Source organism: Arachis stenosperma, chromosome 7, assembly GCF_014773155.1.
Source record: "Arachis stenosperma cultivar V10309 chromosome 7, arast.V10309.gnm1.PFL2, whole genome shotgun sequence".
Taxonomy (NCBI): domain Eukaryota; kingdom Viridiplantae; phylum Streptophyta; class Magnoliopsida; order Fabales; family Fabaceae; genus Arachis; species Arachis stenosperma.
Window position 1 is genome coordinate 75,569,559 of NC_080383.1, and position 120,875 is coordinate 75,690,433.

The window sequence follows — 120,875 nt, forward strand, 5'->3', positions numbered from 1 at the left end:
GCGGGTTACGCGGGCCGACCCGACGTGTTTAGGCCCGTTTGCCACTCCTAGGAGGGACAACCCTGATGCAATTTTAATAAAGTCGAAGATATAAACAGTATAATTGGTAAATCAGAAACTAAATTGATGTAAATCGTGAATCTCAGGAACCACGAGATTTAACTCTATCAAAATACATTCCAAAGATTATTTTCAATGGACAAAAGTATAAAAATATACCATAAGCCTCACAAATCTACTGACGATATGACATTTTTGTCTATAAAAAAACAATATTTCAGGTGTAATTCAATGTATATGAATCTTGTGTACTTTTTTCTATCCTAAACTTTCATATATACTTATCCATTTACTTGCTAATATTGGTTAATTAAAAATTCATTTCCTATAATTTCTCTTGTAAATATGATTTTAAGTAGCGTTTGTAGTCCAACTACAAGAACCAAATAAATTCTATCCTTCTCTTCTATGGACTTGTAAAGTCTTGTAATACAATCCAGCATCTTTGAAGCACCTTTTTCCTCACAAAAATGAAACACAAACTTTGTCTGCCAAGGAATCGTTTGTCGGCTGGTATGGGTGCAGCACATGTTGATAGCAAGAGTTCGGATGTCTCCATCAACCCTCCACCAGATAGGTGGCTGAATGCATTGGCAGAAACCATGTTCTAATTTCCGAAAAGCAATGGTCTAACAAAATCCGACGATAAACTCGAGACATCTAAGGGTCATATTCTACCAAGCGGGGATTCATCGGCATGATCATCCACCAACCAAAGGCCATAGTCGCGAAATCGCTTTATCTTCTTCTCAAAACCTACTATATAGTTATTGTGAATGATCACATGCTTTCCTTTAGTTTCCTTAACCCATGTCTTGTTCTTGAAATATAACCCACCTGTAGGAAAAGCTGCCTGCGGCAACAAGTATAAATCCACCTGTAAAGAACATATACAGCCTCTTACTTGTTATGAAGAGTAAACTGGTTATATAACAAACTTGAGATCAAGCAATTAGTACAAATATCAGAACAATTGACATTTTCCTGTTTTCTGAATTGAAGGTCTCTCCCTTGTAATTGAACATAAATCATGTAGTACACTACCATGATGCCATAAATAAGCTTTGGTCATATATTGGTCTATTTAAGGTATATAAGTTATCCACACTGGAAGAGGAAAAAAAAGGGACAAACCTCTTTAGCTGTCTTCATCAAAGCCCAGTTAAAAGCAGGTTGATCATTTGATTTCTGGGTTCTAGACCATGGTTGATTCTGAAGTTCCTCGATCCACTTTCTCAAGACTAGCTTTGCTCCGCCTGTAGGGCGAAGGAAAATCATGCAACTGCATATGTAAGGGCGGCCCTTTTTTCCTGGTGGCGGTAAAGCATGAGAATGGTTTAATGGCTTGATCTGATCTCACAAGGTAACAGAAAGAAAGTAAAAAAGTCAGTAATACCAAGAATGAAACAGGAAAGCACTAGACCGCAGCATATGTTCATATATCATCATACTTACCGGAATCATATCATCTGTAAAGTACACATCATGATTCCCTTCTAACTGAAGCAATGGATCCCCCAACCAGACCATGTCAACATCATTGTACATTACACTATATCCGAGCTCCAAAATCTTCAGAAGATGGCTAGGCCTTCTGGCCGTGAAGTTGAAGAAACCCTAGACAGTGAAAATAAACAGCAGCAGATTCTAAAATTCAGCAACACATGCAGGAAATAAATAGATCAAGATAATTAATAACACTTCAGACATAACATAAGCATGAAGAGTAACACAAAGGACAAGATATATGTGTGATAATTTCCGAGATGCATCCAATACAATAACAAGAATTAAAGTAACCACACGTTGAGAAACATGTAAGAGAAAAGATACTATAGATAGAAGGTAAAGAATATGAAAATTTACTGGGACAAGGTAAGCAATACCATTGAGGTTCACCCCTGTATAAGGGTATGAAATGTTAACTAAGACTTGTTTGGGCGAGTTTCTAAAAAAAGATATTTTTTTGAGTTATCTTTTTTTTTTAAAAGACCTTATACAAAATTAAAAGTAATTTTATGTTGGATATCTCATGCAAAAAGTCTTTTTTGTCTATCAATTATGTTTACGTATAACAATATAAAAATATTTTTTTATTTATTTTTAAGAAAAAAAATCTTTTGCTATTAAAAATTTACCAAACACACTGAAAACTAAAAAATAAAATATTTTTTTCTATCAACTTAATGGCACCCACACGAGCACTAAGCATGTTAGAGCCATTCATATAACTAATTAATAAGGTCAATTTCTAATAACTGGTAAAGCAAACTATAATAAATCATGATCCATATATTACTAAATGAAAGCCCAATTCAATTTCAAAACACATGAAAACAACTAAATTCCAGTTACTAATAAAGTAAGAGCATACATACAAACCTTAGATCCAAACTTATGAGCAGATTCAGCATCAAGCACAGGTGGAATAAGAACAGCATGGCCAGGCCAACGCTCATTAACCTTATAGAGTGAAGCATAGTCCTCAGCAATGACAAGAACCATATCCTGGCGGTTCTGCCTTCTGATACTGATCAACCAGTTGTTGAGAAACGGCAAGTAAGGCTGACTCACAATGCAAACTATGACAGTTCCATTTTTTGCCACAAAGGAGAGAGCTTGGTCCAATGTGTATGAGTTCCACTTTGAAACAGCAGGCTTGGAAACTGAGAAGATTCCATGGGGGATAGTGACCCAAGGGCTGAAGACACCCACCACCATGACGAGGCAAAGGAGGACCAAGAGTGTCGCTGGGTTGAGGATGGAGATGGGTCTCTTGGAATTGGCGGAGGAAGGTGGTGGAGCGGCAAATGGATTCGAAAAGGCATTGTGCAAGCTTCTTTGATGTAGAAACATTGACATCGTAGCTCGCAAAGAAGAAATGGAGAAGTGGGGTTTTTGTGGAAAAGGGAAAAGATCGAGACTTTGATGAAATTATTGGGGGTTCGAGATTTGAGATGGGAAGATTCAGATTAAGCAAGAAACAGAGGTAGTGACGGTGGCAACACTATGGATCCAATCAAATTCGACCCTTACAAAAGAAGATTAAAGTAAATTTCAGTACAATAATCAATTGAAAGTGGAAGTATAAGGAATTCAAGGTTCTGGAGACCCAACCGCTAATCAAACTGTTTTAATTACTAATTTACTGTTAATTTTTTGTTTTAACGTGTTGAATTGAAAAATTATTTTATAATAAAATAATAAATAACATATAAATAAAAATATGCATATAAATTTTTTTTTGGAAAAAAGAGAGTTTCACACATTAAATTGGAGCAAGTAGGAACAAGAAAATAACAGTGAAACTAAAATAAAGACATAAGATATAATTTGTTGTTATTTTCGACATTGCCATCAACAACTAAATGGATCAACACCACACTAATTTCTGTAACTCAGAAACGACCTGTTCTTGATGCCATCAACACCTGTCTCAGATCTCTGAAAAACTCTATTATTTCGCTCTAACCAAATATTCCAAATAACAGCAAAGAACCCTATCAACCACTTCTTTCGCTCAGAATTGCATCCAGGCACTTCAATCCAACTCTCAAACAATTTTTTGACAGTCCTCGAAATAGCACACGCTCTATTTGTACACGTCAACCAGACACACCACACCTGTCAAGTAAAATCACAACCATGAAACAAATGGTGCACAAATTCTATTTCTTTTTTACACAAAAAACAAATCTTATCGCTATGATGTATGATTCCTAGCCTACTCAGCCTCTCTATGTGTTGATCCTGCCTACTAAAACAAACCATGCAAGGAGTTCAACTCTTAGAGGAACTAATCCTCTCCAAATGGTGCTAGTGAAGCTGTAACTCGTGATGTCCTCCGAGAGAGTCTCTTTCTATAGCACCTGCACAAATGAATTAGTAGAAAAGATACCAGTTTTGTCAAATTTATATACAATTGCATCCTCTCTACTAGGCGACATTCTTACTAGTCGTAATCGTTCATGAAGTTGATTAAGCAACTCAAATTTTTCTTGGAATAACTCTCTCATCCACTGAAAGTTCCACACCCACTCTATCTCATCCCAGAACCCGCAGTTCCCTAAGACGGATCCTTGTTGATTTGAAATAGAGAAAAGTCTCGAAAAACTATCTTTCAAAGTACCACTTTGTAGCCAGTCATCCTTCCAGAACTGAATACGTCTGCCATTTTTCACCTCCATAGCAAAACCACAGATCATCATACCTCTTGCCTGTGCCTCTTTAATATTAAGATGACAAATGTCTTTCCACGGACCACCTTTTAACGTTAATGGCTGTTTTGACAACATTACAGAAGGGTTCAAATGATTGCAAGAACATACAACCTTCTTCCACAACGGATAATCTTCTTTCGATAAACGCCACCATCACTTGAACAGAAGCGACGCATTTCTGATTAATGCATCCCCCACTCCCAAACCACCTAACTTTTTCGGAGCTTGCACCATCTCCCATTTCACAAATGGGTATACCGTTATTACCATCTTCTTTACTCCACAAGAACCTTCTCTGTAGCCCGATTATCTTTTCTGCAACCGTCTTTGGCATCTTGTACAAGCTTAAGTAGTAAACCGGCAAACTATTTATAACAGATTTTATGAGAACCAGCATGCCCACTTTGTTAAGGGACTTAGATTTCCACAAGCTGAGACTATCTTCCACCTTATCTATGATCGGTTTTCAGGTCTTCACCAACTGGGGGTTTGCACCTAGAGAGATTCCTAGGTACCTAACAGGTAAACTAGCTTCGGTGCATCCCAACAATGCACACATATTTGTCATCCTTTCCTACTCACAGTTAACAGAAATCAGATTTGACTTATCAAAATTAATACTTAGGCCAGACATCAACTCAAAACAATGCAAAAGCCTCTTATAGTTCAGTATTATTTCCGTATCCTGTGGACAAAATAAGATTGTGTCATCTGCAAATGGAGACGCGACAATTCTATGTTGTCCATTCCCACCACACTAGAGAAATGCGTCCTTTTCTGACTGTCTCACCTACCATCCTGTGTAAGACATCAACCACAAGAACGAACAGAAAAGGAGAGAGAGGATCTCCTTGTCTAAGACCTCTCTCCATCTTGAACGGTTTGGATGGTGACCCATTAATCAACACTGACATAGACGTTGTAGTCACACATTCCTTCACCCATGCCCTCCATCTACGGTCAAAGCCCATCTTTTGTAGCACAACATCCACAAAGCTCCACTCACTCTGTCGTAAGCTTTCTGAAAGTCTAGTTTGATAATTGCCGCCTGCTTCTTGCGCAGCTTCAACCATTGGACCGTCTCACAAGCAATGAGAGCACCATCATGTATTTTGCGACCCTTTACAAATGCAGACTGAGTCTCTCCCACTAAACCTGGCATCACTGACCGCATTCTTCTCACCAATACTTTAGATATCACCTTATAGATACAACCAACAATACTAATTGGCCTTAAGTCTTTAATTTCCTTAGCTCCCACAAATTTTACAGCTAGCGCCACCCATGTTTGCATCTGATTGTAGCTTCGCACTTTGAAAAAATCCCAACACAGCTTCAGTAAACTCCTGGCTAATCTCACCCAACATTTCTTTATGAAGTTCATATTGTATCCATCACTACCTGGTGCTTTACTAGAGTCACAATCTCATACTGTCTCTCGTATTTCCTCAGGCGATGGCATCACCTCTAACGCTGCTGCCTCTTTCTCATTAATCTGCTTTACCAACCCATCACGGATTCCAATCCTCGGAGTATATTCCTGTCGATATAACTCTTTGTAAAAATCCTGTAATTGCCACTTTCATTCTGGCCTGGTTCTTCACCACTCTGCCATTAACTACTAGGGAATCAATTCTGTTGTTCTTTCTTCTAGCTGATGCTAAGTTATGGAAGTATCTAGTGTTCTTGTCCATATCTCTAACATGTTGAGATCGCGACATCTGCTTCCAATGGATCTCCTTTCTGGCATACCACTTCACACAACAAGTCACAAGAGCCTTCCGTCTAGCCTCCAATGTTCCATCCTAACTACTAGCACTAACCATATCATCAATCTTTTTAATCTCTTCCTCAAACTTCTTTATCCTGTCATCAATGTCCCCAAAATTGTCCTTGTGCCATCTCCTCAGCGGCACTGTCAATGCCTTTAGCTTACTAGTGAATTGTTCATCACACAAGTTTCTCCACTCATCCTTCACCATCCTCAGAAACCATTCATGTGTAAACCAAGAATCTAAGCTTCGGAACGGTCTTGGACACGCACTAAGTCTTGCATCTTCTAGAATCAACGGGCAATGGTCTGACAGCCCTCTAGGTCCTCCTCTCAATCGAGTATCTGGAAATTCCTCCAGCCATTGTACTCTTACCAGAACCCTATCTATACGACTACACGAACGACCTCAAAACCATGTGAATTTCCGATAAGTTATCGGTAAATCCACTAGCTGTAAATCTTGCACCCATTCCTTAAAGTCTTCTACAGACGCCAGTAAAATAGCAGCGCCACTTCTTTCCTCCAACCTTAGTATCCCATTGAAGTCTCCCAAGAAACAAAATGGAACTTGACATAAACCCACAATATAGCTTAACTCCTCCCACATCATCAGTTTGTCACTCTGGACATATGCTCCATACACCAAACAGAATGCACAACTAAAGTTATTTTTTTGTCAGCAAACCTTGAACAAAAAGCCAACTATCTCTTTTATAGCAGTTCAATCGTTTAAACAACAAATTGTCCCATATTAATAATAAATCGCCAGAGGCTCCTACTGATTCCACATAATCCCAGGCCACCGTGTCATAACCCCATAGTCGAACTACATCAAATTTAGTCACTACCTCCCTCTTAGTTTCAATCAAACCTAACATATTTAATCTAAACTTCTTTTTTAACTCTTTCACCATACTCAATTTTCCAGCCACTCTTAGTCCTCTAATATTCCAACGACTATAAATTATTTAAAAGAATTTTTACACACCTTGTTATGTTGTTTGGGCCTACTCCTCCTAGCTTTCTCCTTTTGTTTTGTCGTTCTTTTTTTTGCCGCCATAGCTTCATTTTGACTTTGTAAGATTGCCATAATGTCTTCTTCTTCATCATAAAAAATTGCACCAGACTCCACAGCCAACTTCTATGTTTCTTTATTTTCGGTTAACTGACATTCCTGTGTAGGTCTCTGATCAACATCTTGATTTGTTTCTTCCTCTCTTGCATTGGATTTTAAGCCCTCTGTACCCCTTTCTTCAACAATTTCACGTTCCCGAGCTTCGTCTCCAGCTCCGACCTCTACATCATTGTTCTCATATTCCTGAGATTGCACCCTTTGGCCACCCTGGGTTTCACGGTTCGCTCTCCTGCAATCCTACTCATCCACTGTCGGTCCTTTTTCCTGTCCAATCTCATACACATTTGCTGCCAAGCCCTCCACGACAATGTTGTAGTTGCCTCGCGTTTGGCTTCCGAGATGGACATCCGTATCATGTCTCCTTTGCTCAATGGACCGCGAGAGTCCTTCTATCATAGCAGCGTGATCAGGGAATTGAGTAGGCTGAGTCGTGCAACCCATTCCGCATGGAATAGCATCTCTCAAGTATGGACCCGCCTGGCCCGAATCGAAGCACATGTCCAGTTCCTGACCTGGCCCACCTTCTTTGCCGGTCACTTGTGCCAAATGCTCCCAGCCCATCCGCTTCTCATTTGCAGGCCCAATTCCTTTGTGGCCCTTCAGGAGGCAGCAATCGCAGCATTGTTCGTGGGCCTCTGAATCATTAGAGCCCAGACCCAAAGCATTCCACCCTTGGACACTTACCTCAGCTCTTTTGGTCCCACTTCCTTTATCAACGTCAATGTCTGTATCTGTTCTTTCCGAATCAACCTCCACATAATTATTAATTTCCTTACAATCAGTCTCACCATTAAATTCCACTAAATCTGAAATAATCCATTTTTTATTGCACTTGATACTATTTTGAATTCTCTTGATTGCATTCATTCAAAAAGATATCTGATGTTACCACTCTACCCTTGTCCTCATCTCCTTCATTTGCCCGTTCTATGAGGATCTCAACTGCCGGATCCCAAGCCGCCACCATCGTCGCTCTTCCACGGAATGTGAACTTGAGCTTTCACATATTTGCCTTACGATTGCACCTTCCAACAAACAAATATCTCCATATACCTCATGTCCCACCTCCTTTACAAAGACATCAAAACCACTAGTACCTACGGTGATATGCACCCATTCCTTAATCATGTCGAATGCACAAGTATCAATTAGTACTAGACCAGAATTGAACGATAAGGCTGACTTCGTCATTTCATCACACTTGACTACTTCTCCCCATAGGACGCCTATCGTGTTGAACGTTTTCACTGACCAAACATGTAAAGGAACTCTATAACATTCTAGCCAAACTCTTCTAGTCTCACTACGTTTCGATTCCTCCCATCTCCATACATTATGAAAGAATTGTAGAAAACTATTCATTTTGAACGTGAACGCTTCCTCCACATTCTTCACAGTGTAAAAAACTAGCAAGGCTTTTTAAGCTCCAAGTTCTCTGACTTCAACAACTTGCGGGAAATTATTTCTGAGCGCTCTCTGTAGCGATTTGAAGTTGATGGCCATCGTCGTTCCTCCTACTAGACTCCTCAGCAGCCAATCGAAATTCTCTTTTGCTATTAAAACTTCAACATTTTTCGTCCAACCGTTTCCATGCAGGTCCTTGACAGATGTATCCTTCTTTTTTTCTTCCACTCTTGTAGGACTTTTACCTCTCCTAGGTTGCCTGTTCTCTACATCAGTCCTTACAATATCTCCCTTTCGTATCCCAGGGGTCATCCCCTCCGTTGGCCTTTTATACTTAGCCTCCCCTACGGGGATTATCTTCTCCCTTTATACTTGTATGATGCATTTCTGCTACAGCCTTCAACGCCCCCTTTCGTCGTGTATCGAATGAACGCAAACAAGTACACCTTCTCATTTTTTAGTTTCCGAGCTAAATAGATGTCATTGATTTGTCCCGTCCAATGGAACAATTGAAATAATTCCTTCTTTGAAATATCTTGTGGCAGATTGGTGATAAAAACAGAGAAAGAATCGTTTTCCAAATGTAGATACTCTTCTCTCTCTCTCGCAGTTATGGTATCATTCGATTTTTTTTTAAGTTTTCTTTCAAAAGTTTAGTAAAGTTAAAAACAATACTAACAAGTTACAAAATTGAACTGTTAAATAATAAATCAAATGAATTTAGTCAAAGTAACTATTAATAAGTAACTATTATTTAATATTATTATTGGTGAAAACTCAGGTGCAGTCGACTTCATGTAAAGTTGATAGCTGAGAGCCGTTAGATGAAAATTTAGTCAAATTAGTCAAATCATCTAACCGCTTTCAGATATCAACTTCACGTGAAGTCAGCTGTACTTGAATTTCTACCATTATTATTACTACATTTTCTGTGTAACTTGTTTGATCACTTCTTTCCTTTCATTCTTTTCAACAAATTGCTAAAACTGAATTGGTCAATAAATCAGTAAAGTAATTGATTCAATAGTTTAGAAGTTTAATTAGAGTCCAATCAATTTAATTAAATATAAAATAAAAATATTTAAATGTGATATATATTTTTAAATATTTAAATTTAATCATTTTTAACATTGATAAAATTTAAAATTTTACAATTTCACATAATAAATTATTCATTAAAATTTTACAAACAACCTTAAACATAACTAATAAAAATAAAAAATACACACAAATAATAAATACATCATGTTCTACCACCATGACTTTATTCCAGTTTCATAAAAAATAAAAGAAAATAAATAAATAATAACAGTATATCATAGCACCATTAACTGAAAATCAGAAAAATCATAGCAGAATCAACAACTCAGACAAAAAATCAATCTTGCAATTTTCAAGAAATCACTCAAAAGGTTAAATAAACAAATAAGATCAAAAGGAGCTAGAGAATCCAATTGACAAACTTCAAACAACAAAACCCTGAAAATAAGTAGAGAATCCAGTTTGAATTCAATATCCATAAAATTAATCCAGAATTCAGTATCCATACAATTAAATCAGAATTCATACAATAAACTCGGAAGTCAGAATCCATACAACAATCATATAAAAATTAACTCAGAAAATATAAAAATTAACAAAAAAAAAAAAAACGTAGGACTTCTTTGCCTCTTCCAAAACTTGTTCTTTTCAGTAAACCACCACCAAATCTGTAAGAAGTTATTTTTTTATTATTTTATATTTTGTGTTGCTTATTAAACTCTTTCTCTTCATTATTATTTACATCCCATGTTGGATTTGGAACTCAGTGATAACTCATAAAAAGTAGATGTGTTTTAACAGAAGAACAAGTAGATAAGTGCTTATCGGAAAAGACGCGTGGAAGTGATGACCGAGCAGTGGAATGGAGGTGACGGTGAAGAGAAGACGGCCAAGTAGACACGTTTGTGACGGCAAGAAGAACAGGGCTAAGTAGACGTCGAGCAGCAGAAACGTTCGGCGGCAACGACGGCAACCTCGGGCTTGATACGGGTTCAGGGCGGCCGATGACGACGAGGACAGGTCTGGGCTTAACGGCACCCTCGGGATTGACGATGTGAGGAGGAGCGAGGAGAAACGAGCAGACCTAACCCACGGTCTGTCTCTGTCGCGGCGATAGTAACCTCTACCGGAAGGAAAGAGTTCGGCGATGGAATATTGGCTGGGTTTGTTAGGGTTAGCACTGAGAGAGAGGGGCGTGGGTGGCTACGGTGGGTACGGGGTAGTGGGTAGCTCTGAATCTAGTCGATTCCGACGGTGTGAACCACCAATTTGTTCGGTTCTTAAATCGGTTTTTTGTAAGACGGTTCTTTATCTCAATCGAACTGAATCGGTGATTGGTTTCTGATTAACTTAGTTATACCAGCCGGTTCTATTCGATTTTCAAAACATTGCTACTTGATACTCTAACTAGAATAAGATTGTTATCAACATGCTCCGATAAGAAATATACTTGTCCGTTGTATAATTAGAAAATTGTTATGTATATCCTAACTAGACCCTAGCCAAGCACCACAAATGCCAATAATACTAACATTTTCAAAATGCACAATGCATAATAGCCAGCATCATTCCCATCTCCGGTCAAAATGTCAGGACCTACAATTTTCAATTAAATCAAGCTAATAGCATTGATTTAAGATACCAGTGCCCCCTCCCTACTAAGCATACATCCCAATTATCATTTCTACAAGAGAAAAATACATTCATAGTCCTCAGATCTCAAACTGTATCTGTTAACTTACATATGATTATCTATGAATTTTTTGGGCAATACTTTTGGTACTTTAAACATGAATGTTCTATAACTCAGATTACATCATTATATTTTTCTATTATCATTCAAATCTCTCTCATCATGTTAGATATATTTTCATAATATTATTTAGTCATTCATAAAACAACAACAATAACAACAACAACAAAACCTTGTCTAATTAAGTGGGGTCGGTTACATGAATCAAATGATGCTATTGAAGTCTATCATGTATCATGTCTACAGAAAGACTGTTTATATATAGATCTTGTTTGACCACCTCATGGACGGTATTCCTAAGTCTTCCTCTGTCTTTCACCTCTTGTCCATCTTCTATCTCATCCACCTTCCTGACTAGATACTATGTCAGTCTTCTTCTCACATGTCCAAACCACCTAAGATGCAATTCGACCATCTTTTCGAGAATAGGTGCTACTCCAACTCTCTCTCTTATATCTTTATTCATTATTTTATCCAATCGCATATGACCACTCATCCATCTCAACATCTTCATCTTTGCCACATTTAACTTATGTTCGTGCTCCCCTTAGGGCGCCCAACACTCCGTACCATAAAGCATAGCAGGTCTGATAACAGTATGATAGAATTTACCTTTAAGTCTTAAAGACACTTTTTGTCATATATAAAATTATATGCACTCCGCCATTTTGACCAATCTGCTTAGATCTTATGATTTACATCATGTTCAATATTTTTATTATCCTGTATGATGCACCTAAGATACTTAAAACTTTTAACTTTTCATAAGATATTTTCTCCAATCTTTACCTCTGTATTAGGTTTTTCCTTCGGCGGCCAAACTTACATTCTATATATTCCATCTTGCTACGGCTTATGCGCAAACCATACACTTCTAGAGGTTCTCTCCAATAAATCCAACTTCTTATTTAGGTATTTCCTTGACTCTCCCATAAGGACGATATCATCAGCTAAAAGCATGCACCATGGCACAGGCTCTTGGATATGCTCTGTAAGTAGTTCCAAGACTAATGTGAAAAGGTATGGACTTAAGGATGATCCTTGTTGTAATTCTATACCAATAGAAAATTCCTCTGTCACATCACCTTAAGTCTTCACACTAGTTATAGCCCCATCATACATGTCTTTAATTGCCCGAATATATGTGATCCTTACTCTCTTCCTTTCCAAAACCTTCCATAAGACCTCCTTTGGTACCTCATCATACGATTTTTTCAAATCAATAAACACCATATGTAGATCTTTTTTATTAGTACAATACCTCTCCATCATCCTTCTTAATAGGTATGTAACTTTAGTAGTGGATCTATCAGGCATAAAACTAAATTAGTTCTCTGTTACTTGTGTCTCTTGTCTCAACTTTCGTTCTATCACGCTTTTCCATAACTTCATGGTATGACCCATGAGCTTGATCCCTCTATAGTTTCTGTAACTCTGTATATCCCCCTTATTCTTATAGATGGGTACCAAGGTGTTCTTTCTCTACTCATCTGGCATCTTCTTTGACCTTAAAATCTCATTAAAAAGCTTGGTTAACTGATTGATGCATTTTTCTCAAAAGTCCTTCCAAACTTTAATCGGAATATTATTGGGTCGTCTGATAAACCATAATTTTGTGGTTTATTTTATGTTGAATTTAGAGAATTTTATCAACTTATCTCACATTTATTCAATGAAATAGCATGGTTTTGTGAATTTATCCTAAATTATGCTTAATAGTAAAAACATGCTTTTTAGGCCCGTAATTTGCTAAATTTAATTCACTTTGATTCCACTCAATGCCTTGATATGTTTGTTAAGGGATTTCAGGTTTAAGAGGTAAGGAATGGATAAAAAATTGTGACAAGAAAAGCATGCAAGATGGAGAATTCATGAAGAAATGAGAATTTGCAGAATTCAGGGCGACACGTATACGTGGCCTACGCGTATGCGTAACAAGCACCACGTGACCAACTTAAAGGCAATACCCTGGGGGCGATTTCTGAGCCATCCAAGCCCAGATCCAACTCATTTCTGAACTATTTGAAGCCAAATTCAAGAAGGATCAAGGGGGAACAATTAGGGTAGCTTATGACCATGTTTTAGGGTTATTTCTAGAGAGAGAAGCTCCCTCTTTTCTCTAGAAATTAGGGTTCTTAGTTTAATATTCTCTTTAATTTCTCTCTTTAATTCTTGTTTTAGTGTAGTTTCATTTATATTTTCATGTTCTAGTAGCTTAATTCTCCTAGTTCTTCTTGTTAATTTCTCTTTTAAGCTACTTTTTAGTTTATGAACACTCTTGTCACTTTTGATTTCATTTAATGCCATTTGATGTTTTATGTTCTTTTAATACTTGTTTGAGTTGTTATTGTCATTTCTTGTATTGAGTAGTTGTAGAATTTATTATTCCTTGTAATTTTACTATGCTTTTCTTTTCTGCCTTCTAAGTATTTGACAAAATGCTTGGCTTAGATTTAGAGTAGATTTTGAGCATTTTTTGCTTGGAAAGAGAAATTAGGCAATCTTGAGTCATTAATACCCAATTTAGATTGGTGATCTAGAGTGGTTAGTTAATCTTGTTTCCATTGACATTACTCATGACTAAAAACTAAACTATCCTACCATTTTTCATTCACTTTAAAGCCTCTTTTACCTCGAAGTCTCGAATCCTTTTATAGTAGTCGAAGTTTTGATCTTCTTCTCTCATACATAACTGACCAAGATTCGGAAGAATCCTTTATGCACTTAACTAGAACCATTGGAAGATTAATTTTGCAAGATTTGAAGTTACACAAAGTAGAACTAAATAGCAAACACACAAAAATTAACCAGCTTTTCTTTTAACAAATTCAAAATTAAAAAATGCACCCAAAATCAGCAATCAGTAGCATAACTAAATTAGTAATTTGCAAGCTTCCTATTCAACAAATTTAAGTCTCCCGTTTAACAAATTAGCAAATTCAGGTCTCATCATAAATTCGGAACCAAGCAATTAGTCAACTACATTACGACATAGCATCATAAGAGATCAGAACTCACAAACGCACACAAAATTAACTAATTGTTTTTAACTAAATCATTCTCAACACATTAAAAATTAAATTAACCAAATCACATTTTTTATAAACAAATTAAAAACAAAAAGAGAAAGTAAGAAAAATTGACTAACCTTCGGTGGTCTTCGAACGGGCAGAGTATGAAGGAGAAGTGGCAGTCTTATGTTTGCAATGCGGAGAAGTGGCAGCATATGAAGGAGAGGGATTTGGAGCAGAAGAGGGTCAAGCAGAGGAGGGTGGAGCGCAATGGAATGGAGAAGAGGAGGGTGGAGCACGACAGAACCGGAGAAGAGGAGGGATGGAACGCGATGGAATAGAGCCAGCACGGCGGAAGAGCGACTGGGTGACAAAGAAACCACGCGAGACAAGTTGCAGTGCGGACGGTGCCTTCGAGTAGTAGACGAGCAGTGGGAATGGCACCTTCGAGCAGATGCGACGACAGCGCTGAGTCTCACTCCTTGTGACGGTAGGGAAGATTACTATAAGCTAGGGTTGTGTTTTGGGAAATGAGGAAGAAGCGCGGAGCCACGAACGACCGGATAAAGACACGGTGGTGTCTGAGCGCAATGGAGGACAGCGCTGAGCAGTAAGTGAGTAACCTAGGATTTGTGTGTTTGGAGGGTGGGGGCTGTATTTGAAATTTTGAATGAGGAGAAGGGGAAGTGGGGAACCTACATTGCACTGCTCAAGGGGAAGGAGAAAGCTTTCTTTTCTTCAGGAAAACACAAAACGACACCGTTTCAAGAAAGCTGACTAGTTTTAAACGTTGATCCGAACCGTAAAATGAGACAGTTCATGATCAGATTGGTCTATTTGATCCAATTTTCAGAACCATGGTAGTAATGATTCATGTCTTTATGCACATATGCATGTGTATAGTAGTTTGTTTCATTTTAGATTAAGATGTATGTATTCTAGTAATTATCCATGATCGATTCTTGATTGTAATAATTACCAAGTTACTAAAACAGGACACGGTGTGTACAAGCTTTTTAAGAAATTTTTATTAAGTTTCTATTTTTTCTTTTTTCTCCACAGTATCCTCCAACCCAACACCCAACAAGTCAAATACTAATTTGCCTTTGAATCTGAACTCCATTTAAGAGTTTGGAGCTGACTAATAGATTTATATTATACAATTGATGCAAAAGCCTATTGTCAATACTCAAGGATCGAATCAAAATATTTATAGTAAGATCTAGACAAGCAACAAGAAGTGGGAGCAATATAATCTATTATCTAATTAGGGGTTGGAACCACTCCTAAATTGAATCATTCCTCTATCATATTTCCATGTTAATACAAAATGATATACACTATTCGTCACATATACGTCAAGTAGTTTTTCTTCCTCTATTTAGTGCTTGTTTGGGTGCCATTATTTTGATAAAAAAAGATTTTTTTTAATGAAAAAAAAATCTTTTTTTATTTTTTAGTATGCTTAGCAAATTTCTAATAATAAAAGTAAAAGCACTAGAAAAATCAAAAAAACATCTTTTTTGAGAAGCTGTAATTTATATCTTTTTTTAAAAGATCTTTTTTCCATAAAAAAAAAGATGTTTTCTATGTAATAAATAAACAAAAAAAATACTTTTATATTATTATACCCAAACATAATTGATAAATAAAAAGATCTTTTTGCATGAGATACCCAAACATAAAATTACTTTTACTTTTTTATAAGATATTTTAAAAAAATATAACTCAAAAAAAAATTTTTGTTAGAAGCTCACCCAAACAAGCCCTTAATAACACAAGTTTGATCAGTTTCAAAGCATAAACAGCATGAAGACTTCATCAGCTGAGATATTATCCCTGGACCATTAAAGAGTGAAAATGTACACAAAGCTCCACTATGTTCTACCCAATCCATAATCATCACTAAACAGGTTCCTGTGTCTGTAACTAGTTCTGTCAGAAGTGTTGTGGAAATATGGGATCTAAATGTGTCAGCATCTATGGAGAGGAGCAGGATACAAGTCCGGTGGCTGATATCGCACGTGATCCTTATGAGGAAGTGGCCCCTCCTGCATTAATGAAACTATAGTAACTAAATTGTTTGGAAGAAAAAAGAAGTGCATCATCCTACAAGTTTCTTTGAAGATCAACAATTGTTTAACATGATTCCAAATTTCAACATGTCCAAGGAGAATAAAAAATGTATGGTTTTGATTCCTAATTTGCTTATTCTAGCTCCCAAATGTATGATCTTAACAGAGAAAGGACCGGAAGGAGATTGAAAAATATCAGAAGAAAGTACCTCATTTATGTTTATTTGGAATGGCTTGACGAAGTCCTCAAACATTACGGGAGACAATGGCTTCATTTTCTCTTCAACCTCCTTTAAATGTATGAGTTCAAAATAAAAGATAATATGCCATATAAATGTTCACATAAGATAGAAATATACGAAGGGCACTTCTATTACGAGAACCAACCATAAACAAAAATGAGGAACAAAAAACAAGTAAACAACTATATGATACTTATATATCAATCAGATCCCACTTCTTCTATTGAAAGAATTATGAAGACAACAAAAGCAGCAGCAATGCCTTCTTCTATTAGGTGGGATCGGGTATATAGATATGTCATATATCATGTTTAAAATAAACCTATTTATTAGACTTCTCCTGATAACCTCATTTAGAGTGTTTAGTCTCTATTTGTCCATAAACATTGGTCCATCTCCTATCTAATTTACTCTCTCACCGGATGTCTTACTGGTCTTTTTCCCACATGTCCAAATCATCTAGTATGAGATTCCACCATTCTTTCAACAATAGGTACCACCCTAACTTTCTCTCTCAAGTCCTTGTTTCTTATTCTATCCATTTGCATATGGCTACTTATCCATCTAAGCATTCTTACTTCGATCACACTATACGTATATTCATATTCACCTTGTACCATCCAACACTCCATTCCATACAACATATCAGGTCTAATGACAATGCGATAAGCCGATATCATTTACCCATAAATTTTAAAGATGCATTTTTGTTGCAAATGAAGCCCAAAACACTCCTTCACTTTTACCAACACTTGAATCCTATTGTTTACATCATCATCTATTTCTCCATTGTCTTGAATAATACAACCAAGATACTTAAAATCTTGGATTTTCTAAAGTTTGAATTTCACTTTAGAGAATAAAGTGTGATCTCTCACCATTTATTTTATAGGTGGGACCAAGAATAAATATAAGAGAGAAACCATTCAAAGGTAGAAGATTACACTTTACCCTCTAAAGTACAAATTTAAAATTTAGAGGATCCAAATTCCTTGATTTATGGTATGTTATTTTCTCCAATTTTCACTTTTATGTTTGAGTTCTTTCTCTTGCTAAATTTACAGTAGACACACTCAGTCTTATTGTGACTAATACGTAAACCGTGTACTGTCAAAACTTGTCACCACAAATTTAACTTCCCATTTAAATCTTCCTTGATTCACCTATAAGTACAAATATCATCTGTAGAAGCTGTAAGATGGTACGGTTTCTTGCATATGTTCAATAAGCACCTCCAATTAGTATGAATTATGAAAAGGTACGCTCTTACATCATCTTGGATTCTCACACTAGTTGTAACCCTATCGTATATATCTCCTTAATTGCAAGAATATAGGTTATCCTTACCTCTTTTACAAGACCTTCCATAGTACCTCACTTAGTAACTATTATATGCCTTTTCCAAGTCAATGAAGACCATATATAAATCCTTCATATGACTCCAGTATATCTACATTCTTAACCAAAATTCTTAAGCCAAAAAAATGTGACAGCTTAAAAAGTGTATCATACCAATCCAGTTATTCTTGACTTTTCCAAGAGCTCCCTAGCAACCATGTCCAATATGTGCCTATTATCCATCAAAGCATTCATTGCAAGTTCTTCTGTTTCTTCAATGTACTGTCATTGCATAAGAATCAAACAACATATCAAAAATGTATTTAAATTATTTAAGGTACAGGGATCACAATCGTAAGTCATTACTTCACATATTCAAGAGTATTATGATTGTTCTATCATATAGTTCCAATTAGAAAGTAAATAGACATATATCGAAAGCATATTATATTAGCAATAATAAATTGAATTCCTGTCACAAATGAAAACTTTTTAAAATGCACCAAATATATTACACATGTTTCAAAGTTTATTCTGCTTTGCATCTTAATAGAGTTACTTTCAAAAGCGAAAACAAAAAGACAGAGAAAGCATATCAGAAGTTACCCTTGTCAACTCCCGTGTAAATAGCTCAGATACCTCTAGTGTCATATTTGCAGGAATTACCTGAGGATCATCCCACTGCACAAGTATAAAGAGAAAGAAAAGCTAAATTACATTCACAATATTGAGAGGAAAATCATATATTACCTACTTCAAAGAAGAAATATATACCCTATATCTTATCAGCTCGCCATCTGGACTGTCTGGCCGATCGAGTAATCCAACCCTTTTTGTTAATGCCATTAAACCCAACCTTGAATTTTGCGGGCTGATAACCATCTCCCTGGCAATCTGAAATGAGTTTCAGTGAGAAACAAACTAATGAAAATCAAATGAGTTTATTACCATATACTACTGTGGAAAGGTAATCTCTCAAATCAATCAAATTTATAAAGAAAAGTAACTGAACTTTAGAGGCAAAAAGAGGTCATGCATAAAATAGTGAAGTGAGATCCACCACCAACAAACCCCTTCCCATGTTTTTCTTTTGTGTGTGTGTCTAATAAATGAGGTATGTCTGATAAATTACATTTATTTAGTTCACTAACAGCTTCAATAACTTACAAGCACATAAAAAATTTATGTACAAATTAGTAGGTATGTTTTGGTTTGTTATTTTAGATATTACATTCGTTTTTATTTTGGATGGGGAAAAAATAGCAGATAATATAGAATTTACAGATGAAGATAAACTATGCTCAGACATAGATACAAAAGGTATAACTGAGAGCCAAAAAGATAAGCTATGTAACAATGAATGTTAATCCCTTTGAATATCATTTAAGGTCCCCACTAAATAATGTGCTGAGTACCAAATGGAAGGCAAAAGTATAATCCTATCCAAAAGAAATCAACAGTTGAAAAGGCATCGTAAAAAGGGGGTATAATTCCTTTCTAACCATACACCATGACATTACAAAAGCCAACAACTCTACCACAGAATCTTAGCTAATTTACTCAAAGCCAAAAGCTTTGAACTTAAGGAGTAGAAACTGAAAAAAGTCCATAGGAAAAAAAAACTACTCAAATATAATATAAATGTACCACTTAAACTAAGCTATTGGCTGAATAGTGTCACTTTATAGAAGCCAGAAGAACAATTCGCTCTATAAGAAAAATTATGATATGTGAGTTTTTACTAGGTTCTATAATTACAGTCCAGCCGAATAGATCAAATGGATCCAAAGACTGCAAAATGCCATAGATCTTAAGTTGTTTTCAACATCATCTTGATCTATCTTGATATATGCCTCAATAACCAACAAAAGGGATAAATTTATCTTCTCCAAATTGATAAATTGGTAGACATCTGAGTCGCATAGTTATGATGTGATTTCTTAAATACAGCCTATAATAACCATATCAGTATTTATAATTTCCAAGAGGTACCAAAATTCTCAAAATATAAAATTACTAATTACCTTTGTTATCTTTTCAAGATCATCACTGCCTCCATCAGTTATATCATCACCATAGACAACACGTTCAGCACATCGACCACCATGTGCTACTACCATTTGCATCATCATGTAACCGAAGGTTGTATAACCTTGGTCTATCATATCTTCCCGAGGGTAGAATACAGATACTGCTGTTTCCTGATTAAGCAGAACAAGAATTCATTAGTGTTAAAATATAAGCCACTCATCCTTCTTTATCATAACAGATTAAGTTTTTGAGAGAGATGGATCATGACACGACATCAAAGCTTCCATGAGTAAGTGGTCTACTGTTCAATTCTTGGCAGCACCCTTTTTTGAATAAAATCAATTAGTTATATTCGAACACAAGGTACGTGAGCTTGTGCATTCTCCTTGCTTCAAGCCTAAAGGGCTCTGGTGTAGGCAGGAGGTTTAAACATATTAAACAACTCATTTTATATCTGACAATTAAAGTTTTTTGATAGGGAGAGATGATGAGCAAAGGCAAAAGGAATGGCAAAAGTCCAATATGATCATTTTGCATATTGCTGTAACAAGATAGCATACCTTACCACCAGGCAGGAGCTGCGAAAATGCATGCCAGTCAAACCGAGGAAATAAGTGAGCTAACACGACATGACCAGCTTCATGAACAGCAAGTAGTCTCTTCTTTTCAACAGATACCTAAATTACAGTAATGAGTTCAACATATAAGATGTTTCACTATCACCAATTCAGATGAGAAGAACTAATGGTAATACACGTACACTTTCTTCACATTTCTGTTGCTCTTCCTCAGTGAGAAGCACACCCATACCCTCAAGCAGTTGTTTATCTAATACATCAACAATGTCCTGCTGGGAAATTTTTGAATGCCCTTTCCTCACCTGCAGCCAATAATAGAAGCTTTAATTTTGCATCTTATCCTGGATTACTAATACAGTAACAGAGGGAAGGGCAGCAAGCGGAATTTACCATGTAAACTGCATACAAGATGGCCAGAAGCTATGCAAGGATTTGATTATGGCTATTCATGGGACTGGGCTTTCATAACTACTACTAGCACTCAAAAACACTAGGTTAAGGCTTTGTTTCTCTATAACAGTTTCCTACTATAAATGAAAAATACATGATTGTCAATTCTCATAAACTGAATGAGAAGAGTGGACTATGCTCCAGCTCACTTTGAGCCTTCTCAGATTAAAAAACAAATAGATGCTGCTGTCCTTAAATGTTTTGTAATGCATCAACTCTATCATTTGTACTTTAACTCCCCTTACCCAAAACCTATATAGTTCTTAACCATGATTAATCACATTCCCTTCCACTACAGACATATTAAAGTCACACTGAAGACAGCACCATGATGTTGCATACAGCAGGTCTAAATCTGGAAGTTAGTAGCACAACAAAGAATAAAATCAAACGCAGCAGAAACCCACCATCATTATTGCTGCTTCATTGACAAGGTTTCTTATATCTGCTCCCGAGAATCCAACAGTTCGGAAGACAAGCTGTTGATGTAGAAATCAATGTATGAGTTCAATGGAAAAGAGAGAAGTGAATTTGAATAGATAAACAATATACCTTTTCAAAATCAACATCCTCTGCAAGTTGCTTTCCAGAACTATGGACACCAAAAATTTGGACTCTTTGCTTGGCATCAGGCAAACCAATGTACAGACGACGATCAATACGCCCAGGACGAACAAATTCAAGATCTAATTCATCTGGTCTATTTGTGGCACATATGAATATGACAGCTTGCCTTAAGGATAAACGGTCAACACCGGTTTTCTCCTTCCTATTGTAATGAAAAAAATATAAAAATAAAAAATCAATGACACTGACAATGTAATGAAATCAAAATAAAAAGAGATTCCTAACATATGTAGCTCTACTGCAATGACAATAGTGAAGTTCAATAAATAACTCAAATAAGGAAGACTTCGATGGTGATCACTATGAGATGTAACTTAAATAAAAGAGTAAGCTACCAAAATGGTATCTGAAAGTTTGCATCGGTGACAAAATGAACCCTAAAAGACACTAACGACAAATAAGCCCCCGAAAGATTTAAAAACACGACAAAAAGAACTAGATATTAAATATATATTTTAAAAAATGACTTTAGAAATCAAATTTTGATGCAAAATTTTGCAATCATTATTAAAAAAATAAGATCTTTTTATCCTTAAAATTTGGTAATTTTTTGTCAAGTGAATTTTTTAAAAAAAAATTATTGTGAATGATCATATTTTTTTTGAAAAATAAAAAAAAATCTAGAGATCAAATTTTGCTTTGAATTTTTTTGTGCGCCTTCTAAATATTTATTCAATTGTTGCCACAGAAATTTAGAGCTAATGGATAAGCCGTTTGCTAAATATGAAAGTTTTTTTATTACTTACAAAAATTACAATATTTATTGGTTCTTTTGTCGTATTTTCAAATCATTCAGCGTCTGTTTTGTCGATAACATCTTTCAGGGACCTTTTTGTCAGCGACTGAATCTTTCGAATATCGAAATTGGTAGTTAACCATAGCTAAAATATACCAAATTCTAAGTTCCATGTAATAAAATGCAAAAATAAATAAGACTACGAACACAACAAGAAGCATCAAAATCTTTAAATGAAGATATGCTTCATTGTAGCCCAAACCCCAAGAGCTACCACTTGAGAAATAAAGACAAATTTCTGACTCAATGGGATTTATTTGAAACAAGCAAGAACAAGTATGTGTGAAGAAAAAAAAATTCTGCCCCTTGAAGTTTAAAAAGAATTATACAATTTTTTAAGAATCAATTCCATATTTCCTTTTATTAGTTTCTTTGTTTAATTAGGATTAGCGCTTTTGTACTATTATAAATAAATATCATCTTTATCTTCTATCATCGTCATCATCATAATATATCAAATTCTAATGATAATGTTAAAAGCAATCTCTCCTATAAGTTTAAGTTGTGGCTACAGATACATGAATAACTTCATTTCTAACACCCCTCCTCACTTCGAGCATTTTGAGCTTGGAGCAAAGAGATTGCACAAGGCCACCTATCTTGTGCTGAAACTTATTTTATTACAACCAGAATCAACTCTAGATCATTAGACAATAAAAACTCCAATACTGTGTAATGAGTCATCTCCTAAAAGCTTAACTTTTGGGGGTAAAAGTACACAAGTGGCTTCATATCTAACATATATATCTATCTTGCCTATTCTTTCACTTCCTACCTAAGATCCATAATCTCAACAAATATAAATTATGATGATATAAAAACTTCAAATGATATATAGTTTCCTATTTCAAAGTAATAACTTACTCCCCATCAAGCTGTGCAATGAGAGCTTCAAAAGTTGCCCTTCTACGTGGATCATTCCTAGCATGCCTACCGGCAATGGCATCTATTTCATCCACAAATATAAAACAAGGTGCCTGTAGAAAATGAAAAGTATTTGTAAACTACCTTGTCCAAGCTATAAATGATAAACAACATCAACTGAAGTAAACTTGTGCAGCAAAATAGAAGATTTATTAGGAGAGTTTATCTAAGAGAGTTAGGGTTGAGGGCCACGAGCCAAGGTTGTAAATACTGCTGAAGAAAGTTTCTTTTTGGCAGTTTTGCAAGGCTTAACAAGCCCTCACCTCCTGGGAAAAATTATCTGTTGAGACTGCACTAGTTAGTTACTAGTAAGCTGCATAATAGGAGGAAGGAAAATGGGGGGTTTGTGATTCAGTCTTGGGGAGGACTCTACAGTAACCTCTAATCTTTGTAGGGTTCAGGCCTTCAGGAGTCGGGATCACATTGATCAAGATCTCAATGAATAATATTGAAGTTCTAAACTTCTAATATATGAATTTCAATTTATCAAACAAACAGGAAAATTTGATCAAATAGGATTACAAGACTATATATCCAATTCTATGTAACAAAACTTTAACTGACATCTTCATTCAAGATTATTTAAAATGCATTTGATATTAGAGCTAGAAAATGCTTATTGGCTTACATTTCTCCTAGCAATGGTAAACATTTCATTGATTCTAGCTGCTCCACTTTTTTCACTATCTGTGAACTCAGCACCTGAAGCAAAAACAAAAGGCAATCCACTTTCCTTTGCAAGTGTCCTGGCAAAAAGTGTTTTCCCTGTTCCTGGGGGTCCAGAGAGTAGAACACCCTGAAATATGCTTTCTCATCAAATAACTTACATAATATCATGTCACAACATAATAGCATTTGAGGGATTAATTGGCTGTGCAGATATCAAATGTCTTACCCGCACAAACTGCACGCCTCTTTCGTAGAACTGCATAGGATTTCCCATATAGATCATCAACTCATCAAGAAGATCCCAAACATCACCTCCCAACACAACTTCCTTGTACATAGATTTTGTTTCACCAACTTCTCCAACAGGCTGACAAACAATAGAACTTTCACATAAATAGAAATCAGAAGAAAGAAGTCAAATGACATGAGAAAGAAAGAAAGAAAGAAAAAGGAAATCACTATAAATGTAAACATGTATCCATCAATTCATTATTCTGATGGAGACTTAACATCTAAATATATCTTTACAATATGGGCTTTTGGTTGTTGCTAAGAACATGGCATTTGACCAAATAACTTTAGCGATATAGCGTTGACAGGAATAACTACGCCTTTACATTTTCAAGGGCAAAAGTAGTGACACAGATTGTTTCCTATGACCAGTATAATTCCAACCACTAAACCTCCATCTTTTCCCATGATTACTAATCACAAGCTAAATACATTCCTCCATGTGTTATATTCTTACATGCTATATATCTGACATATCAGGATACTAATACAAAAATATTTCATGGCTAAATAGAACAACCATACAAGACATTTTATGCACAAAAATAAACTAAATCACTCCCAACAGCTTATCAGATATTAAAAGCTTACCAGAATGAAGTTTTCAGCATATGCCATATCAAAGAGTTGATTATACTTTTTGTAAAGAAAACGATGGGAAGTAATGTGCAAAAGCATCACAGACTCCCTTATAAGCCAGAGAATCAGTATTCCGGGTACTAAAGCGATCAGAACCTTCATAAAATAGTGGATTTGTCGCTTCTGAAGCAGATCTACTTCAACTCCAGAACTTGTAATAATGTCAAACAGATAAGGATCAAGAGGGATATCAACCTACCAAATAAGAACTTTATTAATCAATCATTTTCCCCAAAGGGACAACAGATGGAAAACCTTGGAGAGAGAGATTTCAGATTTCTAACCAACAATAGCAATTTTGATGCAACTTACGATAAATTCCATTGGAAAACCTTCTTTCATCGTCACATACAATCTTTTCAAATCTTCGGTGAAAACAACAGCTGCTACCTGTTCAAAAGAATGTAACTCAGCAACTGCCATCAATCTTCTCAGAGAATTGCTGTGTGTAAAATTTAACTTGGCATGGACATGGTAAAGCAACATTTTTATTTTTTCAAATAAAGAGGAATATTATTATAAATAAGAGATATCATACAAAACGGTCGGGTAACAAGAAATCCCCTGTTGAAATTTACTGTAATGCTGGAACTAGAATCTATAATGTTCAACTTTATGTATTTAACTCTTAAGATAGTGAACGAGCAACAGCTTAAGCTAGCTAGTAGTAGTCTTTCAAATAAATAGTATGTATACCTGTGGAGAGTGGATTCTGATTTTTCACTCTTTAGTTTTGGAAATATTGTGTGTATATTGTATTGCTACAATTATGCCTCTCTCAGTTTATATATTCCACAAAACGTCTAAAATGAAAAATCAACTTATAGTTAAGAACATACATACTACTTAAAAAGTTAATCTATGAATACGAACCTCTGAACTATCAAGTTTGTCAAGAAAGTAATTGTAAGGAAGTTTAGGACGATAGCGCCACCACCTCTTAGCTATCCACAAGGCCCTAGCTCCATGTGCGGATGTTGCCTTTTCCGCCACATCCTTGCGAAGATTAGCTTCAACCTCTTTCATGTCAAATTCGACTACATATCTACTATTTAAGGAATCCGATTGCTCAACAAGACGCTCGTTGCTAAGGACTTCCCTCCATTTATGAAGTCTCTCACGCCATGTGCCCGCAGATTTAACTTCGCCTGCTTAGAAGCATGTAAACATATAATTAATAGAATAAAAAGGAGGGAAGTGATGCAATGTGTGTGTGTGTGTGTCTGGGTTAGAGAATCTTTCTCAGAATGAAGGTACAGGACTGAAATTATACTAAGGTATGATTTTTAATGGGCAAAGCCCAACTCACAAAATTATTAGAAAAAATAGATTCTGGATAGGTGGACCTTTTGGGGAAAGCACTCAACAATTGTTTGAGTGTTTTTTCCATTGGCCATAGTTTCAACACAAGACACAAGGGCTCCCATATTAATAAGGCAATTGATTCCATACTTCATCATCTCCAAACCAGTAACAACATTCAGTGTAAACAACTCGCAAATAGCAAAATGTAGAAAATAATAGATGAATGAAATGGTTACAGTGAAAGAGACCTAAAATGCCCAAGCCTTCCACTAGTCTATTCTTCTCTTCTTTGGTTAACCTTCCATCATCCTCTATAACTTGTTTTACATGTTCCTTGGAAGCCTCTTGGTCATCCTCCCATGCATCCTCTCCAACATACGAAGTATCATGAACAAGGGTTCCACCAGGCTGTTCAACAAGCTTCTTCATTTTCAAGCCTTTTGGCATTGACTTCCTCCACATGCCCTTCTTAAATCTGCTTACAAAACATTAACAAAAACATGCCACAAATGAAAAAAAAAAAAAAGCACAAGGTTGAGATCATGAAATTGCTTTATAGTATCCAATTCACTGTAAAATAAATTAGCATTAATCACTAACAACAGCAACCATTTGATGATGCCAAATTATTTTATAGCAAAACATGCCAATAATCAAACCACTAAAATCTAACTCTCTTTTAATGCTTCCGTCTCTAGATTTCCTGGATTCCCCTCTACATCCAGCTTTGGACTGTAGAATTTGTAGGAGATAAAAGAGAAGAGGAAGTCAAACAATGTGTGGGAGATGTGCTTATATTCAAAATGCTATTTAGTACTATGCCATTTGTTAAGACATATAGGTAGCTAGCAGCATACATTAAGCACATGCAAAATATTACTGTATATAATGTATACATGTTATTGCATATATTATATTTCCTAAAATAGATTAGAATCAGCTTAGCAATCTCTAGCAATTAGCCTACACATAAATAACCTAAGGATCCCTAGAAATTAACCTACATTTCAGCCAATGATTTTTGTAATTTCATCTATATATTGAAATACCTAGTCCAGCAAAAGGAAGACAGTTGTTTTCCAATTGGAAATCAAGTTTTGTTACAAAATCTAATAGCCATACATTATTCTCAACACTCCCCCTGAGGAGACAGTTCTCTAAATTTTATGCTTACTGCAAATGGAGTCTTCACAAAGGGAAAAACTTAAATGAACTCTCGCAGGAAGTTGATAAGTTAAATGATCTTAGAGATTCGTTAGACAATGTTAGATGGCACACTCATGAAAAACTGGCTGCTGTGGGTAGCTCAAAGAAGATTTGGCATGGAATTGTTCTTCAGAACCACCAATTTCAACATTTGATTTCCTTGTACCCCTCCACATCTATCTATTGAGCACCGGATTTTGTCAGAGATAAAAGTACATGAGGAATTAAAACAATGAGTGAGCGGGAAATGGCTGTGTGTGAAAGAATTGATCTCCGAAACCACTAGTTTCAACTTTTGATTTCCTTTAGGCTGCATTTGGATACTATCTCTAAGATAGAAATACAAAAAAATGGATAGAGAATTCCTATATTTTCTGCTTCCCAAAAGCAGAGACAGAAAAGATCTGTCTTAGAGATAGTATCCAAATGCAATCTTATACATTGAGTAATCAGAAGTATAACTTGGGCAGGAATGGTTCAGATGCTAATACTACTACCCATGCTATTTATTCTTTCCCTTGGAAATCCCTTTCTCAAAGCTATACCATAAACCTTTGCTTTCCTTGAAGGTACCAAGGTAAGTGATGGCTATCACTTTAACTTTGAAGGACTATTGGGTAGGAGACTCCTCTTTAAATTTAACCTTCCCTCGTCAACTACCTTCCCTGCATAACATTCCTATCCAGATTTTAAAAGTAATCCACATTTTTCACAACCTGAATAATATAATCCTCATTTTATAGATTCTCTTTTAGCAGGATTCCTTTACTATCAAAAACTAAAAAAACATATAGAAGAAATAAACATGTGAGAAATCATCAATTTAATTTGTGCTAATTATGAAAATAACTATTTGATATGCCATTAGCATAAGCATATAAATGAGGATTAACTAACCTTCTAATGTTGGTTGGGGAAGGCTCCGGAATTAATGCTTCCATGTAAGCTTCTGTCAATTCTTTTCTTTGGCGATTTATGTAAGGTGCTTGAATTATGACATACATTCCTTTACAACAACATGCCACAACAAAGATATAAAGAGCTAGTACACCAACTCGCTTAGGGTCCCAACTATTGACATTCTAGTACGAGAAAAACAATACTTATTTAGTTAATAATAATAATAATAATAATAATAATAATAATAATAATAATAATAATAATAATAATAATAATATAATGGGGAAAAAAAGGAAATGCAACAGAAAATTAAAAATAACTGAAGCCAATTATAGATTTTATTTTCCTTTTAAGAAGAATAATTTATGAAGGCCAAGAAAGGAGAAATACGGGAGAGAGCATAAGATGTATGCTCCCAAGAGGAAAGGGGCAGCCCAAGTCAAAGCATCCTGAGTTGCGTAGGGTCTAGTGAAGGGCCGCACCCAAAAGGTGTGATGTAGGCAGCCTAACCTATTGCAAACATCAATGACTAATTCCAGGCTTGAACCTGACCTTGAGGTCAAATGAAGACAACTCAACCATTGCTTTAAGGCTCCTTTTCTACCCTTGTAAGAAGAAACCAAAAGGAAAAATATAGGTCCTAGGAGACTGAGTCATGTAACAAGTCATGCCAAGTTGTCAACCTCTCATCAAACAAAGAATGACCTCCAAAATGAACATTTTCAAAACTCCATGTAGATGCTAAGACCTTAAAATGATAACCTTAACACAAATGTTTTCCATAGATGAAGTAGCTTCCTTGAGGAAGGTTAAGAAAGAGGGACCCAATGAATGAGGTTGGGGATTGAGATTTAACTACATGGAGAATTCATCCATCTTTTTGGAACTTTAAAGTATATAACTATTATGTTTGCTCTTCTTCCAATAAAAGAAAAAAATTTAATATGGGAAGAAATGGGACCTCTGTTGATGTTGCATGCTCTCCAAATAGAAAATGAAGACAAAACAACAAAAGAAAGAGAACACCAGTAAAACTTAGTTATGTCGATACTCAATATCACCTCATGGTATATCTAAACAATGGCACCACACCACCCTCTAAACACCCATTATCAGAGCAACCAAAAAAAAAAACTTAGACGCCACAAAAAATGTACCAGATGAAAAAAAATAGAAAATTTCTGTCTAATAAATCTTTCATTGTACTTTAATCAAGAAGTATCATGTGATATTTCTAATCTCCACACCGCACTTACATGTTAGACTATAGTTATCTCCCTGATATATTAACAAAATAAATATTAGAATCTAAAATGTGATCGGATACCATCCAGCCTATAGTTAGGCAGAATGTTGTACACATTTTCCAAGCATGTCTATCACCCAGGTTTCTACATATTTTTTGACTGTCGTGTAACTTCATTTAAGCCCGAACATTGTGAAAAATCTACTTCAAGTCTTCAACAACAACTAGCATCAGCTTGCATCACATAAAACCAATATCCATTACATCAAATTGTTTTTCACCTACCTTCTTTCAAAAACAGCAACTAACAAACAATGCGAAACGTATATTCCCACTCTTATTTAAAAAAAGACCTTAATAAACTTCGAAAGTCATATGAATGTTATAAACTTCATTTATTGTGTTAGCGAAACTCTTCAACATAACCACCCACTACTTCAAAAGTAATGTATATCATAAATTTTGATTGAATGAGAGTGCATCAAAATCAAACATATAAGAAGAAATTAATAGGGAAAATGTCAGTACAGCAATCAATTGAGTTTACCTTCCAGTGTTCCCACCGATTCCAATCAAGAAACTCGGAAACCCAGTGAGTCCCAGACCTTCCCAATTCATCTCCACTCGTTTCCACTTCATCCCTCACGCGCCCCACAAACTCGCCCACCTTCGCATTCCCATCTCCCAAGTCAAAACCCGTCTCCTTCTTCACCATCTCCCCGAACTTCAACCAAAACCGCTTCGAGCCTCGCCGAAGCGACCGGGAAATGTTGGACCAAGAAGAAGCCCCGCCGTCGCCCCCACCATCAGGGTCAGCCGCCGAAGTTGACGATGCTCGGAGCTTGAGCTTTCTGCGGAGGGTTTTGGGGCAGCGCGGTGTGGTTAGCGCAAAGAGGTTGGGGTTCAAAGGGACCACCACCGGATTGAGCGGTGGCGAGGGAAGAAGAAATGGATTTGGATTTGGGCTGATGAGGCCCATTGATGAATTTCGAAGGTCGATTGAGTGAGATTAGGCGCGCTTATGCATCTCTGCTAAATGGTTTTGTTCTTTATCAAATGGAGAATTGAAGATTGACTTAACGTTATGGGTTTATTTAAGGGTTTATCCGCATCACGCTGCAGTCTATTTTTAAATAAACACAACATTACAATGGAATGATATATCGACATTTACAAGAGAGTAGATTGGGATTTTTTTATTTAAATAAATAAAATAAATGTTTTAATTACTGAAATAAATAATTATAAAAATTATTATCGAAATTTATTATGTGCATGTTTATTTCGTTTACACTGTAAATAAGATACGTATTAAATTAATGTGTTTACAGTATAAATGAGATACAGTAAGACAAATTTTTAACTGTTATAAAAAGATGTGCAATCCTTGGCATTTTTCACATACATTTCATTTTTTTCTCTCGTTTTTCTTACAAAAAGTAGACAAAAATGTCAAATAATAACGGATATGTAGTTGTCTGTGTGTACCACAATTGCGTATGAGAAACAGCGACAATGGGGTGATATTTGAGTGTAAGAATCCGTTACTATTGCGCACTCGGCGCGTAAGTTAGTTGTTTAAGTTGAAAAGTTTGATATTGAGCAACCTTGGTAGCACAAGGAGAAGAAAGATCGGAATGGTGGGTATAGGTTACTAGCACCGTTGGGTAATGGAGTTTTCCAGTTTAGACTATTTTGGCTCCTCAGCGACGAGCATGTGCGACTCATGTTTGACATCCATAGGAGAATCATGGCGGAACAAGCGATGGAGTTTTCCGCCGAGGTTGGTGATGTTGGTGGTGGTGGTTCTGTACATACGACATTTGTGCAAGATGACCCACCTCTCGCACCACCACCAATTCATGTTGCCATACCAGTGGAAGACATGGAGGTAGGTGAGAAAGACTCCAACGAAGAGTACGTTGCGGATAGCAACGATAGTGATTCTTCTGAAGATGATGATGATGAGGAGAAGTTTGTACAGGAGACGTCGGCCGATACAGCGGTGCGCTATGTTTTGCCTCCTCCCTCCCAACCCTATTCTAGCGCTATCAGATGTACCAAGGCACTATCATACAATAGATCTGGATGCCATGCATGAGAAATCTCCTATTTCCAACACCAGAAAAGAGGATTACAACCAAGACGGTGGAATTGAGTTTCGGGTCAGCCACATATTCAAATGCCAAGATGCAGTAATGCAGGGTGTGAAGAACTACAGCATTCACAAAAGTGCTGAGTACCGAGTGGTTGAATCGGACCAATTAAAGTACCATGTGCATTGCCCTACGTGTGACTGTAGACTCTTTCAGTCTCTCCACTACCCATGCCGACATGCGCTTACCGGGTGTGCCGCCGCAAGCATCGAGTGAGCTCCGTATATTCATCCGATTTACAGGCAGGACGCTGTGTTCAAGGTGTACGAGATGGAGTTTCCACCGATACCGAATAAGTCACTATGGCCGGAGTGGTATGGAATTCTACTTCGTCCTAACCCACTAATGCGTGGGAAGGCTACTGGGAGACCTATCCCTACTAGATTTCGGAATGACATGGATGAGGTCGAACGACAGGAGAAGAGGTGTGATCTATGCAGGCAAGTCGGTCATACTAAGAGGGATTGTCCCAACTAACCCACGGATAACGCTTAGTGGTGATAGTTATTTACTGCATTCGATGTTATCTAATTGTTTTGAGTTATGCTAGTTGTACATTAATGAATTTGGAAATGATGAGCATGTTCGTCTTATATTAAAGGTTTATATTTGTAATATATATAATCATTAATAGTGAATATTCTAACAGATTTTGTCATAATACCAAGCAACAACAAAAAATTACACATAAAAATAATATACATTAACAAGTCATATAAGCTCCACTTTCACAATACATAGTTCATAGTCTAGTACATAAAGTTAACAACAACATCGACTACAAAATAAACTACAAGACATCATCGATGGTGGGGGATTCTGATAGTGGAGCTGATGCCAAGTTCCACACGGGGGAGGCTATGTCTGGCGCAGACACGTGTGACCAATAAACTAGACTCAACAATTGGAAAAGGTGAATGCTATGGTGCCTAAAAAGTGGTGCTTATTTACTAAAAAGAGTTAAAAGTTATTATTTAATTTAAAATATATAAGAATAAATAATTTTTAAAAAATTAAAACTTACTACAAAAAGTAAGTTAGGCAAAGTTTAGGTAAAAATTCATAGACACCATAGAATTGGCCATTGAAAAATATCTACTCTTGTATTTAAACTCTAAATTAATAATTATATAGTTAACAACTTAATTACCAAAAAATGATGACTACAATCCTAGAATTACTATATTTTTTTATCAGTGACACATTCCTAATGATACAAATTGTATTATAATTCTTGACAAGTACCCTAATTATAGTTATATATATGGGATTACATAAAATAATAACCACATTCCTAGAATTACTAATTTCTACTAGGAACATATTCCTTATCATACAAATTATATTCGAGTTCTTGACAAGTACCCTAATCATGGCTATACATGTATGGGATTAGATAAAACTTAAGATAATAGAACTAACCGCAAAGTCGTTTGCCCCAGCATAGTACCATGTCGCATTCATCCTGTTGATGTCCCGATCACGTGCATCTGCGTGCACCATCTTCGTATTACTCATTAATATGTTCAGAAAGAGGTAAAAGAGAGGAGAAAGTGATTGAAAGGCTTGAATTGGAGCCGAAACCTCGCTGTCAATGAAATATATATATATAGGCGTCCCCCAGCCTTATCTCGTTTACAGTAAACGACATAAGGCTGGAAAACGAATTTCGGTAATAATTTTTATAATTATTTATTTTAATAATTAAAATATTTATTTTATTTATTTAAATAAAAAATTTGAATAGACACTCATATGAACTAATTTTGAAAATTATTAAATAACCAATAAAGTTCTATACTAAATAAAATGTTTAATAAAGTTTAACAAAATTGTTATATACCTATTTTTTCTTTTTCTTTTTTTTTATATTATTGTTGGTGATGCTTATTCTTTTTCTCTTTTTTTTCCTCCTCTTTCTCATAGTTGTCATCGTTACCATATCAGCTCCGTCCTCCTCCTTCTTTTCTTAATTAAATTTCTTTTTCTTTTATCTTTTTTACCTCCGTCTCCATCCTCATTATCATCATTATCGTTATCGTTATTATGTTCATTGTCGTCGTCTTCGTCTTATAGGTAAATAATATTTTTCATTCTCTTTTGAATTTTTGCATTTTTTTTTAATTTCGCTACGCCATCTATAAATTCTTTCACTTATTTTTTCTATCAAAATTTGTAGATCTAAAACTCAAGTCTTAGTTCCATCATATCACTTAATAAAAAAATTTGGTGCTAGAGTGAAGACATTTCGGTATTATTCTTTAAAAATTTATGTGTTGTTTATATATCAGATATATCGTCTTCTTCTTATATGTAAATGTCACTATTCATTATCTTTTGAATTTTTGCATTTGTTATGCTTAATTTTATAATATTATCTACATATTTTTTTACTTATTCTCTTTACTATTAAAATTTGTAAATTTACAACTCAAGTTTTCATGAAATAAGTTATTAGTTCTATCACATTATTTAGTTAAAAATTTCAATGTTAGAGTAAAGATATTTTGGTGTTATTTTTTATATTTTTATGTGGGTATTATATATGAGATAAGCATTCAATTAATTGAATATGTAATATTTTTTAGAAAGATTCAATATTTTTTGTGTTATGTTACTGAACTTCTGGTGTCAATTTTAAGTAATTTCAATGCTATCTTGTTATATTTTATAGAGTTAATGTGATCTTTTAGTATGTCATTTACTTTTTACATTCTGTATCATTGTATTTAAATTTCAATGTCAATTTAAACAAATTTTGATGCTATTTTTATTTCTGGCAAGAATTCAATTCAATAAGTGTGAATCTATATTCATTCAACTAAATAAGATTTCAGTACAATACAAAAATGTTCATTCAAGTCTAATATGAGAAGCAATATTTCTATAGAAGAAATAAGAGCAATATAAAAGAAAGAAAGAAGAATAATAAAAAGAAAAAATGCAATAATAACAAAGACATTTTTGTCTTTTTTAGCAAAATCTCGATGTTAAAATTAAAAAAATTTATGTGTCACAGTTATAATATTTTGATGTTATTTTTTTTATAATTCTGCATAATTCAAAGCTCTCATTCCTCATCTTCCTCCTCATCCTCCTCTTCTTCTTCTTATTTCACTTTCTCATAATTCTTGTTTCACCCTCTTAACAAGAACTTGTGTCACGATTAAGAATTTTCAGCTCTCAAATTTGAGAAATTTGTGTGTCGCAATTAAGAAATTTTGGTACTATTTTCTGATAAATCCTGCAAAACTCAAAACTCCTCCTTCTTTTCTTCAAATTCATCATCATCTTCTTCTCCTTCTTTTCTTGTTCATCTTCTCCTTTTTGTTTTATCTTCTCATAGTTCTTCTTGTTCACTCTCTTAACAAGAATTAAAAAAGAAAAAATCAAATAAAGAAGAAGAAACACATAATATCGCAAAATCACCAGGAAAAGGAGAAGAAAAAGAAAAAAACGTAGCAACAACAACAGCAATACAAGAACAACAATAAAGAAGAAGGAACGTGAAGAAGAAAAAGAAGAAGGAGGAGGAGGAGGAGGAACGCGAGATATGAACGTTCACGTTAGCAGAAAGTTGGAGCGTGTAAACACGCTTTCACTAATGAAACTTGTTTTTGTTGGGTTTGGACAAATTTGGTTAGATTTGGTTACCAAAAAGACTTGGATGTGTAGCAAGACTGGTAAATAATATAGTTGAGAAATATTAGATAATTTTTTTCATGTAAAATTGATTGTTAAAAATTATTAAACGATAATTAAGTTAAATGTGTTAAATCATTGTTTTTAGGCCCCGCTTCTTAGCCCAAACATTTGAGGAATTGCCGAAGTATCTGAATCCGGAGACCATGTGATGGGAATAACAATCCAAATATAAAAAGGGAGCTCTTTGCTCTCTTCAAGGTATGACCTACATTTTATCCTAAAATACTACACCTCTCTTACTTTCCCTGACTTGGACGTCGGCGTGTCTTTGTAGGTATCCTCCCCCTATTCCACAAGCAACAACCTCATTCTCCGACTCATTCATCCTACCTTTGGTGCTATCTCGTATCATCATCATCATCATCATCATCATCATCATCATCATCAGATAATCCTGGAACATTGGCACCGTCTATAGGGACCATAGGTTGTGGTGAGTGATGGACCCCAATTTCCAACACTCCCAGAGCGACAACCCTTCGGAGGAACTGGTAGTGATAGCACATGTATTATGCAAGAACCCAGACATCAAGTCCAGAATCTGAAACAAGAGTTGATGGCTTGAGATCGTTGCTAGCAACTCAAGTCGAGCCATGGGGCTCATACTGAAAAGAAGCTAAAAAAGGAGTTGCTGAAGTGATCCGATGTAGGGGGTTCTTGATAACCTTAGTGGGACCCGCTATTAAATGGTTTACTCACTTCCTCAAGGAAAAATCTCAACTTTTGCGAACATCTCTGAAAAATTATTGGCTCAACCTGGATAGCTGATGCGTGAGCATCTTTTCTTTATTTTCTTATTATTTTAGATATGAAATTATTGAGTTTAAATTAGATTTTAGTGTTTGAAGCCTATTTGGATGCTACTTTAAGTTGCTTTAGTGTTTTAATTATTTCCGGTGAAGTCGAAGGAGAGTGCCTTTTCTCCTTTTCCTGGAGGTATCACAAATGAGTGTGTCTTTCCACATCGACGAAGTGTGCCTTTCCACCTAGCAACCAGAGAAGAATGTGGGAAAAAAAATAATACGAAGAAGAGTGCCTTCCCACCTTCCCCACGTCCACATCATGATAAGAGATGGAATCTTTCATCCTCAACTTGCCAACATCGTGAGCGGGATAAAACCCTCGTCTTCACCAAGGACGGGATAAAACCTCCATCCCCATCACGACACCGTAACCACGAGCAAAATGGGATGGAACCTCCATCCTTGCCTGGTGCAAGCGCCAACATAATTTTTGAGGTAACATACAAGCGGGATCTCCACCCAGACCTTGCCATCTCAGCCAATCTAGCCATACTCAATCATTGTCAACCTCAACATTTACAGTCACCATCTATCAGGGATATAGTGCTTAGAACACTTTTGGGATATAGTGCCTGTCATACTTATCAATCATTCTTCTTCCTCATCACTTACCCGGAGTAAGTAGACAATGTCGTTGCCTCTTACCCGGTCACATATATCTCAATCAAACTCATAATTAACTCAGTTCTCCTTATTCTTCTTTCTCTTAACCAACCTCATCATCAAACACCTCTCGACTCAGCCACGTTTCATTACTATTATCATTATTTACTTCTTATTCAATATTACTAACGGTTCATTAATTCGGTTAACACCTCGCAAAATTCTCCCAAGTATCTTTTCAACCTATTTAACAGACTCATCATCGTTCTAAAGCTTAAAGACTCACTAACGGACCTTAAAGAATTGTAAAAGAGGTTTAAAAAGATAGAGAACTGACTTAACATTCAAAAATATCCTTTTTGGCTAAAACAGGGGGCGCGCATCGCGTGTGTACTCTCACATACGCGAGCTTTCAAAAATTGGGTTTCGCATACACAGGCCTTGTTCCGCATACGCGAGATTACAAAATAGTGAGAATAGCTTGCGTAACGCGTGCAGGTCGCGTATGCAACACTGGCTTTTCCTCAAAAAGCTGTTAAGTCATTAAAAATTAGTTTTATACACCTAACTTTTGACGCGCATAACATTTTTGTTAAAAATTATTTTTAATTCGTTCTTTGAACGGCGTAAACTTCACGGACCCAATTTTTATTCAAAACAAGTTTGGAGGTCTAGAAGCCGAATTATGGCCTGCCAAAGTTTGGTCAAAAATCAAGTTTTTCTCAAACATCACAAACCTCTATTTTTACAACTTCTCAGCTATATCAATAACCCAGGCTTCAAAACATCACCAAAACAGACTGATGATTAGATTTTTGACGGTTTAGAATTTCACTAATGAAATCTCGTTGTAAAGTATAGTTTCTAAACCAACAATAATCCTCTCATACAAAAGATTGTTTGTCACAAGTAACAAACCCCTAAATTTATAAACCGAAGTATTGGAACATCGGGTCGTTCTCCCTAGGAATTACAATAAAGTGTCTTGTTATTGGTTGTGAGTTATTTTGGGGTTTTTTGAGATTTTGGACAAGAAATGTTAATGGCAAAGAAAATAAACTAACAACTAATGAAGCTCTTGGCAAGATATGAGTACTAGAAGTCCTATCCTAGTTATCCTCCTCAATTGTGATAACAAATTGTCCATTACTCCCACTTAGTTAATGATGATTAGATTTTTGACGGTTTAGAATTTCACAAATGAAATCTCGTTGAAGTATAGTCTCTAAACCAAAAATAATCCTTTCATGCAAAAATTTGTTTGTCACAAGTACAAACCCCTAAAATCTATAAACCGAAGTATTTAAACCTCGGGTCGTTCTCCCTAGGATTTACAATAAAGTGTCTTGTTATTGGTTATGAGTTATTTTTGGGGTTTTGGTAAGAAACATGGAAGTTAAATGCTAAAAAGTAAACTAATGGCTAAAAAGGTCTTGGCAAGGGGTTGGTGGTCAAGAATCTCTATCCTAATTACTAACCACAATATGAGAATTGGCAAGGATTAATCTCACTAAGTCATCCTCTAACTAATAGTAAAGGAAAGTCAAATGAGCTATATCAATCCTAGTCCATAAGTCCTAACTCTCCACTAATTCAATTAGTGAGAACTATAGTCAATGGATCCCAATCATCAATTACTTGGACATTAGTAACTCAAGAGTTCCTAAGTTACCTTTCCAAGCCAAGAACATAAAATTCTACTCTAAAATCCAACCAAGCATTTCATCAAACACTTGGAATACATAAAAGGAAATCATAGTAAATCAACAACAAGAATAAAATCTAACAACAATTAAATGTAAAGAATTAACAACAACAATTAAAGGGAACAAGATCTACATGAATTACCTCTTATTGAATTGAAAGAAAAAGGAAGAAACAAAAGTAAATCTACAACAAAACACAAGAACAACATAAAAGAGATTACACCAAAAGAATAGAAGAAGAATGAATGTAACTACAAGGAATTGAGAAGATAGAAGTAGAAGAAGATGAATCTAAATCTAGATCTAAGAACTAAACCTAATCCTAATCCTAATCCTAGAGAGAAGTGAGAGCTTCTCTCTCTAGAAACTACTTCTAAAACTAAACTAAGCTAATTGTTAACTAACAACCATTTCCCTCTTCACTCCTTGGGTTAAATAGCATCAGAAATGAGTTGGATTAGGCCCACAAGGCTTTAGAATTCGCTGGCCACGTTTTGCTTTAAGTGAACCAGGTTGCAGCAACGGCGCGTGTGCGTACTATGCGCGTACGCGTCACCATGCGCGGTTCAACCATAGCAAATCTTATATCGTTTCGAAGCTCCGGATGTTAGCTTTCCAACCCAACTAGAACCGCATCATTTGGACCTCTGTAGCTCAAGTTATGGTCGTTTAAGTGCGAAGAGGTTGGCTTGACAGCTTTCCGGTTCTTTCATTTCTTCATGAGTTCTCCAACTTTTCATGCTTTCTTTCTTCATTCCCTTGATCCAATCTTTGCCTCCTAAACCTTAAATCACTTAACAAACATATCAAGGCATCTAATGGAATCAAGGTAAATTACATTTATCTATTTTAAGACCTAAAAAGCATGTTTTCACTCTTAAGCACAATTAAAGGAGAATATACAAAACCATGCTATTTCATTGAATAAATGTGGATAAAAGGTGATAAAATCTCCTAAAATCAATATAAGATAAACCCTACAAATGGGGTTTATCAACCTCCCCACACTTAAACCAAGCATGTCCCCATGCTTAAGCCAAGAGAGAAACAAAGGGTATCAACATTTATTCCATGTAAATAAACTATATGCAACCTAAACTATATGCAACTATCTAAATGGATGCAACTAAATGCAAAATGGTTTTATCTACTTGGTTAAAAATAAATCAATCCTCCAAGTCATACATGCACAAGTGGGGCCAAGATCATATAACGATTCATGAATCCTACCAATTCGAATATCAAAATCAAGTTCAAGTAGACTTGCGAGAAGAATGCTTATGAAAGCCGAGAATCAAGGAATTGAGCATCGAACCCTCACCGGAAGTGTTTGCACTCTAGTCGCTCGGTGTTTGGGGTTGATTCTCTCAATTCTCCCCTAATCATGCTTTCCAAGATTTGTTTTTCTTCTAACAATCAACAATTATTCAATGTATGCATACATGTATCATGAGGTCTTTTCTTTAGGTTGTAATGGGGCTAGGGTCAAGGTAGGATCATATATGGCTAGTGGACTTAGGATTTGAATCTTTGATTAACTTAAACTTTCCCACCTAACCTATATAGTGACCTATACAATTAAGTACTAATCTAACTACCCATTCCTCACTTTTTCACATACTCATGCATTTTCTTTTCATTTCACAACACTTATGCATTGATTCTTATTGAGCTTCACTTTGGGGCATTTTGTCCCCTTTATTGCTCTTCTTTTTTCTTTCTTTTTCTATATACATTTTTTTCTTTTCTTTTTTTTTCTTTTTCACTTTTATTTCTTTTTCTTTTCATTTTTCTTTTTTCTTTCAAACTATACACAAGAACATCAATGCATAAGGTCTATACATTTAATCAATACATGAGTATGTACCAATTCCCCAATATAAAAATACAAAACACAAACACCCTTTTATCCCAACCAATGTCCCAAAGTTTTCCCACTCTTGGATGACACTCACATTCACTAGCCTAAGCCAATCAAAGATCCAAATAAAGGACATTCATTATTTTTCTCTTTAAGGCTTGTAATGTGCTAAAATAAGAACAAGTGGGTTAAGCGTAGGCTCAAAATTGGCTAACAAAGGAGAGTAAAAGGTAAGGCTATCTGGATAAGTGAGCTAATGAAATGATGGCCTCAATCATATAAATGCATGAATACAAGGAATAATGGGACATATAGATTCAAACAAATCAAAGATTACAATCATAGAAAGAGAACAATTACACGCAAGAAGGAAAATAAGTGGTTATAAGATGTAACCACACCATTAGGCTCAAATCTCACAAACTTGTGTTCTTAGCTCAAAAACCATGTTCCAAAATACATTCTTTCAAGCAAGTTCAACAAAAAATTTGTTTTAATTGGTAGGGTGCCCTAAAATAGTTTCTCGGAAGAGAATTCATCACTTTAACCAAGTAGTCCTAATAAGAAAGGAGTAGTAAAAATATGTATAAAGTCTAACTAAAATGCAACCTATCATGCAAATGTAATTGGTGTTGAAGAAGAAAATTGTTACCCATGGAGATCGGTCGACGACCTCCCCACACTTGAAGATTGCACCGTCCTCGGTGCATGCAAAGAAGAGCAAGGTGGATGGGTTGCGATAATTGATGAGCTCCTTTAAAAGGTTGTGCGGATGACTTGTTTGTTGCCCCATTTAAAAATGTTTCCTTTTTTTCTTTCTGGTGACCAACCTAAAAGGAAAGAAAAGGAAAGAAAATTAAGCCTATAACAAAGATATCAAGGCAATTAGAACATAGGCGGGGGCTAATGCCAAATAAGAGTATGATTCTCTACTACATGGTAGCTACAACATGTGAGTGAGAAATCAATATAAGCAAAAGGCATATCAACTGATACTTGATGCAAGAGTAAAGTTAAAGCATGGAGAGTATATTGAGCATCAAGATCAAATAAGAATTGACACAAACAAGATTAGTGATACGAATGAAAGCATTTGATTCTATCCTAACTCAATGATGAAGCGGTACAAGAAAAAAACAAAGGGTAATGAATTAGGAAGGACTAAAGCACTAATCTTGTGTGTTGACAATTATTACAATTAATGTAACAAGTCATGAAGCACCAAAGCAAATGCAAGAAATTCTCAACAATTGAGTGAGAGAATTCAACACCATTATTAAAATGAGAAATTTAGAAAATAAAATGAGAACAAATTATAGAAACAAAATTAAAATGCAAAGAATAAAAGTATGCAAATGTAATAGACAAAAGAAAATGGAAGAAGAAAATTTTTTTTTTTATATTTTTAGTATTTTATTTATTTATTTATTTATTTATTTATTATTATATATTTTTTTATTATTAAATTTTTTTTCTTTTTTTTTATTTATATTAAAAGAGAAAAGAAAAAAAATCTTTCAAGAGAGGAAGAAGAAAAAAAATGAGAAAGAAAGAGAAGAGAAGAGGAAAGAAGGAGAAAGGAGGAAGGAGAAAAGCAGGGTGCAAATTCGCGTGCGCGCGCACAGCGGGCTCACGCGTGGATGCAACAGGGACGATCCGCACGCGCGCGTACAGCGCGCTTACGCGTGGATGAGCTTGTGCTCCCAGCACAATGCTGGCACAACGCGCGCACAACTCTCTGGTTTTTGTACCAGAAGTTGCGGAAGTGCAATGTGCGCGCGCGCGCACAGCGTGCTAGCGCGCCGATGGCCTTTTTTTTTTGCTAAAAAAAATAGAAAAAAAAGTGCCCAAGAGCTCCCTATAATGTCCAAAACTCTTCTTTATTCAATCAAATATCAAACAATTCACAAAAAATGCAATTTGATTTTAGGATTTATTCATCTACTACTAATGAATACAACATACTAACAACCAATCTTTACTAACAAATCAATATGAAATGAAAATCTACCTACAATGGCAACCCAAATCACTTATTAAACAAAACTAAAAGAGGATGGAAAGAGTTTACCATGATGGGGTGTCTCCCATCTAGCACTTTTATTTCAAGTCCTTAAGTTGGACATGTTGGGAGACTCTTTGTCATGGTGGCTTGTGCTTGTACTCATCCTCGAATCTCCAAGAATCTTTGCTTCTCAATTGGTTGACAGAATTTCCAACCATCTTCATCAAGCTTGGGCAAAGTTCTACCCAAGATATGAGTCCCCATAGTTGGTCTTCACATAGCGAACCGGGATCCCATATCTTGTTTTCGCACCCGTCTTCGATTCGGTCTTCATACTCTTCCTTTCCGGGTGGTTGACATATAGAATTCTCTTTAACATACCAAGCCTTCCGTCGAGACCCTTGTAAAGTGGCATTCTTCCAATCATCGTTCCTATACTTTGAAGCTTTGACCTTAATGAGCTTAATTCCTAACTTGCAACCACTACACAACTCATTCTTGCTTTTAATTCCACAAAGAGCTCTAAGTTGTCCATCCGTTTCAATCAAACCATATTCAAGCGAGAAAGTAAAGCTTATGGATAATAATTTTACCCACTTGAATGTTGTGTTGGATGGTGACTCGGGAAGGGAGACTTCCCCACACTTGGTCAATGCAAGGTTGATTTCCTTGTGCTCTTCTTTGTGTATTTCCACCTCTTGACAAATTTCTTCACTTTCAACCTTTTCCCTTTTATCACTTGACTTGGTGTTGTCTTCAAGAACTTCAGTTTCTTGCCCAGTGGGAGGTGATTCAATTTTGGATAGGAATTCATTGATGAGTAAATCCAAGTCTTGATCAACCTCTTCATATTCTTCAATTTCAATATACACCATGCCAACTTTTTTCTCTTGGTAGCCCTCTTTCAATTCACTCTCTTTTTCGTTGCTCACCAAGGGTATGGGAGGTTGTGCACATTCTTTTATAAATTTGACTTCATGTCCAATGGGAGAGGATTCGATTGTAGATAGAAATTCATCCATGATTGAATCCATCTCTTGATAAACCTCTTCCAAGTCTCCAACGATGATATGCCTTGGAGGTTGCGCACCCTCTTCAACATCAATATCAAGCTTCTTGGAAGAGTGCTCCATGATGCTACATTCCCTTGGACTTTCAACATCTCCTAAATCTTCAACCACCTCTTCCTTTTCTCCAATTATCATAGGCTCCTCTAATTGCTCTAACACAAAGTGGCCTCCCTTATTTTCCACCGGGTTTTCCAATCTCTCCTTCATGCTATGATCTTCAATGGATTCTTCACATGTGGCCACGGAAGCGCCTTGAGTGTTCAAACATTTGTAGGCTAAAGTATGCACTACCTTGGTCAAGTTAGTCACAAACTCTAAGGTGTTCCTTTGCATATCCACTTGTCCTTGAAGTAGCAAGGTAAGAGAATCATCTATTGGGGCTTGGGGTGGATAAGAGGATTCATCATTTTGGGGAGAGGATTCATAGTAGGAAGGTGGTTCTTCTTGGTAAGGGTATGGAGATGGTGAGTGTTGAGGTGGTTCATGGTAGTAATCTTGATAGAGTTGTGGTGGTTTTAAAGGTTCTTGCTCATAATGGTCATAAGAATATGGTATGGGTGATTGATCATATGATGGATAAGGGTCACATAAAGGTACTTGGTAGAAAGGGGCTTGTGAGTATGGTTGAGCATCATGTTGAGGATAAGATTCATAGGCATATGGTGGTGGTTGATTGTCATAAAAGGAGTCACCATAACCATTGAATTGACATGCATTAGGATGAGAATTATACCTATAAGTGTTCGGAGGTTGATGCCAATAGGAGTGATCAATTCCTTGAGGCTCCTCCCATCTTTGTTGGTTCCATCCATGGTACATGTTGCCATTAAAGTCCACATTTCCTACAACACAATTAGAACCAAACTCATAGCCAAAGTGAGAATTCATAGTGAGAGAACAAAATAAAACTAACAAAAATTAAGAAACAAACAAAAGATAAACCAATTCACAATATTCACATATGTACAATAACCAATAACATAACACCATTGCAAATCCCCGGCAACGGCGCCATTTTGATGATTAGATTTTTGACGGTTTAGAATTTCACAAATGAAATCTCGTTGAAGTATAGTCTCTAAACCAACAATAATCCTTTCATGCAAAAATTTGTTTGTCACAAGTACAAACCCCTAAAATCTATAAACCGAAGTATTTAAACCTCGGGTCGTTCTCCCTAGGATTTACAATAAAGTGTCTTGTTATTGGTTATGAGTTATTTTTGGGATTTTAGTAAGAAACATGAAAGTTAAATGCTAAAAAGTAAACTAATGGCTAAAAAGGTCTTGGCAAGGGTTGGTGGTCAAGAATCTCTATCCTAATTACTAACCACAATATGAGAATTGGCAAGGATTAATCTCACTAAGTCATCCTCTAACTAGTAGTAAAGGAAAGTCAAATGAGCTATATCAATCCTAGTCCATAAGTCCTAACTCTCCACTAATTCAATTAGTGAGAACTAGAGTCAATGGATCCCAATCATCAATTACTTGGACATTAGTAACTCAAGAGTTCCTAAGTTACCTTTCCAAGCCAAGAACATAAAATTCTACTCTAAAATCCAACCAAGCATTTCATCAAACACTTGGAATGCATAAAAGGAAATCATAGTAAATCAACAACAAGAATAAAATCTAACAACAATCAAATGTAAAGAATTAACAACAACAATTAAAGGGAACAAGATCTACATGAATTACCTCTTATTGAATTGAAAGAAAAAGGAAGAAACAAAAGTAGATCTACAACAAAACACAAGAACAACATAAAAGAAATTACACCAAAAGAATAGAAGAAGAATGAATGTAACTACAAGGAATTGAGAAGATAGAAGTAGAAGAAGATGAATCTAAATCTAGATCTAAAAACTAAACCTAATCCTAATCCTAATCCTAGAGAGAAGTGAGAGCTTCTCTTTCTAGAAACTACTTCTAAAACTAGACTAAGCTAATTGTTAACTAACAACCGTTTCCCTCTTCACTCCTTGGGTTAAATAGCATCAGAAATGAGTTAGATTGGGCCCACAAGGCTTTAGAATTCGTTGGCCACGTTTTGCTTTAAGTGAACCAGGTTGCAGCAACGGCGCGTGCGCGTACTATACGCGTACGCGTCACCATGCGCGGTTCAACCATAGCAAATCTTATATCGTTTCGAAGCCCCGGATGTTATCTTTTCAACCCAACTAAAACCGCATCATTTGGACCTCTGTAGCTCAAGTTATGGTCATTTAATTGCGAAGAGGTCGGCTTGACAGCTTTCCGGTTCTTTCATTTCTTCATGAGTTCTCCAACTTTTCATGCTTTCTTTCTTCATTCCCTTGATCCAATCTTTGCCTCCTAAACCTTAAATCACTTAACAAACATATCATGGCATCTAATGGAATCAAGGTAAATCACATTTATCTATTTTAAGACCTAAAAAGCATGTTTTCACTCTTAAGCACAATTAAAGGAGAATATACAAAACCATGCTATTTCATTGAATAAATGTGGATAAAAGGTGATAAAATCCCCTAAAATCAATACAAGATAAACCCTACAAATGGGGTTTATCAGTTAACCTCTAACCATGGAGGAAAGTCAAGTGGATGAATCAATTTGATTCCTCAAGTCCTAATCAACTCCTAAAGGAAAGACTAGCTTTAGAGGCATTCAAATCAATTAGCAACTTCTAATTATCAATCAACAAAGGAATTAGATAACTCAAGAGTCACTAATTACTCTACCTAGGCCAAGAGGAACAAAATCTATACTAAAATCCAACCAAGCATTTCATCAAACACTTGGAAGGCACAAAAGAAAAGCAAAGCAAATTGACAACGAGAATAGAATCTAACAACATTTATTGCAATGAATTAACAACAACAATTAAAAGAAACACATTTATTATGAATTACCTTTTATTGAATTGGAAGAAAGTAGAAGGAACAATACTAGATCTACAACAAAATATAAGAACAACATAAAAGAAATTACAACAAAAGAATAGAAGAAGATGAATGTAGCAACAAAGAATTGAGAGATAGAAGTGGAAGAAAGCAAAGATTAAAACCTAGATTTAAGAACTAAACCTAATCCTAATCCTAATCCTAGAGAGAAGAGAGAGCTTCTCTCTCTAGAAACTACTTCTAAACTAATCCTAGTGAGTGGGAATGAACTAATGTCCCTTTGCTCTTCAATCCTTGGCTTTAAATAGCATCTTTGGCACCAAAGTTGGTTGGGATTGGGCCCCACAACCCTTGAGAATTCGTTGGCCACGTTTTTATTAAAAAATCATAAACAACACCGATGCGTACGCGCACATCACGCGTACGCGTCCATGGGGTAATTCGCAAGGTGTGCGCAAGCGCCAGGTGCACGCGCGCGTCCATGGGCGAGTTCAACTTCTTTGACTTTTCATGATTTCTCCACTTTGCATGCTTTCCTCTTCACTCCTTTGATCCATTCCTAGCCTTTTCAATCTGAAATCACTAACAAACATATCAAGGCATCTAGTGGAATCAAAGGTGAATTGAATTTAGCTACTTTAAGGTCTAGAAAGCATGTTTTCACATCTAAGTACAAATAAGGAGACAATCACAAAACTATGCTAATTCATTGAATAAATGAGGGTAAAAGGTATTAAAATCTCTTAAAATCAATACAAGATAAACCGTCAAAACGGGGTTTATCAACCTCCCCACACTTAAACCAAGCATGTCCTCATGCTTAAACCAAGAATGAAGTAAGGGTATGGCGTTTATTCAAATGGAAACTAACTAAATGCAATCTACCTATATGCAACTATCTAGATGAATGCAATTGCTTGGTCAAAATAAATCATTTCCAAAGAAGCATATATGCACAAGGGCTAAGGACTAGCAAGTCTAATCCACAATTGAATTGAGCTATTAAATATTTTTACAAACTTGCATGAAAAGTGATGATTGTAGGTGGAAACATGTAATCGAGCATCGAACCCTCACCGGATGTGTTTACACTCTATTCGCTCAAGTGTTTAGGGTTGATTCACTCAATTCTCTCCTAATCATGCTTTCTAAGATTTGTTTTTCTTCTAACAATCAACATATATTTCATGTATACATACAAGTATCATGAGGTCTTTTCTTTGGTTGTAATGGGGCTAGGGTCAAGGTAGGATGCATATATGGTTACGTGAGCTTGAAATTTGAATCTTTGATAAGCTTAAACTTCCCACCTAGCCTATGACATCCTATACAATTAAGTTCTAACCTAACTACCCATTCTACTCACTTTTTCACATACTCATGCATCCCTTTTCATTTCACAACACTTATGCATTGATCTTATTGAGCTTCACTTTGGGGCATTTTGCCCCCTTTTTATTGCTTTTTCTTTTTCTTTTATTTTTCTATATACATTTTTTTTGTTTTCTTTTTTTTCACCTTTATTTCTTTTTCTTTTATTTTCTCATTTTTTTCTTTCTATGTACAAGAGCATCAATGCATAAGGTTTTACACTTGAGCAATACATGAGTACGTACCCAATTCCCAATATTTTTAATAGCAATACAAAATACACCCTTTTATTCACCCAATGTCCCGAGTTTCCCACACTTGAATGGTACTCACACACACTAGCCTAAGCTAATCAAAGATCCAAATAAGGACTTTTATTGTTTTCCGCTTTAAGGCTTGTAATATGCTAAAATTAAGAACAAGTGGGTTAATCGTAGGCTCAAAGTTGGCTAACAATGGAAGATAAAAGGTAAGGCTATTTGGGTAAGTGAGCTAATGAAATGATGACCTCAATCATATAAATGCATGAATACACAAAATAATGGACATAAAGAATCAAACAAATCAAAGATTACATTCATAGAAAGAGAATAATGCACACAAGAAGGAAAAATAAGTGGTTATAAGATGTAACCACACCATTAGGCTCAAATCTCACTTGCTTGTGTTCTTAGCTCAAAAACATGATCCACAATATATATAATTCAAGCAAGTTTTATGAAAAGTTTCCACTCAAATCAATTGGTGCCCTATAGATAGAAATCTTGAAAAATTTCATTATTTTGACTAAGCTTATTGTGTATACATATGCAAAAATAAGAAAATGCAAGTAAAAACCATAAAATCCTAGAATGAAATGCAAAAGTGTTGGGATTAGAAATTTGTCACCCAAAATCGCCGACCGGTCGGACGACCTCCCCACACTTAAAAGTTTGCACTGTCCTCGGTGTACTCAAAGATGAGCAAGGAGGTACGGCGACTCTCCGGATTGCTACGTATTTTTAGTCTTGCGTCCGTTATTGCTTGTGGTGCATTCGTCATGAAAGACAAAAATATAACACCATAAGATTAGAAGATATAAAAGTAAGGAAGCATACATTGTTGGAATGAGGTGAGTGAATTAATGTGACATTAATGACAAATAAGGAATGTTAATTCTAAATTGCGCGGTTTAGAACCCACACTAGCATAAAAAGTGATGTCACAAAAGAAGCATGCACTTCACTTATCCTAGTGTACTTGAGATGCTTTAAGTAAGCTTGTAAGATAAAACAAGCATTAAAGAAGCATGAGAGCATTCAAGTCAAAGCTTATGGATGCATATGATCATAACATAAGGCATTAAGGTAAATGCACAACATCATCCATCAAGAGGTTGCCTAATCACAAAATAAGGCTCAAACCACATGGTGGCCAAATCATGTGATTCAAGAAGAGTTACAAGCTCGAAGGCAATTCTCATCACTTGATATTTTTCAAAAGGTAAGCATAAAAAAACTCAAAACCAAGTAGCAAAATATAACCTCAACGATAGAATCCAACAAAGAATATTTAAAACAATTATGCTAAGATAGCATTCAATTAGTAATAAGCAGCAATATATGGTAAGCAAAATCCATAATCCAACACTTATAATGGAAAGAGAGAAAAATGAAATGAAAACTAAACTAAAACTAACTAATTAACTACCCAACTAACTAATTAACCAACTAAAATAAATGGTTATCAATGGTGTTTGGAAGTGTTGGATGAGGGGTAGAAGAAGGGAAGAAGAAAGGAGAAGGAAAGAAATGGAAAGAGGGGAAGAAAAGAGAAGTGTTGAGAAAAGGGGATCCGCGCGTACGTGCACATGGCGCGCACGCGTGGGTTGTGGTGCAATGGACCCGACGCGTACGCGTACAGGGTGCGTCCGCATCGAAGGATTATTCCGAGAGTGGCGCGCACGCGTCATGTGCGCGTGCGCGCGAATAGGTTTGTGCCAAAGGCACAACGTTGGCGCGGCGCAAGCACAACTCTCTGGAAAATGCATGGAGGGTGGAACTTCTCAATCCACGCGTACACACGCATTGCGCGCGCGCGTGGATGGTCCAAAACGCTTGATGCATGCGTACGCACGCAGTGTGCGTACGCGTGGATGGTGCTATGTTTTTCAAAAATTTTTGCTATGTTTTTGCACCAATCCAGGCATTCAAAACCTCCAAACAGCTACCAAAACACTATAAAACCTTATTTAACATATTATACTACCAAATATACTCAACTAACTAATCAAAACATGAATTTAAACTAATTCTATCAATATGTACAAAAGAGAAAATGAAAGAATTTTACCATGGTGGGGTGTCTCCTACCTAGCACTTTTGTTTATTGTCCTTAAGTTGGACTTATAGGGAGCTCCTCTCAAGGTGGCTTGTGCTTGAAGCTATCCTTGAACATCCACCAATGCTTGAATCTCCAATAAGCTCCATTCTTCAATTTTAACATCTTCAAGCTTTGATGGAGTTTCGCACAAGCTATGAGCTCCCAAATTTGATTTTCCTTGTGCGATCCGGGGTCCCACACTTTGTTTTGACACCCGTCCTTGAGTTGGTCATCATTATTCCATCCGGGTGGCATGGCCTTGGAATTCTCAAAGAAGCTTCCAAACAACTTCCTAGACCTATGCAATTTGGTTCTACACCAACCATTGCTCTTGAGTTTTGAGCTTACAACCGTCATGAGCTTAGAATGACGTTTCCAACCACTACACAACTCTTTCCTACTCTTAACTCCACAAAGAGCTCTAAGTTGACCATCATCTTCAATTAAACTATATTCAAGTGAGAAATTAAAGCTTAGGGATAAGAGTTTTACCCACTTGAATGTGGTGTTGGATGGTGACTTGGGAAGGGGTGGTCTCAATGATCTTGCAAGCTCCACTCCCTCGTGCTCTTTCTTGACTATCTTCACCTCTTCACTAGCTTCTTCAATTTCAATCTTTTCCCTTTCATCACTTGGCTTGGTGTTGTCTTCAAGAACCTTGATTTCTTGCCCAATGGGAGGTGATTCAATTTTGGATAGGAATTCATTGATGAATAAATCCATCTCTTGATCAACCTCTTCATATTCTTCAATTTCAATATACACCATGCCAACTTTTTCCTCTTGGTAGCTCTCTTTCGATTCACTCTCTTTCACATTGCTCACCAAGGGTATGGGAGGTTGTGCACACTCTTCTATAATTTCAACTCCATGTTCAATGGGAGAGAATTCGATTGTAGATAGAAATTCATCCATGATTGAATCCATCTCTTGATAAACCTCTTCCAAGTCTTCAACTATGACATGCCTTGGAGGTTGCGCACCCTCTTCAACATCAATATCAAGCTTCTTGGAAGAGTTCTCCATGATGCTACATTCCCATGGACTTTCAACATCTCCTAAATCTTCAACCACCTCTTCCTTCTCTTCAATGATCATAGGCTTCTCCAATTGTTCCAACACAAAATTCGACTCCTCCTTCTCCACCGGATTTTTCAATTTCTCCTTCATGCTTTGCTCTTCTTTTGACCTTTCACATGTGGTCACGGAAGTACCTTGAGTCTTCAAACATTGGTGGGCTAAAGTATGCACCACCTTGGTCAAATTGGTCACAAACTCAAGTGTATCCCGCTTCATGGCTTCTTGTCCTTGAAGTAACAAAGTGAGAGGATCGTCTATTGGGGTTTGGGGTGAGTAAGAAGGTTCATTATTTTGGAGAGAGGGTTCATGGTAGGAAGGTGGTTCTTCTTCGTAGAATTGTAGAGATGGTGAGTATTGAGGTGGTTCTTGGTAATAATTATGATAGAGTTGTGGTAGTTCTATAGGTTTTTGCTCATAAAGGTCATAAGAATATGGTATGGGTGATTGGTCATATGGTGGATATAGATTATAGGAAGGTGCTTGGTATGGAGAGGCTTGTGAGTATGGTTGAGGTTCATGTTGAGGATAAGGTTCATAGGCATATGGTGGTGTTTGATTATCATAAAAGGAGTCACCATAGCTATTGAATTGACATGCATTAGGATGAGAATTATACCTATAAGTGTCCGGAGGTTGTTGCCAATAGGAGTGATCAATTCCTTGAGGCTCCTCCCATCTTGGAGTGTTCTATCCACAATGAGCGTCATCATTGAAGTTCACATTTCCTACAACACAATTAGAACCAAACTCATAGCCAAAGTGAGAATTCATAGTGGAAAAACAAAATAAAACTAACAAAAACTAGAAAACAAGCAAAAGACAATCCTATTCACACTATTCACATATGTACAATAACCAATAACATAACACCATTGCAACTCCCCGGCAAAGGCGCCATTTTGATGATTAGATTTTTGATGGTTTAGAATTTCACTAATGAAATCTCGTTGTAAAGTATAGTTTCTAAACCAACAATAATCCTCTCATACAAAAGATTGTTTGTCACAAGTAACAAACCCCTAAATTTATAAACCGAAGTATTTGAACCTCGGGTCGTTCTCCCTAGGAATTACAATAAAGTGTCTTGTTATTGGTTGTGAGTTATTTTGGGGTTTTTTGAGATTTTTGACAAGAAATGTAAATGGCAAAGAAAATAAACTAACAACTAATGAAGCTCTTGGCAAGATATGAGTACTAGAAGTCCTATCCTAGTTATCCTCCTCAATTGTGATAACAAATTGTCCATTACTCTCACTTAGTTAACCTCTAACCATGGAGGAAAGTCAAGTGGATGAATCAATTTGATTCCTCAAGTCCTAATCAACTCCTAAAGGAAAGACTAGCTTTAGAGGCATTCAAATCAATTAGCAACTTCTAATTATCAATCAACAAAGGAATTAGATAACTCAAGAGTCACTAATTACTCTACCTAGGCCAAGAGGAACAAAATCTATACTAAAATCCAACCAAGCATTTCATCAAACACTTGGAAGGCACAAAAGAAAAGCAAAGCAAATTGACAACGAGAATAGAATCTAACAACATTTATTGCAATGAATTAACAACAACAATTAAAAAAAACACATTTATTATGAATTACCTTTTATTGAATTGGAAGAAAGTAGAAGGAACAATACTAGATCTACAACAAAATATAAGAACAACAAAAAGGAAATTACAACAAAAGAATAGAAGAAGATGAATGTAGCAACAAAGAATTGAGAGATAGAAGTGGAAGAAAGCAAAGATTAAAACCTAGATCTAAGAACTAAACCTAATCCTAATCCTAATTCTAGAGAGAAGAGAGAGCTTCTCTCTCTAGAAACTACTTCTAAACTAATCCTAATGAGTGGGAATGAACTAATGTCCCTTTGCTCTTCAATCCTTGGCTTTAAATAGCATCTTTGGCACCAAAGTTGGTTGGGATTGGGCCCCACAACCCTTGAGAATTCGTTGGCCACGTTTTTATTAAAAAATCATAAACCAACACCGACGCGTACGCGCACATCACGTGTACGCGTCCATGGGGTAATTCGCAAGGTGCGCGAAAGCGCCAGGTGCGCGCGCGCGTCCATGGGCGAGTTTAACTTCTTTGACTTTTCATTATTTCTCCACTTTGCATGCTTTCCTCTTCACTCCTTTGATCCATTCCTAGCCTTTTCAATCTGAAATCACTAACAAACATATCAAGGCATCTAGTGGAATCAAAAGTGAATTGAATTTAGCTACTTTAAGGTCTAGAAAGCATGTTTTCACATCTAAGCACAAATAAGGAGACAATCACAAAACTATGCTAATTCATTGAATAAATGAGGGTAAAAGGTATTAAAATCTCTTAAAATCAATACAAGATAAATCGTCAAAACAGGGTTTATCACAGATCAAACCATATTTCAACACTCCCCTTTCACTCCATAATACACTAATCGTACAATTTCATAAGATTCAACCCAATATTCCATATTCATAACAACTCTATATATAAATTATCAATACATCATTATCCATTATCAAAATCATCATGTTACCAACATCAATCATATAAGCTCAATACATATTACATTAATCAAAACCACTAAGTTTGCCCCAACGCATAATTCAACTTATCCTAGGTCATCTAGCCTAAGTTTTCTCGCAATATTATATATTATCTACGAGAAACCAAAACCATACCTTAACCGATTCTTCCCTAATGTCGAAGCACCTCAATTATCTCCATTTTTCAAGTGTTCAAAGCCTCGAATCCTCACTGAACGAAAACCCAACCTCCACGGTTTTGCTTTCTAGTCACTGATACCAACAAATTTGTCTCCAAAACATATATCTCTCTCTAATTCCACATAAATACCACAAAAAATCAAATTAGGGTTCATAATCATCAATGGTTCACAAGAGTTAGTGGTTTTTCACCTTACCAACAGAAATTCGGGACAAGATCAAGCAAGTCCACAAAGCTAATTTGATTATAAACACCGAAATTTAACAAAATCTCGGCACTTTTACTCAAAGTTTTCAAAATTAGGAAAGGAAGAATTGGGTGTGAAATTAAGATTTTCTTATCAAATTTTTTTATGGATTTTGTAGAGAATTTTAAGATGAACGCGTGGTCGCTGACGGCTCATCAATTGGAGCTCTGGATTGAAAGTTATAAGGATTTGAAATTAGAAATGGGGGGGTTTGGTTTCCTAAACGTTAATCTTCTCTTCTTCAGCATATCTCCATGGGTGAATGGAATGAAAGCTCATTTTTGGTGTTTTTATAAGATGGGCCTTGGGCCCAGTTCAGACTCGGTTCAACTGATTCGGTCTGTTAGTCTGGTTTCGAGTCAAAATATTTAAAATTAGTGTTAAAATTTTTATTTTGATTATTTTTAATGTTATGAAAATCATACTGGACCGGCCGGTTCAACCAGATTAACCGTAGGGGTGGCAACGGGGCGGGTAAGGGCGGATTTTTGCTCTACTCGATCCCGCCCCACTGTACAACAACCCGCATAGAACCCGCCCCGCTTCTACCCGCGGGTAGTAAAACGTTGAACCCTAACCCACCCCGTACCTACCTTCCCCTATAATTATTAAAATTCAATAAATAAAATTAAATTTCAAAATTTATATAACCATCATCACATACATAACATAAATTAAAGTAAAAATTTAAATATGATACAATATTATTAATCATTTACTAATTATTTTACATATATTATACATATTATATATTAAAATTATATATATTATATATATTGTGGGACGGGTAGGGGCGTGTATTACCTAAACCCGACTCCACCCCGCTAAAAACCCGCCCCCGGGGCAGGTAATTACCCGCCCGGAGAGGGTAGTGGCGGGGGTGGATACCCGCGGATTCGGGTGACATTGCCATCCCTAGTTAACCGAAAACCAATCACCTAGCCGGCTAGCAGGTCTGGTCTACCTACAAAACCGCTCCGTAAAAAATCGACGAAAAAACCAGCCAAACCGGTGGTTAACCGGCAAATCGGGCGACTCGGCCAGGTTTTAATAGGCACTGGTTCTCCCCCCAGGTAATAAAACGGCGTTGTTTGGCTTTAAAAAAAAGAAAAAAAAGGGCTGAAGAACGCATTGCAGCCATTTCCAACCCTAAATCCCTAATCTCTTCGAAAAAACTCCTCACTCCTGGACCTGGCCACCTCCCACTCCCTACCCTAATCTCTTCGAGCTTCTGCCTACGAAGGACAACCGCCACCGTGAAACGAAGCAGACGCCGGAGCCAACCGCTACTATCGCAAGTCGAAGCCTCACCGTCGCAGGTCGTCGCCTCACCGTGGGTCGAAGCCTCACCGTTGTGTGTCGTCGGCTTGTTGTCATCACTGTCACCGAAGAGAGGTCGTCTGCCTCTGGGCTTCTGTTCTTTACTTCTCTTGCGGTTAGTTCTGGGCTTCTGGCTCTTCTTCTGTTCTTTCTGTTTTCATTTTTGGTTCTGGGATTCTGTTTTTCTGTTCTTCTGGATTTTTAATTTATTTTATTTTGTTTATTATATGATTAATTATTCTGTAATATTGAATAAATTTGATGTATGTTCAACTAGATGAATTGCTGAATTTACTAGATGAATTACTGAATTATTCTGTAATGTTGATTTTTTCAATTCTGCTCTATTGAATTAACTAGATGAATTACTGAATTTAATTATGTTGAATGGCATATGAAATTATACGAACTATGAATTGATATATTGGTCTGAATTCTAGATTGCTGGCATTCTGAATTTAGATGGAACAGTCACAAAATGATCAGCAACAACATAATGCTGTACAGGAATCTCAGACAGGTTCCTCTCGAGGAAAATCTGACCCGACTTGGGAATATTTCACTGTGAAATATGATAAAAATCATAAGGCACAATATACATGTATCTTTTGTTTGAATTCTTATAATGGAGGGGGGATATATAGGATGAAATATCATCTTGCAAAAATTCCTGGACAAATTAAAGTATGTAACAAAGTCACTGAAGAAGTTGAACTTCAATTCAAAAGGATTCTGATGGAAAAAAAATAAGATGAAAAAAAAAAAGAAAATTTGAGGAGGAGTCTTATGGTGGGGAAGCACCTGCACAAGGCAACGAACTTTAATTAACTTTCTAGTTTATTGTCCTGCTGGTATGTCATTTGTTAAGATTGTTGATGCTTTTGATGTGATAAAAACTGCCAATGCATTGTTTAATTTGTTTGCTGATGTTATTGAGTGGGTTGGGCCTAGTAACATTGTGCATGTGGTCACTGATAATGCTGCTAATTATGTATCTGCCGAAAAACTTATTCATGAAAAATACCCAAATATATTTTGGTCTCCTTGTGCTGCCTATTGTATCAATCTTATTTTGAAAGATATTGCAAGTATTCCTCACATAGCTGACCTTGCTTTCCGTGCTTCAAAAGTGTCTGTGTTTATTTACAATCATATGATCTTATTGTCTTGGCTTAGAAAAAAGAAAAGGTTGGACAGAATTTGTTCGAACAGGAGTCACACGTTTTGCCACTGTTTTCATTACTTTGAAAAGTATATATGATTACAAGAAAGATTTGCAGGTATTGATGGTGGACAAATATTTCACTTCTCATAAGTTAGCCAAAAATGCTAATGAAAAGATTGTTAGTTCAATTGTCTTGGATAGTAAGTTTTGGCAAGATTGTATTACCACTGTGAAAATTGTTGGTCCTCTTATTAAGTTGTTGAGACTTGTTGATACTGATGAAAAACCCTTTTTGGGAATCGTGTATGAAGGCATGCAAAGAGCCAAAAATGCTATCAAGACAATGTTTAGAAATTGAAAGGCTGCTTATATGCCCTACACGAGTATCTTGAAAATGAGGTTGGATAAGCATTTGAAGCGTGATCTCCATGCGGCAGCGTACTTTTTAAATCCAGGCATTTTCTATAGTGAGGGTTTTGTTGAGAAGGCAAATGTTTTGAGATCCTTTACTTGATTTGCTTGATGTTGAAACACTTTGTGATTACTCAGTTGCTGCAATGTAGGAGATACAGCTGTATCGAGATTGTAAAGAAAGTTTTGGGAGGAAAAGTGCTAAGAGAGCGGCATCAAGACTCGAACCTGGTAATTTATTTCATATTTCAGTTTAGTTTGAAAGTTTAATATGTTGGGTGATAAACATTAAAAAGTATTTGATTTTTATATCTACATAGGTGAATGGTGGAGGCTACACGGTGGGAGTGCTCCTAATTTGTAAAAAATGGCAATCCGTCTTCTTCATCAAACCTCTTCTTCATCTGGATGTGAGAGGAACTGGAACCTTTTTGAACAAATCCATTCAAAGAGGAGGAACCAGTTAGAGCATCAAAAGTTAAGTGACATTGTTTATGTCACCTATAACCTACACCTTCAATCTAGGTTGCATCGAAAGAAGAGGAATTATGATCCAATTGACATTCAAAGCATTGACACAGTAGATTTTTTAGTAATGGCAGATGAAAATGATCCTGAATTTACTAATGGAGATGTTGAAGGCATCGAAAGTTTAATATACACTGATAATGCTATGCCTTCGTATCCTAATGGTGAGTGACATAGCAAACTTTGTTTCCTTCCATAAAAATACATGTCATTAATATTGATTTCTTATTGAGTTTTAATTTTATTTTATTAGATGGAGGAGACATGAAAGTTGAAGTGGATATGTCTGATGTTGTAATTGAATTCTCAAATACTTCTTTTGGTGGTATTTTTGAAGATGCTGGCTTTGGATTACCTATTTATGATGGAGACATCGGAACACTTAATGATGATTATGACTTCTGATGAGTAGTGTCTTTGTTTAGTTGAAGTATTGTTTGTTGGATATTGTTTCTTTTGGTTGCAAAACATTGTGTTTGTCATTTATATGCATTTTGATTTCTTTAGTTACAAACTTTGATATTTGAAGTTGTTTATGACCTTTTAATGATAAATTATGCATTGTTCATTTTGTGAAATTGTTAAATTTTGAATCTTATTAGTTTAAAAATTATTGAATTTAACTTTTTAAAATTATGTATTAAATTTTTTATAATTTTACTCTATATTTAATTAAACCGATTCAATCATGGTTCAATCCCGATTGAACCATTGAACCAGTCACTTGATTGATTCGATGACCGGTCCGATTCTCGCAACCTTGATTATTTCTACCGTTCTAACTTATCAAATTTAACTTTCTAATTTATTTAAATAATAATTAATTTATTAGTTAATTATTTACTAATTACTTGAAATTTATAATTAGATTGAAAACACAAAAGAAAATAATTATAACCTAGTATACATTTAGAATATGTACATACAAATGCTAACAAAAAACTGATATTAAATAGAAATGTCATTCATACCTATTAAAGTTTTTCATACTTCTTAAGTGGCCTCAAATGTCTTAGTAGTTTCATTCCATCTTATTCCACTTTTGAATTCTAGTTCTTTTACTAGTACCATTTGTTCTTTAAGAGCCTTTAAACGATTTTATACTTTGGTTTTATTGATACTTAAATTTTTTTTATTAATTTCTTCTATCGCTTTTTTATAAGTTTCTGTTAAAAATGCTCTATCTTCCTTTTGCTCTTTATTCTTTTGTTTTATGAGAACTTCAAGTAACAAATCATCCATGTTTATGGTCCATCTAAAATATGCATCAGGTTCATTTCCTCCTTCAACATCAACAACTTTTTAAGTATTCATATTTCTACCTATTTTTATATTCATAACAAGTTTATATCATAAAATGCACCAATAATTAAAAGTCCTCTTACCCGGGCATCACATAGGAGAATTTTAAGTCAAGTATAAGTTGCCAATATATTCATTGTCGGATAACTTTTTCTTCTTCTATATTTTGATACATCTTCTTTTAAAACTTTAACATGAATATGTGTTCTATCTATAACACGGACACAATTCTAAAAATTTTATGAAAATTAGTGATATAATTATTTCAAAATATAAAAAATATACAGAAAAATAATAAATGAGTTTTATTTTAAAAAATTATCTTAAATTATGGATAAAATATTTATTGACAAAAAATTTTTGATAGAACAACTATACCATTTGATTGAACTAAAAATTGATGTTCAAATATTATAACTTAAAAAATTTGGTGAAAATAACGAATGCCTGTTTTAGTAGATTAATAAAAGAAAAAATTTTCTGTTCTTACACTTATTTAAACACTTAAAATATATAAAAATTTTATAATTTATTCTTCAACACAGCTATATTGGGTATCCTTAACAAATTTCCTTCTACAAAATATATCAACTAATTTCTTAAAAGTATCATCACTCATATGTATTATAGGATGTGAGTTATAATGTGCTTTTAATTGAGCTATCAACTATTTTCCTATATGATCTCAATTATATCACTGTAGTTGAGCGATTGATCTTTCAGTTAGAGACATATGCTACCTTCTATATTGCATACAAACTAAATAACCTGCACAAACAACTAAAGCTAAGATTTCTATTTCGTCAAATTCATTCATGTTATCTACAAGTATTATATATATATATATATATATATATATATATATAAGTATGGAGAACTAATGTAATTATTATATAATATATACAATGAGATATTTTTGTAATTAAAATTAAATGATAATTAAAATAATTAATTATTATTTATTTTAAATTTTAAACTCAACCTAAATAAAAATTTTATATATACCGTTAATAATGCAAAATTAAAAACTGATAATCCTCTCTCCTATTTAAAAGAAATTGTTTTTTGAAAATTCTCACCTTTTTTCAACGGTGTTATTTAAGAAAAAATTCTTTGCGTTTCCAAAAGAAAAAAAGCAACGTGTTCAAATACAAGCAAAATATAAATTCAACAGAATCAACGTGTTTAAATACAAACAAATATATATAATTGATTATATATATAAGTATACAGATACGATGAAGCAAAGCACATAAAGCACGTCTATGGAAAGAAAAAGAGAACAATAATGTAAATGTGGATTGAGAGCTGTTAGATGATTTGACTGATTTGACTAAATTTTTATCTAACAGTTCTCAACTATTAATTTTATATAAAGTCGACTGCATCTAAATTTTTACTTAATTTAAAGTTTAAATGTGATATTATCTAGATACAATACATATAAAATGAAACAAAAATACATATCTTATCGATAAAGTACGTCTGCATGAAAAGGAAGAAGATAAAGCATGTCTGTATGGAAGGAAAAAAGAGTGGTAGGGCTGGTAATACATACTCTACCTGTAAGTATTCAATCTGTCCCAATCTGTTCGAATAGAGTAGGTTATCCAACTCGCTGCAAATAGGATAAAGATTGGTCCGAGTATGTCTGCGAGTAGAGTAGAGTACGGGTTTAGAGTGTATCCTACCCTATGCTACTCCATATATAACACACATTTTATAAATATTAGGTATATAATAAAGGAAGTGAGAATTAAACATACAACTCTCTCATGTAATGATTTGCAATAAGTGAGCGACCACTAAATTAGTTAGTTAATTTAATAATTTAGAGCATTTGTATATTATAAAGTTAACATAAAATAAAAATAAACAAAAATAAAAATCATATATCATTGATTATTGAAAATTTTATATCTATTTTAAAAAAATTTAATATTTTTCACAAAGAATAGAATAGAATAGGGTTTAGAATTTTATAGTTGGGTAGGGATATGGTTAAGAAATTTTCAACCTGTAAGTAAAATATGGTAGAATTTTAATCAATTTTTTAAACTGTGGATAACGTTAGGGTATAGTCCAAATTCTACTCTACCCATTGTCAATTCCAAAGAGTGAAAATGCTGTTGGAAGGTGAAAAACTTTGAAAGTGAATAAATAAAAAATAATTAGATCAAAATTTTGAATATTTTATATTTTAAGTGAAATTCTAGTAAGATAGAATTTTAAATTAGACCTAATTAAATAAGAATTAATTTAAAAAAAATAGTTGAATTGAATTGAATTTTATTTAAATTAATTTATTTTTTTGTTTCAAATGCTGAACTTTAATTTAATTCTTATGAGAATTGAATTTCAGAAAATTTTTAAATACTATGTTAAAAAATTTTTAATATTAAATTAAAAAAATCAAATTTTTTATTGTGATTTTTTTATTTTAAAATTCAAAAAGTAGATAATCTATTTTTTTTTATAATTTGTGCTCTCCAAAAATCTAAAAATGTAAACGTCCAATTTGTGTGTTCTAATTAAACCAAAAACGTGGTTATCACTCCAATATAAAAAAAATAAGAGGAACATTAAAAAATTATTAAAATTTATTGTTTTGTAATTAATTAATTATTAATATTTAAAAAGTATAAAATAAAATATATAATTAAATTATGTTAAATTTAAAAAATTAAATTAATAATTAAATAATAACTAAAAATAATAAATTTAGATGGTGTTCTCCCATTTCTAGAAAAATAATTTGCTACCAAAAAAAAAAAAAAATTTGAACCCCAACTCCCCTAACGTTGGCGGCTGCTGCTACGGTGCTACCTTCCTCTCCTCCTCTGTCCGAACTCCGCCAAAGTCGCCTTCGCCGGCATCGTTGATCTCCTCCTGCATCGCTACTCCTTGTAACTCCTGCGGCGCCACCTGCGCCTCTGCCGCAGCGTCTCTGTCCCTAGTAAGACTTACTACTCTCTCAATTGCTGCCTTGAATTTGCTTCATGTTTCATCAATTTTATTAGTAATTTATCCTAATTTTTACCTGGCTGAGTTGCTGCTTAATTGCTGAGTTGCTGCTTAATTGGTCAAACAATTTTGCCTCTTTTGTTTTTTTTGTCTGTTTATCTCTATCATTAATTAGAGATTTTTTTTTTTAATTTTGAAGATGGATGATAACAATAATTAACAATCACAAAGCAGTGAAGATACCGCTGCCAAGAATCCACATCGGTTTTTAATTATGAATTTTCATGTGTTGAACACTTGAACTTTGAATGTAAAATTTTAATGAGAAAAGTAGACAAATTATTAGGTTAAAAGTAGACAAGAAACTACAAAATTCTTAAAATTCCACAATACTCTGAATATTAAGTAAAAAAAAAAAACATATTCATCATCATCTTTACCACCACCACCACCACCATCATCCTCCACCATTGTCATCCATTACTGCAGCCATTTTTCATATTCATCATCATCCCCTACTAGTATCACCACAATCATAGATTCAACAGCATCCACCATTAACTATACTTAACCAACAATCACAGAAAAACGAATCACACAATAGTATAGAAATTTCACAAGTCAACGATCAAATTTTTTTTCCAAAAGAAAAATAAAAATAAAACAGAAACAAAAAAGGGTAAAGAAGGGTAGATTTAAAGGAGTGGTGAAGGGAGGAAGAGGGAGAGGAGAGGTGAAGGAAAAGGTGAACACAGAAGGAGGTGGGAGGCAGGGTAGAGAGGTAGAGGAAAGGGGGAGGGAGGCAAAAGCAAAGGCAAGGCACAGAGAGAGGAGGGTGGCAGTGACGATGAGTAGAGGCGAGGGAGGAAGGTGGGGCAAGAGAAGGGAAAGAAGAAGAGAGGAGGGTGGCAGTGGCGGCAGTGGGGAAGTGAGAGGCAAAGTTGCGGAGGAAGGAAGGACGAGGAAGGAGGAGCAGCAGAAAAAAAGAGAGGAAGGAGAGAGAGGGGAAAAGGGGGATTACAATAAGGGATAAAACTGGAATTTTGAAAAATAATTAGAGACAAAAGTGGAAAAATTTGTATCTCACAAGTTTTGTCTCCGTTTCAGCCCTAACGAGAGACACTAAAGACATGTATTTTATGTGCACTCGTGTGCCGCCATATACATTGAAATTTTGTGTCTCAACAAACAAATAGTCGACATGTACGGTGGTATTCGAGTCTCCGATGGGAATGGACACTAACAAACACAGCCTATATTATTACATTCTAGATCAGCTGGACACATCTTCGTTATTCTTTAGTAATCAGAAATTTTGTCAGGTCTTGTCTCTATCTCTTCATTCTCGCAATTTCTTGGATGGTTAATGGTTATGTTTCTGAATGCTGGTCTACTACTATGCTTGGATATCTGGATATGTTGGTAGATGAACATTTTTAGGTGAAGTTTAAGAAGATTGATTGTTGCCAATTTCTTGTTTCTGAAATGAATTTCCCCCTTCATAGCCATCTTCATGTTTTTGTTGTTATTCAGGCTAACAGAAAACATATAACACCTTAGAGAACAAAGAAAAGTTAGTAATTGGATTCAAAACTGCCTCTTTCATAATGTAATGAAGAGTTGTTTACGATTGAGTGTGCATATGGAATCTGTGGTTTTTTGTCTTTCAGGTTATAGGAGTTTGTGAAAACTATGGATTTGGTGGCATCCCACAAACAGTTTTGCTCATTTGGGCATTTGCTTAAGGATGGCACAAGAGATTGTAGCACCAGAAGTAGGACTTTGGATAACACTAGTTCTGTATTCAATATAGGAGTAAGTAATATCTCTGTTAAATCTCATTCACTATGTTCCTCTGATGATAGCAGTGTTACTGCGTTTGCAAAATCTAAGAGCAGTTGGTCTAGAAGGCATCGTTGTGTTTCTGCTGTTTTGAAATATGAAACTTTTGGTTTGAATGGTAGTTCACAACATTCTATAAAGTTTCCGAAAGGGGATTCAAATGAGGAGGAATCCTTGCCAAATGGTGTTGGTGCTTCCCTGAATTTTGAGGAATTTGAGAATAATCATCTGCAAATGTTGGTTAGAAATGGGGAAATGGAGGAAGGGTTAAAGCTTTTAGAGCATATGATTAAACATGGCAATATCCCTGATGTCAATGCGTGCAGTGCTCTGGTCTGCCAATTTTGCAAGGTTGGCAGGACCAAGAAGGCAAGGAGAATCATGAAAATTTTGGAGGAGTTTGGTGGTGTTATTGATTTAACCAGTTACAATATTTTGATTGATGCTTATTGCAGATCAGGGGCGATAGAGGAGGCCTTGTGGGTTTTGGATCGCATGAGTGTTGCTCCTAATGCCATTACTTTCGATACAATTTTTCGTAGTTTGTGTGGTAGAGGGAAACTGAAGCAAGCCATGGAAGTTCTTAACAGGCAGCTGCAAAGCGAGTGTCATCCAGATGTGATTTCATACACTGTATTGATTGATGCAACTTGTAGAGAATCTGGAGTTGATCAGGCAATGAAGTTGATTGATGAGATGAGAAGCAAAGGATGCAAACCCGATGTGGTCACATATAATGTTATTATCAATGGTATTTGCAAAGAAGGTAGGTTGGATGAAGCAATCAGATTGTTAAGTAACTTGCCCTCCTATGGTTGTCAGCCTGATGTAATTTCGCATAATATTATTTTGCGTGGCTTGTGTAGCATGGGAAGATGGATGGATGCTAAGGGGCTAGTTGCTGGCATGATTTGTAAGGGTTGTTCCCCTAGTGTTGTTACTTTCAATATCTTGATTAGTTTCCTCTGCCAAAAAGGCTTGTTGGGCCAAGCCATTGATATATTGAAGATGATGCCTAAGCATGGTTGTTTGCCTAATCCCAGGAGTTACAATCCATTGCTTCAAGGGTTTTGCTATGTAAATAAGATTGATAGAGCAATTGAATACTTGGAAATAATGGTAAATAAGGGTTGTCGCCCAAATATAGTGACCTATAATATCTTGCTATTAGCATTATGCAAAGATGGGAGGGTGGATGATGCAGCTGAAATAATGAACCAACTCAGTTGCAAAGGGTGCTCTCCCAGTCGAGTCACTTATAATATAGTAATTTATGGGCTTTTAAATGTGGGAAAAACAGAGAATGCAATGGAACTCTTCAAAGAGATGTGCCGAAAAGGTCTTAAACCTGATAAAGTTTCTTACAATACGCTCATTGATGGGCTTTTAAAGGCAGGAAAGACAGATCTTGCTATGGAACTCTTCGAGAAGATGCGCACAAGAGGTCCTAAACCTGATACAATTACTTACACTTCACTAGTTAGGGGTCTTAGCCGCAAAGGAAAGGTTCGTGAAGCAATCAAGTTTCTACATGACTTGGAAGAATTGGGTTTCAGGCCTAATGTGTTCTTTTATAACTCAGTCATGAAGGGGCTCTGTAAAGCTCAGCAAACCAGTGCTGCCATCGATTTTCTGGCTCGTATGACAGCCAAGGGATGTAAACCAAGTGAGGATACATATAAGATTCTTGTGGAAGGAATCGCTTGTGAGGGATTAGTTAAGGAGGCTTTGGGGTTATTAAATGTGTTGTGCTATGGAAGATTTGTGAGGAAAAGTTTGGCTGAAAAGGTAGCAATGAATATATATAGAATACATCAACAACTAGAGCAACAACTAAGTGTTATCTCTCAAACCTATAATTTAGTTAATGTAGCACCTTCAAACAAATCAACTCATACCTCCAGTTGCTTGTCTTGATTATCTCTTTTCTTGGTTTCTTTTCATTGATCGTTACATTTTTAGCGATAAGTTTAGGGTTTAGGGTTTAAGCAAATAATGCTTTCTGTTTTTGAATCCTGAAAATATAAAACAGCACATGCATATGCTTGTATGAATTTGCTTTAGTTTTGCTGAGTTTAGGGATTAAGGTTAAGGACGATTGTGCACGCTAGTAATGTGCAGTTGTACTTGCTTAAGGAAGGATTTGTTTATTTATTTATTTGATAATCTATTTATCTTTAGGGTGCCGTATTGCTGTTACCAGATTGTTTCTAATTGTTCTTCTGTGGTTGCGAAGGCATAAAAAGTAAAATAAAAAAAAAAAAGTGTTTCCGTTTGAATAATGCATAAATATAACAGAATTTAGCAAATTTAGTGATGTCCAATTTTCATCTTAATATAGTATTTTCTTTATTCTAACTTTAAAAAAAAATCATATAATATTTTTTATCATTTTTAAAAGCTGAATACAAAATAATTTGTTAAGAGATATTACATTTGTTATTAATATTGAGTAAAAACAGGCATGACATAAAAATTAAGATATTATCATACATGCTTATTAATTTATATTATTTAACATCATATTAGTTTACATTTTAATATAATAAATTATATTATATAAAAAAAGCAGCCTAACCGGCATTTCATGATAGTAATAATATAAAAATATTATATACACATACAAAATTAATTATTATATATGTTTATATTTTTTTTACTAAATAATTAATTATTTGCGGTGATGATTAGTGGCTGAATTCTTATGTAGAAGTATGAAGTATGATTTTATTAATTAATTTTAAAAGTAATGCCGATTAATTCAATAGTTCGATAAATGACACGTGAATGCTTGGTGTGGAAATTGTGGGTATGTGCTAACGGGTAACCGGAGCAAAACATCTTACAACGATTTTCTTACTCGAGGTTGATTTTTTTTTTTTTTACCAAAGATAGGAGACTCGAATCCGCAACCTCTTAATTGAGTATGGGAAAACTATGTCATTTGAGCTATTATTTATTTACCATATAAAATGTATATTATACTTATAGATTATGTGAATTCCTTATTATTTTCCCCCATTAAAATTTGGGTGAATCTATAAGTAGCAACGACGGTTTATATCAACATTCCGAAAATATATAAAACACAGCCCTTCCAAATATATAAAACACAGCCTTTCCGATATTCAACTCCGATTTGTGTCACATGAGCAATATCCGAGATACGCTAAAAATTCGAAAAGAGTCTCATTATCCGAGATATGCACAAAGTTCTAATTGACATATTTGACATATCAATAAGATAGCGTTTGTTTTTAGAGATACGACAGAACAGGACACTGAGACAAAGACAATAAGACGACAGAACAGGATACTGAGACAAAGACAATAGGACGGAGACATTAAAAATTATATTTTGTGTATCGTGTTTGAATACGATGGATAGGACACTAATGTAATGTCCAATATTATGTTTGGATACACATGGACAAGAGTAAAATATTATATAAAATGACTAAAATAGCCATGTGATTCCAAATTTTCTAGTATAAACTAATTTAATAAAGAATGAGAGTACATAGGAGTACAGACAATAGAAACTTTAAAAAAATATTTGAAGCAATCAAAAATTTTAATAAAAAATTATATAATAGTATTTATATTAAAATAAAATTTATAAATATAATTATTTTCTTTTTAAATTTATTATTAATATGTAGGAATACATATGGTTAATATTAACAAAAAAAATAAATCTAAGCTTGATTAATAAAAAATTTTATTTAGGTTAATAAGTCAAATTAATTTTAAATACAAAATCAGTTTTAAAAAAAAATCCAACTTTACATGAAAAAAAATTAATTTTTCACATAAAAATCTATTTTTATTTAGAAAACTATTTTTTTTAAAATTTTATTTTTCTTTTCAAAAAATTGATTTTTCTTTAAATTATATAAAATCAATTACAACTTATAAATTATTTTTTAGCATTTTTAAATATCAATTTTACATTTATACTATTTATCTTTCAAAAGTCTTAAGACTAATTATTTTTGTTATTATTTTTATTACAAATCAAATAATATAATATAAGGTTAAAATAATGTTGAAGTAAGAATGATAAGAAAAAAGAAATTATTCAGTACAATAAAAATTTCTATAAAAAGAAGAGTACCTGAGAAAAAAAAAGAAAGAAGGAGAACGTGGAGATAGAAAAAGAGTATGGAGATAGAAAAAGTACTTTCTGAAAAAACGCAAAATAGGAAAAATAAGAAGGGGTAACAGTGGAATAATAAAAAATAGAACGATGGACAAAAAAGAAAAAAATTCATAAAAACAGTCCGTGTCCCTCTTCTAAATCCCGTGTCCACCATTGTCCTTCGTAAAAGAGTGGACACAAAAGTATAAAAAATTGTCCCGGAGACTATGTTCAATGTCCATGTCTTTGCTTCCAAACGCTTTTTAAAGATGTCATGTCCATGTCTTTGTGTCCTGTCTCCGAAAACAAACGCTAACAGAGATGTGTGTATAATTGAATTGATACTATATTTGTTTGATTTTTATTTGTTTATTTTATCCAATTTAATTCAAATAATTTTAAATTTTAAAATTATAAAAATATTTAATTTAAAATTTAGATGATTATAATTTAATTTAATAATTTAATTTAATCTAATAAAAACAAATATACTTGTATTATTGTACTAATTATTTATCAGTACTGCAAAATCAGATTACATAATTTCTTTTTATAGTTTCCCCCAAAAAAAGGGGGGTGGGGGAGAAGAAAGATATACGGATATACCTAAACAAATCTCCTACTTCTATTTGATTAAAAATGAAAGTCACCACCACTATACCCAGCCCAGCAAGTCAGCTGTGTATCTTTAGCTTGTTTTCTTAGTAATTTGTTTAACTTTCTGGGATAATCAGGAGGAAAAGGCCATCAACAAGCTCTGTATTGGGTTTCCATAGACTACAGATGCCTCACTTTGAGGTTTGTTATGACAAGCATATGTGGCTTTTGATGATGATGGAATCAACAGCTGTGGTTACCACAAAAGTCCAACCAGCGGTTTACCCTCCGGCATCCCTAGACCAAAGCAGATTGCACAATCAGATAACCAAGAGTCACATTTAATCTTTTTTTTTTTTAATTGACAATCTAAATGAGATTATCAAGGACCCAAGAGTAATGCAGAAAGCACAGGTCAAGGTGAAAGAGATATTCGACATGAATGGAAATGTTGATGAGACTTACATAATGAGCTCAAGTATTTGAAATCAGTGGTCAAAGAGACCCTCAGGTTACACCCTCCAGCTCCACTTTTGATCCCTAGAGAATGTAGAGAAGCATGTGAGATTAACGGATATCATATACCTGTCAAAAGTAAGGTCACTGTGAATGCTTGGGCAATTGGAAGAGATCCAAACTACTAATGTGAACCAGAGAGGTTTTATCCAGAGAGATTTACTGATAGTACCATTGACTGCAAAGGAAGTAATTTTGAATACATTCCATTTGGTGCTGAAAGAAGAATATGCCCGGGCATCAAATTAGGCTTAATAAATGTTGACTTGGCCCTTGCATATTTGCTGTATCACTTTGATTGGGAGCCTCCTAATGGAGTGAAATGTGAGGACTTGAACATGACTGAGCAATTTGGAGTGACGTTAGAAGAAAAAATGAGCAGCAATTGATTCCTATTGCTTCTAGTTATTTGCATGAAGAACATAAATAACACAACCAGAAGCTATAACTTTTGATAATGGTCACTATCTTTTGAAATGAAGCATTGTCCATCTTTGTTGATTCCAGTAGAGTTGAATGCAAAATCCATGATGAAAAAAATATGAGAGATTTTGCTGTGAATGTTAATTGAATAATTTTGTATGTGCATCAATATTACAAACTGATTAATGAAATGTGTTTAAGTCTGTATGCCATGTTTGAAAGACAAGCAGGATAAGCTGGTGGTTGAAAAACATGCAAAGCTTTGAATGCATTTCTGCTTTATAGACTACACAGCACGATGCAAAACAGGTAGCTAAGAAGGATAAATAGCTTGTTAGCATAGTTGAGTGCAATAGGTTCTGTGCTTTTGGGAATAAATATTGATACTCAAAATATGAAAATTGTTGTTTGCATGTTGAACTTTAATTTTATCAAATTTTGTGCTAGACGAGTTGAATTATAATTCGACTATGGTTAATTAGCCATAAAATTTGGGTGTAATTTTATGTACCTGGCCGAGTTTGAGAGATTCTGAGAGGATTCTTTTAGCTTCAAGTGAAACCAGACCTGTAGCGAACAGTACATGAAACATAAGTAGGTTGCATTTCAAATGATTAAAAAAGTACTATCACAACAAAATAGGAATCAAGGTTGCTAACCATATCAGCAACATTGCATCAAGCAGGGTAACAAAACTGCCATCTCAACTGCACCTCCAATTCATCCAACGAAAAGCATGCTGTTAGCAACCAAACTTTCTTCTCCTTTTATCTCTCAAGTGAATCAACTCTTTCCTAGCAATCACTAATAATTCATTCAAGCTTTCAGTGCCTCGACATAAATCCAGAATAAACAGCTCCCTTGCCTGTAGATCTCTCAAAAGCTTTTCACTTTCGTTGTAATAATTTCCATCACAAAAAGAATCAATGAGAACAGTAAATATAGAGGTATTGGGGCAAATATCTCTTTGTTTCATCTCCTCATAAAGTTGAAAAGCAGATTCAGTATCACCATTAGCACAAAGGCCTGATACAAGAACATTGTATGCAGCAACATCAAGCTTTAAATGGCAACGCTCCATTATATTCTTCAATTCTAAAGCCTTTGCAACATTAGCTTCTTTGCAACAAGCATGCATTAATGTGGTGAAAGTAGCAGTAGTTGGAATGATTTTCTTCCCAAGCATGAAATCAAGAACCCAAACAGCATTTTCGGTCTTCCCTGAATGTGCAAGACCTCTAACAACAGCACTCATAGCAACATCACTGGAGGTGACACCAAGTGTTCTCATCTCATCTTGAAGTTTCATTGCTCCTTTTACATTTCCAACTCTACACATGCTATTGATTAAAGTGATATATCGTTTACATGTAGGAACAGAACCATTTGCCGATAAGGCTTGCAAAACATAATGAGCTTCATCAAAAGCACCAGTTCTAATAAGTCCAAGAAAAAGGGCATTGTATGTATCTACATTAGGAATAACTCCTAACCTATTCATCAGTTTTACCAGATCAAAGGCCTTTTTGATCTGATCCCTTTCACAGAGCTTAGTAATAAGCATGTTAAATGTAAAACAATCAGCAATAGAACCTTCAAGTGTCATCCATCTTAAAATTTTTACAGCAACATCCAATGATCCAGAGCTACAATACCCAAGAATAAGAGAATGCCAAGTTAACCTATCCTTCCTGAAACTGTCTCTGATCATGCCATTATACAGCATAGAACACTTTGCCATCGCATGCCTCTTTGAATATCCATGCATGAGAATATTGTAAGTAGCTAAATTGAACGCTAAACCTCTATTCCTCATTGTGGAAAGGATATCATTTACCTTTGACATTTTCCCCTTCCTTGAGTACCAATCCAACAGTACATTCAATGCTACAGTATCAGGGGTAACACCTTTGTTCAGCATATCTTCAAAAATATAGAAAGCGAATCTTGAATGTCCTGCCTTAAGAAGCCCATCAATTATACTAGTGTACAAGACAAGATTAGGATGTAACAATCCTTTCTCCATTGCCTTCTCTGAGAAAAGAAGTGCAGCAACCACTTCATGCTTCTTGCATAGCAACCCAATAAGATTGCTGTATGTATAACTATCTGGCATAAAATTGTTTTTAATCATCTCATAAATAAGGGCAACTGCATCTGATAAATTACCTAATCTACATGCCCAAGTAAGTACTGTGTTGTAGAAAACATTATCAACAACATAAGGAATGCAAGAAAGTTGATGCATAAACGTGATTGCCTCTTTAATACATCCACTAGTGCAAAGTCCTTTCACCAGGCCACCATATGTGAATCGACTAGGGGAATGGCCTAAACTAATCATTTTATCAAACACAGAAAATGCTTTTAATGCATTACCAGAATTTCCATAACTATTTATAATGCAATCAAAAGTAACAGAATCAGGATCAAGACTCATCCTGCTCATGTGATCCATAAAGTACTCAGCCTCTTCAAGTCTCCCACATCTACAAAAAGTGGCCACCAACACATTGCATGTGAATCGATCTGCAACGTGACCACTATGGTTCATAATTGCATAAGTTTTTAATGCCTCTTCAAGGTTTCCCATCTTACAATAATTGTAGATTAATGTTGAATACAAACTGCTGTTTGGCACTACTCCAGCCTTGTACATTTTACACATTATCTCCTTTGCATTATTTATCTTCCCCACCCTCAAAAATCCATTTATAAGAACTGAAAATGTAATGACGTCAAGATTGATGGAAACTTCTAATAAATCATCCATCAAATGTGCAGCTTCTTCAAGTAGGCCATTCTTACACATCCCATCAATCATTGTAGTATAACTAATACGACAAATTCTCACCCCATTCATCCTCATTCGCTCAAGGATTCTAGATACCAATCCAAATTCAGCATGCTTGGATAGCCCATTCAAAAGAGCCCCATACGTCACTTCATTAGGTCTCAAACCATGTGACTCCATCAGATCAACGAGTCTGAAGGCTTCGCCAAAGTTGCCGTTGCGACAATGCCCGTCAACCAAAGTATTGTAACTGATGCTATTAGGGAACAAATTAAACAACAACATCTCATCAAAGACTTGAGAAGCAACTGCAATCTTTCCCTCCTTAACAAATCCATTAATGAGAGTGTTGTAAGTGATCTCATTGGGATACACCGCATTCTTTCTCATCCTTTTCAACATTAAGTAACCTTTCGCACTCTTGCCTTCCCGGCACAAATTGTCTATCAACAAATTATATGTACAAACATCAACTGCAATACCCTTAGCTTCCATGCGATCAATCATTTCTGACGCCCCTTTATACTTCCCCTTCTTGCAATACCAATTGAGCAAAGTATTATAAGTAACCACATTCGGAAGATAACCACTCTCTTCCATCTTACTCAAGAGCAAACCAGCACTCTTAAACTTCCCCCGCTCACACAAAGCATTTAACAATATGTTGAACGTTGCAACATCAGGATGAACCCTCTTGGCAAGCATTCCTTTGAAAAAGGACCAAAAAAGGTCATGAGTCCGGCCCTTCGCCAACGAACCAAGCACCATGTTACAAGTGCTTACAGAAGGCTTGAACCCCCGGGATCCCATCAAGTAGAAAACCTGCACAGCATCTCCAACCATGTTTTCTTTCAAGCAAACTCGAATCAAGATGTCGAAAACAGCAGGGCTAGAGTTGCAAATTGGGTATGTGTCCATAAGAGCAAAAAATGCAGAGTTCAAGCCAATTGGCAAATGCAACAAGTGGGACAAGGTTGCTTTGGCAAAATTGTACATTCTAGCCCTAACAAGTATGTGAGTGGTAGTGCATACTATGTGGGTGACATGATTGAGCTCAAAATTGGGCTGGTTAATAACCCAATTCAGAAATTTGAGAGCTAATCTTCCATGGACAGGTCTCAGTGAAGCCAAACTATACCTCATACAGTTGAGTGATTCCCAACGGTGCACAGTGAGAAATGTGTATATGCTCTTCTCCATATTCAAAACCATAAGTTAGTTTCAAGAAAAAAGAGAGAGAAAGACGGTGAAGTGATCATAAATTGAATGGATGCAGCAGGTGCAAAAGAGAGAGAAATCGTTGGTGACACACTCACTCCATCGCATTCTGCTGTCACCTCTTTTGCCGTACACTCTGTTCCTCCTCTGTCTTCTCTGTCTACTGCTTGCCACTTTGTTTCATTGGCTAAAAGTTTTTTAGTCAAACTCAACCCCCAACGATGGTTCCCTGAAAGAATTTAAAATTAAAACCAAAAGGGTCAACTCAACCCCCATTTCCATGCAAATCAGAAATAAATAAACAAATAAACAAATAAACTAAAACCACACTTCATTCCAGAGATACTAATTTAAGAATTGTTAAAATGAGATCTGATGAGAGAATAAAAAAAGTGCGTACCTGGAGGCAAGGAAGAATCTCTGGCTAAAATATCCATAAAACAAAGTCTTCAACCAATAGGAGTAGAGCTACAATTATCCATCTTATACAAAACATGAACAATTAATTCAGCAAGAATGTAGGTAAAAAAAAACATTCAGCAAATAACTACATCAAGAACAGCAGCAACACAGGTCAAAAAACATATTCAGCAAATAACTACATCATGAACAACAACACAGGTCAAAACACAAGCATTTAGCAAATAAACAAAACACAAGCATTTAGCAAAATAATTCAGAAAACTAAACAAGAAATAAACACAACATTTCGCAAATAAGCAAAACACAAGCATTTAGCATATTAAATAAATATAGCCTTAACTTCATCTCTTATTATCTTGTTCAGAGTGACACATGCTTTTCTATAATGCACCAAAATTGCATTCAAATTCCCATTTTATCATCCTACTTCAACGTAAGGTAGAAACCTTCAAAACAGAACTTTATAACTTTGACCCACTTGCTGGTTGGAAACATGCCATTTTATCCACGTTATGTGTAGTTTAGTCCCTGATTCCATCAATTTTCTCACAATGGTAATCCAACAAATCACCAACATATATAACAAAAGTTCCTTTGGTTTGATACGTGCTTCGCTTAATTATATGCAAGTTAAAAGAGAAAATATGAAATCGTAAATAATTGGTTTAGAACATAGTTATTAGATCCGAACCAGTAATCGACTCGGTCATACGACCGGGTTACTAGTTCAACCGGTGGATCACGGGTTGAACCGGTTGATCCGGTCACAATTAAATATAAATATAAAATTACAAAAAATAAGCTTAAAATTAAAAATTCAAAAACATGTCTTCACAAACACATTAATAACAATCAAGTATCAAAATTCTAGCAAATAAAAAACAGAAAAATAAATCAATAAGTTAATAATTAACAAACTAATTAAAAACTAAATTCAACTAATTATACCAAATCAATACTGCCTATGTAAGAATCAAATCAATCAATACTAAGAATCAAATCTATTCTCACAGCAATAAATTCAGCTAATTGACCATTTTCAACAACAAATTCAACCATGACAATTTTCAGCAACAAAGAATTTAACTCCAAAGATGATTTACAGCAACAAAAAAATTTGGCTAAGTAATTATTTCAGCAAGACAGCAACAAATCCAAGGTTCAAGGTTCATAGATGATAATCAGCAACAAATTCAACTTAGTGATGATTCTCGTCAACAAAAAAAATTAGCTCAGTGATATTTTCAGCAACAAATTCAACTTACAGCGACAAATTCAACCAATCCTAGTTCAGTCATGATTTACAGCAACAAGGCAAATTAATTGATTAGCAATTCAGCAACATGGAAAAATACAGGGAGAAGAGAATTCTGGAAAAGAGAGAACAGGGAAAGCGATGATGCAGGGACTCACCAACGGTACACGGCGGCGACAACCCCACGAGTTGCTTAGGGAGAAGGAGCACTGGAAAGGTCGCGAGACGTTGAGACGCCGGAGGGGAGACGAGACACCGGCAAGTGTGACTGAGACGAGACTCGAGTGAGACGGAGAGGCAGAATCAATTCATATTCATAAACCGTAAAATGCTCACATGTTGTTGCAGAGGCAGAATCGAGCAGAGACAAGTCAGACAACCACGGACGCGAGCAGCAACAACCATGCACAGCTCGAGCACTCACTGGCAGGGGTAGGCGTGGCGAGATGCGAGCAGCCAACCACAGACAGAGGAGAGAGGGGATACGCGAGCACACGGCACGAGGACCCAGCGAGAGGCGCGGCGACGGCGGAGAGCGTGCGGTGGCGGTGAACCGACGTGAGCCGAGATAGAGAAATGGGGTCGGGTGGGAAGCTTCAGAACTAGGGTATTGTTTATGGAAAAGTAAAGGTATTAACATATTAGCTCAACTTATTATTAACAATGATTAGTTATTATATTTTAAATACATATATAAAGAAATGAGGTAATGACCAATTCGGTACCCGAAAGATTCAAACGCTGACATTTTGGTACTTGACTATTGTTATTGACAAAATAGTCCCTAAAAAATTTTAAAATTTGACAAGCGTATTATCGAGCTTGCCGGAGTAAATTTCCGGCAAACACAATGCTGACATGGCCATGGTGACCTGGCAACCACCTTCCAAACCCTAATCCCTCCCCCCTCTCTCCATCGTAGCCCCCTGTCCCTTTCCCTCTCCATCACAGCCTCCTTCCCTCTCCTTCCCTCTCATCTCATCTCATCTCATTTCTGCAATGAAAAAGAACAAAAATCTAATATCTCAAAATTCCATCCTTTCAAAACAATCACAAACCAAAACTTTTGATTCTCTCTCTCTTAGATCAGAGAAGAAGAAGAAGAAAGAGGAATAATGGATCTAGCACCAAAGAAGCTACAATTTCTGAACATCTCAGAAATCTTGAGAGAATCATCTCAATTTCAAAGAGACCACAAAAATTTTGCTACCTTTTCTTCCTCTTCGCCTTCTCTCTCATCTCCACTGTCGCCGTCTTTACCGTTACTTCCCTCTATACCAACAAAGTTGTCTCTTTTTCCTCCAACATTTCTGCAATTCCCAAAATCTTCAAGCGTTTGTTCATCACTTACCTCTGGGTTACGCTTTCGATGTTCATCTGTAACTTTATCTTTGTGATTTTCTTGATTTTGCTTATTATAGCAGTTGATACAGAGAACTCGTTTCTGCAGTTTTTCACGGTTATTGTGGGTGTGTTGGTCATTGTGAATTTGGTGGGATTGTTGGCGCAGAAAGTTTTCTACTATGTTTGCAAGAGTTACCATCACTAAGGGATTGATAAGAGTGCTTTACATGATCATCTTGGTAAGAAATTTAGGGGGTTTGTAGGTGAATTTTTTCTTTTTCTTCTTTTTTTAATGTAATTGATGGAATAGTGTAATACATTTAGAAAAAAACACAAATGGTATTGGTAGATTATAATTTGAATTGTGATATTGTATTCTATTGTGCATACTTCTATTTGTGCCTTTATGTGATCTGCGATAGGAGGGAGAGGGAAGGGGGCTGCAATGGGGAGGAAAAGTGAAAGGGGCTACGATGGGGAGAGAAAGGGAAGGGGGAGTGTGCGTTGGGGCTGCGATGGGGATGGAGGGGGAGGGGGTTGCGTTGGGTAGGAGAGGGCTGCGATGGGGAGGGAGATGGAGGGGGAGTCTGCATTGGGAAGGGAGGACTTAGGGTTTGGGGGTGGTTTGCCATGTCACCAAAATACGGTGGCCATGTCAGCATTGTGTTTGACGGAGATTTGCTCCGGCGAGCTCGGAGACACGCTTGTCAAATTTTAAAATCTTTTAGGGACTATTTTGCCAATAACAAAAGTCAGGTACTATTTTGTCAGCGTTTGAATCTTTCGGGTACCGAATTGGTTATTACCTCTAAAGAAATACATCTAAAAAATATATCTATAAAAATATTTTTATTAAATACAATTATAAAAAAATATTTTTATTAGATACATCCACAAAGATATTTTTATTAAACACAATTATAAATAAAAGTTGGCAGATATTGACAGAAATAGTATTGATAACATAGCGGAATTGATTTTTTATTTAAAAACGTCAAACGGCCTCATTTAGGGAATTTTTTGTTTTAGATATTGAAATGGTAACGGTTTTGTTGAAATGTGGCAAATGTTTAAAAAAGCAGAAATTAGACCGTATAATTTGTTAAAATTACATAAATAGAACTGTTTGATTTGTAAGAGGTACATAAATTGGACAATTTAATTTGTGTTAAAAAAATTTAAAAATTTGAAGTAATGTGTCCCAAAATTTTTTAATTTTTTTAACACAAATTAAACCTTTCGATTTGTTTACTTTTCACAATTTAAAAAAAATAAAAGATTATAATATTAAAATATATTACTCGTTCCATTTCTATATCTAAATTTTTTAATCTCATTTGGGATATTTTTTTTATTATTATTATTAAAAACAGTATATGTTCCCATGTAGGAGAGGGAATAATACATAAAAATATGAGCAAGTTAATTAAATAAAATAATTGAAATTCATATTTATCATATTACAATTTTGTAAAATAGCATATTCATGTGCGATTTTTTGGTTTACGTAGAAGAGCGAGTTAGACAGAAACCACTAGAGGTGATAGAGGTTTCTAAAGGAGATACGAAACTACATGAATTGCTACTGGCTATAACGGTTTATAAAAAAACAATAAGTAGCTTAATTCATGGTAGCATGTAGCACGAATTATGCATACATAGAGATTATAACAATTATGCATGGAATGAAATGAATAATAAGATGAAATTGAATAACGAAATGAATAATGAAATGAAAATGAATAAAAATTTAATGTTTTTACTATCATTCAATTAAATTTATCTATTTTTTTAGACGACGAAAGATCATAGTTATAAACTTCTTTTATAGACACAGAATATAAAAGTTGAGTTCTTTTTTAAACACTCTCAAAGAACAATGAAAATAATTTATAATATTTTTAAAAAATAATTTTAAATATGTGTTTTATACATATTTATTATTGCTTTTAGTATAAAATAAAATTTAAATTTTACGATAATAAGCTTTTGTAAGAATACATTATTTGGATAAATTAAATTTTAAAAATTTTAAAATAACATATTTTTAAAAAGAATTTTTAAAAATGAATTAGATTTTTTTTAAAACAAACAGTTGAATATTGTACTCTTATTATGGTCTAAAATAAAAGAGTAATGTACTTTCTATTTTTGAAGTAAATAAAGGTGATTGCTATTAACCTATTGTGTTTAAAAAATGGTCAATACAGAATGCATTGTTTGTCACAATGTCTTCTGTCCTGGCGGATTTATCATCCTTTTTTCGCTGAATATGCAGCAATTCCATAGACCCTCAACAACTTCTTCTCCTTCAGGATCATGTGGTTCATACTCTGTGTTGCATGGAAATGATTTTTTCCCTTCTTTCTTCACCATCTTGGTTCACTTGATAATGCATCTAGTCGAGGAGGTGCGTCTCAGTGGCTCAGTGCATTATCGATGGATGTGCCCAATTGAAAGGTAATCATCAATTGAATTTGTGTTTATGCTTTTAAGTTTGGCAACCCCAACATAATATGACACGTGTTATATTCTCAAAGGTACATATATCGTCTTAAGCAATATGTGCGTAACAGATCACAACCAAAGGATTTAATTACAGAGGGATGCTTATATGAGGAGATTCTTGTATTTTGTTCAAGGTACCTAGATAAGTTGAGAGTAGGATTAATCAACCAATGCGCGTTGACGATCAACCGCGTGAACTTATGCTTGATGAAAGTGCAACCATGTTCCCAGAGGTTGGAAAGGCTGTCAAGGCTGCTTCTTTTTACATTCTCACACCAACGGAAAAATTTCGAGCTCTTCGTCACGTATTGGTCAATTGCATGGCGGTGGAAAAATTCTTAGAGTAAGTGCATTTGAAATTATGGATTTCGATAATGATCTACTATAGTTGAAGATTCTGACATGAAACTGTTGTGACCTATCCAGTGATTTTAGGGCCATCACAAAGAGAAAGTTGCGAAGTAAGACAAGGTCCCAGTCTCATATAGACAGTGTTATGCACAGAAAATTTCCTGATTAGTTCAAGCGTGAGGTGAATCATGTTATCATTAATCCATTTACATAGTCAAATGGTGTCCTGTCGTTTGTATCCCAAGATGATGAAACACGTAGTTGTTCCCTGCCAGGTTCCATTGGAAAGCATCATGCACTCGAACGAATTGCAGTGGCTTGCATGTGGCCCCAATGTTCAAGTTAGTCGCTTTACATCTTACAACGTAAATGGATTTAAGTTTAGAACCCTATCGAGAGAAGAAAGGTTGAAAGCCCAAAATAGCCGGGTTCATGTCACTTTTGACACTAGGAGTTATGCAAGCAAGCGCAACAATAATGTTGCTGTTGGTAGCATCTTGTATTACGGAAAACTAGTGGACATCATTGAGTTAAATTACAGCGGTCAATTCACAGTCGTCTTGTTTGGATATATCTAGGAAAATACCACCTCTGGCAGAGGCATAAAACGACTTTTTGGGACACACAGTGGTCAACTTCTCTCATCCAATTCATACCGGTGATCGAGAAGATGACGAACCGTACATTCTTGCATCCGAGGTTCGCCTTGTATACTATATGAATGATGAAGTTGAGAAGGGACAACGATTTAGAAGAACCCACGACTGATGCCATCGATACTTGTGAAGAGGCTGCCGATTTATAGATGTATTTAGTCACCAATATAAGACATGTGCACTATTATTCTATGTATAGTCCTGTTGAGGGTTAGACACTTGCAAAATTATTAATTGGCAACTAGCATATAATAGAAATTAAAACATGAAAACACTTGATGTATATTACTCATTAGTTACGATTGCTCCACCTGGAAAGTGATATTAATTATCTATTTTGTCTTAAAGTTATTTAATTTGTCGTATTGTTTAACCTAATGTACTTGGACTTATATATTGATTAACATGATCTGACTTAATAGGAAAATTAGAAGAGAGGGACCTCTTTCTTCGTGGATCTAGCTTCTCGTTATGCAAGGCGATAGAAGAGGCATCTACGTTCTCTTCGCTGGAGCACGCAACATCAATCGAAAGAGACTTGTTCAACAAGTTGCCAATTAGAGCATGGTTGGATGCATTCTCAGCACATAGGCACATAGGTGATGCTATTACTACAGCGCATGAAGAAATTAGGACGTTATGATGTCATATGTCTGCCCGCAAAAAGGGGTCTTTTACTATATTTCAACCTGCCATAATCAATCTGGTGGTTTTATTATCATGTAATAAAAAGATACAGCCAAAGGTTTTACATATTTGAGACTCTGAACATTGCTGGAATTGATTCAATTCGGAGCAAAGTACCGCAAGAAATTCAGATTTGAGTTCATAACTAGCACGAAAATATTTCTTTCGCACCAAATACTGGAGGAGGTGAAGATACATTACGGATTTCAGCGATTTATTTAGCCATTTAGTTGGGTACAATAGTTTAACTCAATAGGAATGGGGCTGGTTGCTGAAGATTCTACATAGTATAGTAGTGTTTATATATGTTTGTTTCTAGAATAAATGTTGAATAATTAAACTCTCAGATATTAGAATGCACGAGATCATGTGAAGAGTTACCCAATTCTGCCCCCCCAAGAGAGATCTGGAGCTGAATCATGAAGCTTTATAATGATTAAAATAATAATGATGATAAACTTTGTGTGTTGCAGCACTTAGTACCTAATCCAAGTTCTAAGTTATCGTTATTATTATTATTTGACTATATAGATAAAGGTTTGATTTTCTTGGACTGTTTTGTGTTCCACTCCCATGGTTCTACACTTTGCACTGCCATTTTATGGTTTATTATAGCTTTTGCCACTTTCTTAATCATTTCCACCCTATTAGCCATTTTCTTTACTCATTCATTTTGGCTATAGCTAGTGATGATAGCAGATTGTGGTTTAAAGCATTATTTCTTGTGAACATAATCTTTTTTGTGAGCCTAAGAATCTAAACTAATGGTAACTTTTCCTGCCTTTTAAGGTTTAAAGCATCATTTCTTGTTTACATACAAACTCCATCAGTGTTGGATTATGCGTTAGGTTAATTCTTCGTTGAATTTATAACTTTCATTGTATATCCATTACACCACAAATTAGTGTAACTATTAGTGATTAGTTGCAGGGTAGTACTGTTGGTAGTGGTTATGATAGTGTAGTTTTGTAGCTATTAATATTAGTTCATTTGTGGATTCAGGGGTTGTATTGTATAAGGTCAATGTAGGCAACTTTGCACGGTGTCTTTGTAGGGCTGGAAAGTTTGATAAAGCCTTTATGATAATATGTGAAATAATGAGCAAGGATTTTGTTCCAGATGATAGTAGATATTCTACAGTGATTCATTTTTTATGTAATGCCTTCAAGGTAGATAAGGCTTTTCTTTTATTTGAAGAAATTAAAAGGAATGGCATTGTTTCCAGCGTTTACACCTATACTATTTTGATTGGTAGCTTTTGCAAAGCTGGTCTCATCCAACAAGCTCGCAAATGGTGTGATGAAATGTTAAGGTATGGTTGTACGGCTAATGTGGTGACGTATACTGTATTTATTCATGCATACCTGAAGGCAAGAAAGTTGTCTGATGCAAATAAACTATTCGAGGTGATGATGGTACATGAAGGTTGCATGCCAAATATTGCTACATATATAGCTTTGATAGATGGTCATTGTAAAGCTGGGCAGATTGAAAAAACTTGCCAGATTTTTGTCAGAACGCAAAGTGACATAGAAACCTCTAATACGGACATGTATTTCAAATTGGATGATGATAACAACACTGAAGAACCAAATGTTATTACATATGGGGCTTTGGTGGATGGCTTATGCAAAACAAGCAGGGTTAAACAAGCCCGTGAATAAATAGGACTTGCCCACATAGGTCTTTCCCACACAAAATCTGCATCACAGACTCTAAAGTTAAATTTTTTGATAGTCTCCTAATATGATTGGGACCGTTTTGATAGTCTAGTGGTGTTGATTGGGAGTATTGTAATTTATTAGTAGTGTATGTATCAGTCCTTCAAAAGAGACCCAAATTCACTCTCTTATTGTTCAAAACCCATAAACCCTTGCCACTTTCCTATTCCTTATTATTGTCACCGCTAAAGCCTTCCATGCTCTGCATCCCGATTTAGTTGCCATTAGACCCAGTCTCCTCCTTCAAGTAGTTTTCAGAGCTGGTCAAGTTGGAGTAGCCGTCAACATTCTGAAGCCAGAATCCATCTGCATCGTCGAGTTGTGTCCACCCGTCAAGTAGATGTGTCGTGAGGTGCTCCTCTCTTGCCGTCAATATCCTTCCTCCCGCTGTCGGTAAGCACCACTAGTTGACTTTGTGTGGTTGCTGATTTGCCAATTGAAAGTTCACCTATTACTTAACCCTTATTTATAGATATAGTTTTGTGTTTCCATGATCAAGTTCCTCTCTTTGTTACTGTTACGTTAGTTTGAAAATACTAAATAAGAAAAATCAACTTCAAGGAAGCATTCTTGCCATGCTGCACTGTATAGTATATTTGATTCACTAATAATTTAGTTTATCTTTGGTTCGCTGTATTTAGTAATATGTTTTGTTCTTAACATTTTACTAGACATTTGATTTGCATTAGCAAAAAGGTTATATTGTTATCATATCAACATTTGTGGTGTTTTGATGGGAACTTTTTGCTATAATTTAGGAGGATATATTATGTAATATGCTTCTTTTGAATAGTTTAGGAGCATGACAAAAGGTTCTCTTTACCCTATTTCCCCCCTGCTTCTTTAGTATGTGCATATTTTAGCCAAATTTTGATATCCATTTTTGATAAATCATCCAAATTTTGATATCCTTCTATATGCTTCTTTTCGTTCTATTTTTCATTTTTTATTATGTTGAATTGGTTGTTTATGATGTTATTTGTATCCTTGAATTCAATAAATTATTATGCCCTTCTTTTCCTTGTCAAAATCATGTTGGATTTCTTGCTATTAAGAGTTGATAGCTGAAGAATTATTACAATAATGCATATATATTACCGACATCTTCTAAATCCGAGTTATATTCTTCAGGAATTTGTGTGGTTAGTAGCTTTGTTTTAGAAGTCTCTTTGACAAACATAAAACTTTCTTGTCATAACATTGTACTTGAAAAGTATTTGATTCTTGCATGACCTAAAGCTTCAGTGGCTAAATTGAAGGTAAAACATTACTTAAAACATACAACTAGTCCTTGACTGGGAATATGCATTATTAGTTTTCTACTTTAAATAATTAGTCATTTTGATGCTTATGTCTCAACTTCAGAGTTGGCTACTTTAATATAAACTTATCAATGTTATATTTAACCAAATAAACTACTGCTAGTACCGTTCCTCAAAGTGTTTTGCACTATGTATAGTTTTTAAATTTTCTCATCTAGGGAGCTGAGTTGATGCTTCTCTCTCTTTCGGTTTGGATTTACTTATTTGCTAATATTTAATGTTGTAAAATCATCATTTCTTTTTTTCAGTTTGAGAATAGTATAAGTGATACCCTTGGTGGTACCCAATTTATTAAGATGCCCAGGATAGGCCGTTACATGAAGAAATCAAAGTTAAATACAGGATGTCAGCAACCTCAAATAGGATCTACTGCAGCTTCATCCGTGCATCAAGTGGATTGTCTAATTTTCCCGTCGAGTGGTGCTGGTTCCCTTTCAACCTCATATTTATGTCCCTTTCGACCGCTTCGTACCGAACCACTACCTGCTCCACAAACTTAGACCTAGAGGCAGATGAGGTAGACTCTTTTGAGCAACAAATTGATAACCTATTTGCTACATCGGAGGCTCAGAAGCGCAAGGGAAGCACAACCACCAAATTTTGGGATGTTAAAACAATTGGTATATAAGAATTTATCCCATATCATTATTTATGCTTAATTTTTCTATGATTTCATCGCATCTTGGCTACAATGGTTACTTACACAGAGTAACTATGATTTTGCAGAGTCCGATGGGACATTCAAGCATATTCATCTAAGTGTGAAGGAGGTTATGAAGCCACCTAACGGTAGAAAGATCGTACTCAAGTTTAACAAGAGACTACAACCAGTTGGAAATGAAGCTAGTATACTAAGCGGCATTTTCGGATGGCTAGGATCTGACTACACTAAATCCCAATCTGCGAGAAAGACTAGAGATAGGTTTGCTCCAAGGACAAGATTTATAATAAATGTGTAAAGGTAAAATATTATATTGTTGTAGAGTTCGAGAATCTTAATTTGTCACCTACTAACAAGTTAAGTTTACTGTTGCAGGAAATGTTCCATTTTGATGAATATAGTGGAGGTGCTATCAAGCGTACAATATTAATATTGCTAGGAAGGGCTTGGAAGGAAACGAGGAACAGGTTGTACCATGGTTATTATAACTCAGAACTAACTATTGAACAAAATATTGAAGGCCGTCCACCGGGAATTATGGCGGATCATTGGAGATGGTACCTTGATTATCGCAATAGCGAAGACACAAAGGTAATATATTTTTATTTCATAACAAAAAAGTCTATTTATGTTACATTTAGTCAAAAAATGGTGTTTAGTAGCCTTTTCTTTTGATGGCATGATTGGAGAAGTGTAGGAAAAATGATGTGAATCGATCGAAGCAGTTATACACTCACACTGGCGAATCGAAAAGCTTGGCAAGGCTCGGATTAGAAGAGGTCATTTACATTTGACTCACTTTTTGAACTTTCTCTTCATCTACTTATTCACTATTTAAGTTATATTGTTACAGTCGGAACGACAAAGGCATCCAGTTGGTAGAGGAGAATTGTGGACCTTAACGCACAAACGACCTAATGGCTCCTATCTCCATGATTCAGCTCGGCCTATTGATGTAAGTAATGTGTTGAGAATTGTTAAGTTGTTTCTCATAGGTTTTGTTTGTTAAAATTGTGTTGAAAGTCTATTCGGTTAGCAATTAGCTAATAAATGCTTATGTTCGCTTATCTAACTGTGTAGGAAAGAATTGTGGAGATTAAGCAACATGATAAATTATCTAGACTGTTGTCTCAAAATGATTCACTTGCTCAAACTCTTGGAAAGGAGCACCAAGTAAAGTGCGTGGCATGGGTATCTCGTTTTGTGGCGGTTTAAAACTGCCGCTACTCCCTATAAAAACCGCCGCTAAATCATGTTTCTCTTGTAGCATGCTAAGTCAAAAAAGAAAAAAAAAACTAAGAACCCAACTAATGGCCCACCACTTCCTAAACTTAACACTATATAAGAACAGAAAATCAGAAATATACCTAGCCCAATTGAGATAAATACATAGATAATAAATTGGCGATACACAAATAAATTCAGTTCAAAACAAGCACAAACTAAGTGCACCTTATTTAAATGTAGAATGCATCGAAATTACTTAATAATGACGACTCACAAACAAACTCAGTTCAGGACAAACACACAAACAAGACTCAATCAATCACAAAACACATGCATGTAAATTTCAAATCTAGAAAAGTTATCAAAATGTTGCTCATAATTTTTGTTTCACCCTCTTAATAAGAATTTGTGTTACGGTTAAAAAAATTTTGTATCAAAATTAAGAAACTTTTATGTAACAAAAATTTTCTTATTATTTCTAAAAAAATTATGCATAACTCAAAACTCCTCCTCTTTCTTCTTCTTCTTCTTCAATATTACTTTTTCTTCTTCTTTTATTGTTCATTTTCTCCTTCTTGTTTTACCTTCTCATGATTATTTTTGTTTTACTCTTCTAATAAGAAAAAAGTGCAAAACACTAAAATAAGCTAATGGGAAGAAATTTTTACGTAAATCCGCCAAATCAAAATTTAGTTCATGAATCAACCAATGCATGTTTATATGTAGTTCGAATCAATTAGATTCGAACTCAATCTACACATAATTCGAATCATATTGATTCGAATTATACACAAAACTCACACACACACTAACTCGAATCAACTTGATTCGAATTACACACATACAATAATTCGAATCAAGTTGATTCGAATTACACCATGATTTATTAAAAAAATTAATAATTTATTAAAAAATTTATTAAAAAATAATAATTTAAAATTAAAAAAATATATATTTTATTTCATGCATTAAAAAAAATCTAACAAAATATTTAATTACGAGACTTTTTTTAAATATTAATGAGCTATCAATTCAAATTTCATAAAATACTCTTTTGTCCATTTTTAATAGCTCATGAATATTTTTTAATAAATTTTTTTAAATTATATGGTGAGATATTACATGATTCGAATTACGCATGGGAAGTTCAATCACTCTGATTCGGTGAGCAATTCGAATTCTATACAATACTCTTCTGCCCATTCTTGATAGCTCATGAATATTTTTTAATAAATTTATTTTAATTATATAAACCACAAAAAAATAATGCAAAATAATTTAAAAAATGACTTAAAAAATATTAGGAATACTATAAAAATTTGTAATGTTATAATGATTTAGGTAAATACATGCATGTACACAAATTTTAAATAAAATACTCTAGATAGTCAATAATAATTTAAAAATTAAAGAAAATATTTTATTCCATCCAAAATAATTAAAAAATATATTTTATTCTATACAAAATAATTTTAAAAAATGGCTTAAAAATGTTACGAGTACTATAAAAGTTTGTAATATTCTAGTGATTTAGGTAAATACATGATAAAAATATATTTTCTTTAATTTCTAAATTATTAATGTCCTAAGTCATTGCAAATTTTTATAGTACTCCTAACATCTTTTAAGCCATTTTTAAATTATTTTGCATAGAATAAAATATTTTTTGTTGTATAATTAAAATAAATTTATTAAAAAGTATTCATGAGCTATCAAGAATGGACAGAAGAGTATTGTATAGAATTCGAATTGCTCACCATATAATTCGAATCAGAGTGATTGAACTTTCCATGCGTAATTCGAATAATGTAATATCTCACCATATAATTTAAAAAAATTTATTAAAAAATATTCATGAGCTATTAAAAATGGACAAAAGAGTATTGTATGGAATTTGAATTGATAGCTCATTAATATTTAAAAAAAGTCTCGAAATTAAATATTTTGTTAGATTTTTTTAATACATGAAATAAAATATATATTTTTTTAATTTTAAATTATTATTTTTTAATAAATTTTTTAATAAATTATTAATTTTTTTAATAAATCAGGGTGTAATTCGAATCAACTTGATTCGAATTATTGTATGTGTGTAATTCGAATCAAGTTTATTCGAATTAGTGTGTGTGTGAGTTTTGTGTATAATTCGAATCAATATGATTCGAATTATGTGTAGATTGAGTTCGAATCTAATTGATTCGAACTACATATAAACATGCATTAGTTGATTCATGAAATAAATTTTGGTTTGGCGGATTTACGTAAAAATTTCTTCCCCTTGGTTTATTTTAGTGTTTTGCCCAAGAAAAAAAAACAGAAAAAACCAAAGAAAGAAGAAAAAGAAGAAACACATAATACTGCAAAATCACTAAGAAGAGGAGGAGGAAAAGAAAAAACGCAGCAACAACAGTAGCAATAAAAGAACGACAATGAGGAGGAAACATGTAGCGAAAAAGAAGCAACGTAAAGAAAAAGGAGGAGAAATGCGAAGAAGAAGAAGGAGGAGGAGAAGGAGGAGGAAGATGAGAAGGAGGAGGAACACAGGATACAAACGTTCACGTTAGTGAGAATAGTTGTAGCGTGTATTCACTCTCTCACTAATGAAACTAACTTTTGTTGGGTTTGGACTAACTTGGTTAGACTTAGTTACCAAAAAAACTTGAATGTATAACAAGATTATTAATATATTAGTGTTTCCTAAAAGTTATTACCCAAATTGCTAAAAAAGATTAAATAATTAAATTTAAATTTAAATATTTAAAAGTTACTATAAAAAATAAATTAGACACTAAATAAAAAAATTATAGAATTGATCTCATATATTTTCTGACGATCTCGCTAGGAACCAACTAGGGTATAAGCCTCTAGCCAACTAGTTAAAAAATAAGTTTATTATAAAAAAATAACTCCTCACTATTCTAATTTTTTGAATTTCAAAATTAAAAATAAAAACTATTTTTTAACTAATTGGCTAAGTTGATTACACCTTAGTTGGTTTTCTAGTTTTTTTATTTTTTGAAAATTTGGTTCAATATTTTTTATAGGAATGGCAATGGATCCCCATGGAGGCGGGGACGACACCAAAAATCTGTCCCCGTATCTGTCAGGGATCGTGGTCTCCGCGGATATCCACGAATTTAAAAAAAATTTAAAAACATTAAAAAAACATAAAAATTGAAAAATAAAAGATAATTAACATTTAACATAGTCTAAACCCTAAACTCAGTATTATAATCCAATTTTCCAATAAGAATTCAAACTCCAAACCCTAAATCCAATTTCACAGCAACAAAATCTATTTCTAAATCCAAAATTATCAATTAACAGAATTCAAACCCTAATCCTAAATCCAATTTCACATTAATAGAATTCGAACTATAGCAATTTCGTCAATTAAAAATCAAAATATACATTAAAACGGCATAGTAGAGGCAGACTAGAGGCGGAGGCGGCGAAGCTTTGAGCAGGAAGCAGTGAGCGACGCAGTGGGAGGAGGAAGGTGAGCGGCAGCGGCTCTCCTCTGATAGATGAAAGACGACTCTTCTCTGGACGGTGACAAAGGCGGATCATCTATGAACGGTGCTGACGAAGACAACTCTCCTCGGACGGTGACAAAAACTGCGACGGTTCTCCTCTGGCGCGCAGCGTGAAGACGACTCTCCTGTCCTTGATAAACCGCTATTTTATAATTTATCTTGTGCTTAATTTAGTGGTTTTTATCCATTATTCTCACACTTATTCATAGAATTTGCATGTTTTACATTTTCCTTCCTAATTTTGTGCTATGATTGAAAACATGCTTCTTTGACCTTAAATTTGCTAATTTCAATCCTCTCTTATTACCATTCGATGCCGTGATATGTTTGTTAAGTGTTTTCAGGGTTTATAGGGCAGGAATGGCTTAGAGGATGGAAATGAAGCATGCAAAAGTGGAAGGAATACAAGAAATTGAAGGAATTTCTAAGTTGTCAATCTTGACCTCTTCGTACTAAATCGAACATAACTTGAATTACAGAGGTCCGAATGAGGCGGTTCCAGTTGTGTTGGAAAGCTAACATCTGGGGCTTCAAAGTGATATGCAATTTGTCATAGTTGCCATGCAGTTAGGCAATGCGCACGCGTGGATCACGCATACACGTGACCTTACGAAAGTTCAGCGACGCGTACGCGTGGGCGACGCATACGCGTGACAGAGCCACGTGTTGCACATATCAGAAATTGCTAGGGGCGATTTTTGGGCTGTTTTTGGCCCAGTTTCAAGCCCGAAAACACAGATTAGATGCCTCAGAGTGGAGCAGAATGGGAGGCATTGAATCATTCATTCACACTTTCACACACATTAGTTAGGTTTTTAGATGGCTCTCTCTAGGTTTTAGGTTTTTTAGGTTTATTTCTTCTCTAATTCAAATTTCTATGTTGCGTTAATTTAGTTTCTCTTCTACATTCTACTATTCTAGCACTTTAGTTATCTATTTGTCTTTGTGATTTCCTTATTTCGCTAATTTGGTTTATGAACTCTTCATGTTAGATTCAATTTCCTTTTTAATGCAATTTGAGGTATTTCATGTTTATTGTGTCTTCCTTCATTTGTTGATATTGATTTCTTGCAATTGGTTGTTTAGATTTAATAGTCCTTATTAATTTTCTATGTTCTTATTTTGTGCCTTCCAAGTGTTTAATAAAATGCTTGGGAGGATTTTAAATTAGATTTTTTGTTCTTAACTTGGATTGATTATTTAGAGACTCTTGAGTTATCAAAAGTTTTTTGTTGATTGGTAATTAAGACTTGCTAGTTGGCTTAGGCTTCACTAAATCTAGTATTTGATTAGGACTTGTGAACCTAAGTTGATTTTACTCACTTGAATTTCCTTCATTGTTAGAGGTTAACTAAGTGAAAGCAAAAGGCAATTATCATCACAATTGTTAATGATAATTAGGATAGGACTTCTAATTCTCTTTCCTTGTTAGGAGCTTTCTTAGTTATTGATTTATTTTCTTGCCATTTTACTTTCTTGTTCCTTATTTCAAAAACCCAAAATATACTTTTCCATAACCAATTATAAGTATACTTCCCTGCAATTCCTTGAGAGACGATCCGAGGTTTAAATACTTCGGTTGATTTTTATTGGATTTGCTTAAGTGACAAACTATTTAAATTTGATTAAGGTTTAATTGTCGGTTTAGATCTATACTTATAACGCGACTATCTTTTTGTGAAAATCTTTACCGAAGATTTTTTCTCTATCAATTTTTGGCGCCGTTGCCGAGGAATCGCAAACGTGTGCCTTATTATTGGTTATTGTACATATTTGCTTTTTGCTTGTTTGTTAGTTTTTGTTAGTTTTAGGACTTAGTTGCTTACTTTTATCAATTTTTGTTTTTATTTGCTACTATGAATTCTCACCTCTTTGGCTACGAGTGTGGTTACAATTATTTTGTAGGAAGTGGAGATTACAATGAAGGCTTACATCAAGGATGGGACAATCAAAGATGGGAGGAGCCGCAAGGATTTGATCAACCCTCTTGGCAACAACCCCCTCCAATGTACTATGAGCAACAACCATTCCATGATGCATACCAAGACAATGGTTATGGTGGACCTCTTCGTGACAATCAACACCCACCACAATATACCTATGAACCCCCTCCTCAATATAGCCCACAACCATACTCACAAGCTCCATTCTACCAAACACCTCCCTTATGACCCTAATCCTTACCCACCATACCAACCACCTTATGAGCCATACGAGCCATACTTAGAACCACCCCCATTCCAACACAATTACTCCCAAGAAGTACCACCTGAATATACACCACCTACATATCCTTATCGAGATGAACCACCTTCCTATCATGAACCCTTCCTTCCAAACAGTGAACCCTCATATCCACCCCTACCTCCAATGGATGACATCCTTCGTGATCTTCTTCAAGGGCAAGAGGAGATGAAAAGGGATGTGCTAAATTTCAAGGCCGCCTTGGACAAGGTAATAAATCGATTAACCTCCTAACGTTTGGACACTCAAGGAACTCCCATGGCTACATGTGGAGAATCTAATGAAGAACGTAGTATTAAGGAGAGCCTAGATACTCCGGTGGAAAATGAAGAATGTTGCTTTGTATTAGAACAATTGGAAGCAGCTATGCTTGTCAAAGAAGAGGAAGAAGTAGTCGAAGACTTAGGAGATGTTGAACCTCCATGGGAATCTAGAGTTGTAGAGTATTCCTCCAAGAAGCTTGAATTTAATGTCGAGGAGGGTAGTGCACAACCTCCAAGGCATGTTTCCTATGAAAAATCGAACGGAATAGATCAAGAAGGAAATTCCCTTAGTAATGATAATCACGAATCAAGCCAACATTCTCCCGATGAAATTGAAAAAAACATTGAGGTAGACTTCTATCCACCTCATATTTATAATTCGAGTGACGGAGAAGAGTTGGATGAATCCGGTGAGGAAGAATTTAAAGTTGAAGAATCTCTTCAAAAGGTGGAAGTCCTTCGGCAAGGTTGGACGGGAGTTGAATATGCTCTGTCAAGATCGTTGGAGACTTCTCTACCTAGGTTGTCGTCTACTCCTTTATTTGAGTGGGTAAAACTTATCTCTATTTGATTTATTGCCCCACTCGAGTATGGTATTCTTGAAATGGATGGTCAACTTAGGAGGCTTTGTGGAATGAAGCGTAAGAGAAGGATGTTTAGTGGTTGGAGTTACAAATTAAGACTTATCAAGGTTGAGATTTCAAGAGCTAGATGCAAGGGTCGGATTGGTGATCAATTAGATGGGTCTAAGAGAAGAGTTTGGTACTTCATTGAAAATTCGGATTGCTTGCCACCCGGTTGGAATAATGAAAATCCACTCAAAAACAGGTGTAGGAACAAGATTTGGGATCCAGGAATACCAGAGGATCAACTTTGGGAGCTCAAACCTTGTGAAGAACTTCATCAAGGCTTGGTGAATTCACTTAGAGAGGTTGGAGCTTATTGGAAGTCCAAGCGTTGGTGGAGGTTTCAAGATGAGTTCAAGCATAAGCCACCCTGACAAGGAACTCACAAAATGTCCAACTTAAGGATTTTAACTAAAGTGCTAGGTGGGAGACACCCCACCATGGTAAATTCTTCCTATTTTCTCCTTTATTTATTTGGCTTTCACTTATTTAATAAAGTTTGGCTTTACTCTGGTAGCTTGTTAGTTTATAAAAAAAAATAAAAACAAATTAAAAAAAATTTTGTCCCACGCGTATGCGTGGCCGACGCGCACGTGTCATATTGGATTTTGCTCTCTGGTAAATTTTTCCCGAGAGCTGTGCTGGAACTGTGCGGGTGATGTGCCTGGCGCACAACCCACCCCACGCATACGCGTGACACACGCGTACGCGTCACTCAGCCATTTCGTCTTTTCACGCGTACGCGTCGATGTGAATATCGCTTTTTCCCGAAAGCTGTGCTGGAGGGGTGCCAGGCACGCAACGCTACCCATGCGTACGCGTGGGCGACGCTTACGCCTCACCTCTTCTTCTGCTAATACACGCGTACGCGTCGCTTCGCATATTCCTTTCTTCTTCTTTCTTCTTCCCTTTCTTATTCTCTCCTCTTTCTTTCTTACTTTCGTCTTCTTCATTTCTTTAGCTTCTCATCCTTATTCTCCTTTATTTTCTTTTCTTCATTGCATTTACATATTGTCATTCAATGCATTTTCACTTTGTGCATTTTTTATTTTCTTTTCTAAGTTGCCATTTTTCCATTGGTGTTAAAATTTTCTTACTCATCTGCTGAATATTTCTTGTATTGTTTTGGTGCATTTTAACTTGTTTGATATTGATTGGGTGATACTATTTATAGATCAATGCTAATCTTTCATAACACTTGTATTTCTTTTGCATTGATATGAACTTATATTGCCTTTCATGACCCAATCTCTTTTCCCCATTGTTGCAATTCTTGCACTATTGATATGCCATTTGCTTATACTGCTTTCTCACTTGCATGTTGTAGCTACTAGGTAGTTGAGAATCTCATTATTATTTGGCATTAGCCCACCCATATTCTATCTGTTCGCATATTTTTGTTTGTGGGTTATTCTCCTTCCTTTTTCTCTTCTTTCAGGATGGCCACCGAGGAGGAAAAAGGAGAAGCTTGGGAATAGGGCGACAGACAAGTTATTCCGCACATTCTTTGAATAAACTTCATCGGTTATAGTAACCCGTCCACTTGCACATCTTTGCATGCACCGAAGACGGTGCAATCTTTAAGTGTGGGGAGGTCGATACTGACTTTCGTGGGTTAGTTACTTCCTTTTCAACACCAATTTTTCATTTTTTTTGTTACTTAGTTGTTGCATTGCATGATAGATTGTATGGTAGTTAATTGCTTGCATTTAAGTACTACTTGATTGAAGTGATATTTTCTTTTTCAAGAAACTTTTAGGGTATTTCACTAACTTGAATTAAAATTTTTGTTAAACTTGCTTGAAGAAATTTAATTTGGAACATGGTTTAGAGCTCGAACATACAGCCTTGTGAGATTTTGAGCCTAATTGATTGGTTGCATCTTATCAACTAATGTTTTATTATGGTGTGTGTTGTTCTCTCTAAAATTGTGATATTTGTTTTGCTTAATTCTATATTTTCATTGTTTGATGTATGCATGCACTTATGTGATTGAGGCATTCTTTCACTAAGCTTACATACCCATATGATCTTATCCTTTTCATTATCCTTTGCAAAAAGTTGAGCCTATTTTACCCCTTTTGTTCTTTACTTTATCTCATCACTAACTCTAAGCGAAAAACAATAATGTCTTTAATTTGAATCCTTGATTAGCTTGGACTAGTGAGAGTGCTCGTGAATTAAGTGTGGGAAAATTGGGTTTGAAAACATTTGGTTTGAGAATTGGGTGTTGTACATTCTTTTGAAAATGTGAAAAAGAATGTTGAAGACATGTTTATGCATGCAATACCTTAATCATATGCATTGAGAAAAACAAAAGAAAAAAAGAAGAGAGAAAAAGAAAAGAAAAAAATGAAAAGAGCAAATAATAAAAAGGGAACAAAATGCCCCAAAGTAAATGGTGATAGCAACGCATATGTACCGTACTCAAAATTGGGATGCATGAATATGAGGAAAATATAGTTAATGGGTAGTTAGATTTTATATTCTGATTACATGGATTGTCTTAAGTTAGGTGGGAAGTTTGGGTTAATCAAGGATTCATATTTTAGTCCACTTGACCAAATACAATCCTACCTTGACCCTAACCCCATTACAACCATTGAAAAGACCTCTTGATATGTGTATTGGTGCATTAAATTTTTGTTGATTGTTAGAAGAAAAGCAAGTCTTAGAAAGTAAGATTAGTAGAGAATTGAGAGAATCGAACCTTAAACACTTGAGTGATTAGAGTGTATACACTTCCAGTGAGGGTTCGATGCTCGATTCTTTGTTCCCAGCTTCCACGAGCTTTCTTCTTGCAAGTCTATTTTTACTTCATTTTATGATTTGAATTAGTGGAACCCATTTCATATTTGTTCTTAGAGAATTTGATTTACTTTTAACCAAGTAGGTAGAATCATTTTTGTATGTAGTTGCATTCATATAGATATGTTGCATTTAATAAGTCTTACCATTCCTCTTCACTCATATACATGGTTTTGAGAACCGGACCGGTCATTGAACCGCTATACTCATTGGTTCACTGGTTTACTGGTTCAACCGATCCAACCGTGGTTTAACCGAAAAAACCGTTTCAAAATAAAATAATAAATAAATTATAAATAAACATCTTAAAATATAATTATAGTTTAACATAAATCTTAAAATATCTTCCAAATCTAAAAATGTCATCAACCAAAGCCATATGATCTTATCAAAATATACTAATAAAACTAAAATTAAGCATAGGATTACAAGTCATCATCTAGATTTTCAATAATACAAAATATTAAACAATTCTGATTCCAATGAATCGGAATTGAAATTGAAACTCTATATTGGCTAAACTATGTCTCATAACCCTCTAGAGGTTTCATAATGAAAGAATGAGCATTGGCTACTCTTGCAGCTTATTCAATCTTAATTTGGTCAGCATCAGATCTTTCTAAAAGTATGTTTTCTCTAATTGTTGTCGCAAACAAAGCCAGTTTTTGGCTCATTAGTCCTATTTGCTGCCTCAACCATTTTAGCCTCAAACTCTTATCATTCCTATCTAGCAAAACTTGTCCAACACAAAATTTCTTCAATTAATTAATGCCACATAACATACCATGCCATATCATATGGTCTTTAATTAATATGCATAACTTCAGTTCCAGATTTTTTAACAAGTAAGTAAACTACATACTAAACAAAAATGGTTTTCTAGCAGAGAAAGAGCTGCTTGGCTTTTAGCAGAAAGCTTGGCCAAAGTGGTTGTGTGAATGGCTCCAATGACAGCTATCAAAGGAACTACAACAAGAGTGACCAGTGCTAATTGCCACACAGCACCAAATCCCACAGCAAACCCACAAATAAATGTGCAAAAGTAGTAAAAAAACTATCATGTCTTACTAATAATGAGAACAGAAAAATTCAGTCTCTTGAACTCAATAATTACTTTAGTTATCCAACTAAATAATTGCATCACAGTTATCATAAACTGATTTTAAAGCCTAGAAGCAGAGTGAAATTAAAAACATGAAGCATATAATAAATCAAAAGATCACCAATTGCAAATTTTTTAATAAGAACAGAAGTTAAGAACAATGAAAAATAGAGAAAGATTCAACAGTTTTCAACCCAATTTTAACAAAGCTCATCACAATCATTAACAACAATAAAAAGCATTGAAGGAACAGTGAATCAGTAACATAGGCAGTGGAAATTTAAAATTTAAAAGCTATCAATTTAAAATTTATCATCAAATACAATCAGAAAGCAAAGCCAATCAACCAAGCACTGAATGAGCATACTGTTCTGATTATGTGACTAGAAAGCAACAAATTTAGCAACAAATTCAAGTTACAACAACAAAAACATAACAGAAAATTGTTTATGGTTTCTATTGTATATTGGAAATTTTGCTATTAATTGCTTATGATTTCAACAAAAACACAATGCAGCAGCAGTAGCACAGTGTGTAACACCCTACCATACAGAGTCTTATGCTTAAGTCATAATTCAGAGATGGCAAGGTATTACGACCTCTAAAACAAAAATTTAGTACATATAGTAGTATGAATGATTGGTTATAACTAGGAGCCTTTGTAGAAAAAGGGGTAAACAAAAATCGCAACTCGAAAGCGCAACACTCCGATCGATATCGTAACGAACAAGGATAACCAACGTGAGATTATATATATACAAAGGAGTGTCAAAAAACAGGAATATCAAGACTCAAGATCCGGCTGCGAAGATAACCGGTCCGAGTATAACATTATATACATATGATAAAATAAGGAAAACCCCAAGGTAACCCAAAGGGACACAAATACATAAAACCTATTCTCCAAAATCTCCCATAAGAGGAGTCATCACAGTTTGTATTATTGAATGGAGATAAAAGTACCTAAACAAAACATATAAACCAAAACATAGCCCCGAGAACAACGGATCTTCGCAATATAGAAGTCTCCAGCATGCCTCAGCGGGTAACCTCACGCCCTGCATCTGAAAACCACAAAATCCGCATGGGTGAGAACCAGAGGTCCCCAGCATGGTAACAGCTTCCACATATATAATACATAATAATGGAGGAAAGCCGAAGGCAATCCTAGAACTTCCTCCAGATAATATCAAAGCTTATAAACAAGCTAAACCGTATAAGGGCACCTGACTAAAGATTCTTCAGTCTAACTAATACTTCCCTTTCCAATTCCTTCAAACCTCCCAACCACCAGCAGGAGTATATTATAGCAAACACAGATATATCAAACAAAGAATATACAAATAATAGCAGTTAAGACATTTAGACAATTAGCAAGTAATATGCAGTCAAATAGGCAATCTCAAACAATTCACATAGTATGCATATGATGAATGCCTGTCCCTAGTGGCCGATAATATCATCTTGTCGGTTATATAGCCAATCCGACAAGTCCTGGTCGCTAACCATTGGACTGTCCCTCTGTCGTGCATCCCCAAACTCGAGTTATACTCGTTATAAACGTGATCATAAACATGATCCATATCCTTCAACCTCACTGGTGAATATTTTCGGGGGTTCGAGCTCATCCGGGCCTTTCACAGTGCCCGGCCACACTTACAACACAGGGTTAACAGAGCTTCGAGTCTCAACCTGGAGCACGTGGTGGCTAGCCACTGCTACTACCCAAGGAAACTCGTACTCAGATAGTGGAAGTGCAATTTCACAATTATCAATAATTCAGCATCAACATGCATGAATTCTCATCCATGGATCAACATCCATACCAGCCATTCCAGCTCACGGTTCAATCCAGAACCAGCCAATATTCATAGCATACACAGCTATTCCGGCTCATGGTTAAATCCATAACCAGCCATTTCATAAACAATTACAGCCTTTCGGCCCATGGCATAACAAACACTTCCACCTCCATCCTCCGCATCTCACAGAATCATCTTGATCCTTATTGATCATACATTTTTCCCTTGCTTCACTCGCAAGTTATCACATTCACTAGCCCCTTTCTAATAGCTAGGCATATTATGATGATTTAAGACATGAATGGTGAGATCGGAGGCTTAGAAGTATGAGATTTGGCTTTTAAAACTCAAAAAATCAACTTTGGGATGAAAACAGGGCCACGCGTACGCGCACTCCACGCGCACGCGTGGATGGCCTCAAAAACTCATCGGCGCGCAAGCGTCGTGCACGCTAACGCGTGGATCCCAAACTTGCCCATCGGCGCGCACGCGTAAACCACGCGTACGCGCGGGTGTTCTCGTGCCCCAGGCACAACACCGGCACAGTTCTGGCATAACTCTTGGGAAAATGGCTAGACATAGGGTGCAGCACAATCGGCGCGCCCGCGCACATCACGCGTACGCGTGGATGGCACCTTACGGAAGATCAGCGCGTACGCGCCAGGTGCGCCCACGCGCAAGGGGACATTCTGCTAAAAATTTTCTAAGTTAAAAGCTGCAGAATTTCGCAGATTTTGACCCCAATCTTCCAACGGACATAACTTCCTCATTTTAAATCGTTTTTCGTCCGTTCTTCGAACGGCACGGACATCCCGGATCCAATTTCATTTCTAAAAAGATTTGGTACAAATCAGAGATCCGTAGTCCAAGTTATGTCCCGCCAAAGTGTGCCCAAAAACCATGTTTTCATAAAACCACAAAGTGCCATTTTCAAAACAAGCCATTTCCATTTCTTTCCAAAATCAATCAAAACATGCCAATTTCATCCCTTTTCTTTGAAATCAATCAAAATACATCAAATTCAACATCAAGCCTCCTCAACTCACACATTGACACATAACTCACAATTTACCAAAATCACTATTTCACCATTATATCCCACTTCACCCAAGTGGCTCAAACTCAAACATATTGACATATCATATACTATTCCTCATACCAATCCTCAACAACACCAATTCCAATAAATCAACATGGTACACAAACAACATCATACTCACCATCAACATGGTTCAACCCACAATTCAACCATAACCAATAATCAAGCATATATCACAACATGCATATTTCTCATACATCATTCTATCAAGGCATCAATACATCATCACATATATGACCACATCATATATCTCAATCATTCAACAACATCAACCATTCAATGCCTATCTTAGGGCCTCTAGCCTAAGTATTTCCTACCACATTACATATTAGATACGGGAAACCGAAACCATACCTTAGCCGAATTTCCCAAGCTCCACCGGAGCACTTCTAAACCACTTATCCTCAAGCTCACAAGGCCTCAACACCTCCAAGAGCAGATTTTTCACCACCAAGCCCTTTCCAAGCTTGTTCAAAATCGCCAATCAAGCTCCAATATCCACACACACACAACCTAAGCCACAACCATCATACCCATACACAACATCTCAAAACCCAAACATCATAAAACAACAAAATACACTAGGGTTGAGAATCTTACCACACCCAAGGTCCAAGGAGACAAGATTAACCTTCTCCTTCAAGAGAGTTGGTCCTATAACATCAAAGAACCCCAAAATCTCAACATTTAACCCATGAAACTCGAAAATAGGGGCTGAGATTTCGAACAGCAAGGTGTGGCTTACCTCAAGATTGATTATATGGGTTTTGTAGAGCTCTCCGCGGTGAACGCGTGGCCGCAAACGGGGCGGCAATCGGAGCTCTAGATCAAAAGTTATGGTGATTTGAAGATCAAGTGAGAGAGAGAAGTTGAGAGGATGTTCTTCCCTTCCTCTCCACCATTTCAGCTTGTGTGTGTAACAAATGAGGAGAGAGAGTGCTGAAAACTAGGGTTTTGGTTAAGTTATGTTGGGCCAAGGGCCCACTTTGGGTCCGGTTGGCCCGGTTTGGCCCGTTCGGTCCAATCTTGGTCCGAATTCTACAAAATTGGTACCAAAATTCTCGTCTTAATCTCCTCTATCACATTTAGCCATAAAAATCACATTTTAGGCTTTCTAGAATAAATTCCCATTTATGGGTTAATTAGCCGTTAATTAACCGGGTTTTACATTCTACCCACCTAATTGGGAATTTTGCCCACAAAATTCAAATGCAATTACCTGAGAATAAATGCGGGTAATCCGATCGCCTCTCTGACTCAAGTTCCCAAGTGTGTTCCTCAACACCGCCTCGACTCCATGCCACTTTGACTAGTGAAACATCTTTTCCACGCAACCGTTTGATACTAGTATCATCAATTCTGACCGGAGCCACTGGAAGCGTCAAATCTTCCCTTAACTGAACTGATTCAGGTTCCAATACATGGCTAGCATCAGGGGTGTACTTCCGAAGCTGCGACACGTGGAACACGTCGTGCAGGTTCGAAAGATGAGGTGGTAGAGCCATCCGATACGCCACCGGTCCAATCCTCTCTAGGATCTGAAATGGACCAATGTATCGAGGATTCAACTTCTTTGCCTTAATCGCCCTACCTACTCCAGTAGTCGGAGTAACCTTAAGGAAAACATGGTCTCCTTCCTCAAATTCTAAGGGCTTTCGCCTTTGATCGGCGTAACTCTTTTGACGACTCTGCGCCGTAAGCATCCTGTCACAGATTTTCTTGACTTGTTCAGTAGTCTCAGATATCATTTTCGGCCCCAACAAGCCTTTCTCTCCAGCTTCATACCAACATAGCGAAGATTGACATTTCCTCCCATACAAGGCCTCATACGGAGCCATTCCAATGCTCGCATGATAACTATTATTGTATGCAAACTCCACTAATGGCATATACCGATCCCAACTCGCCGGTTGGTCCAAAACACAAGCTCTCAACATATCCTCTAGTGTTTGGATCGTCCTCTCAGATTGACCATCTGTTTGAGGATGGTAAGCCGTGCTCAAGCTTAATCGGGTTCCAAAAGCTTTCTGAAATGCACCCCAAAACCTTGAAGTGAAACGAGGATCTCTATCAGAGATTATAGTAGCAGGTACTCCATGAAGTCTCACAATCTCCTTTATGTATAACCGTGCTAGCTCTTTAAGGGTGTAAGTCATCCGAATGGGTAAAAAGTGAGCTGACTTCGTCAATCGGTCCACAATCACCCAAATAGCATCAAAACCAGCCCTAGTCCTTGGCAATCCTGACACAAAGTCCATTGCAATACTTTCCCACTTCCATTGTGGAATCTCTAAAGGTTGCAACATACCGGCGGGCTTTTGATGTTCAATCTTTACCTTTTGACAAGTTAAGCACTTTGAAACATATTCCGCCACATCATTCTTCATACCCGGCCACCAAAACATCGCCTTTAAATCATGGTACATCTTAGTGCTTCCCGGGTGAATGGAGAATCCGCTTTTGTGTGCCTCCTTTAAAATATCTTGCCTCAAAGTGCCAACATCCGGCACAATGATTCTACCTTGAATCTCCATAACCCATCTTTTTCTTCCGACACTCTCCACTGTTTCCCTTGCTCAATGGCCGGTAACACTTTCCATAATGCTTCATCATTTTGATGAGCCTTTAGGAGTTCGGACTTAAAATCACTTGAGATTTCTAATCGGCTCAAACGCAAGGTTCCGGATACTTCTCGAGCACCAATATTCAGACTCTCGAATCCCTTGAGCAACTTCTCCTCTTGAAGCATCATCCAAGCCGCATATAACGACTTCCGACTTAACGCATCCGCCACTACGTTCGCTTTTCCCGGATGGTAATTCAACTCAAAGTCGTAGTCCTTCAACAATTCCATCCACCTCCTCTGCCTCATATTGAGCTCTTTCTGATCAAAGAGATACTTCAAGCTCTTATGATCAGAGAAAACTTGGAACTTAACCCCATAGAGATAATGCCTCCACACCTTCAAGGCAAACACGACCGCAGCGAGTTCCAAATCGTGCGTAGGGTAACTAAACTCATGAGGTCTCAACTGTCGTGAGGCATACGCCACCACATTACGATGCTGCATCAGCACGCACCCTAAACCCTTCAATGAGGCATCACAAATCACCTCAAAAGGCTCGTTCGGCTCGGGTAACACTAACACAGGTGCAGTAGTCAACTTTTTCTTCAATGTCTGAAAGCTCTCCTCGCATTCAGGAGTCCAAACAAACGGAGTGTCTTTTCGGGTTAACTTCGTCATTGGAAAAGCTATTTGTGAAAAGCCCTTGATAAACCTTCGGTAATAGCCAGCTAAACCCAGAAAACTCCTTATCTCTGTTACAGTGGTTGGTTGTTTCCAATCCATCACCGCCTCCACCTTAGTTGGATCTACTGCTATTCCCTTCTTACTCACCACATGCCCCAAAAACTTCATCCCACTCTTCCAGAACTCACACTTAGACAGTTTTGCATAAAGTTTCTTCTCCTTTAGAATCTGCAATACGGTCCTCAAGTGTTCCGCATGCTCTTCCTCAGTCTTGGAATAAATCAGTATGTCATCAATGAAGACAACAACGAATTTATCCAAAAACGGACGGAAACTCGATTCATGTAATCCATGAATATCGCAGGAGCGTTCGTCAACCCAAAGGACATCACAGTGTACTCGTAATGACCATAACGAGTCCTGAAAGCGGTCTTAGGGATATCCTCGCCCCTCACCCTTATCTGGTGATAACCGGATCGCAAGTCAATCTTAGAAAAAACTCCAGCTCCTTGTAACTGATCCATGAGATCATCAATTCTCGGCAATGGGTACTTATTCTTTATTGTAACCTTGTTCAACTGCCTGTAATCCACACAGAGCCGCATACTCCCATCTTTCTTCTTCACCAATAACACTGGAGCACCCCATGGAGAAACACTTGGTCGTATGAAATTCTTTCCCAACAAATCCTCTAACTGAGACTTTAGCTCGTTCATCTCTAACGGTGACATCCTGTAAGGAGCACTTGAGATTGGTCCCGCCCCGGGCACCAACTCAATAGCAAACTCAACCTCTCGGTTAGGTGGGAACTCATCAATATCATCGGGAAACACTTCCGGAAACTCACACACAACCGGAATTTGTTCCAACCTTTGATCATCACCCGAAACGCCTGCGGTTAACAACATGATACCCTGACATTCGAATCCAGAACAGTTCACCATCATCGAGTTCAAGTAATAATTATTTACCACGACCGGCCCTTCTGTATCTTCCGTCATAAAATACACCGACTTTGTAGAACAATCTAGTAAAACATGGTTCTTAGATAACCAATCCAACCCCAAGATAAGATCAAGACCAATCATCGGCAAGCAGATTAAATCATGAACAAAATCACGCTGCTTGAATCTAAGGAAAACTTCCGGACATCCTAGCCTAGTTACCATGGCTTCATGGGTAGCATTATGTACCTTTAGGTCATAACCTAAGGTTACAATCTTCAATCCTAACTCATGAGCTTTCTCAAATGCAATGAATAAATGTGATGCTCCCGAATCAAATAAAGCATTTAAAGTTTGACCAGCTAATTCACAATTACCTCGAATAAGTGTCTCGGGTCCCTCGGCACCTATAGCTGAAGTGGTGAACACCGGACCAGTCTGTTGTGCTTTCCCAGCACCTTGTTTTTTCTTCTCCGGGCAGTTTAGGGCCTTATGTCCCGCCTTACCACAGAAGTAGCACAAACCCCAACCGGCCATGCGCGGGACTCCCGGATGGTGACTTCCACACCTAGCGCAAGCTTGCTCATTCTGTGGCTGCTTCCCAAACCTTTTTCCTTGGGAGTTGTTGTTGGGCCTCCTAAAGGAACCTCTCCTCTTGAAAGGCGGACCTCTAGGTGCAATGCTCTTCCCTCGGTTCCGTGGGAATGATCCTTTGTGACTTCCCTTCTTAGCGGCTGCCCTCTTCACACACTCTTCAGCAACCCCACACTTGTCCACCAACACAACGAAAGTTCTAATCTCCATTGGTCCCTGAGCTCCATTTCTGTCGCTGCCATGGCTGTTCATCTGTTGACCAAGGGCCTCAGCAGTGGCTTGCATAGCAGCAGCCATGTTCTCCAACGCAGTCGTAAAGTTCACCGGGTCGTTAGGGTTATTCTCCGGTGCACGAGCATTCGTACGACCTCTCGCACAACCTCTACCGCATCCACGAGGTGCCATATGGTTCCTATACACACCAAACAATCGATATTAAGTTGATCAGGCTCAATATCGGAAGTCTAGTGCTTCAAAGTCCCAAATGCATGCTCATGAACGTTTATGCCAAATATATCAAGCAGATATACTAACAGCACATAACACACACAGAGAATGCACAGAAGCATAGTCAGTCCATCCCTCAGGCTCTACAGGAACGAACTGCTCTGATACCATAATGTAACACCCTACCATACAGAGTCTTATGCTTAAGTCATAATTCAGAGATGGCAAGGTATTACGACCTCTAAAACAAAATTTAGTACATATAGTAGTATGAATGATTGGTTATAACTAGGAGCCTTTGTAGAAAAAGGGGTAAACAAAAATCGCAACTCGAAAGCGCAACACTCCGATCGATATCGTAACGAACAAGGATAACCAACGTGAGATTATATATACAAAGGAGTGTCAAAAAACAGGAATATCAAGACTCAAGATCCGGCTGCGAAGATAACCGGTCCGAGTATAACATTATATACATATGATAAAATAAGGAAAACCCCAAGGTAACCCAAAGGGACACAAATACATAAAACCTATTCTCCAAAATCTCCCATAAGAGGAGTCATCACAGTTTGTATTATTGAATGGAGATAAAAGTACCTAAACAAAACATATAAACCAAAACATAGCCCCGAGAACAACGGATCTTCGCAATATAGAAGTCTCCAGCATGCCTCAGCGGGTAACCTCACGCCCTGCATCTGAAAACCACAAAATCCGCATGGGTGAGAACCAGAGGTCCCCAGCATGGTAACAGCTTCCACATATATAATACATAATAATGGAGGAAAGCCGAAGGCAATCCTAGAACTTCCTCCAGATAATATCAAAGCTTATAAACAAGCTAAACCGTATAAGGGCACCTGACTAAAGATTCTTCAGTCTAACTAATACTTCCCTTTCCAATTCCTTCAAACCTCCCAACCACCAGCAGGAGTATATTATAGCAAACACAGATATATCAAACAAAGAATATACAAATAATAGCAGTTAAGACATTTAGACAATTAGCAAGTAATATGCAGTCAAATAGGCAATCTCAAACAATTCACATAGTATGCATATGATGAATGCCTGTCCCTAGTGGCCGATGATATCATCTTGTCGGTTATATAGCCAACCCGACAAGTCCTGGTCGCTAACCATTGGACTGTCCCTCTGTCGTGCATCCCCAAACTCGAGTTATACTCGTTATAAACGTGATCATAAACATGATCCATATCCTTCACCCTCACTGGTGAATATTTTCGGGGGTTCGAGCTCATCCGGGCCTTTCACAGTGCCCGGCCACACTTACAACACAGGGTTAACAGAGCTTCGAGTCTCAACCTGGAGCACGTGGTGGCTAGCCACTGCTACTACCCAAGGAAACTCGTACTCAGATAGTGGAAGTGCAATTTCACAATTATCAATAATTCAGCATCAACATGCATGAATTCTCATCCATGGATCAACATCCATACCAGCCATTCCGGCTCACGGTTCAATCCAGAACCAGCCAATATTCATAGCATACACAGCTATTCCGGCTCATGGTTAAATCCATAACCAGCCATTTCATAAACAATTACAGCCTTTCGGCCCATGGCATAACAAACACTTCCACCTCCATCCTCCGCATCTCACAGAATCATCTTGATCCTTATTGATCATACATTTTTCCCTTGCTTCACTCGCAAGTTATCACATTCACTAGCCCCTTTCTAATAGCTAGGCATATTATGATGATTTAAGACATGAATGGTGAGATCGGAGGCTTAGAAGTATGAGATTTGGCTTTTAAAACTCAAAAAATCAACTTTGGGATGAAAACAGGGCCACGCGTACGCGCACTCCACGCGCACGCGTGGATGGCCTCAAAAACTCATCGGCGCGCAAGCGTCGTGCACGCTAACGCGTGGATCCCAAACTTGCCCATCGGCGCGCACGCGTCAACCACGCGTACGCGCGGGTGTTCTCGTGCCCCAGGCACAACACCGGCACAGTTCTGGCATAACTCTCGGGAAATGGCTAGACATAGGGTGCAGCACAATCGGCGCGCCCGCGCACATCACGCGTACGCGTGGATGGCACCTTACGGAAGATCAGCGCGTACGCGCCAGGTGCGCCCACGCGCAAGGGGACATTCTGCTAAAAATTTTCTAAGTTAAAAGCTGCAGAATTTCGCAGATTTTGACCCCAATCTTCCAACGGACATAACTTCCTCATTTTAAATCGTTTTTCGTCCGTTCTTCGAACGGCACGGACATCCCGGATCCAATTTCATTTCTAAAAAGATTTGGTACAAATCAGAGATCCGTAGTCCAAGTTATGTCCCGCCAAAGTGTGCCCAAAAACCATGTTTTTCATAAAAACCACAAAGTGCCATTTTCAAAACAAGCCATTTCCATTTCTTTCCACAATCAATCAAAACATGCCAATTTCATCCCTTTTCTTTGAAATCAATCAAAATACATCAAATTCAACATCAAGTCTCCTCAACTCACACATTGACACATAACTCACAATTTACCAAAATCACTATTTCACCATTATATCCCACTTCACCCAAGTGGCTCAAACTCAAACATATTGACATATCATATACTATTCCTCATACCAATCCTCAACAACACCAATTCCAATAAATCAACATGGTACACAAACAACATCATACTCACCATCAACATGGTTCAACCCACAATTCAACCATAACCAATAATCAAGCATATATCACAACATGCATATTTCTCATACATCATTCTATCAAGGCATCAATACTCATCATCACATATATGACCACATCATATATCTCAATCATTCAACAACATCAACCATTCAATGCCTATCTTAGGGCCTCTAGCCTAAGTATTTCCTACCACATTACATATTAGATACGGGAAACCGAAACCATACCTTAGCCGAATTTCCCAAGCTCCACCGGAGCACTTCTAAACCACTTATCCTCAAGCTCACAAGGCCTCAACACCTCCAAGAGCAGATTTTTCACCACCAAGCCCTTTCCAAGCTTGTTCAAAATCGCCAATCAAGCTCCAATATCCACACACACACAACCTAAGCCACAACCATCATACCCATACACAACATCTCAAAACCCAAACATCATAAAACAACAAAATACACTAGGGTTGAGAATCTTACCACACCCAAGGTCCAAGGAGACAAGATTAACCTTCTCCTTCAAGAGAGTTGGGTCCTATAACATCAAAGAACCCCAAAATCTCAACATTTAACCCATGAAACTCGAAAATAGGGGCTGAGATTTCGAACAGCAAGGTGTGGCTTACCTCAAGATTGATTATATGGGTTTTGTAGAGCTCTCCGCGGTGAACGCGTGGCCGCAAACGGGGCGGCAATCGGAGCTCTAGATCAAAAGTTATGGTGATTTGAAGATCAAGTGAGAGAGAGAAGTTGAGAGGATGTTCTTCCCTTCCTCTCCACCATTTCAGCTTGTGTGTGTAACAAATGAGGAGAGAGAGTGCTGAAAACTAGGGTTTTGGTTAAGTTATGTTGGGCCAAGGGCCCACTTTGGGTCCGGTTGGCCCGGTTTGGCCCGTTCGGTCCAATCTTGGTCCGAATTCTACAAAATTGGTACCAAAATTCTCGTCTCAATCTCCTCTATCACATTTAGCCATAAAAATCACATTTTAGGCTTTCTAGAATAAATTCCCATTTATGGGTTAATTAGCCGTTAATTAACCGGGTTTTACACAGTGGAGCCACAAAACACACAACAGCACACCAGAAGCCAGAAGCCACAGCAGAAAGCCAAAGCCAAAGAAAATCAATGATTTCAACAAAACACAAAACCCTATCATCATTGAATGATTTGTTGATTCCAGAACAGAGAGTCCCATAATAAAATGAAAAACGAAGAACAAGGGCACACCAATGCCACTGACCTTCGAGAGGGCGACGGCGACAAGACGACGGCGAGCAGGACGAATCCGATGGAGGATGGGCGCCGAGCGAGGAAGAAGATAGCGAACAGGGGGTTTGACTTGGATAATGCCAACAGTATGAAGAGAGACTCCTTGGTGACAAACCCCTGACTGCTACAGATGGCGACAAACAACAGCGACAAACAACGGTGAAAAGATCGAAGACTTGGAGAACTCCCCTGACTGTGACGCACGAAGACTCGAGGAGACAAGCCCCTGACTGCGACAGACGGCGGCAAACACGGCTCCTCCCTGTGGCGGTGGTGGTGGCTAGGGTTTTTCCCTGGTTGAGGCCGAGTGTGTTTTGCTCGAAGGAATAAGGAAGGAGAATAGGAGATGGTGAAGCGCGTTTTCTTTCTCCCCTTAAGCGCGAAACTGCGCCGTTTCATTCAAACCGGGCGGTTCCAGTTCCGGTTTGACCGGTCGGTTTTCGACCGATTTAACAGTATATATCCAGTTTTATAATTTCCGGATTTAGGCATTAGACCAAACCGTTTATATTTCCGGTTCGCAGTTGAACCGGTTGGACTGGCCGGTCCGGTCCGATTTTCAGAACATTGCTCATATAGTTTCTCTTGAGCTTAGCATAAGGACATGCTAATGTTTAAATGTGGAGAGATTGATAAACCACTATTTTACGGTTTATCTTGTGCTTAATTTAGTGGTTTTTATCCATTATTCTCACATTTATTCATAGAATTTGCATGTTTTACATTTTCCTTCCTAATTTTGTGCTATGATTGAAAACATGCTTCTTTGACCTTAAATTTGCTAATTTTAATCCTCTCTTATTACCATTCGATGCTATGATACGTTTGTTAAGTGTTTTAAGGGTTTATAGGGCAGGAATGACTTAGAGGATGGAAAGGAAGCATGCAAAAGTGGAAGGAATACAAGAAATTGAAGGAATTGCTAAGCTGTCAATCCTGACCTCTTCATACTAAATCGAACATAACTGGAGCTACAGAGGTCCAAATGAAGCAGTTTTAGTTGCATTGGAAAGCTAACATCAGGGGCTTCAAAATGATATGTAATTTGCCATAGTTGCCATGCAGTTAGGCGATGCGCACGCGTAGATCACCCGTACGCGTGACCTTGCAAAAGTTCAGCAACGCGTACGCGTGACAGAGCCACGTGCTGCACGTATCAGAAATTGTTGGGGACGATTTCTGTGCTGTTTTTTTTCCCAGTTTTAAGCCCGAAAACACAGATTAGAGGCTGCAGAGTGGAGTAGAATGGGAGGCATTGAATCATTCATTCACACTTTCACACACATTAGTTAGGTTTTTAGATGTAGTTTTCTAGAGCCTCTCTCTAGGTTTTAGGTTTTTTAGGTTTATTTCTTCTCTAATTCAGATTTCTATGTTGCTTTAATTTAGTTTCTCTTCTACATTCTACTATTCTAGCACTCTAGTTATCTATTTGTCTTTGTGATTTTCTTATTTTGCTAATTTGGTTTATGAACTCTTCATGTTAGATTCAATTTCCTTTTTAATGTAATTTGAGGTATTTCATGTTTATTGTGTCTTCCTTCATTTGTTGGTATTGATTCCTTGCAATTGGTTGTTTAGATTTAATAGTCCTTATTAATTTTCTATGTTCTTATTTTGTGCCTTCCAAGTGTTTGATAAAATGCTCGAGAAGATTTTAAATTAGATTTTCTGTTCTTAACTTGGATTAATTATTTAGAGACTCTTGAGTTATCAAAAGTCTTTTGTTGATTGGTAATTGAGACTTGCTAGTTGGCTTAGGCTTCACTAAATCTAGTCTTTGATTAGGATTTGTGAACCTAAGTTGATTTTGCTCATTTGACTTCCCTTCATTGTTAGAGGTTAAATAAGTGAAAGTAAAAGGCAATTACCATCATAATTGATAATGATAATTAGGATAGGACTTCTAATTCTCTATCCTTGTTAGGAGCTTTCTTAGTTATTGATTTATTTTCTTGCCATTTTACTTTCTTGTTCCTTATTTCAAAATCCCAAAAATATACTTTTTCATAACCAATTATAAGTACACTTTCCTGTAATTCCTTGAAAGATGACCCGAGGTTTAAATACTTCGGTTGATTTTTATTGGCTTTGCTTAAGTGACAAACTATTTAAATTTGATCGAGGTTTAATTGTCGATTTAGATCTATACTTACAACGCGACTATCTTTTTGTGAAAATCTTTACCGACGATTTTTCTCCATCAGTCCACTTAATGGCAATTCTCTTCTTCTTAGGCGCGCGGTTTGAAGACGACTCTCCTCTCATCTGGACGCAGGGGCATGGCTGGTGATGACAGATCTGAGGAAGCTGGTGATGGCAGAGGCATGGCTGGAGTAGTTTCGTCTTCATGCAGTAGAGACGACAATGTGGGTGCAGTGGCGATACGGGTGCAGGTGACACCAATGCTGTGAGAAGCAAGCACGGAGCGACACCAGTGACTCAGTGAGAGGAAGAAGGTAAGCGGCGATAAGGGAGAAAGGAAGAGGAAGAAAGATGGAGAGGGTGAGATCTGAGAGAGTGAGAGTGATCTGACGAGAGAGTGAGGGAGTTACGCAAATGCGTGAATTAGATTTTTTATTTCCATTATAATATATATATATATATATATATATATATATATATATATAGTTAAGGATATTTATGTAATTTTATTTATACAGATATTATACAGGTATCATGGGGCGGGTACCTCTTTCCCTATCCCCGTCTCATTTATTAAACAGATATTTATCTTCCGTCATTGCAAGGAGAAAATGATCCCAAACCTGTCTCCGACGGATAAATTCTCGCAGATACCCACCAGTCCAAAAAAATTGCCATCTTGGATTTTCTTTTCCTTTTAAAATCTATTTATTAAAAAATGAATAATAGTTTCCTCTTCAATTGGTAAAATTATTTTACATCTTCATTTGAGTAGCTCCCACGGTACTCCGATGAAAATATTATAATTGTCTTCATGTGATAATTTTTCTTTTTGACCCTTGGATGATGGATTGAAGGGTTAGATTTTGATATGTTAAAAAAGTGTCCTTTTTATTTGAAATGTGGCCAAATTAATAAATCACACTTTTATACAAAGGATCTTCATAAAAAAATATTTTTTACATCTTCATTTGAGTAGCTCCCAAATTATTTTTGGTAGTTAAACTTTGGTGCTCAGAGCCACAGAACATTACCTATGCCCATTTGTTGTTGTTATCCCCCTTGCTCGCATTTCGATTTACACAGTAACCAACCAACCATCAAAGACCCCACATCACTAGTTTTCTAGTATTTTTCTACAAATCAGAATCGTCACCAACCCCCTTCTGCACCCACCACCACCGCCAATATATACACACACACCACTTTGCGATCCACCACTCTCATTGTTGGTGAGTAAGTGCTGTGTCTCCCAAGAGAGAGAAAAGAAAGAAAGAAGCAATGGCCATGGCTCTTCGTAGACTCTCCTCCACTCTTAACAAACAAAAACAAACATATTCCCTTTATCGCATGGTATCCATTTACCAAACAAACTTCCATGACAATTTATTTTGCATTTCATTTCATTTCATTGAAATCTATTCTCTCTGTTTTTGCTTGCAGTCTTCTTCTCTGTCGCCGCAAGAGAGAGACAAAGCTCGCGCTGCCGTAAGCACCCCGGAGATTCTCCCTTCCTCTCTCTTATTCTTGAAAATCATGATTCGCTTTTTCACGTTTCGTTTTGCTCGCGTTGTGCTTCTGAAAATTATCGCAGTGGGTGAAGCAGCTCAACGAGCCTCTCGAAGTCATTGATCCTGAGATCGCCGACATAATCGAACTCGAAAAAGCTCGTCAATGGAAGGTGCCTTAATCTAACTGCTTCTTGGCTCGTAATTTTTAAACTTCAAACCATGTTTTATTCAGATTGGAACGTAACGTTTGTTTTTTTTTTTTGGTTTTTTTTTTAATAGCTGATTTGTAGTAATATTACCAAAATTGAAAGCGACTTTTGATCATTCATTATAATGAAAATGTGCAGCATATTATATTTGTCTATTTATTTATTTTATGCTAAATAAAAGATCTAAGAAAGTGGCGTTTGGATTTGTCAGGGGCTGGAACTTATACCTTCGGAGAACTTCACGTCAGTGTCAGTGATGCAAGCTGTTGGATCTGTGATGACAAACAAATACAGCGAAGGGTATCCGGGAGCTAGATACTACGGAGGAAATGAGTATGTGCATCTTCTTATGAATTTGAAATTATGAACCCAAAGTCATAAATTTATATATGCTGGTTTTTTTATTTTGGGTATTGTCCATAATAATGTGTGTATTAAAGGTACATTGACATGGCCGAGACCTTGTGTCAGAAACGTGCACTTGAAGCTTTCAATTTGGATCCAGCAAAATGGGGAGGTACATTACACTAAATTGAGATGGCATCTAGATGTAATTTCGGTTGTGGTGGTGTGTTATTTATTTATTTTCTTGTGCTGATATCCACTAGCAATGGTTTTAAGATTTAGCCATGAGTTCTCTAACTTAATATAATATTTTTCTTTATAAGTAATTGGACATGTGGCTTTTCATGACTGATGGATGTTGAATTCATTGCCTAGCGTTTTGGTTTCCTGTTTCTAAATTCTCAAGATCACAGTTTTTCATTGCATCCAATCATTGTACTTTGTTTATCGAGTGGCAGCAACCAGGAACTTTTAAATCTATTGGAGGATTGTCTCAATACATAACTCATTGGGTATTAATATCAAGTATGGCATCAGTTTTTGAGTTAAATAATATCTAAACAATTATTTTCACTTCTCTAATTCATTCATGCCTTTTCTACTGTTTCCCTCTACAACTTAGTCAAACATAATTTTGATAGTTTGCTTTCTTGGAAGTCTTATATTCTCTGCTTTTGACAGTTAATGTGCAGTCATTATCTGGCTCCCCTTCCAACTTCCAAGTTTACACTGCTTTATTGAAGCCTCATGAGAGAATTATGGCACTTGATCTTCCACATGGTGGGCATTTGTCACATGGCTATCAGGTTATGTTTTGCTTCTGCTTATGGTTTGTGGTCATTGTATTGTCCCTGTTACCTTGAGTTGATAATCATAGCAAGTCTGTGATAAGTCATAGCTAATAGCTCATTTTTTTAAGTGTTGTTTGAACAAAGAGGTAAGTGAACAATATATGAGTTTGGATCAAATGAACCGGTGTATATTAAGTAGATGTACACTGTCAAATAAGTTTTTATCGGAGTAACCTTTTACAATATATATGAGGAAAAAGTACAAATAAGCATGCTACGGAGGATACAAAAGCTTGTCAAGTAAAGAAATACAAGAAAAAAAAAACATCTAAAAAGAACAACGTACCCTGTCATCTACCAATTACAACCAAAATGGAAGGGATAATGGACTTTATTGATAAAGTTCTGATTACATTACCATCCAAATAGACTAGTGATCTTATATTAATACAATGACTTGAAGCAATCTAAACAAATTTCAATAGAGGCAAAACATTTCTAAGCATATTGGCAAACTGCAAGTAAGGAGTTCCACACGCTTTGATCTCCCCTAAAGACTTTAGTCATACTTCATTAACAATCTTTCACTAACATTCGGCTATACTATCTCTTAAATTATTGGACCGTTGTATAGACTATGGATTGTAGAAATAATTTCGGTATCTCAGCAGAATTTTATTTTCTGGTTATACTCCAAAAATCAAAATGCACCTCTTTGCTGCTTTGTATTCATATCTATTTTGTTGTTAAATAATTATTTTATAAACACTTTATTCACTTATTATCATTGCTGAATGTTGTCCTGTGTTGTTTTAATATTGTCTGGACAAAGTGGCAACTCTATCTGACTAACTGATCATGGCAAATGCCATTGCTGAAACTTTTATGCAACACGAGTTTGGTTTTCCTTTTATCACCCGAATAAAAAGTATTAAATCAATTTCTGTCATATTTATCCGTATACAAGTTACTACTATTTTCTCTTATGCAGACTGACACCAAGAAGATATCAGCTGTATCTATATTCTTTGAAACAATGCCATACAGATTGGATGAAAGCACTGGTTATATTGATTATGACCAGGTAGGCAGGTACCATTTGTTTCTGTTCGTGAATATTTCCTCTAATGGGTGAAGTCTTCTCATCAGTCAGCGCTGCTTCAATAGCTATCACTATGGCAGCAGCTAAATAGTTTCTTGTCTGATGTTTAGTTTTGGATGTATCATTGGAAATTGGTGTTAGCTCATTAACATATAACAAATTGGGGCAATTGTGAATTTCAGATATATGGGTTTTAATTTTACTCTCCAATTAAGTTTTTTTGTTTCCAATTCTAATGATTATTTGCCATTTTTTTAATTCTTTTCAAAGTAAAAACCTGCATCATGTATCATTACATGTCATTACCCTGGTGCATGCTCATTCTAATCTCTCAATATTTAATCTTTTCATATGCAGGTTCAGAATACTGTGTCCTCATTGTACATGATGACACAGCATTCATCATTCTGCCATCTATCATTGATTGTTACATTAGTTTTCCTAACAAATGAGGGAGAAAGGTTCCTGAGCTTGTTGGAGAATTATATTTTCACTTATTCTCAAAGATTATGCTCTTTCAAGCATAATGTGGGTTCTGCCTTTTCTATAACAATTGTACTCGTTTAATATCTGCAGTTGGAGAAAAGTGCTGCACTTTTTAGGCCAAAATTAATAGTTGCTGGTGCCAGTGCTTATTCCCGCCTTTACGATTATGCAAGAATTCGCAAGGTAAATTTTATCTAATTACAAAAGATAATTTATTTTATTATTTAGAAGAATTAGGTGGTGATGACATTGTATCTTTTGTGATTTATTCTTATAGGTCTGTGATAAGCAGAAGGCAATTATGTTGGCTGATATGGCACACATCAGTGGATTGGTTTCTGCAGGTGTTATTCCTTCTTGTTTTGATTATGCAGATGTTGTGACAACCACAACACATAAGTCACTCCGTGGACCACGTGGGGCTATGATCTTCTTCAGGAAGGGTCTGAAAGAGATAAACAAGCAAGGGAAGGAAGTGAGTCTATGGTTCTGAATTTATTGATATATGGAATCAAGAAATTAGAAAATAGGGTAAAATAAACTACAATTATCCTGTGAAGTATACTCCCATTTCAACTTGCTGCCCTGAAGTTTTTTGCTGTAAAATGCTTGATTTTTGAGTTAAGATCAACATAAAGGTGGTTTGTGGATACTAATGAAAGCAATACTATGGGGCATAAAAGTGAAGAGTATTTTAGTTTAGGAGCGTTATACATGATATATATTTTACCTTACACTTACGAAATATTAGTTCCCAGTTGAAGTAGTTGTTGACTGTGTTTGTCGATGATTAGTACTATATTTAATATTTTTGTGTATAAATTTCTTGGTATTTTGCATTATCTCTAAGTTGGGTAGTTCTTCATTTTCTGAATTTCATACTACAGGTGTTCTATGACTATGAAGATAAAATAAATCAGGCTGTTTTTCCTGGACTTCAAGGTGGTCCACACAACCACACAATTTCAGGCTTAGCAGTTGCACTGAAGCAGGTTCTTAAATAGTTTAGCCAAAGAAAATATTTTGTCATTGTTTTCCTTGCAAACACCAATATAATATTTTCTATAAAAGCTTAACAAATCTCGTGCATCTTTAGGCTCATTTAAGTTTGGTTCTTTTTCCATTTCTGTAAATTTAGGCTATGACACAAGAATTCAAGGATTACCAAAAGCAAGTTGTCAGTAATTGTGCGGTATTCTCACAGGTATTATGAATGCCTGCAATTTTTTTTTCCCGAGAAAAAAGAGAATTCTTTGTATCAGTCTATGAAGCTATAAACTGTTTTTAAGTTTATCTTCTAATTGTTTGGAACTTTGCCCAAGTGTCTAACTAATTTGGGTGTAATACCTGATGCTACTGTGTTGATTGAACTGCAGAGTTTGCTAGAGAAAGGCTACGATATTGTATCTGGTGGAACTGATAACCATCTATTGTTAGTGAACTTAAGAAACAAGGTAAAGGGTTTTTTCTCTGAAAATATTATGGTAATATTTTTATTTCACCAAGAATTTGACATCGTGCCAAATTGTTTGTCCGTGTCAGTAAACTGGTTCAGAACAACCTATGTATGTTTAGTTTAAACATGCATTAGATACGGAGAATGGAAATAAGATACTAGAAACATCTCATGCTTTTATCAAGCGTTTTTTTCCTTGAGTTATACAAGTGTCTTCGAACAAACAAAATTTACCCAATGATTATACCAATTCATTTTGGCAGTAGTTTCATGTTTAGATGTGGTACTTACGGAGTTACAGTATATACATTTCTAATCCTAATTGCAACAGATGTTAAAGCTTATATAGTGTTTGTTTTGATGTGTACATTAGTTATATTTTATAGCATCAAGGGAAAGCAACTTCTAATTACATGATATTTGATAGGGCATCGATGGCTCAAGGGTAGAGAAGGTGTTAGAAGCTGTTCATATAGCAGCCAATAAAAATACTGTTCCAGGGGATGTGTCTGCTATGGTTCCCGGAGGCATCCGAATGGGTACAGTCTCTCGGAGTCTCAATGACCTTTTTCCTGCCTATTAGGGGACCTATGATTATATTGTGATTATTTTATTCATGATTCAGGGACCCCTGCTCTCACATCAAGAGGGTTTGTTGAGGAGGATTTTAAGAAAGTAGCTGAATTTTTTGATTTAGGAGTCAAGTTAGCCTTACAGATTAAGGCAAATACCAAAGGTTGATCCCTCATCTTCTTTAGCTGCCATAATCTGAGGCATTGCAGGATACCACAGCTTTCAATCTCACACACTTTTCATCTCTTATTTTATGGTTCAGGTACGAAGATGAAAGATTTTGCTGCAGAAATGCAATCAGATGCATACCAATCTGATATTGCAAAGCTCCGTCATGAAGTTGAGGAATATGCAAAGCAGTTCCCCACAATTGGCTTTGAGGTGGAGAAAATGAAGTACGGTAATTGAACATGTTATATGACATATGCTTGGGAGTTGAATTCTGGAAATAACAGGTGTTGCTTAATGGCATTGTACCTACCGAGGCTTGATACAATTTTGAATTGTATTGTTGCCCATTACCAAAATGAAGAAAGGGAAAATTTCCTTCTATTGTAGAGTTTAGCATGTTCTTCCAAAGTTTGAGAAAAATTATTATTGAATTGAAAATGAAAATTCCCTTCTATTGTCGATTGTTGTGTTGTGGTTTTAGGCTTTTAGTTATAAAATTAGATTGCACAATTGTTGTATGTTGTTACATTTGCATAGATCGTACCTGCTATTAAGGCGTGGTACATTTGGCAAATTTCGTGGTAAAGAAATCAGGGTGTGTAAGTGTATTGACTATTGAGTGGAGCTAGTAAGTGTAATATGCACGGTACAACTACAAAGCCTACAATTAATGGGAGCAAAATAGTATTTTAAAAACTTCTGGTGATAATACAAAAAAATTTTTAGATGCATCAAAATTAAAACTCAACATTTTTAAGGACCAGAATGTTTATAATTTATGCTTATTTTCAATTCGGTTGTCAGAGAATTTTGTTTTTTGTGCAGCTACAATCAAATAACAAAGTAGTAGACAGATAAAGATTAAAGGTTAAAGATGTTAGGAAATTGGTATTGTTATTCTTATTTTGATGTTAATTTTTTAATAAATTTATACAAATATATAATAAAAAATAATGAGCGACATCATAAAAAATGGAAGTGATATTATCATATTTTAAAATTTTATTGGAGAGATAAAATGAGATATACTGGTGGTTAAAGTATCAAAGTATTTACTGCCTTAAACTAGTATTTTAAAACTTTTGGAAGACTAGTGCTTGTCTCTTGCTAGGAGAATTACTTTAGCTAAGACAGTTTTGAGTCTGCTTGCAAATTTTGATATGTATCACTTGAAACTATCAAAGGGGATATGCAACCAACTAGAAAAATCCTAAAAAAAAATTCATCAGGGGTGATTCTGAAGGATAAAAGAGAATCCATCATATTGGCTGGAGCACATTTTGCAAGCTGAAGATCCAGGGTAGAATAGGAATGAGGAACCTTCAGGCTGTTAATGAATCGTTCCTTATGAAGATCATTTGGAGGCTTATCACAGAATCAAACTCACTACGGGCGAAATTTTTCATTAGCAAGTATATAGAAGGAAGGGAACGAACAGAAGGGATGAGTAGAAGGGCAAATGATTCCACCATCTGAAAAGAATTAGTGAGATTATGGCCACAGATGAAAAAGTATTGTAGATATATGATTGAAGATGGGAGAAATGCACTTTTTTGGAAGGATAAATGGGTGTCAGATTATAATAGACTTGATAGAGCTGCCATCAATCCAATTCCCAGTTCTAGAAAAGATGATTTGGTTGCGGACTATGTGAATGACAAGGGTGAATGGAATATCGTGGATATTCAGAAGTTTCTGCCTGAGCACATCATAAACATCATTAAATTCATCATTCCCCCAAATAAAGATTTGCAAGATTCAATTTGTTGGGAATTAACTACTGATGGATGTTACACTGTTGCATCTGCTTATAAAGAACTTACCAAGACAACAAATATTGAGTGCACGTCCAAATGGATGTCAATTTGGAAGTGGAAGGGGCCAGAGAGAATAAAAGTTTTCATGTCGCAGGTTTCTCATGGAAGAATTCTGTCATGGCCCGAACCTAGCCATGATTGGCGCCCAAGGGACAAGTCCCTCAGCAAGCCAAACGACCAAATTTTCAGAAAAACGGACAGAATCTCCTCTGTTTCTAGGACCTTACCCACATAAATATTAACTCCCTGTATCAACAATAAACATCCATTTCCAAAGACAACAACAACAACATACTCCAATCATATCCACAAATATATATATATATATATATATATATATATATATATATATATATATATATATATATATATATATATATCAAGTTGATAACTAGATTATATAGTTAAAACCACAAGTCTTACATCACCAAATCATAATTACTACCTAAACAGTTCAGGATTCAAAAATAACATAACCCACACGAGGATCCTACCTGTGACATACGAAGTATTGACATAATCTAAATTTTGAGCAAATGTTTCATTACATAATTACTTAGCCCTTGGAAAGAAGAAGGGCTCATCAAAATGACTAAGATCTACTGAGGGGCAAGTGGAATGGAACCTGGAATGACTCCTGTATCTGAAAAATATAGGAATATAATAGGGTGAGTTTTGCAACTCAGTGAGCAAACATTACATCTATAACCCACACGAAACAATACAAAGTTTACCTTGAAAATTATATTTTCTTTCAGAGATGAGAAATTTATATTAATTAATTATGCAAACAAATAAATAAGTAGTTAAGCGGATGAACTGAAATGGGAGTTCTCATTCTAGAAGTCAAATCAAATCAAATATTACACACCTAGGGTGGCTCCACCTCTAAAGGTAGCCCTTTCCTCTAGTGTGCCCGTACGGTATAACAGATCCAACGTATGGGCTACACGTTGGACTAGCAATGCCTCTGCTAGCTGAGGTCTGAGTTAGATGCATCTAAGTTAACGTCATAACCGTCGTTAACTACGGTTTTCTAGTCAGAGTCTCCCAAACCAATCTAAACCAAATCATTTATAACAAATCTCTAATAATTATAACATATTACTAAATTTTCATATTAAATAAAAAATATATATAAGAATGCATACTAAAATTTAATTAAAATTCAATAAAATCAAATAAGAAAACATGTATGTTTTACAAAATATATAAATATCGTCTCGTGTGTATTTTTATAAAATTATTGATGCACGAAAATTTGTCTCTCAACAAATTTCCCTTCGACAAATATACCGAATTATCGTCAAGTAAAAATTTAAAATAGAGTGAGGTCGAATCCCACAGGGATTGATTGGTCAAGCAACTTTAGTTGGAAGAATATGCTAGTTGAGCTAAACAGAGTGTAGTTTGAGGATTGCAGAAAATTAAATAGCGGAAAAGTAAATAGCATAAAATAAAGTGCAGAATCTTAAATGGGGAATCAGGGAGATGAACATGGAAATAAATGACAGAAAGTAAAGAGAATGGGTAAGATCAGAGATGAGGAATTCATTGGGATCAGGAGATGTTGTATTCTCCGGATCAAATTCATTTTCATCTCTTCCTCAATCAAAGTATCTATTGATCTCCTTGGCAATCTTAAGTGATTGGGTTCCAATTCCTTGGCAACCCAATCTCTCTAAGCTTGAACAATTGCCCAATTCCTTGATTTAATTGCTCATGGAAAGAGATGAAGTGTGGTCACTGATTATACCACATGTATTTCCAAATCAAAGTGTTGGGAGGATTACATGTCACTATATCCGCCCAGACCTCAATTTGGTCCAACATGAGAAAGCATTTCTAGCATGATCTCCTCATCCCTTTTCCAAGGCTCAAAGGAGATCCAATTATGGAGAGTTTCTTTTCCAAGACAACTAACCAATTGAATTAAGATCGAAAGCTTTCTAGTAAAT

At 35.9% G+C, this 120,875-nt stretch overlaps 7 protein-coding genes across 14 annotated transcripts; 4 read left to right on the forward strand and 3 right to left on the reverse strand.

The window, feature by feature from the left end:
* Window positions 1–213: 213 nt before the first annotated feature.
* On the reverse strand, window positions 214–3,128 carry LOC130941486 (UDP-D-xylose:L-fucose alpha-1,3-D-xylosyltransferase MGP4-like). The gene is made up of 4 exons (XM_057870017.1): window positions 2,443–3,128; window positions 1,516–1,677; window positions 1,195–1,410; window positions 214–937 (listed from the first exon to the last, which is right to left on the reverse strand). The coding sequence occupies exons 1-4, from the start codon at window positions 2,920–2,922 to the stop codon at window positions 728–730; spliced, it is 1,068 nt and encodes a 355-aa protein (XP_057726000.1). The 5' UTR covers window positions 2,923–3,128; the 3' UTR covers window positions 214–727.
* A 12,450-nt stretch (window positions 3,129–15,578) lies between these two features.
* On the reverse strand, window positions 15,579–30,788 carry LOC130941270 (ATP-dependent zinc metalloprotease FTSH 12, chloroplastic). Of its 2 annotated transcripts, none has more exons than XM_057869706.1 (19): window positions 30,263–30,788; window positions 28,467–28,651; window positions 26,612–26,838; window positions 25,932–26,206; window positions 25,371–25,448; window positions 25,011–25,253; window positions 24,355–24,495; window positions 24,088–24,255; window positions 23,400–23,512; window positions 21,665–21,881; window positions 21,520–21,591; window positions 20,845–20,964; window positions 20,645–20,761; window positions 20,078–20,254; window positions 18,828–18,947; window positions 18,660–18,734; window positions 18,228–18,335; window positions 16,683–16,763; window positions 15,579–16,449 (listed from the first exon to the last, which is right to left on the reverse strand). In XM_057869706.1, the coding sequence occupies exons 1-19, from the start codon at window positions 30,692–30,694 to the stop codon at window positions 16,372–16,374; spliced, it is 3,027 nt and encodes a 1,008-aa protein (XP_057725689.1). In that variant the 5' UTR covers window positions 30,695–30,788; the 3' UTR covers window positions 15,579–16,371. The 2 variants fall into 2 exon arrangements, with proteins under 2 accessions (XP_057725689.1, XP_057725690.1); XM_057869707.1 differs by having other exon boundaries at window positions 28,467–28,575; window positions 30,263–30,437.
* A 30,962-nt stretch (window positions 30,789–61,750) lies between these two features.
* Window positions 61,751–66,000, forward strand: LOC130940833 (pentatricopeptide repeat-containing protein At1g09900-like). Its single transcript, XM_057869093.1, has 2 exons — window positions 61,751–61,971; window positions 63,650–66,000. Exon 2 carries the CDS (start codon window positions 63,672–63,674, stop codon window positions 65,736–65,738), a length of 2,067 nt encoding a protein of 688 aa, XP_057725076.1. The 5' UTR covers window positions 61,751–61,971; window positions 63,650–63,671; the 3' UTR covers window positions 65,739–66,000.
* A 2,441-nt stretch (window positions 66,001–68,441) lies between these two features.
* On the reverse strand, window positions 68,442–75,785 carry LOC130940832 (pentatricopeptide repeat-containing protein At5g55840). 7 transcript variants are annotated; one of them, XM_057869092.1, is made up of 9 exons: window positions 75,525–75,785; window positions 75,347–75,456; window positions 73,911–73,992; window positions 73,609–73,739; window positions 70,158–73,114; window positions 70,010–70,065; window positions 69,248–69,417; window positions 69,025–69,144; window positions 68,442–68,856 (listed from the first exon to the last, which is right to left on the reverse strand). In XM_057869092.1, the coding sequence occupies exons 3-5, from the start codon at window positions 73,945–73,947 to the stop codon at window positions 70,241–70,243; spliced, it is 3,042 nt and encodes a 1,013-aa protein (XP_057725075.1). In that variant the 5' UTR covers window positions 73,948–73,992; window positions 75,347–75,456; window positions 75,525–75,785; the 3' UTR covers window positions 68,442–68,856; window positions 69,025–69,144; window positions 69,248–69,417; window positions 70,010–70,065; window positions 70,158–70,240. The 7 variants fall into 7 exon arrangements, with proteins under 7 accessions (XP_057725075.1, XP_057725074.1, XP_057725069.1 ...); XM_057869091.1 differs by having other exon boundaries at window positions 75,347–75,785; XM_057869086.1 differs by lacking the exon at window positions 75,525–75,785 and having other exon boundaries at window positions 70,158–73,739; window positions 75,347–75,360.
* Window positions 75,786–79,609: 3,824 nt separating this feature from the next.
* Window positions 79,610–82,398, forward strand: LOC130939948 (pentatricopeptide repeat-containing protein At1g06710, mitochondrial-like). Its single transcript, XM_057868008.1, has 3 exons — window positions 79,610–79,934; window positions 80,470–80,646; window positions 81,737–82,398. Exons 1-3 carry the CDS (start codon window positions 79,610–79,612, stop codon window positions 82,396–82,398), a joined length of 1,164 nt encoding a protein of 387 aa, XP_057723991.1.
* Window positions 82,399–84,120: 1,722 nt separating this feature from the next.
* Window positions 84,121–85,097, forward strand: LOC130939949 (uncharacterized). The gene is made up of 4 exons (XM_057868009.1): window positions 84,121–84,397; window positions 84,504–84,730; window positions 84,814–85,029; window positions 85,080–85,097. The coding sequence occupies exons 1-4, from the start codon at window positions 84,121–84,123 to the stop codon at window positions 85,095–85,097; spliced, it is 738 nt and encodes a 245-aa protein (XP_057723992.1).
* Window positions 85,098–111,567: 26,470 nt separating this feature from the next.
* Window positions 111,568–117,610, forward strand: LOC130941303 (serine hydroxymethyltransferase 1, mitochondrial-like). Its single transcript, XM_057869754.1, has 15 exons — window positions 111,568–111,809; window positions 111,900–111,944; window positions 112,051–112,137; window positions 112,388–112,509; window positions 112,617–112,693; window positions 113,203–113,327; window positions 114,304–114,396; window positions 114,991–115,083; window positions 115,178–115,375; window positions 115,788–115,892; window positions 116,039–116,104; window positions 116,277–116,354; window positions 116,784–116,895; window positions 116,982–117,092; window positions 117,192–117,610. Exons 1-15 carry the CDS (start codon window positions 111,738–111,740, stop codon window positions 117,335–117,337), a joined length of 1,530 nt encoding a protein of 509 aa, XP_057725737.1. The 5' UTR covers window positions 111,568–111,737; the 3' UTR covers window positions 117,338–117,610.
* Window positions 117,611–120,875: the final 3,265 nt, after the last annotated feature.

Bases quoted from the DNA above. Each gene is read 5' to 3' on its own strand.
- LOC130941270 (XM_057869706.1), bottom strand. From the start codon at position 30,694: ATGGGCCTCATCAGCCCAAATCCAAATCCATTTCTTCTTCCCTCGCCA. The intron at 20,965-21,519 runs GTGGGTTTCTGC...TATTGGCTGCAG, and splicing joins ATGAAGCAGCAATAATGATG to GTGAGGAAAGGGCATTCAAA. The intron at 18,735-18,827 runs GTATATATTTCT...ATACTTGTGCAG, and splicing joins GCGAGCTGATAAGATATAGG to TGGGATGATCCTCAGGTAAT.
- LOC130941303 (XM_057869754.1), top strand. From the start codon at position 111,738: ATGGCCATGGCTCTTCGTAGACTCTCCTCCACTCTTAACAAACAAAAA. The intron at 112,694-113,202 runs GTACATTACACT...TGCTTTTGACAG, and splicing joins GGATCCAGCAAAATGGGGAG to TTAATGTGCAGTCATTATCT. The intron at 116,896-116,981 runs GTACAGTCTCTC...TTCATGATTCAG, and splicing joins TCCCGGAGGCATCCGAATGG to GGACCCCTGCTCTCACATCA.
- LOC130940832 (XM_057869086.1), bottom strand. From the start codon at position 73,504: ATGGTTTTGAATATGGAGAAGAGCATATACACATTTCTCACTGTGCAC.
- LOC130941486 (XM_057870017.1), bottom strand. From the start codon at position 2,922: ATGTCAATGTTTCTACATCAAAGAAGCTTGCACAATGCCTTTTCGAAT. The intron at 1,678-2,442 runs GTTTGTATGTAT...TTCACTGTCTAG, and splicing joins CTCATAAGTTTGGATCTAAG to GGTTTCTTCAACTTCACGGC. The intron at 938-1,194 runs GTTTGTCCCTTT...TGTTCTTTACAG, and splicing joins TGATGAAGACAGCTAAAGAG to GTGGATTTATACTTGTTGCC.
- LOC130940833 (XM_057869093.1), top strand. From the start codon at position 63,672: ATGGATTTGGTGGCATCCCACAAACAGTTTTGCTCATTTGGGCATTTG.
- LOC130939948 (XM_057868008.1), top strand. From the start codon at position 79,610: ATGGTGTCCTGTCGTTTGTATCCCAAGATGATGAAACACGTAGTTGTT. The intron at 79,935-80,469 runs GTCAATTCACAG...CTGACTTAATAG, and splicing joins CATTGAGTTAAATTACAGCG to GAAAATTAGAAGAGAGGGAC. The intron at 80,647-81,736 runs GTGATGCTATTA...TTGTGGATTCAG, and splicing joins CTCAGCACATAGGCACATAG to GGGTTGTATTGTATAAGGTC.
- LOC130939949 (XM_057868009.1), top strand. From the start codon at position 84,121: ATGTCAGCAACCTCAAATAGGATCTACTGCAGCTTCATCCGTGCATCA. The intron at 84,398-84,503 runs GTATATAAGAAT...ATGATTTTGCAG, and splicing joins TTGGGATGTTAAAACAATTG to AGTCCGATGGGACATTCAAG. The intron at 84,731-84,813 runs GTGTAAAGGTAA...TTACTGTTGCAG, and splicing joins GGACAAGATTTATAATAAAT to GAAATGTTCCATTTTGATGA.